Raw genomic sequence first — 134,327 nt, 5'->3', positions numbered from 1 at the left:
TTTATTGCTTTAATTTTAGATAATTGTACTTTCTAATAATCTGAGAACTGCTCTGTTGAATGAACTTGTAGTGCAGAAAAAGAAATCTTCTCAATTTTTCTATCACTCTTTAACTTTTTTAATAATTTTTTTGTCTTATCTTCGAATTTGGCATTGAAGTCTCTCTTTAGTCATTTCTATGGCTTTCCAGTTCTTATTTTTACTTAAATTAAAATAACCGCTCGAATTAATTTGAAAAAAAAGTTAAAAAAAACTGCAAACTTAAATTTTTTAAATTAAAATTTGAGTTTATGCAGGTGTCCCAGAAATCGGGCTCAGAGAAAAATGAGTTGAAGAAGGCAACAATTCTAAACTAAAATTTCGAAACAGAAATTTTTTAACTCAAAAAATAATCGAGTTAAGACAAAAAAAACGGTAGCCAATCCCGAAGCTTGACAAAATTTAAAAATTGGTAACTATGGATACATACTATCACCCATTGGTCAGATGAACATGGCCCTTTACTCCATAATTTTTCTTCTTTCCTCAAATATTACACTGTTTTTAAAAGTTATTTTCATCTAGTAGGTGACTTTTGGAATGTAATTCGTTTTGTGCCGCTCGTATTGTACTGTGTTTGAACTAGTTTTGTCAATATTGTCACTTGTCAAACGTCAAAATCGCCAATAAGGAAAGAATTTAAACAACAAGCAAAAAAAATCAAGCAGAAATTAAGTCTGTTTTGTCTCTTCAGCGATCCAGATGGCCTAGATCAGTGTCTACGTAATAATTTTTGAAAATTATGTGAGGTTATGTAACCAACGTTCCAATCATTATAACTGTAAAGCGGCTTTTTTTAATTTGTACGAAAAATCATAGGCGGCCGGAAAAAAATCTTTTTGAAACACGGTGTATTAAACTTAATCAATTTTTGTTTTAAAATTTACGCTCTCTGGGACGCGAGTTCTGGGACACCTGTATAACACCGCACTTTAAATAAAGTGGAAATAAATAAATTAAAAAATGCCTTAAACATTCGACTAAATTAATTTAAATTAAATTAAATACAACATTAAAGGTCGGTTTACATAAGGTCATTAAATATTTAATCAATAATTTAATTTCGATTTAATATTTAACGTCATGTTAAAGTGACATTTGATCGTTTTTCCGCCAATCAAATTAAATATTTTTTTTTCTTAAAATTTAATCAAATTAATTCAATTTGCATTAAAATTGGAAATAATTTAGATAAAATATTTTTGCTAAATAATTACCTATGCATGAGCCGGTTTACACAATAATTTAATTGAAATTAAGTTAATCTCGCATCTAATTTGACGTCTGGTGACCTTTGATTGGCGGAAAAACGATCACATGTCACTTTAACATAATGTTAAGTATTTAATTAAAATGAAAAATTAAAATTAAATAATTTTGGGTGACAGGATTTCGGGCCACTTGAAAGAAAATTGAAAATTAATTCGCCTGAATTAGAGCAAAAAGACGAATTTATGTTAGATCAAAATTACAATAATTGTATGAAATTATGCTAAACTGAGTCCACGTATCTCATTATAATTTCGCGAATTTTTCCTTCAATTTTGGAACTGCGTCACAAATATCTATTCTTCGTTTTACCAAGAACAAGATTTTCTTCTTTTGGAGCCCCCCGCCCCGAGTGTGTTTTTGTCTTCCCCATGACAATGCCACCCTTATTCGCGCCCCTATTGTCGCGAAGAAATTCCCATGCACCCTCCCCATCCTCTCCGAGCGCGTCCGTCAGCCCCCCACTTTCGGTACTTCAGAACGTCCTATAAAACTAATGTCGCCAGCACACGACTTCATTTCACCGCCACCAGTTCAGTAGTGCAGTTACGTCATGGCGCCAACCCCATACATGGTACCCAGCGAATACAGCGAAGAGCCCATTTCGCGTACTTACCAGTACCGCAAAGTGATGAAACCGATGTTAGAACGCAAACGAAGAGCTCGCATCAACCGTTGCCTCGACGAACTCAAAGAACTCATGGTGACAGCGCTCCAAAGCGAAGGGGAAAATGTGTCCAAGTTGGAAAAAGCCGACATCCTGGAGTTGACAGTGCGACATCTCCATGGGTTGAAAAGACAACACCAGTTGATTCTCCCGCAGGAACAAGGATACGCTGATCGATTCCGAGCTGGATTTACCCAGTGCGCGAAAGAAGTGTCGCAGTTTTTGACCACTCCGACGGAGACGGTGGATGCCGTCGCCGGAAGGAAGCTTCTTCAGCACTTGGGGGCGTGTGTGCGGCAAATGGAGTGTGCGCAGCAAAATTTGCATTATCAGAGTTTCACGCCGCCGACGTCGCCGGCGGGGGAGGCCAAAAAAGCGCCCATGTGGAGGCCGTGGTGATGAGTTCGTGGAGTTTGCAATGTCTTCCAGGTTGTTATGATTTTGTTGTTTAGTTCACAGTATATTTAATGTAATTGTAAATACGACTGTAGCTTTAATACTGTGATAATTTTGTTAGGGAATTTAGCGAATTTTGTCTAGAATGTTGTTGTACCTGACTGATATTATAATTTTGTATTTTGAATTCGAATATAGCTTTAAATAAACACATATCACAAAAATATTTTTTTTTATTTCACGCTGAATAAAAACCTTATAGGGTAGGAACCACTACACATTTTTTTTTAAACAGTGGACCTTCAATAACTTTAATTTTTAATACAAATTTCTATAAATCCCATTCTATTTTTTCGTTTACCTGAACTTTCCTTTTGGCGCCGCCACTGAAATAGTACCTGTTTTCGTTTCAATGCATAGCGCGCCATCTGTAGTCACTTCGCAAAATTTGAGTTCTAGCTACTGCCACCGAGATGGCGCCACTCTACAACTAGCAAACTTAATTAAAAAAATTACGTTATTTATATTTTTTTGCGAATTTCGTTGGTAGCTCTCAGGGCGTTTTGACAGATTACAGTGCTGCCAACTTGCGGAAAAAGCTCTTTTCACAAATGGTGGATGCGCCGGTGTAAGAAAACAAACCAAACATTATTTTATTATTGAATTTATTACAAATTTGTTTAATCCAAGCAATAAACAAATTATTTTTTTTTCATCTTTTAACAAGACTATTGGGGGTCGCAGAATTGCACTTCCACTCGAAATATTAAAACTATTTTAATTTTTTTTGATTATTTTGGTTGGTAAAACTGATCTTTCTGTTGACAAACGCAGTGGAGATGATACTGATGATGGTAAAAAAGATAAAAATAATACAATTTGTAAGAAAAAAAGAACGAAAAAAGTTATCAGAAGTTTTATCGATTTTTTTTACGCGACGAAATGTTACAGAATTTCTACTTCTGATTGTAGCGACAATTTTGTTTGTCAATGTGATATATTAAATTATTATTCACTTTATAGAGAATAGATATTCTAAAATATCTCGGATTTAAAATTTCAGTTTTTTTGAAAAAAATATTTGATTATGTAAATTTATTTCGGTCGATATCTTGCTTACTTGCAAAATGAATTTAAATTATTAGTGTTCATTTAACGCAGAATTTTACGCTGAATCCAAAACTGTGCGAGTTTTTCTCGTGCGTCAACAAATAACTGAATTTGAAGCGATTAAAGTTTCGGCATTGCTTTTCTCTTATCTTTATTTAATTTGTTTTTTTTTTACTGTAAGTCTGTTTCTGTAAACTAAAAACTAATCAAGGAAGCTAAACAATTTCAAGATCTGAAATTTATTTCGATATTTTTCGTTTATTAAAAACTTTAAAAACTGCTTTTAAATCATCCAATCAGATTCGTAAAATTGAATTTTGAGTTTAAGACAAATCCAAGGAGTTTTTCGACTAAATGAGTTAAATCACTGACGAAATTTAACAAAAGAAAGAGAAGATTTTGTTTGAAAATAGAAGAGTAAATAAATTTTTAGCAAATCTTCAAAATGGCCATAATTTTGATCAATATAAACATGTGAGCGCCGTTATAGTGATGGATTTAAGTGCGGTAAATGAGTTTATTTTTTCAACTACCAATCGACTACGCCACCAGGAGAAAATATTAACTGGCACTTTAACGTTAAACACAAAATTTTCTTGCCTAACCTTGGTTCAAAATTGGCTGTTTTTTTGTAAATTGTTCTCTGATTAGTTACAAATAAAGGCTTCCAGTTCTTAAATGGTTAAAGACAACTCAAAAAAATCTTCGAATTATTATTTTTACCGTTGCCCTTCATCGCTATGGTCGGAACGTTACCTAAAACATATCTTCAAAAATACGTCAAATATAAAAATGCGGTTTTCGCTAGAATTTGTAATAGAGAATTTCTACAATTTTTAAGTCTAACTAAACACGTGTTTAAATGCATTCAAAGCTTAAGCTGTTGTTCAAACTTTGACACATTTGTTTTTCTTTTTATCTTATGCCAACATTTATTTAATTTTTTTAACTTTTACGTGGCGGCGTCTAAAATTTTCAAAAAAAAATCTGTTTATCTTATCGTTTCCCAATATTGTATTAACTTGTGTCTATCATTGTCAGTTGAGTCTTTGCAACAATGCTAAAAATCGCTCTTCTTCTCTTCATTTTTAACTCTACTTTGGCGTTTCCTTTTGGTAACGACCCCAATTGTTTTTTCCAACCAAATCAGTGTTCTTGTATTCCTGACCGTGGTTGCAACTACGAACGCTACAATTTTTACAAAAGATGCAGAAGAACTCTGTGTTCATCTTATGATCTTATAGGTAAAATTAAGAGTGATAACGTTAGATTTTTACGATGTAGTTTCAGAATGTTGTCCTGTTGAAAAACTGAGATGTGCAAGACCATTTTATGGAAACGAATACGATTTGACTCCTTGTGAGGAAGATTCGTGTCCACGTGGTTACAAATGTTGTAGCGATAGCTGTTTTACTTTTAAGGTGTGCAAAGAAATTGCGCATTGTCGAAGATGTGTAACCGAAGATGTGCCAATTTGTTCGAGTACAACGGTAATAGACGTGACGACAACGAAAGTGGAAACGACTTCAACTCAGTCTAGTACTCTCACTGGATCTAGTTCTTCCACCTCTACTGCTTTTACTGTTTCAGGGACTGCAAATGCAACTAAATCTTCTGCTACAGATGATGATATTAACACCAAGCCAACTGCTAACATAACTACTATTTTTACTCCACCTATAATATCGCAAGTTTCTAATAGATCTACCGTTTCTATTGTTGCTTCTAGTGATAATAACGTCACTGCTTCAACAATGGCAGAAATTTTTGGTCAATCGACTCGTAAAACTACTAGAACTTCTGACGAATCCACTACTTTTGTTACTGCAACAGAAACTCCACCTACCAATACAACGATCGCTTCTGCTCCTGTAACTGCCAACATTACTACTGTTACTGCTTCACCTACAAATATAACGACTGCATCTTTTATTACAGAAATGTTTTCCGGATCTGGTAGTGGTAACACAGATGATAACGGCACTGGTGATGATGGCAACGCCATGCCGACTACTTTTACGATGGCAGAAATTTCTGGTCAATCGACTAGTTTGCGTACAACTACTACAACTTTTGACGAATCCACTACGTTTGTTACTCCAACTGAAACTCCACCTAATAATGCAACGATCACTTCTGCTCCTGTAACTGCCAGCATTACTACTGTTACTGCTTCACCTACAAATATAACGACTGCATCTTTTACTACAGAAATGTTTTCCGGATCTGGTAGTGGTAACACAGATGATAACGGCACTGGTGATGATGGCAACGCCATGCCGACTACTTTTACGATGGCAGAAATTTCTGGTCAACCGACTAGTGTGCGTACAACTATTACAACTTTTGACGAATCTACTACGTTTGTTACTGCAACTGAAACTCCACCTACTAATGCAACGATCACTTCTGCTCCTGTAACTGCCAGCATTACTACTGTTACTGCTTCACCTACAAATATAACGACTGCATCTTTTACTACAGAAATGTTTTCCGGATCTGGTAGTGGTGACACAGATGATGACGGCACTGGTGATGATGACGACGCCATGCCGACTACTTCTTCAATGGCAGAAATTTCTGGTCAATCGACTCCTTTGCGTAAAACTACTAGAACTTCTGACGAATCTACTACTTTTGTTCCTGCAACTGAAACTCCAACTACGAATACAACGATTACTTCTGCTCCTGTAACTGCTAGCATTACTAATGTTACTGCTTTACCTACAAATGTAACGACTGCATCTTTTACTACAGAAATGTTTTCCGGATCTGGTAGTGGTGACACAGGTGATGATGATGACACTGGTGATGATGACGACACCATGCCGACTACTTCTACGATGACAGAAATTTCTGGTCAAACGACCAGTTTGCGTACAACTACTACAACTTTTGACGAATCCACTACGTTTGTTACTGCAACTGAAACTCCACCTAATAATACAACGATCACTTCTGCTTCTGTAACTGCCAACATTACTACTATTACTGCTTCACCTACAAACACGACTTCTTCTGATTCCACCATTTCTACTGCTACAATTGAAACTTCTGCTGATGCTAGTACTTCTTTACCTACAAATGCGACAACTGCTGCTGCTACCACAGAATCTGCTGCTAACGCTACTAGTTCTCCTGCTCCACCTACAACATCGCCTTCCGGACCAAGTATCCCTGAAGATGATGAAGACGGTGATTACACCGAAACTTCTGGCTTTGAAGCACTGGCAGGATGACCTTCATAGTAGTTCTCAGAAATTTAGCTCTATGTAATTTAGAAAATGTGTCCTTTCTTTTTATCTTGTTTCAACATTTATTTTATTCATTTTTTTATAATTATATCGCGCTTAAAAAAGTTTGTTTTATCTTATCGTTTTTATTACCGTGTTACCTTTGTGCCCTTCAGTGTTAGTTTATAATCCGCACAATGCTAAAGATTGCACTTTTGGTTCTACTATTTTATAGCACTTGGTCTTTTCCTTGTCGTCATTTTCAATCGTACCAATGGCCATCTGCTGATCAAAGAATCAAAAAATATGAGTGCAATGGGTACTGTCCTTACGGCTACAAATGTTACTACAATCGTTACTATTTTTACAAGACGTGCAGAAGACCTCCGTGTTCACATTATGAATTGATAGGTAAAATTGAGAGTGGTACTGTTTGATATTGATGATGTAATTTGTAGAGAATTGTCCTGCTGAGGTACTAAGATGCAAAAGACCATTTTATTCAAAAGAGTACGATTCGCTTGCTTGTGAGGAAGATTCGTGTCCTCAAGGTTACAAATGTTGTAGCGACAGCTGTTTTACTTTCAAGGTGTGCAAGAAGGTTGCTTATTATAAAAGATGTGTAATGCAAGAGTCTTCGAGTACTTCGGCGATGAATTTGACGACACCATCTACTGGTACTACAATTGAAGTTTTTACTACAACCACGGAAGCTTCTACTACTACAACGGAGGCTTTTACTACTTCAATGGAAGCTTTTACTACGACAACGGAAGCTTCTAGTAATACAACTAAAGAAGTTTTTACCACTACAACCGAAGCTTCTACTACTACAACGGAAGCCTCTACTACTTCAACGGAGGCTTCGTCTACTACAATGGAAGCTTCTACTAGTACAACTGAAGAAGTTTTTACTACTACAACAGAGGCGTCGTCTATTACAATGGAAGCTTCTACTGCTACACCGCCTTCAGGATCCGGTGATGGTGATGACGAAGAAGATGAGAACGATGTTGAAATACCCGCAGAGCGGCTTCAAAACCCCAACAACATTTTTAACTTGTTTTCAGGGTAGTACCTTTAATGTTGTATCTTAAACAAATATAAGTTTTATCATCAAATTACTCCGTAATTAAATCATTGTATAAAAACGTGAAGTGATTCATACAATGCCACAGTAAAATTGTTTGAAATTTTGATAAACTCCTAGAGTGTTAAAGTACAACCGGAAGTACAAATAAAAACAAACACTGAGGTTTGGAAAGCTGCGAAAAATGTAAATAATAAACTTATCTTTGCAATTGTCATGTACAAACATCTAAACTGAATCACTTGAGAGTCTTATCTGTTTAACATTTACAGAAAAAAATCAAAACTTGTCTGGAACACCATCAGCGATGTTCCAAATTCTGTTAGTTGTGGTGTTAGCAACCACTCTGGTTGATTCTGCTTATATGCCTAGAAAGTACGTGGTACGACGCCCATACCCGTACCATGGTCATCTACCAGTGCAACACGGCGGGTACATTGTTATTAGATCTCCGCATCGGTACTACAACCCTATAGGATTTTTCCCAGGTAAAAAGAAAAATGAAATAATTTTGTGATAAAAGTTTTATTTTCAGAAAATGTGCACAGTTGTAGATACAGTTTTAACTGCCCTCCGTGCCATAGATGTTGTTACGACCCTTTGTACGGAGGAAGGATCTGCAAGAAGTGCTTTAGGTGGAGAGAGACTACGCATAGGTGGACCCCTCGTACTGAGTTTGTAACTAGACGTCCTATTGAAAGTTCAACGATTGAAAGTACGGAGGGGTGGATGCCTCGTACTGTAACCGTAACTGAAAGTGTTACTGAAAGTTCTACAGTTGAAAGTACGACTGAGAGTACTACTGAAACTACAACTGAAGCAACGTCAGAAAGTACTACTGAAGCAACGACTGAAAGTACTGTTGCAGCAACATCTGAAAGTACTACTGAAGCAACGTCTGAAAGTACTGTTGCAGCAACATCTGAAAGTACTACTGAAGCAACGTCTGATAGTACCACTGAAAGTATTACGGTTGTAAGTACTACTGAAAGTACCGTTGAAAGAAGTACTCAGATGCCGATCACTACCACGACCCTAATTGACATTGACATAGACGAAGGTGGCGACGATGGCGAAGATTACAGTGGTGACGATGATTATGATGAAACATTACCACCGGCGGAACTAAAAGAAGAAGAAGAAGAAGAAGAAGAAGAAAAACCGTTCAGCTTTTTCTAGGTTTTTTAAGTACATAAGTATTAAATGTTTAATTTTTCAGAATTTAATTATTTGCATTGATAAGATAAGACATTTTTAAACAAGCTGAGCAAATACCTTATAGATATTTGCTGACTGTCCAAACTATGAATAATAGATATAAATAGACGAAATATGAGTAATCCGTCTTTTATTACCAATTTTATGATGAAAACCCGAGTTGTTTTCCCTCTACAAATATTTGCATCAATGGAAATTCAAGTGGTGCAAATTCTTAGTACTGCTTATCAAGAAAAATGCAAGCGGTATCTGATAAAGCAGTAGTTACAAATATTTCATCAAAATGAGGGTGTTTTCGCTCTTCCTCGTTTTATTCGCTTTATTTGTGGCGGATAGTTGTGACAAAGTTGCTGAATATGTAAAAGACAGTACCACTTATCGAGGAAAAGCACACGAAGAAAATTTCAAAAACTTGAACGCGAAGAATTGCAATGACCCGCCTGTTTGCAACGAAGAAAAGAAGAATTTAGAGACTGAGAAGATTAAGAATAGAAAAGAACCCCACCAGATAAACCCCGTAGAAATCACTTTTAAAGATGACGAAGATTTTAGTGGTAGCGGATCTGGAGATGAAAGTGGCAGCGGTTTCAAGGCGACAATGGTTACTTTGCTTGACGACGACGGCAGCGGTTCCGGAAGTGGTAGCGGTTTTAAGACTACAATGCTCACTTTCATAGACGACGAAGACTTTATTATAGTACCAGATGGAGGCAGTGGTTCCGGAAGTGGAAGTGGTTTCAGGGCAACAATAGTTACTTCCATAAACGACGAAGACTTTATAACACCAGATGGTAGCAGTGGATCCGGAAGTGGTAGCGGATTCGATAAACCAGATAGTGGCAGTGGTAGTGGCGAAATGACATCAGATGATGAAGACATGTTTTTTGGCAGTGGTGACAAACAAATCGTTAATAAAAGCGTAATTTCAGTTGATCACGAAGTTCCCGGCGACGATTTTACTTTCGTTAATATTGTTCCACGAGCAGTACCATAATATCTCTTGTATTATTTATTATCTAATCTCAAATTTTGCCGGAAACTCACGTAATAAATTGTAAACATTGATTTTTATTCATATTCGTCTGACATCTCTTTTAAGTATCTCATTATCAATAAAAATGATGAAAAGTCTGTTAGTTTTGTCTTTTTTATTTGTCTACTGCGAATGTAGGGTGATTCTGGTACCCAGAAACTTACCATCACGTTTCTTCTTTGTTCTTTCTGTTCCTGATCGAGACTTCAATCCGGTTGTCTTCTCTGGTAAGTGTTGAATGAGAGATATTATCTGGTGAAGAATTATTTTAGGTGCTACCAACTATCGAGTTGATGATATTGGTACTACTTTGTCGCATGCTGAAGAAGACTATGGAGGCGCTTTGACGGATGAGGAAACTGCTACGCTTCCTACTTCGTCAGATAACGATGAAAACTTTTCAGTTCTATCAAAAGAAACGCCACTTTTTAGTACCTCCAATGATGATAAACATGTTTTGGTACCACCGAAAGAAGAAGAGTCATTTCCTTATTTCTCAGACGACAAAGTTCTTTTAACACCACCAAAAGAAGAAAAGTCATTTCGTAATTCCTCTGATGACGACCATGGTATTTTAGTACCACTGAAAGAAACGCCAATTATTAGTTCTTCAAAGGACGATCAAGATTTTTTGCCACCACCGATAGAAAAAGAAGAAGAATCCTCAGAAGACGATCAAGATGTTTCGGCATCACCAACTACAGTTCTTCCTCTTTTTGATGGTTCCGGAAGTGGAGTCACGAAAAACGACGATGAAGACCACGGGAGTGGTACTATTACAACGGATTTTGAGGGTTCTGGAAGTGGTGATGATGACTCAAGACCGTCGTCTACCGATAGTTCTGATAGTTCCGGCAGTGGAGACGAAGAACCGGAAGAAGGTAGTACTACTGCTTTAGATGACGAGGAAAGTGAAAATAACATGTCTGAAGACTTTGTCTTCGATGAAGATCAAAACTTCGGAGAAGTTGAACTACTTCAAGGTGTCACTATGACCATCACCGAGAAAACCGAAGTCAAACGCGAGAAAGAATCCGTTGAAGTACCATACGAAGTGATTCCATCTCAAATTTTAGCTATAAAACGTGATAACCTTGATGAAGATTACTTTCTTATCATCGATGGGTACGCGAATCTTCCTCCGGATGTGGGTCACACCTCCGACAGTATCAAAAACAAGACAATATTTGAATAATGTGTTTATTTTTTAATAAATACTTCCATTTTCTTGTTTATCTAATCTCAATAGTGTAATAAGACACCCTTTACTTATTGTCAAAAATGCAAACAAAGTTATCTTTTTCGTGGTCCACATTTCATTTTTATTTGAGTGAAGAAAGTGGTCAAGTTTTTACGAGATGCTGAAGTTTGTTTGGTTGGCGTTTCTAGTTGTTGGTGGTACTGGTCAATTTATATATGCTCCATTGGGAAAAGTACGATTCTGGGTCAGAAACCCTCCTCAGCACTTCAATCCACTTTTGGACACAACTCGTGAAACTACCGAGGCCTCCATTCCAGCCACTAGTACTATAGGCGAAACGAAAACAATTACAGAAGCTCCGGAGAATTCAGTAACTGAAGGTAGTACTGGTATACTGTTTTTGGTACAAAAGTAAGTGCTGTTTTTTATCTTTTTAGTACCAGATAATCCGACAACTAACGCTAGCGGTACTAATATTGATGGCAACTCAAATGGTGGTGATGAGGACGGTAACCTAACTACTCCAGCAGGTTTAAATACTGAAGATAGAACTACAGATAATGTTGCTGTAACTCCAGATAACCGGATAACTGAAGGCAGCGGTACTAATATTGACGACAACGAAAACGGTGACGACGATGACGATGATTTTACTACTACAATTGGTCTAGATACTAAAAGAACTACAGATACTGTTCCAGCAGTTTCAGTTACTCCAGATAATCAAACAACTGGAGGCAGTGGTACTGATATTGATGACACTGAAAATGTTGACGATGATGGCGATGATTTCACTACTATAATCGCTCCAGATACTCAAACTAAAACTATAGATACTGTTCCAAAAACTCTAGATACCCAAACAACTGAAGGCAGTGATATAGATATTGATGACAACGACAATGACGATAAGTTCACTACTACAATTGGACTAAATACTAAAAATAGAACTATAGATACTGTTCCAGTAGTTCCAGTAACTCCAGATACTCGAACAAGTGAAGGCAGCGGTACAGATGTTGATGAGACCGAGACTGATGATGACGACAATGACAATTTTACTACTACAATTGGACTAGATTCACGAAATAGAACTATAGATACTGTTCCAGTAGTTCCAGTAACTCCAGATACTCAAACAAGTGAAGGCAGCGGTACTGATATTGATGACACCGTAACTGATAATGACGACGATGATAATTTTACTACTACAATTGGACTAGATACTAGAAATAGTACTATAGATACTGTTCCAGTAGATCCAGTAACTCCAGATAATCAAACAAGTGAAGGAAGCGGTACTGATATTGATGACACCGAAACTGATGATGACGACGATGACAATTTTACTACTACAATTGGACTAGATACTAGAAATAGTACTATAGATACTGTTCCAGTAGATCCAGTAACTCCAGATAATCAAACAAGTGAAGGAAGCGGTACTGATATTGATGACACCGAAACTGATGATGACGACGATGACAATTTTACTACTACAATTGGACTAGATACTAGAAATAGTACTATAGATACTGTTCCAGTAGATCCAGTAACTCCAGATAATCAAACAAGTGAAGGAAGCGGTACTGATATTGATGACACCGAAACTGATGATGACGACGATGACAATTTCACTACTACAATTGGACTAGATACTAGAAATAGTACTATAGATACTGTTCCAGTAGTTCCAGTAACTCCAGATAATCAAACAAGTGAAGGAAGCGGTACTGATATTGATGACACCGAAACTGATGATGATGACGATGACAATAATTTCACTACTACAATTGGACTAGATACTAGAAATAGTACTATAGATACTGTTCCTGTAGTTCCAGTAACTCCAGATAATCAAACAAGTGAAGGAAGCGGTACTGATATTGATGACACCGAAACTGATGATGATGACGATGACAATAATTTCACTACTACAATTGGTCTAGATACATTAAATAGAACTACAGACTCTATTCCAGAAACTCCAGATAACCAATCAATTAAAAGCAGCGATACTGAGGACAACAAAAATGCGGAAAATATTGAAGTAACTTCAGACAATAAACTAATTGAAGGCAGCAGTATTGATTCTGAAGATGATGATGAGAATGACAGTCCAAATGTTCAAAACAACAAAACCACAGTTGGTGTTCCTAGTAAATATATTTTTAAGGTTTAGTCATGTAAGCTTAAACTTTTAGCTTCAGATAGCCAGACAACAGGAAGCAATGGAGATATAGACCAGGGTGGTACTAGTGAAAATTTAACTATAGTAGATGTCAATGTCGAAACTACTCCAACCAGCGCAGATACGCAAAACGCAACTACAGAAACAGACAAGCAGATAACAAAAGACAGTGGTACTGTTTCTGAGAACAATAAAGGTGGTACCGGTAATACCAGTGATCGAATTCCGGCTCCAAAAAATCAGACAATTAAAAGTAACAGTACCGATATTGACAAAAAAGGTAGTGGTATTGACGACGATGAAACTGACAAGAATAATAGTGGCAATAATGGCGCTACTGGTACTGATAAGGACGGTAATGAACGTGCAAATTTTACAGTAGTACCAAATACAGAAATCACTCCAAACAACTCAATAACTCCAAATAAAGCGATAGAAACAGATAAGCAAATAGCTCAGGGCAGTACCGGTACTGACAAAGACGGCAGTGCAAGCTTATCTATAACTACTACCACAGGTACTACAATTTATCCAGATAATTAAGTGCAGCCATTTAATCATGAAATTTTAGCTTCAGATAATTTGACAATTGACAAGAAGGAAGATGATAGTACTAAAATTCCTCCAATCAGTCCAGATAGTCAAAATAGAACCATAGATACTAATCAGATAATTGAAAGCAGCGGTGACACTGACGACGAATATCCTGATATCAACGACTATGACGATAGTTTAACTAACACAGAAAATGGCAACAAAACTAGTAAACCTTTATTTCTAAGTTTTTTGTTTTTTTTTTTAAGTTTATGATTTCAGTACAAGAAGGCAGTGGTGATAGTGACTACAGAGAGGGAGATGACGAAGAAGAGGGTGAAGACTCAGCGGTGAAAGAACACAAGATCCATAATGACACCAACAGCAAAGATTTAGGTAAAATAATGTTTTAGTAGCTTTCCGATTAAATTAATCAATACATTTTGAACGAAATTTGTACTGAAGCAGACGAAAGCCATTTCTAAAGTAGAATTATCTCCTGATTCTAAATCCGAAACCCTTTTTGCTCTATCAGGTCAGGACTAGGAGATATTTGTAAAATAAGTTTTCTTTGAGTACAACCCGAAAAAATTATTTTTCAAGAATATTTCTGAATCCGGACCTGATAGAGCAAAACGCACTTCCGATTCGAAATCAAGAAGCAATTGTATTTTGTAAACAACTCTCCACTTCTTTAATACAAAATTTTTTCAAAATTTATTAACTAGTGTAGTCGTGACTTTGTTTCGTAAGATGGTAGCACTGAAAAAACAATTGAACAGCATGACATTGTGCAGAATTTGATTAAATGAGATTAAATAGAATCACCAAAACATGATTGAAAGTCATGGCCTGCTTATACAGAAAGTGATAGTTACGCAACGTCGCACATAGCAGTCCTACCAACCCTGAAAAAAGCAAGGCCTACTAGTCACCGATCATTTCTCTCTTCCAGTTTTGACCCCGAAAACCGCCAGACTACTCCTAGACCGAAATCTTCAAGAAATTCCACCGAAAAAACGAAAAAAGAGTTTCCAAACTCCCAAAAATCTCCTCTTGATGATAACACTGGTGATTTTTTCAATTTTTGTGTTCCTGCTAATTGGTGGTTTCTTCAAATGAGCTCCACAGTAGTTTACAAACACGGATTATCTTATCACCAGGCCTTGACATTATTTACTTTTTTTATCGGTATGAAAGGAAATTTGTAGTTCGTAGAATAGAAATAAATTTATTTGCGCTTCATACAGTGTTAATTTTTATTAATTCCTCCTTGGAGCGTGGGGGCGAAGACGCAACTGAGATTGAGCATCTCACAGCAGGAGGTCCAACCGTCGGGGTTACAAGTGCAAGTGTTACAACCGACTTTCCACGTGGTGTTCTTCTTACAACCTTCGAACAAAGAAGTCGGTTATTTCGACATTTCTTATCAATCTGAGGTGGTATCCGATTTATTTAGTGGGGAAAAACGAGATAATTATTACCTTCTTCCTCGAAGGCGAAGCTCAGCGTCAACACCACTAAAACGACAAAGAAAAGTGACACAATTCTCATGATTTTAGTTACACGACTATTTTTACAATGTCACCTTGTTACTACACCTTACTAGTTTTACCTTTCAAACTGAAGGCGTGGTATTACGAATGTGAATGTGAAGTCATGATAATAGCCAAAGATAATATTCGCGGTTTTTACTTTCTGCTATCGCGTTTAGGTTGTTTTCGCCGGTAATTGTCAGTTTTATTTGTCTACATTTAACATAAAATTCAGTTAGTTAATTGGGCATTACGTCAGGCACTTTATTCGAAATGTTTACCTACCAATTTTCTTGAGAAGGACAAATAATATCGAAAAGAAAACTGAGAACGATTATAAAAATAATAAATTCTGATACTGCTAATCTTTGTAGGATGTGGTTTCCAAATAGTTTTAGTGATTTCCGATTTAATTGCTCAAATTGAGGAAATGGTTTAGGCCTACTGTTGTCGGTAAAGCGAAAACTAAATATGTAGATAAATTACGTTTTTAAAATTGTTATAACATTAGTCAACAAATTTTGGAATCATGGAGAGTCATTTGTAAAGTAGAATGGTCTTTTGATTCCGAATTTGAGGACCGTTTTGCAATTAGATTGTGGAAATCTTTGAGAGAAAGTGTTCAGATTTTGTTGAAAAACACAATAAATTACTATTAAACACAATACTTGCCAATCTGTTCGAAAGCTTGCACAAAATGCGGAGGTGGATGTCATTGAATATTAATTTTTGTATCTGCATTTGAACTTTTTTCCGGACAACCTGGATAAAAATATTATCAATTTATAATTTATTATCAAAACGTCTTCAAATTAAGTTAAATTATAAAAAAAAACTTAAAAACAAGACATAACTTTTTTTTTCTAAAAATCACTCCATATTCTTCGTGATGTAACTTGCAAATGACAAAAGATAATAACTTGTTTAATATCGCGTTGGAAAGCAGAGATCTCAACCTTTACAATGACGTATTACAATAAAAAAAAACAATGTACCAATTTAGGAGTTCTATGCAAAAAAGTGTAAAAAAGTTTTTAAAAATGTTTGCTAATTTTTCTCAAATATCTGAAATAACAGTCCCGACCTTCTATACTTCGTTCTTTAATTACCTTTCCAATTATGTATTATAGAGTTTAATGACTTTACAAATTGTTAAGCGAAACTGAAAAAAACAAAAGTGAACGCGGGATAATCAAAAAACTTATTTTACAAATAGGAGTATTTTTTAATCCTGACCTATTGGATCAAAACGGGCTTTGGATTTAGAATAAGGAAGCAATTCTACTTTAGAAATAACTTTCTACTGCTCGAGTATAAATTTCGTTGACTAGTGATAAGCAGTGATAGTAAGCAATTATTAGGCGTGTCCAATTTGCATTTAAAGATCCACTCATTCAGCAAAATGGAGAATGTGATTGAAATCGGATTAAAACCTAAAAAAGAATTAATTCTATTGGCTGGTATTACTCTTATCAGAGCAGTTTTTATAACAAAAAACACTTTCAAACAACCAACACGATCGTAACTTTTCGTTCATTGGCTAGACGTCTAGCTAATTAAGTCATGCACAAAAAAGAATTGGACGCAAAATGAACGAATCTGAGATGTGGATAAGTTGCGTAACTTTTTCATTGGCCTTTGTTAATTAAAAGGAGAGGTTAAAAAATGCCAATCAATTAATTATAAAGCAAATTTATTAATTTGTAATAAAATTGTAATAATAATATTAATATTATTAATTAATAGAGAGACCACAAATTCTCTAGTTTCTATCTTAGTTTTAAATGATTACTTTAACAAATTTTTTCAAATATTTAGGCAATTTGTGACGTACCCTAATTAATTTCAACAGTTTTGAACAATTTCCTAACTTTGTCAGATTTCAGATTAAAATAGAATTAGAAAAATATAACTACAGGTAAAAAAAATTTGATAGCGTCTATTGTCTTTAGAATACAAAGATCTTACGCAAAATTTTATAAAAAATAATTTTGATTTATTGACATGAAGTTCAGAAGTAAAAGGCATAAACACTCAGCCTACCCCGTTGGATGTTTTTTATCTTAATGAGAATTTTTTTTAAATTTCTTTTCTCAATGAATGTTAATTTGACTCTTGAAATAAATTAGAATTGTATTAACATGTACTGTAATTCGTTAAATTTCTAAAATTTTAGATTTCTTAGAAAATAAGAGTGGGAAATGCAGAAAACCTTACAAAACCCTAGAGAAAATTAATTATGTAATTTTTTCTACACCCGGCGCATCCACCATTTGTGAACAGAATCTATTTTTTTTTAATTCCACTGCTGTATTTAAAATTCTTTGTTTTTAAGTTAATACATACATAATCCTGTCTTACTTTACGATGCAGAGGTTTCATTGACAAACCTTCACTATTTCTTCTTATCGTTTGTCATTTTCCCAGCTGCGTTCCATCTGCTTCCTCTTCCCTTTAAAATTGTTTCTATTTTATTGTTCCATGTTTTTTTTGATTGTTTTCTTTTGCTCTTTCCTATTAGTTTTGCTTCCCATACTTGTTTCTCTGGTTTGTTTTCTTGCATTCGTTCAAGATGACTAAATCACACCAACTTCTTACGTTTCACCATTTTCTTACGTTTCACCATTTTTCTAATTGGTTCCATTTGGACTTGTTTTCTTTGGTCTTACTTGTTATTTCTTTTTTGTTTAAAAATTTGTTGTTTTAAATTTCTCCCATAAGCTATTTCGTGTTTTTACTTGATATTTTTTGTATGACTTCAATGACCTGTTGTTCGACATCTTTTGTTTTTAAACCATCCCAAATCGTCTTTTTACTCACATGAACAAAAGCTTTCTTAACATACATAAAGCATAGGTAGATGATTTGGTTTTTAGTTAAAATAAATAAAAGCAAAAAGAAAATGATAACCACGCAATTATCACTAGAAAAAATCCTATAGAAAATTAAAGACATCTTTCTAGAGCATCCACTTTCACTAGATTTGTAAACAAAGCAAAAAAGTGCGCACGAGCTGGAGCAAAAAACCCGCTAGACGACCTTGGTTCCGGTTCTCATAGCTCATCGTGGAATTCCTGTCTCAATCCACTTTTACTTTCAACGAACCGGTGCGTTGGGGTGCATTCAAAGATCCTTGAGCTCGTAGTAAAACCGCTTTTACTATGACGTACTATTGTAAAAAATGGAAACAAGAAAAGTTTGCAGAATTTTAGCACGTTTTTATTGACCATTTATGATCTTTGATCTCTGCCACGTAAGATAATTTTAATCAACACACTGTTGCCGAGGACTTATAAACAGAATTGTTAAAATCCAGACTTTCTTGGTGCTGATTGGAAGAAACAACAATGAAGAATTTCGTGGTCTTTTCTTTTATCTTTAGCATAGTCGTTGCGACTGTGATCTGTGCTGGTAAGTCTAATATTCTTGTTTTTTACTTCTCTTCTATTTGGGTTGTAGGACCAGAATGCCATCAGGGTGAAACCAAGCAGATTGATTGCAACACTTGCAGTTGTAACAATGGAAAATGGACTTGTCCCAGAAAACTGTGCCATCATGTCGACAAGAGAGGTATTTTTGATTTTTTTAAATTATCTACTCTTCTATTTCAATTTTAGAAGCAGAATGCCGCACTGGTGAAACTAAGACGATAGATTGCAACAAATGCGATTGCGATGATGGAGAATGGCTTTGTACTAGAAGACTTTGTAGCAGCAACAAGATTCACAAGAGAGGTATTTCCTATTTTTTGTGATTATTATTAATCATTTTGTTTTGCTTAGAAACTGTTTGTGAGCCTGGATCAACTTTCAAAAAGGATTGCAACACATGTGTTTGTAATGCTCAGGGCACAAATGCAGCTTGCACTTTAAAAGGATGTTTGTAAAAGTTGAAATTGTTAGTAGTTGATAATGAAGTTTGATCAAACATTTCATTTTAATTTAGAGTTGTGGGTACAACGAAATACACAAATTTTGCAACAAAAATTGTTTGTTTTATTCAATCGCAATGTGATAACAGTATCGCTGTTATTGACATTTGATCCGATTATTTTGCTTCAGTGTGTCCTTTAGAGTATAAATACAAAACATCACAATTGTACAATGTATCAACCCAATTTTGGGAATTCTGGAAGTTTTATTTTTTACAGTTGATTTGCAAAAATTTCATTGGTGACAAGGCTACCAACCCGCTGCGAAGTGTTCATATTTTGATTTCGTCTTTTCAGTTAGAGTTACGATTGTTTTTTCTTAAATTTCTTCTAATAGAATTTAAAATAAAAAGATTCCCATTTTAGGAACAAAAGTAAGTACGTCAAATAAATCAGCTTATATGTAATTTTGTCTTCACAAATGGTGGATGCGTCAAAAGTTTTATTACTAGTAAAAATTCAAATTTAATTCAACTGACATTTTTATAACAAAAGTTGTCGTTTTTCACTATAGTTTAAGTCGACGTAAATTAAAATCACAGAAAAAAAAATGCTTCCAATGCAAGAAGAGCTCAAAATACATCGTATTTTGAGTTTTAAAAAAGATCCAACGGTTGCTTATAAAAAAGTCGACCAAAATGTGCATGAAATCCTCAAAACTCGTCAATAAATCATCTAAACACAATGCAAATTGACGATTTTTTCTACAGGTTTTTTTTTTTTAATGCATTTACAAAACAGTTTTGCGCTAAAGCAACAAGCAACAAGCAACTCGATTTATTGTTCACTTTTAAATCAGTGGCGCACAAGCAAATGCATTGAAATTTTTGTGCAATTTTATCTCAAAAACAAAAAGACTTGTACTAAAACTTTTTCTCTTAATAGGCTCAATTTGTGACAAGAAATTAGCACACTCTTTTTATAAACACATGGTTATGAAGCGTTTATTTAGATTTTACTTCTAAACTTCAGTTAATTCAACAAATGTCAATAGTTTTAAATCATTCTTCGTCAAATTCCGAGTAAAATGGTAGTGCATTGATCTTTGTAGACAATTTGCGCAATCAATTTTTTATCTACATACATGTATTTATATTTTTCTAATTCTACTCTAATTTAATTAAATAATATTTGTAAAATAAGATTTTTTTTTGGTACCCCGCGTTTATTTTTGATTTTTTCAGTTTTGCTTAACAACTTGCAAAATCATTAAACTCTATAATATGTACTCCTATGTCATTGGAAAAGTAATCACATTAGTTTAAAAAAAAATTGACATTTTTTTGCATAGAACTCCTAAATTGACATTTAACAAGTTGGTTTTCTACAGTAAGAAATTACAAAAAATAAACACAAAAAAAATAAAAAATGAAAATTTTTATTTGCAGAACGACCGAAAAACTGTATTAAATTTCGTAACACTGCCAGTTTTCATTCTAAAACAGTAGAGTTTGAAGGTTCTACTCCTTTTGACACGCTTATCAAGTGTGGCAAATAACAAAAAATTAGCAAAGAAAAAATTTTTTATTTTCTAAGCGCCTCAAAAACTTTCAGTGTTTTTCATTAAATTCCGTAACTTTGGCAGTTTTTATCCTAAAACTGTAAAATTTTGAAGTTTTACTCCAATCGACTTCTTTATCAACTGTAGTAAATTACAAAAAAATAGTACTAGACGGAAAATTTTTAGAATTTTTTTGAGGACTTTTTGTTTATTTTTAGTTTTACTTAACAACTTCCAAAATTATGAAATTTTATAATATACTAAAATTGGAATGGTAGTTAAACAAATTGCCCAACGAACTACGCAAGTGACCGGGAGAGTTTGTTTTTGCCAAGATATTTGAGAAAAACTGATAAAAATTTGGAAAAATAAACGGTTTTTAAAAACTTTTTGGGACTATTTTGCATAGAACTCGTAAATTGGTACTTTAATTTTTTATTGTTATACGTCATTATAAAGGTTGATATCTCTGCTGTCTAAAGGGGTAGTAAACAAATTAGTATCTCTTGCCATTTAGAAGTTACATGACAAAAACTGTAGTCATTAAAAAAAAACATTTTTTGTTAACTTTTAAAGATTTTGTAAAAATTTAAATTTAAACACCTACAAAATTCAAGTTTTTTGATAAATTTCCCGTTTCTAAATAATTTCATTGGTTAGAATCAAAGATCATAGTTAAAAGGATACAGCAACTGTTAAAAAGTTGTTGGCCGAATTTTTTTTATAATTGAAAGAAATTTGAAAACGTTTTCGTATCAATCTTGATAATAATTTTTTCGCTCTAAATAAAAATTTCGTAAAATCGATGATATCACAGCGCTGAATGCATTTAACACTTCTTGTCAATATTGACTTGCAATTAGCACAATCCAGCAATTAGAAATATCGTCATTGCAACCGCAACATGACATAAGTTAGTTTTTTTTAATTTTGCAGAGGACATAAAAAGACAAAAAATTGTTTTCCCATTGAAGCATACACATTTTTTCTACTTAGTAAAAAGTAAAAGACTTCTTTAGAATGTCACTCCGTTACCGCAAAATTTTGAATGAAAACAAATCGTTTCAAACCACGATATAGGCGAAGATTCAAAGTAAAAAACTTTCAATTTAAATCTCTATATTTAGCACCATTACACATTTATTTTATATCAATTAATTTAAAGACAAGCTTTGAGAGTACACGCAGAGGCTGTTCCCTGCGAATTACAGACGCACGTGTTACAATCCTTCTTGTAGCTACTTCCAGGCGTACAATTGGTGGCTAAAAAACTAAATTACTAATAACTCTAAAAAAATAAAGACTCACCTCTCTTTTCTCGCTTAATACAGAACTTCCTGGAACAACTCCAAACCCCATTCGTACATTTACATTTGTTGCAGTCTACCTGCTTCGTATCACCAGGAGAACATTCGTCTAAAAATGAAGATAGATTTGGAACTGACAAATTTTTGAAAACTTACCAGCTAAGATTGTGGCGACAATCACACTCAGAACCAAACAGATTAGCAGAGTCTTCATTTTGTTCTTGTTTCTTCAGCGAATAATCGACAACTGCTCCACGAATGAAATTGTCTTATTTATATCACAGCGTGATTAAAATTATCGTATTTAACATTTTATGTCAATATTGACTTACAATTAGTACGCAGCAATTAGAGATGTTTATCTTTCTTATTGGATGACGTCTGATTTTTAATGAATTCCACAGAATTTCATGAGATGGGAATACCCGTACAACTTTCATTTATTTTGTCCACGCCCTGTATATTCACACAATCTCTATTATCTTCTTATCAATAATAGTAGCATCTCATTGTGTAAATAACAGTAGTACCGGAAAGATGAGATTTTTGAGCTTCCTCCTTTTCCTTATTTTCTTCGCTTTTGTTGGAGCCCTTCCATCCCGAATGATCGGTGGTAAACCAGCGAAACCTGGTCAGTTTCCCTTCGTGGTGTCTTACCACAAAGACATACCGGGGTATAACCTTCAAATCTGCGTCGGTACCATCCTCAACAACCAATGGGTACTAACAGCCGCCCACTGCTTTTGGTACGTTTTCCCAGTATTAACTTCTTTTAACTATTGAGTTTAGGCCGTACACAACAGCAGAAGATATCTACGTCTCTAGTGGTACCAACAAGTATAATCTTACGAAAATAGTACCACACCCCAATTTTAATCCTGCTAAGAATATTTGGAATGATCTCGCGTTGACTAAAATTGACGGGTTCTTCGAGTTTACAGATCTTGTTCAGTCGATAGAAATTGGTGATGTTAGTACTAGTGGTACTTTCGTTGGTTGGGACTCGAGGGTTAATGATACCGTAGCAGGACTTCAATACGTCGATGTTTCCGTACTATCAGAACCTGAATGTTTAGTCATGGGGGCTGGATCTTCATTAGGGGGAATTCCTCGCAGTCCTGGACAAGTGTGCACTTTTTCTAAACATGGGGGACTCGGCGCTTGTTTTGGGGGCGCAGGAGGGCCTCTGATTGACAACAACACTCTTACAGGAGTGGTGTCCTACAGTTTGGATGACGAGTGCTCCGTGCATGAGTACCCAGATGTCTTCACACGCGTGCGGTACTACAAAGAGTGGATCAAAACGACTGTAGAATCAAAATTGCAATAAATATTTATTTCGTCTTCAAATTTCTTTAGTTTTTATTCTGACAGGTTGTTGTTCTAGCGGGTCTTATCAACGAGACGGAAGTAATATCTAAGAATCTTGGGCCAAAAACACAAGTGATAAGATAAGAGGCTAAAATTGTATACAAGAAGGCCACAAAAACGAGATTCTTGAGATTTTTTAGCGGTGATGAAAATAAAAACATGACATAAAAACCTTAATAACCATTGGCGTAGCATGAAAATTGGAATAAATGTTTTTTATTTTTTTCTTAAAACTGAAAGAGCAATTTAAAAAACGAAACCTGCCAACTTCCCTCATTTACAATAAGCTGTAATCTATTTTTTTCCGCCTCTATTTTAAAATCACCCTGTATAAAAATCCTTGCTTTTAAATTGAATCAATTAAATTATTATTTATAATTAGTGTAAAATGTATTCTGTACGATCTTTCGTTTAAATTACAAAAAAATACACGATTTTTATTTTATCAGCAAATATGTATTTTGTCATAAGTTTGATGCTCTAAAAAGGTTTCCCAATATTAGATATCAGTTTCAGTTACGGTTTTGTGTTCAAATTTTTGATTTTCAGGTTTCAAACCACAAATAGAACAGTTTTCTTCTCAAAACTAACTTTAATCTATGATTGAGGTTAACTACAAATGTCAGTTGAAAAATCTAAACCTACATTTATAATGTTCTTTGACTTTTCATAGCCACCCTTGAAGCTAGAAACATTTATAAACACCTTGTATAACATTCAATTACATGGTTACTTAATATTGGATATCGAATATTGAGGGCACCAAAGTATCCAATATTAGGAATTTAGCATACTTTGTTTCGGAGAGAAAAATTCGGTGTTTATTATACCAGATTATTAATTTTTATTGATTTTTACTATAAAACAAACATTAAAAATGATTTATTTACCCAATAACTCAAATTTTATAGTAATAAAACGTATTTAACCCGCGCAAACAAAAAATTCAAATTTGAACAAAAGACTTTCGTGTTGTTATTTTCGCCATATTGAAAAACTGACACGTGCGAGGAGTCTAAAACCTGAAATGTTGTCAAACCGCAGCCAATGACGTAGCGGTAACTAATAGCTCGCTTTTCCAAACTGAGTTAGAGTGGTATCCAATATTCGGTGCTCTTCCCCTAACTCATTCAAACTTAAACAGGGCTGCCAACTTGTTTTCCGTTTCGAGGCCGCCCCAAACTCCAGCGTCAAATAACAGAAACCGAATCCGAAGCACGTCTTTTCCTTCTGAAGGGTTATGACCTATACCCACAACGCCACAGATATAAAGGTCGCAGTTTTATAATATTATCAGTTTTCGAGAATCAGTCATTGAAGAAGCATCTCGTTATAAAAATGAAAGCAGCATTGCTCGCCGTAGTTTTGGTCTGTCTTCTTGTGATAAGCCATGGACTGTTATCCAAGAAAGGTAAATTCCCAATTTGTACCATTTTGCGCAGTTGTGACGTTAATCTGTTTACTGTTTCTTCGAATCTCGAGCGTGGACTCTTAAATACTGTTCCACTTTCGTGATAAAAGGTTATCAAAAGTCAACAAAGTCATTGCTTCTATATCCAGCGATGATGAGTTTTTCTGGTTTCAGCGGAGTGTCCTCTTGGAGCTCGCAAAACCGTGGACTGCAACACCTGCGTTTGTGTCTCCGGAGAATGGCGGTGTAGCCAGCGGGCGTGCGAGCCTCAACACCGCGCAAAAAGAGGTAATTCTTCTCTAACTTGGTGGTTTTACTAAGTATTTGTAACCCACACCTCTTGCTTCTAGCTAACTCCAAAACACTTGTAAGACTACAAATACTTGGTAAAGTATGAGATGTTTACAAGTGTTTTTTTGGCAGGTGTGCCTGTGGCTGCTGACTTAAAAAACACCCCTTGCGCCCCTAACGACTACTTCAAAATCGACTGCAACACTTGCTACTGTAACATTGATAAAACGGGCTATCTCTGCACGGAAAATCTGTGTTCTTTCACGGAGTTGGCACCTTCTAACAACACCGCGGCTAACCACACCACTACCTCTAACCCTGTGACTGTGACTAATAAGAATGATTCTGTGGCGGATGGGGGTGGAACGACGAATGAAACTCAACATTAAAATTAGTTTTTTTGGAACCGTTGTAGATCTTTTCGCTTGTACTCCTGGCCAAACCTTCAAGAAGGACTGCAATACGTGCACTTGCACTCCGGATGGAAAAAACGCTATATGTACCCTCATGAACTGCAGTCCTACCAATGTGACGCAATAGGATTCTTCAACCTCTATGTATTCTAATTTGTATTAAGAAATAAATAGTTTTCAAGAAAGTGAACTTTTATTAAACTGTTACAAACTTAGCGCGGTACAACTGCTTCATTCTCCCACTCACCATAACCGCTTCCATCATCTTCACTTCCAATGTCTTCACCATCTCCGCTTCCACTTCCGCTTCCACTTCGATTCTTGACGAAGTCTTCGTCATCTATTAGAGTCCCACTTTTGTGATGTTTGTCATTCTTGTGTTCTTCGTGATGTCCGACATTCTTGGGTTCCTCATGTTCTCCGTCATTCTTGTGCTCTTCATGATGTCCGCCATTCTTGTGTTCCTCATGATGTGCGACATTCTTGTATTCCTCATGATGTTCGACATTCTTGTCTTCTTCATGATGTTTGACATTTTTGACTTCTTCATGATGTCCGACATTCTTGTGTTCCTCGTGGTGTCCGACATTCTTGTGTTCTTCATGATCTCCGTCATTCTTGGGATCCTCATGATATCCGAAACTCTTGTCGTCCTTGAGATGTTCTACATTCTCATGATGAGGATGAACGCCATTTTTATCATCCACAAGAAAAGCAGGGAGCCCAATTTTCAGTCTCTCAGAGTGTCTTTGCAGCCACTGAGGATACCTCACTTTGTGGCGAAACAAAGAACAATCAATGGTAACCACAAGTACGAGCAAAAGAACGAACTTCATTTTGGTCTACAGACACTAACATTTCTGGAAGTTGGCGGCACCCTGCTCCTGGTTTATTACGGGACATGGGCGGCAACTACCGGTGTTGTGGTTGCGTAATCTCGCCACAAGAGGAAGCCTCTCTCGATTTAAAATTATTACATAATAAGTGATTAATAGTTATTTATTGTATAAGTGTGTTAGTAGATCTATAAAACACGAAAGAAAAAGGTGGACGCGAGAGCGTTAGCTCCAGTTGTTGGAGTATTTTCAGCCAATAAGACACGAATGCAATTCAAAATTTTATCTACAACCGCGGCAGCAAACTTAAAAAAACCCTTTTTTAGTATTTGTCAAATGTTATAAAACAATTAGCTTGGATTAATAGTAAATAAATACTCAATTAATAGATCATGCATCTCTTACTATTAGGGGTGCTCTATGGGTTGCAGTTAAGAAACTGAGAAACCAACTTTAAATACAGTGGCAGGCAAAATAAAGTTTCAAGCGAAAAATTTGAAATTTCACATTTTTGATTCAATTTTTTACTAAGGCTGTAATAAATAAATAAAAGTTTGCTCAAGCATAATACGCCATTAATTAAATGAATTTAAAGGTTTGGGAGAGCAAGAAAAAAATTAAATTCAAATTCTTATGTTATTTTCCTATGTACAGCAATCCAAGGAACACCCGATAGACTACTTATACAGTGGTTTGCTTATTTTACCGCTTGTAGGTTAATAATAATTAGCGTATCTATAATTGGTAGTTATAAAAACGTCTTATTGGTAGTTCAACAGTTCAATTTTCAGCATTTTTTTTCGTTCAATAGCTGTACCACTTTATTTTGAACGTCACTGTACGAATGAAAATGTTCTGCTGGCGTATTTCTTTGTTATTGTTAATATCTCTAATAGTAACTTAACTTTGAAAATTGGGAAAAATTACTGTAAAAAATAAGCGAGATATCGGTATGAGAAGTTTGACCGTAGTTTTAGTCATGAATTTTTGCGAAAATTTGCAACTTTCGACTATTGGAAAATCTAGAAACTATTTCTTATGTAAAAAATCGCGAGAAAAACGATGCCGCAAACCGCATTCCAATATCTTAAATAGTTTTCGAGATGTCGAGCATGAATTGTTTGGAACCTTCAAAAATTTGGCCATCTGGCGACAACCCAAAATTTCAAACGGCCATAACTCGGTTATTTAATGACAAATTTTAAAAAGTTATCATATTTTTGGATTCAGCATGAAATTCTGCGTAAAATGAGACCAAATTTGTTGAGTTTGCTTAATAAATAAACGAGGTATTGGCCAAAAACGGTTTTGAAAACATCATTTTAGGGTGATTTTCAATCAATGTTTTCAAAATGAAAATGACGTTTAATAGCATTGAATTATATATCAGTCGAAAGAGGAGCTTAAAATCTATCTACTGGCCAAATTTGAGATCTATAGGACAAATAGTTTGCGAGTTATGCCAAAAATTCAAAAAAATGAAAAATTTTCATCGTTTGAGTCGCAATTTTTTTTCGCGAAAAATCGACTATCGAATTTTGGGCTTTTAAGCACTTTTTCTAACGTAAAATGAGCCGAGAAAAACGATGGCGCAAACCGCATCTCAATATCTCTAATAGTCTCCGAGATATTTAACTTTTAATATTGGGAAAAATGAGAAAAAATGAAAATCAACTATACGAAACTTTGATCGGCCATAACTCGGTAATTTGCAGTCGTATCTGAATTTAAATCCTAGATTTGAAATCTGCGTAAAATTCTGCGTTCACTGATGTATAATAACTCCAGTTTACTCTAAAAAATAAGCGAGATATCGGTATGAGAAGTTTGACCGTAGTTTTAGTCATGAATTTTTGCGAAAATTTGCGACTTTCGACTATTGGAAAATCTAAAAACTATTTCTTATGTAAAAAATCGCGAGAAAAACGATGCCGCAAACCGCATTCCAATATCTCAAATAGTTTTCGAGATATCGAGCATGAATTGTTTGGAACCTTCAAAAATTTGGCCATCTGGCGACAACCCAAAATTTCAAACGGCCATAACTCGGTTATTTAATGACAAATTTTAAAAAATTATCATATTTTTGGATTCAGCGTGAAATTCTGCGTAAATTGAGACCAAATTTGTTGAGTTTGCTTAATAAATAAACGAGGTATTGGCCAAAAACGGTTTTGAAAACATCATTTTAGGGTGATTTTCAATCAATGTTTTCAAAATGAAAATGACGTTTAATAGCATTGAATTATATATCAGTCGAAAGAGGAGCTTAAAATCTATCTACTGGCCAAATTTGAGATCTATAGGACAAATAGTTTGCGAGTTATGCCAAAAATTCAAAAAAATGAAAAATTTTCATCGTTTGAGTCGCAATTTTTTTTCGCGAAAAATCGACTATCGAATTTTGGGCTTTTAAGCACTTTTTCTAACGTAAAATGAGCCGAGAAAAACGATGGCGCAAACCGCATCTCAATATCTCTAATAGTTTCCGAGATATTTAACTTTTAATATTGGGAAAAATGAGAAAAAATGAAAATCAACTATCTGAAACTTTGATCGGCCATAACTCGGTTACTTGCAGTCGTATCTGAATTTAAATCCCAGATTTGAAATCTGCGTAAAATTCTGCGTTCACTGATGTATAATAACTCGAGTTTACTGTAAAAAATAAGCGAGATATCGGTATGAGAAGTTTGACCGTAGTTTTAGTCATGAATTTTTGCGAAAATTTGCAACTTTCGACTATTGGAAAATCTAAAAACTATTTCTTATGTAAAAAATCGCGAGAAAAACGATGCCGCAAACCGCATTCCAATATCTCAAATAGTTTTCGAGATATCGAGCATGAATTGTTTGGAACCTTCAAAAATTTGGCCATCTGGCGACAACCCAAAATTTCAAACGGCCATAACTCGGTTATTTAATGACAAATTTTAAAAAGTTATCATATTTTTGGATTCAGCATGAAATTCTGCGTAAAATGAGACCAAATTTGTTGAGTTTGCTTAATAAATAAACGAGGTATTGGCCAAAAACGGTTTTGAAAACATCATTTTAGGGTGATTTTCAATCAATGTTTTCAAAATGAAAATGACGTTTAATAGCATTGAATTATATATCAGTCGAAAGAGGAGCTTAAAATCTATCTACTGGCCAAATTTGAGATCTATAGGACAAATAGTTTGCGAGTTATGCCAAAAATTCAAAAAAATGAAAAATTTTCATCGTTTGAGTCGCAATTTTTTTTCGCGAAAAATCGACTATCGAATTTTGGGCTTTTAAGCACTTTTTCTAACGTAAAATGAGCCGAGAAAAACGATGGCGCAAACCGCATCTCAATATCTCTAATAGTTTCCGAGATATTTAACTTTTAATATTGGGAAAAATGAGAAAAAATGAAAATCAACTATCCGAAACTTTGATCGGCCATAACTCGGTTACTTGCAGTCGTATCTGAATTTAAATCCCAGATTTGAAATCTGCGTCAAATTCTGCGTTCACTGATGTATAATAACTCGAGTTTACTGTAAAAAATAAGCGAGATATCGGTATGAGAAGTTTGACCGTAGTTTTAGTCATGAATTTTTGCGAAAATTTGCAACTTTCGACTATTGGAAAATCTAAAAACTATTTCTTATGTAAAAAATCGCGAGAAAAACGATGCCGCAAACCGCATTCCAATATCTCAAATAGTTTTCGAGATATCGAGCATGAATTGTTTGGAACCTTCAAAAATTTGGCCATCTGGCGACAACCCAAAATTTCAAACGGCCATAACTCGGTTATTTAATGACAAATTTTAAAAAGTTATCATATTTTTGGATTCAGCATGAAATTCTGCGTAAAATGAGACCAAATTTGTTGAGTTTGCTTAATAAATAAACGAGGTATTGGCCAAAAACGGTTTTGAAAACATCATTTTAGGGTGATTTTCAATCAATGTTTTCAAAATGAAAATGACGTTTAATAACATTGAATTATATATCAGTCGAAAGAGGAGCTTAAAATCTATCTACTGGCCAAATTTGAGATCTATAGGACAAATAGTTTGCGAGTTATGCCAAAAATTCAAAAAAATGAAAAATTTTCATCGTTTGAGTCGCAATTTTTTTTCGCGAAAAATCGACTATCGAATTTTGGGCTTTTAAGCACTTTTTCTAACGTAAAATGAGCCGAGAAAAACGATGGCGCAAACCGCATCTCAATATCTCTAATAGTTTCCGAGATATTTAACTTTTAATATTGGGAAAAATGAGAAAAAATGAAAATCAACTATCCGAAACTTTGATCGGCCATAACTCGGTTACTTGCAGTCGTATCTGAATTTAAATCCCAGATTTGAAATCTGCGTCAAATTCTGCGTTCACTGATGTATAATAACTCGAGTTTACTGTAAAAAATAAGCGAGATATCGGTATGAGAAGTTTGACCGTAGTTTTAGTCATGAATTTTTGCGAAAATTTGCAACTTTCGACTATTGGAAAATCTAAAAACTATTTCTTATGTAAAAAATCGCGAGAAAAACGATGCCGCAAACCGCATTCCAATATCTCAAATAGTTTTCGAGATATCGAGCATGAATTGTTTGGAACCTTCAAAAATTTGGCCATCTGGCGACAACCCAAAATTTCAAACGGCCATAACTCGGTTATTTAATGACAAATTTTAAAAAGTTATCATATTTTTGGATTCAGCATGAAATTCTGCGTAAAATGAGACCAAATTTGTTGAGTTTGCTTAATAAATAAACGAGGTATTGGCCAAAAACGGTTTTGAAAACATCATTTTAGGGTGATTTTCAATCAATGTTTTCAAAATGAAAATGACGTTTAATAACATTGAATTATATATCAGTCGAAAGAGGAGCTTAAAATCTATCTACTGGCCAAATTTGAGATCTATAGGACAAATAGTTTGCGAGTTATGCCAAAAATTCAAAAAAATGAAAAATTTTCATCGTTTGAGTCGCAATTTTTTTTCGCGAAAAATCGACTATCGAATTTTGGGCTTTTAAGCACTTTTTCTAACGTAAAATGAGCCGAGAAAAACGATGGCGCAAACCGCATCTCAATATCTCTAATAGTTTCCGAGATATTTAACTTTTAATATTGGGAAAAATGAGAAAAAATGAAAATCAACTATCCGAAACTTTGATCGGCCATAACTCGGTTACTTGCAGTCGTATCTGAATTTAAATCCCAGATTTGAAATCTGCGTAAAATTCTGCGTTCACTGATGTAAATAACTCGAGTTTACTCTAAAAAATAAGCGAGATATCGGTATGAGAAGTTTGACCGTAGTTTTAGTCATGAATTTTTGCGAAAATTTGCAACTTTCGACTATTGGAAAATCTAAAAACTATTTCTTATGTAAAAAATCGCGAGAAAAACGATGCCGCAAACCGCATTCCAATATCTCAAATAGTTTTCGAGATATCGAGCATGAATTGTTTGGAACCTTCAAAAATTTGGCCATCTGGCGACAACCCAAAATTTCAAACGGCCATAACTCGGTTATTTAATGACAAATTTTAAAAAATTATTATATTTTTGGATTCAGCGTGAAATTCTGCGTAAAATGAGACCAAATTTGTTGAGTTTGCTTAATACATAAACGAGGTATTGGCCAAAAACGGTTTTAAAAACATCATTTTAGGGTGATTTTCAATCAATGTTTTCAAAATGAAAATGACGTTTAATAGCATTGAATTATATATCAGTCGAAAGAGGAGCTTAAAATCTATCTACTGGCCAAATTTGAGATCTATAGGACAAATAGTTTGCAAGTTATGCCAAAAATTCAAAAAAATGAAAAATTTTCATCGTTTGAGTCGCAATTTTTTTTCGCGAAAAATCGACTATCGAATTTTGGGCTTTAAAGCACTTTTTTTAACGTAAAATGAGCCGAGAAAAACGATGGCGCAAACCGCATCTCAAGATCTCTAATAGTTTCCGAGATATTTAACTTTTAATATTGGGAAAAATGAGAAAAAATGAAAATCAACTATCCGAAACTTTGATCGGCCATAACTCGGTGATTTGCAGTCGTATCTGAATTTAAATCCCAGATTTGAAATCTGCGTAAAATTCTGCGTACACTGGTGTATAATAACTCAAGTTTACTCTAAAAAATAAGTGAGATATCGGTATGAGAAGTTTGGCCATAGTTTTAGTCATAAATTTTTGCGAAAATTTGCAACTTTCGACTATTGGAAAATCTAAAAACTATTTCTTATGTAAAAAATCGCGAGAAAAACAATGGCGCAAACCGCATCTCAATATCTGAAATAGTTTCCGAGATATCGAGCATGAATTGTTTCGAACCTTTGAAAATTTGACCCTCTGGCGGCAACCCAAAATTTTAAACGGCCATAACTCGGTTATTTATTGACAAATATTAAAAAATTATCATGTTTTTGGATTCAGCGTGAAATTATCGAGAGTCTACTGTAGCTATTTCTGACACTGCAGAACTACCAACATGTAGAAACTCCAATAAATAAAAAGTAAATAAAAAATCGAAATTCGTTAAAAATTTATTCAAATCGTACATTTATTTCTTAAACAACATATCAATGAAAATCTTCCCGGATCTAATCAACACGTCTTCCCCCACATCTTCGTTGCAGTTCTCCGCAGGCTCGCAACGGTACCCCACCGAATTCTCGTTGCAACGACAGATCGAACACTCCAAAGCCAACACATCTCGAGGGGCGCAGGGCACATCTTTCAGATCATCTTCAAAGAACGATATATCTACAAACAAATCACTTTTAATTCGAGGAACCAAATCGTACCACTGGTACTTACAGCGCACTTGTCTGCTGTGAGCCTCGCACGCGTTTTCCGAGCACTCCCACTCGTTGTCTCTGCAAATGCAGTTGCCGCAATCCACACGTTTTTTCATGCCGTTGAAGATGCAGAAAGTCTCTAAAAAAGAAGGACGTGATAATGAATAAGAGTGTTAATTAATATCTTCGGATTTACCTGGAATGGAGCGCTTCTTAAGCTGAGGCTGCGTGGTGTTGCAGCGAGGCTTCGTGCAGACCCACGTGTCGTTGCGGCATCGGCAAAAGACGCAGTTATCGTATTTGATTTCGTTTTCGACGCAGGTTTTCTCGTCGCCTGTCGCTATGAGGGCGTCGGGGGTGCAAATGTAATGAGTGCAGTTGACGAGGTAGCCCCTGTCGCACTTACAGAAGTTGCAATCGATGAGGTGGTGCTTGGGGGAACCAGGGGGGCAGTCGTAACCGTCGTACGTCCGGTGGACGCTTAGAACTAAAACAGGAACGCTGAGGAGAATTAAAATCGTGTTCACGCTTACAGACATGTTAAAAGACACTGATACTGATAGTTCTTTTCTATTTTTATTGGATACAAAAAGTGGAGATAAGTTTTTAGTTGAATTGGACAGCGCTGGGGTCAAACGGACCGCTGAAAGGTGACCCTTCGGCGTTCCAAGACTCTTCTAAGATCTTCTGGAGAGCTAACTCATCTGATGTGGGCAGACCCAATTTTTTCCTCTCTTGATTCCACTGGAGTTCTTCAATTTTTGATTGTGCTTCCTCAGGGAGCTCCTCATAAGGTCGAGAACAGTCCAAAGTCGTCACGTCTAACTTAGGTTCAGTCTTCACGAAGCAGTTCCACCAAAGCTCTTTACATTTATCCAGATGCAGTTCTAATTTATTTTTTTGAACTGACCAAATCACGTCGTGTTTACACCTCTCACAAAGCTCACCCTCGACCAACACAGTCCCGTCTTTTAACCTCACTGATATCCTCTCAGGGGCTGTTTCCACAGACAAATCTTTTTTAGTGGCCCCATCAGGGAGCTTCACAGCAACATCCACTTCAAGTAATGACTGAGACCAACTATAAGTATCAAAAACAGCACCGTTATAAGAGTCCGAGGGAGTAAATTTATCACTGCGGGGCTTCACAGGAGGTTTGGGCGCAATGGGGGCTGCCGGCACCAGTGTCTTTTCTCCGGGTTTCCACTTGTAAAAAATTTGTTTGACTGTTTGCTCAGCTACACCTGGAAGGAGGCCTACTGGGGATCTCGGTTCAGTCGCGACATGATAAAAGTCTGTCCTAGAAATAAAATTTAGTGTGGTTTAAGGTTATGTTAACTAACCTTCGATTTAAGAAGCCGAAAACGTGGTCGAGGAAAATTGGTAGTGTTTTGCATTCTTTTAGCATTGAGAAGAGGAGGTCGTCGTGGGGGCCTGAGTCCGTCATTGTAAGATAAAAAGGTTTAAAAAGTTTGTTTATTTCTGCTTCGATTGACAGTGACAGTTCACTGTAGAACTACCGTATTTTAGAACTACCGCTTGTAGTTTGTCGCATATATCGATTCTTTAAATTTAGAATCTTCACATTTCAAGACTCTCTTATTTTACCTACTTCTTTTATTTAATAAAACACGTAATAAACTTTAGAATTTATTGAGATCTAAAAATGTATTTCAAAGTACTTGGAAAAGTGAGCCAGCAGCAGCAAACCGAACTTCCTAAGAAACACTAACAAAGTCCTACATATTAACGTAAAAACTTACAATATTGCTTCAGTTCTTAAGTACTATTATAAAAAATAGTAGCACTGTAATCACAGAAAAATCACAAACAGGTAGCTTGAAACACTTAGATCTAATACCAGACGATTTGTGCTTTTTTTTCGATAACAACTAAACATTAACAAAATCCAATTTAACAAAAAACAAATCTGATTTTTATTAATCAACAATGGAAACTTCAACAAGAAAATTTAACAACTTTACAAAACCTTTTCCTTCGCCGCTAGCGCCTTTTTCAGCGCTTGTCTAAACCCGCCCAGCGCCGACTTCAGCGACAATTTCAACCCTTTACTCACTGGTAACAACGGGAACTCCGGTTTCAACGGCTCCTCTTCGCAGAACTTCATCAGCCTTTCGCACATTCTCTCTCCGTTCGCTTCAAAGTGCGCGAGAACTTCCTTTTGGAATACTTTCGGTGCCGCGTTCAGCAACTCCGTCATCGATTGTACAAGTTTCAACAATACATACTCGTTGTAAGTACGCGAGTTTTCGTATCCTTGTTGGGTGTGAGTCTGTCTCTCGTAACCAGCCTCGTTATAATAGGGCTCCGCTACTAAAATCAACCCTTGGATTGACACAATGAGCTGAAGAAGCGTGCTGTTGGGGCCCCACACCTCGCTGCCGCGTCCCATCCAAGTTCCTAACAAAGACACGCAGACTTTCCCCTCTACGTACAAATTGGGGTTGAGAGCCTCGCTGATGTAGCTAATGAAGTGCACCGAAGGCGGGTTCCGCGGGTAGTCCACACTCAGCTGGATATCAAAGAGGAACAAACCGTCTTCGTAGGGAGTATTGGCCGGCCCTCGGATCATCACTGAGAGGAGATCCGATCGGTTCTCGTACGTTCGCACCCACACACCTGGAGGCAGCGACTCTGTCATCAACTTGTACTCTTTCTGAAGCGCACTTAGAAACCGCTGAAGCTCCTTAGGCTCAAATTTACTAGAGTAGTACCGGTGAGTGTCGGGCGCTTCCTCCAACACTACGAACGCCTCCTTGGTGGAAATATCGATCGGCGGCGATATTTTCAACACAGGAGGTGTTAACATTTCTTCAGGGGTTAAAAGAGAGTTTTGTAAGGCGGCGTTGCTCGGTGACGGCTTCATGGGGTTTTCAGAGGCGTTGGTGAGGACGGTTAAAGCTTGGCGACCGCCGATGCGACTGATGATTTCGGCGTAAGCGAGGTCTAGGCGCATTTTGAGCATGACGAGGAGCTCCACGCAGAGGTTCTCCTGGGATTTTTCGGGGGGCTCCGCGCTCTCCGGGGTCGGGGGGCCTATTACCAAAACATTAACATTGCACGAAATTTCGAATTTCTTCACTCACAGGACTCGCCGCTTTCCCTATTGCTTTCGATTTGAGCGTTGACTTTGTTCTCCAGTTTGATCATCTTCTGGATGTTCTCCTTCTCGGCGTTCTTCGTCTTCGGTGGACACGAGAGGTTCTCCTTGGAGAACAAGCGCCCCCTCAACTCAATCCCCATGCCCTTGGCTTTTTTCTTCGTCTCGAGCAACAAAGCTTGAAAATGCTTGCTCTCTAAGCTAAAGAACGAGGTGCCCAAATACTTATCTAAATAACTGGAATTGTCGTAAACGCAGAAGAGATCCCTAAGAAACTAAAATGCGAAATAAATTCGTTTGCTGGTTCTCCGTGGTTTTACTCACGTGGAAATTCTTGCTGATGTTGTGCTGCTTGAACACTTCCCTAAGATAACTAATTCTATTTCTAATAAAATCGACTTTGGCCGCCATGTTCTGCAAATTAATCTCATCGGTGACGTCGCCTTCAAACGACTCAATGCTTTCGGTCTCCCACGAGTACGCATCGTCGCTTAAATCGTCATCGCTTTCGAAGCCATCGGGAAATTCAAAGTCTTCGCTTTCGGGGATGAGTTCGATGTTGTGAGGCCAACAGTTTTCTTTAGGGCCGCTTAACCACTGGACGATGACGTACCCCTAAAAACACCCCTAAAACTCTCGCTCCATGTGAGGTGGATGACTCACCTCGGGACAACTATCAATAACTCTCCCCATTTTGTACTCTTGCGTGGGTTTGGCTTTGACCACACTCCCTGGACGGAATACATACTTGACGTGTTTCTTAAGATCGTACACGCTGAGTTCGGTGGTCGAGAGCTCCTGGGGCTGCTGGTCGTTGTCGGAATGAGTAAACCACTTGATCTGAAGAGAAATAGTTAATTTGTTTTGAGGGGGTTGGGGTGGTACCTCAGCTGTCCTCTCCTGGAAATTGACTCTTTGGACGACACCGTATTTGTCGGAGTTGTCGTTAGCGTTAGGCACGACCCACTCCCCCGGGAAAAACTCGTGATCATCTAAAGAAACAGAGTAGTAGAGTTCGGTGGTGGGAACGTCTTGTTCTTCACTGCCGTCTTGCCACACCACCGTCGCTTTCGAGTCGGTGCAAAGAACCTACAGAAAAGTGAGAATAAGGGGGTTTTTCAACGGTACAACTCACCTCCACGGCCACGATGGCCCCAGTGGAAAACTTGTTCATTTTCGGCGGACAGTGCTTCTTCTTCTGCTTGATCTTCGCCACTCTGTACGACGTAATCTCCCCGTTTTCTTCCTTCTCTTCCTCTTCATCCGTGCACCAGTCATTCTCCGCATCGATCGGTTCCGCACACATGTTCTTCTCGTTTCTAGGCACTTTGTTGGGCAAATGTTGCAGCGACTTTTTCTTTATCCATTCGCGTTTCTTTAGCAAAATGTCGGTGGGTTTTAGTTTTAACAAGTGGCGATCGCTTATAAGTAAATGATCCGAATAAGGCAGGACTTTTAATCTTAAAATTTTCATCATTTTTTTTTCGGTTGGTTAAAAGACAAGTTACCTTTTGATTTCGTCTTCTTTCAGCTCGGCGTATTCCGTGTGGCCGTTAGGGCTGCACCACCAGACTTCGATCAGGCAGATTTCGATGCTCTGGATCGTGAAAGTCTGGCCGATTTCCATGTGGCGCTTCATGGCTTTCGATTTTTTCAGCCATTTCGCGTCTTTGAGGTGCATGGGCGTGCAAATCTTAAAAACGTTTAGAGAATTTAAAGAAAAAAACACGCATAAAAAGGAGGAAAAAAGTCGGCAAAAACCGCACACGATTGTGGTGTTAACCGTACAAAATTCCCGTTAAATTCGGGATACTTACCACAGTCTGTCCAGGATATCCAGGCCCCAAATACACCCCATTTATGGAAAGATTCCAATAGTCCCTAATCCCGTAATTTATGCTGCTCCTGACTTCCACGACTGATCCACATTTGGCCTGCATGCGTATCATCTGATCGATGCTCTGCAACCCCCGAAATAAGTCACCCCCTTTAAATCACCCCTTCTCACCTGTATCCTTCCAAACTTCTCCCCTAAAGCCACAGCATCCCCTACATCAAAAGGCTTCACGAAACACAGCCGACTCTCCGCAACATGTTCGATAACTTTATCGCTCTCCACAATCTGCACAGTGGCGAACTGTTTGGTTTTTTTACAATACCCTCGCTGGGTTTCCTTCCCTTCTTCTAACCTTCTTACGATATCCCCCGGCATAATGTTGCGACTCATCAAATGCACTTTGCTCTGTCTGCATATCTGTTTCCTGCTGGAATTCGCCCATGACACGAGGATTTGGCCCTTTTGAAGGGCTGAATATTCGTCGCTGTCGGAGCCCTCGTAACTCTCACTTACTACCCCAAAGGTGATTCGTTTGCGATCATCGAATTTGTAGACGAGATCGTGGGCATAAAATTCTTTGACGGTTTCGGCGTTGACGGACATTGAAGTTGGAGTTGAAAACTACACTACGATTTTGAAAGTGGATAGAAAAATCTTTTAAAATGGCCAATGCGATCAGGTTTTTTGACGTTTCGACGTGCGCATGACAGCGGAGGAATTAAGAGGGGAGAGTAGTGCAGCCAACTTTGCAGAACTGTATAAAAAGTTGCCTATATGTTTATCTCAACGCGCTAAAAATTAATACAGTCGACTCCACTTAATAAGGACACATCCGGAAAATGTATTTTGTCCCAATTATCCGGAGATTCCTATAAATTAATAAAATTTTGAAGAAAAAAATTGTTTTTTTTTTATTTACACTTAATTATAAAAAAACAATAATTTGTACAAAAAAACCAAGTGCCAATGTTTTTAAGAGTTAAAATGCTTAAATTCTTCCGAGACATTAAAAATTTGAAACCGACACGTGTAGTGCGGACTAATAAGTCCAATTCTTAGTGGGGAGTCGTAAATTGTCTAGTTGATTATATTTTGCTTTTGGAAAAATGCGATTTATATTTTGTTTCTCGGAAAATGTGGAATTCAGAACATTTTATGCCGATTATTTGATGTTTTGTCCCAATAATAAAGAGAAACTTTACCTACAGTATGTCCCCGGATTGAGTTCACAAGAGGGAAAAAAAGTTTATTTTCCATTTTACAAAAAAAATGACAAAGAAATAACACTTTTTGCTTATTTCAAAACAGATAAATCTGCAATTAAAATTTCAAAATTATTAGTTTCTACTCTTAAAATTAATTTTTTCATTATTTTTATTTATTAAATTTTGTAATCGTATTTAAATAATAGCAGGCTGTGGATTCACAATATCAAGTAATGCGTTAAAGATCAAAGAAAAATTTACCCAATAATGTGTAAGCCTTAAAAAATTCGAAAAAAAATGCAATTGCATCCATAACAATAATTGAGAAAATTCGAAACAGTCTTAAAGAATTACGAGTTAGAATTGAACTATGGGCTAAAACAGGTAATGGGTCAATCAAATAGTGGAAATTGGTTGAGTTAAGGAACAAATTTCATTCCTTTGACATTTTTTGCAAAATTAAAAATAAAAAAGTTCTTCGTTGTTTTTTGTTTTTTCCGATTTTAAGAACACAGCTTGTTAATATTAAAGTGTTAATTAAAGATTTATTTATTTTAAATTAAGCAAAAAATATTATTCCTTTGTAATTTTTTTAATGTGAACTCAATCCGGGAACATACTGTATATTTGATTCCGTCATTTATAAAATGTCTCAATTATCCGGAGGCCCAATTAAGCGGAGTCGACTGTAATTATAAAATCAAACCAAACATATTTTTTTAAATTAACATAACGTTAGACAGAAAATCTTCAGAGTCGTGATCCTGATAAAAAAAGTTTGTTTTCAAAAAATTGCTTTTTTGGCGTTTTTTGAGCGAAAACGATTCATTTTTACGAATCTTAAAATTGCTTTTTCATGCAGTTATCATCCACAAATACTAAAAATAGTATATTATGTCATTAAGAGAAAAAATTAAGCTTTGTGTACTGAGCCATTATAGGCGAAGCACACAAAGCTTTATTTTTGCTTTGAATGACATATACGATTTTTTTTGCAAACAATAGAAAATTGCTCTATTTTACTTTAAAAAAAATTAAATTAATGCAGAATCATAGTGAAGTTATTTTGTATTTTACCCCAAAAAAATGTTAACTCCTGTGTTGAAAATATCACAGCGTATCGACATATTTGTTCAATTTTAAATGTGTTGCATATATTTTGACGCTTTTTAATTTTACTTTTTCGTAAATTTTACTTTATTGATTAGTTCAGATTCTTTCTCTGAAGATTTATATTAACAAAACAAGTTAAGTTTGCTTTTTATTTTAACTAAAACATTAAAGTTCTTTCATCATACTTCAAAATTCGATTAAAAAATCAAAAAATCGAAAAAAAAATTCTCAAAGAACCAAAAAAGACAAAGGAAATTGAGAGAGAAAAAGCAGAAAGCAAATGTGCTATTTTAAGTCAAGAAAAAACTAAGAAAAAAGACTTTTACAATAAATAATTTTTGTTAGAATTATAACTATTATTATACCAATTTACAATTTTGCAATTTTTGGTGTTTTAAAATGGTGCCTACTATTAGTCGAGAGTGGTATTATCTGAACATTTACAACTATTTTTACAACTAATTAAAGTTTTTCTGAGAAAAATGACAATGATCATACAGACGTAGAACAAAAATTATTGAAATTATTAAAATTGAAGTTGAAAAATCTGCTAATGGTACTGATTATTAGTAGTTTTACCCTAATCTAAATGTTTAAAAAACGATTAATTGAATGGTGTTACACAACAAGGATCCAGCCAGTGTCGTCTAAAAACGGAGATTATGGCTATTCAAGTCTTAATTTTACCGATTCTGTAGTGCAAAAGTGCAGTAAAACTGATGTAGGACCTCAGTTGGACTATTAGCTTTAAGAATTTTAGATCCATATAAAGCTTAACAGATTTAATAAAGCGATGAAGTTCATTAAAAATTTTTGTGAGTTGGATCTTTGTTACATAACACCATTCAATGACGCCGAAATTGCAAGTCAGAATTTAAATTCTCTCTCTTGAGGTCCAATTGATAAACAGAGTATTTTTTTATTTTTATTTTCGCCGAATAAATCAAGTAAAAGTAACAAAAAAAAAATTAAAATTAACAGAGCTTCGACTCGAAGAATGTTTAACAGATGCCTGTTTTTCAGGTTTAAATTAATGTTTTAAAAATGTTTTAAGTTTTGATCAGATTTCAAAATCTATGAGCTGCTTTTTAGGCGTAGAAGAATTATTTTTACGAAAAAATCACTTGCCGGGACAAAATGGGCTTGAAATTCAAACTCGCGCGTCAATTTAGAAACAACAGCCGTCACAAAGTGTTTTTTCGTGCAAAAATGAACCGTTTTACAGAAAACTTCCCATAAATTTAGTTCGTAATCCGGTTTAATGTGGCTATTGACATCGTAGCAAAGCAAATTCTTGCGCACTTTTCGTCATTGACCCACCGGAGCCCACACCATCTCAAAATTCCTCCACAACCCAAATAACGGATAATTTCATGGCACTCCACCATTATTACGCCAAATTGCATTAAGATTCTTTCAACAGGTACTCTTGTTCTTTTTAGGACCCTCCAAGCGCTGGAACAAGTTCTGGAGAAAGAAGAAAGAATAATACGAGTCTGTACAGTTACCATCATTGTTAACTAAAGAATTTTGCGTTGCAATGATTGACATAGCGGCGAAACAAACATGACGTCATGGATGCACCCATGATGAGATAAGCCCATAACGGGAACGTGCTACATATTTCGCGTATGAGCCCATGTACGCACGTGATGGTTGAATAACCGGAGTATTGCCATCTAGTGAGCCATGACCCGAACTTGGCCGACCTTGCAGCAGGATAACGATGCAAGGTGGCAGGATTTATTCCTGCAACGATACTACTTATTATTTATAGTGGAATAAAAGCATTTAAGGGGCGATTTGTAAAGGTCATGGTGGGAATGCGAAAGTACCTGATTTAATTAAGTATTCTAATCTTTTTCCTGCTGGACGTGGATTTTTCGAATGGTTGTAGAGTTCAAACTTGAGGTGCTGCTTTCGGGGGAAAACCGCAGATTTTGGGGAATTAATGGTACTACAGTAACAAAAAAATGAATACATTTATGCGCAAATATGCGGGCGTGTTGATTTAACCGTAAACGAAACGTCAACAACAGTGTATTCATTTTACAACAAATATTTAAATTCGCTTGAGCTAATTCTGCTTATACAATTAAAGAAGTTGAAGAGTTTTTTTTGCGACCACCAAATTTATCTTTCCGTCCCAAACTGTTTTTTGGCAATAAAACAAATTTAACACGACAACTTTTTCTACATAAAAATGCAAATTTAACTTGCACATCTCAAATTTGTCACTTTGGTATTTCCGATTATCTCAACGTGGGAACATGGTGAGTACCCCATAAGACAATTTTCTTCGTAGGTAGTACGAGATCACCTGCTCCCAATGGGTTAATAATTGAATTCAGAGACCATCATCTCTGATTTATTGGCAAAACTTGAAGTACAAGTAGAATTTTAATGTTGGAAATTCTTGTAGGTCGTACCGCCTCATTTGCAAATCTGAAGACATACCATAAAGGGTACTACGTGTCTAATGATGCGTCATTACACGATGTATTATGGTAGTTAATTAGGTGGTAATACATGAGCTCCAAATGTTGGACTTAGAGGAGGAAAAAACGGTAGAATGTAGTCAATTGAGTGTAGAAAGGAAATGTAAATTTCGTAATTTACAACACGTTTTTGTAAAGCTGTAACTCGCCTGTTTTTATGACCATAAAGTTGAGATTTCCGGGGCTTTTTACATCGAGTGTCTTTAACAACTTTGCCAAATTTCAACGTTATTTTTTGCTTCAGATTTCCGGAGCTTGTTGGTTTAAACCTTTTTAGTCATTGTTTAAAATTACAAAATGCTTTATGGATGTAGTCAAAATTTAGAAATTTTTGAAGTTTGAAAACGAATTTTTTCGCATCTATTTACGATTTTATAATTCAGCATAAATGTCAGTGTTTAAATTTTTTGCATTTAAATAGGTAAACTTATAGAATTTAATAGCAATGCGTGCTTTTTCAAGTAGTTCTAAAAATGAAAATTTCTATAATTTTTATTTCTGGTTCTAAAATCATGTAATTTGGGGTTGTTAATAAGCGAATAAATTATAATAACACCCCGAAATTTCATTCTTCTAGTATTAAAATCGAAAGTGTTAGAGAATTTAATAAAAATTTTGGAAAATTCGACTTGCTTCAAAAATAAAATTTTCTAAAATTTGTACTATTTGTTTTCAAATGCTCTAATTTAGCACAGTTAATTAAAGTCTCTAAAGTAGTAAAACCTCTAAATTTTATACTTTTTGCGTTCATATTAGTAAAGGTATGAAAAATTTAATAGTATTGTGTGCATTTTGAAGTCGTTTTAAAAATAAAATTTTCTAAAATTGTTATTTTTTGTTCTAAAATTATGTAATTTGACAGCATTAATAAGCATATCGTTTTTAATAACTCCCTGAAATTTTATTCTTCTAGCGTTAAAATAGTCATAGTTACAAAATTTAATAAAACTTTAGAAAATACGGTTCGATTATAAAGTAAAATTTTCCAAAAATTTTATCATTTGTTCTAAAATTTTTTAATTTAGCACAATTGATTAGAGACTCTAAGGTAGTAAATTCTTCAAATTTCATTTTTTTAGCATTAAAATTGGTAAAGATATGTAATTTGATAAAAATGTATGCATTAATATAACATTATTAAGTCGATCTAAAAATAAAAATTTCTATATTTTTTATTTCTTGTTTTAAAGTTAGGTAATTTGGCATCATTAATAAGCATGTTGTTTTTTTTTAATTTTCATCTTCTAGCATGAAAATCGGCTAAGTTATAAAATTTAATAAAAATTTTGGAAACTATAGTTCGTTTCTAAAGTAAGATTTTCCAAAATTTTTGTCATTTGTTTTAAATTTACCTAATTAAGCACAGTTGATTACAGGCTTTATAGAAGTAAATCCTTCAAATTTCATACTTTTAAAAATTGATAAAGTTATGGAATTTACTAGAAATGTGGGCATTTTGAAGTCGTTCTAAAAAAAAAAATTTCAAAAATTCTTATTTCTTATTCTAAAATTATGTAATTTGACGTCGTTAATAAACGAATAGATTTTAAAAACTCTCTGAAATTTTATTCAGAGTTTAATAAAAATTTTGGAAAAAACGGTTTGCCCTTAAAGTACAACTTTCCAAAATTTATGTCATTAGTTCTATTAGCTTAGTTGATTAGAGACTCTAAAGTATTAAAGCTTCCAAATTTCATATTATTTGCAATAAAATTAATAATGTTATGGAATTTAATAGCAATGTGTTCATATTTTGTCGATCTAAAAATAAAAATTTTTTAAATTCCTATTTTCTGTTTTAAACTTTTATAATTTGGTATAATTAATAAGCATATTGCTTTTAATAATTCCCTGAAATTTCATTCTTGTAGTATTAAAATTACGGATTTTAATAAAAATTTTGGGAAATACGATTTGCTCCTAAAATAAAATTTTCCTAAATTTGTGCCATTTGTTCGAAAATTTTGTAATGTGGTATAGTTAATTAGAGCCTCTAAAGTCTTACTAAAACTCCTGAATTTCAATCTTTTTGCATTAAAATTGATAAAGTTATGGAGTTTAATAGCAATGTATGCAATTTGAAGACGTTCCAAGAATAAAAGTTTCTGAAATTTTCATTTTTAGTTTTAAAATTATATAATTTGACATCAATAACAAACATATAATTCTTAATAACTTCCTGAAATTTTATTCTTCTAGCATTAATATCGGCAAAAATACAGACTTTGTAACAAAAATTTTGAAAAATACGGTTTGCTTCTAAAGTAAAATTTTCCAAAATTTCTGTTATTTGCTTTAAATGTTTCTAATTTAGCACAGTTGTTTAGAGACTCTAAAGTGGTAAATCCTTTAAATTTCATAATTTTTGCATTTAAATTGGTAAAGTTATGGAATTTAATAGCAACGTGTGCATTTTAAAGTGTTTTAGAAATAAAAAATTGTACAATTTCTAAAATTTGCTTTGTTTAATTTTTTTTTAATTTAGCACAGTTAATTACAGCCTGTAAAGTAGTAAAACCTCTGAATTTAATTTATATATTTTTTGTTGGTTAGGTTGGTTTTGATAATTTGGCTATTTAAACCATAAGAAATATAATATTTATAAAGCTTGTTATTTTAGTCTTCATTAATAAGTGTCTAGAATTACAAAATTAATTACTAAATGACTGAAAAATAAGAAAATTTGGCTTAACTTCGGAAACTGAACAGAATGCAGTAAATCGATCATGTTGCATGCTTCTTAATTCCAAGGTGATGCATCTCGGACATTAATTTTACTCGAATTTCTTCGCCGCCTTGTAAACATGCTATTTACTCGATGGTATGTACGAGTCCTCGACATCTCCATGGATTTTATGAATTTTCAAAGCGTGTTTGTTTCCACGTTGTAAATTTAGACGCGGTTTTTAATCCGGTTTCAGCGGCTATTGACATCTTTAAGACAGGATGTTTTTATTTTATTATCGGTTTGTGATATTGATAAATATCGGAGAATATGTAGGAATGTAACCACGTCACATCTTTTAATTTAATTTCCACAATTTCAGCGCGAACACGAAAGAATCTTCTTTTAACATCCAGTGGGTTGAATTAAGAAAAATGAAATGACGTGCGTAACCCGGAAAATCCGGGAAGTGGCCAGAAAGTTGCTAACTGCCCCATAAAACCATCTCATAACCCATTGTAACTGTACTTTGTTTTTAACACGAATCCTTCGTCCAAGACGCCCACTGAATCCAATAAACACACCCGAACAATCTCATTGCTGAATTAAGGCTGCATGGGTCAAACACCTGTTACAATAACCCACAAAAGTTGCATAAAATATCGGCCGACTTTTTGAAAATCCGTGGGTGCGAAATCCTAGGATTTTTCAATTGAAACATGTTTGGCCCAACGGTACCGGGAATAAATTCAAATTTGCTGAACTTGCTGAACTTTTGCGGGTATTGTGACACTGAACATGTACTTGGCGATTTTTTTAATGGAGATGGCACACGAGATTACGTTGTAGAAAAAAATATTTATTATGTAATTCCGTCGTAAATTTTCAACCGGTTCAAGGAATTTATATCCTAGTTAGTTTGCAAAATTTCTCCACATTTTCCTCCCTTATCTCCAATCGTTCCTGCAATGATATTAATATTAATAATCCCATTTTATTCGCAGTTAGACTTATACAATCGTGACTGCGATCTGCTTCACGTGCAAACTCCGAAATGTCATAAATCTCAGCGTGATTTACATGAATACTTGCAGGATTTGCAGGAGCTTCCACCTGGAACTGTAAAAACTCTAACGGTTTTTGCGGATTTTTCCATGTCTAAATTAATTTAAATATCGTGTATTTTAAAACTGACCATTAGCATTATTTATGACTTTTTCAAGATAAAAATTCTGTTTTGGAAATTGTCTTTAATTTCGCTTATCGAATTGCGGCGAATTGCATTTAATTAGTTGAATTTGGAGATAATTTCGGGTCTCATTTTCTGAGAAATTCTAAGCTGGTTTAGATGAAATGTGGTTTCTATTACTAATGGGCTATTAGTTGCGTGTTTCAGATAAGAGGATTCGATTCGGCGGATCACCTGGAATGATCTATTGTTTAGAGTTCGTGCGTGAAAAATATCTGAAGCCGAATTTTTTAAATATTTGTTTTTGGGAGAATAAAGTTGAGATTTTTGAAGATTATTGTTACAAACTTTCTTAGCTACTTTAAAAAGTTACAAAGTTGTACCTTAAATTAGTCAAACAATAGAATTGTTCATTTCGTTTAAGAAAAAAATTGCAATATTTGTCGATAATTTTTCATAAATTTGTAAATTGACAATTTTTGGGTTTATAAGTTTGAATTTTTGGGAGTTTGTTATTTTGGCCTTCTTCAATTAATGTGTGAAATTACATAATTATACAAGTATGGAGTCAAAAAAAAATGTTTGGACTTTGAAAACAAACGTGAATCATGCAATTTGCTAACACGTTCTAATAAAATTTGTAACTCGGCTATTTTCAGAAAAATAAAGTTGAGATTTCCGGAAATTATTGTCTTAGATCTCCTCAGCAAAACTGCAAAACTACAAAGTTGTACGTCAAATGAGTCAATTTTTTTTATTTTGTTTAAAAAAAAGTTTGCGATATTTGTCGGTGGTTTTCCATAAATTTGTAAATCAACTTTAGATCTATAAATTTAAGACTTTTGAAGTTTGTTATTTTAAAATATTTTTAAATTACAATTTAAAATTACAAAATTGTTCATAAATAATATCAAAATTTAGAACATTTTGAATAATGAAAACGTAAGTAAATTTTGAATTTGTTAACACGTTATAATGAAATTTGTAACTTGACTATTTTTGAGACAATAAAGTTGAGATTTCTGGGGCTTATTGTTTTAGACTTTTGTAGCAACCAAATAAAATTAAAATGTTGTACGTCAAATAATTTAAAAATTAAATTTTTTTTAAATTTTATTGCAAAAGAAAAACTTTGCAATCAGTCATCTATTTTTTAAAATTCGTACATGAATGGAGTCAACATTTAAAACATTTTCAACATTAAAACAATCGCAAATTCTAAATTTGCCAACACGTTTTAATAAAATTTGTAACTAGGTTATTTTTAGCAAAATAAAGTTGAGATTTCTGAATCATAATGTCTTTAATATTGTAGTAACTTTACAAAATTACAGTGTTATACGTGAAATGATTTAAAAAATAATTTTTTTTTGAGTTTTATGCATTCAAAATTTTGAAATTTGTAAATCGACTATTTGTTGTATCTTTTTTAATTAGCGTGTGAAATTACGAAATTATACATAAATGGAGTAAAAAGTTAGAAATTTTTAAACTTTGAAAACAAAAGTAAATTTTGTAATTTGTTAGTACGTTCCAAAAAAATTCGTAAATCAGCTATTTTCAGATCTATAAATTTGAAATTGCTAGAAATTGTTACTTTGACCTTTTTTTAATAACTGTGTAAAATTACAAAATTTTACATAAATGGAATCAAAATTTAGAACATTTTAAACATTGGAAAAAAACGTACATTTTGAATTTTCCAACACGTTTTAATAAAATTTGTAACTCGGCTATTTTTGAGAGCATAAAGTTCAGATTTTTGGAACCTATTGTCTTAAACTTTCTTACCAATTTTGCAAAATTACAATGTTGTACGTCAAATGACTCGAAAATTTAAAATTTTTGAGTTTTGTTTTACAATAAAATTTAGCAATTCGTAACAAAGTTTTTAAAATTTGTAAATCGACTATTTTTGCATCTACAAATTTAAGATTTTTGGAGCTTTTTACTTTGTCTTTTTTTAATGGCTTGGTGAAATTACAAATATGTTCATTGATGAAGTCAAAATTTAGAACATTTTAAACATTGAAAACAATAGTAAATTTTGAATTTCCTAATATGTTATAAATAATAAAATTTGTAACTCGGTTATTTTTGGGACAATAAAGTTGAGGTTTTTGAAGCTTATTGTCTTCAGTTTTTTAAGCAACTTTACAAAATTACAATGTTGTACGTAAAATGATTCCAAAATTTGAATTTTTTTGAGATTAGGTGCATAAAAAATTAAAAATCTATCACTAATTTTAAAAAAATTGTAAATCGGCTATTTTTAAGTCTCTAAATTTGGAATTTCTAGAGTTTGTTTCTTTAGGTTTTATCAATTACTGTGTGAAGTTACAAGAGTATACATAGATAGAGTCAAAATTTAAAATTTTTTAAAGATAGACGTAAATTTTGCAATTTGATAACACGTTCTAATAAAATTTGTAACTCATCTATTTTTAGAAGAATAAAGTTGAGATTTTCGAAAAAAAATTGTCACAGACCTTCTCAGCAAACTTACAACATTACAATGTTGTAGTCGAAAGCCAACTAATTCAATTACCCACACAAAGCTCCAACGGATTATCGAATCTATGACTTAATTTCCGCCAACACTACTTAAAAACTTCTCAAGTATTTTTTGCCATCCATTATACGCAAATCATTGATTTTGATCATCTATCTGCTTTTTTAGACAATAACAAATCACTGACATTTATCACATTACAAATTTACATTTAGCCGGAAGTGTTTTGGAATAATTTTCATTTCGGCTCGCTTATTACAACCATACGTTACCAAAACCTGTACTTAACAAGTTTTTTTCCCACTTCTTCTAGAACTTATTTATGATTATTAGATGAAACCAAATTAATATCAAATTATTGATGTCCACCTTGTGAGAGGCAAATTTTTCAGAATTTCGTTTATACCATGTGAAGCTGAATCTAGATCTGAAATCACCGCCTCCAGCTGTACGGATGAATAAACGTCCTTGATATCGTACTATAATAGCATAACTGTGGGAAATCTTCGTTAATTGGCTGTTAAACTATTAAATAAGTGGAGGTTTACACCATCGGCCTTGCCACTGATGAGTTCAACGTTTGTTGAGTCATCGGTAGCTCTTCTGCGAATTTTCTTATCGTAATACAAATAAATTTGACATCCTTTTTTTAAAATTCTAAAGATTTATCTTTTTCTTAGACGAGTGGGCTAAAGTAACACGATTCGCCAATTTGAGGTGCCATGTTGACTTATAGCGTTTATTCCGGTCAGTACGCAAGAAAAAGCGAACTGACCCCAACAATTTGTCCACTTTTAATCAAGATAATCCTCCAGTTTGTTTCGCCAATTATTTTCCAATCTCCCGGCCGTTTTTTACACTAATCCCCGTCCGAAAAACGTCATCTAAACGTTACAAATCTGCATAATTGATCGGAGATTTATTACGACCTGTCAAAACACCGAAAACTGTACACAAAATATGAATTAAAGAGCGGATTAATCGGTAATCCGTTTTGTTTTTCTAATAAAGGAATGTTGTTTTGATTTGATGCACTGACACTTAATTATTATAATTACAAGAAAATCGTAACAGGTTTGGAATAAAAAAGTTTGTATAATTAAAATTTTCCGGTCGAAATTGAAGATTTTTTCCTGCATAAACAACGCTCAAATAGCAATGACCTTTCGTTGAAAGAACGAGATGAGATAATTAATCATTTTGGATTCGGATTAGACGAAGTTTGTGGTTGGGAAAAAAAGTGCACTCTTGCTGGGTAATAATTTTAGTTTTGGAGCCGCAGATTTCGATCTCGGCAAACAAGCGTCTCATTTACATTTTTCTGTTTTGGCACCTTCTAACAGCTTTTGGTAGTAATAATTAGTCCGAAAAAATGGGATAAGTCGTTTATTTATCTCGCCCATTTGGATAATATTAATGGGACTTTAAATGAGATTTTTCCAGTCGTCATTTTTCTGAAAGAGAACAAGACACAACACAATCCATTTATTAAATTATTTGAAATATACACGCGAATGTGACCATGACGTGGGCGTGAACAAAACCCAGACTCATTAATTATACAGATCGAAGATAAAAAAGGACAATAGTAAACAGGATAATAACCTACTTATTCACTCCAGGACATGCAATTAATTTCTTGATTTTTTTCGAGTGTAATCTAATTGTTTCTAGCATCACGAACCTGAGAAAATCGATTCTTCATTCCTCGACTAAGAAAAATGATTTCGCTGGAAGCATGAAGATAAAAAATTATCGAGTGGAAAACAATGTTTCACCACATAATAACAATACCATAAAATCTAACGATGATGGTGGTACAACGTTAATTGCTCTAAAGAATCAGATTGGCATATCAAAATTTATGAGGGTGTTGGCCCACAGTGAAAAACAAATTTATAAGAAAAATTGTCCGCAAATACCAAAATTTTTCTATCACATAACTCTCAGTTTTACGACCCATAAAAGTCACCTTAATATCAATCAGAAGCGAAGCGCTGATTAACAAATCCAAACGGGAAATCAACAATCCTGCCAACTTAGCAAGCTTGAACGTCTCCAAACAACACAAAGTGCGATAAAGTAACGTTAAACGCCATTAAATTCCCTATTTACCGAAGCCGCTCATGTTTACCAACAGAAATCCTCCGACATAAAACGAGCCAAACCTGTCCCTGCTACATTAGATACAAGAAAATCAAACAAAAATCGAAGAACAAAAGTCCATTGCCCCACGAAAAAATTGTGCAACGAACGCAAAAGAAAAAATTGAAGTCACTTCGGCGCCACAGATGGAATTAATTCGTGATGAACGCAGTTGTTCTTTCATTTATCAAAAATCAGCTCTTTGATGGCGCAAGTTGCGCTCCAACGGTTAATTGAACTGTTAAGAGTTACGCCATCGCAAAGTTTCGATGATAGCTTTCACTGCCAAGTTCATTACTGATGAGTGCATGCACGATGTCGACAGGACGATTAAGAAATTATAAAAATTTAAATAAATAATGGGCGGGGATGATGGTGTGATGGACGAGATGGAGGAGTCTATTCTTCAGGCAGCTTTACAATGTTATGAGCTTTTCTAGGTTTAAATGCTCGACAACAACTTGTTTATTTTTTAACTTTTGTTGCACATTTTATACAAAATTGATCAACACTATGAAACTAATTTTGAAAATTTTTATTTTTGAGTCGATAAAAAAAAATTGAAAAATTTAATTGTAAACTCTGTTATTTTTGTAAATTTAATGCTATGGACTTGAAATTTGTACAGATTGTTCTTCTCTATCTGTTTTTTAACTTTGCCAAAGAACACAAATGTAACACAAAAAACACAAATTTTGGAAATTTTTGTTGAATGACGAGCCAAAATTTTAGCACATTTTTTGTTAGAACGTGTAATTTTGGTACTTTATATGCTAGAACAATCGAATTTAGCAGAGATTTCTTTCGTAACTTGTTTTTTAACTATGCCAAAGTACTAAATTGTAGAACATTAAAGGCAAGTTTTGAAATTTTTTTATTTTAAAAGGGTGCTAAAATTTTCTAAATTTTAATTGTAAGACCTGTCAGTTTTGTTAATTTTAATTTTATTGACTTGATTTTTTGGGAAGTTGTTCTCTTTTATCTATTTTTCAACTGTGCCAAAGTACACAACTGTAACTCATAAAACACAAATTTCAGAAATTTTGAAGACAAGTCAAAATTTTGGCATATTTTTTGTTAGAACTTGTAATTTTTGTACTTTTGTACTAAATTTGGTAGAATTTGCATACTTAACCTGTTTTTCAATTGTGCCAAAGAACAAAATTATAGAACAAAAAAAACAAGATTTGGAAATTTTTATACTTGGAATGAAGCAAGTTTTAATTGTAAGATTTGTCAGTTTTGTAATTTTAATTCTCCAGACTTGAAATTTAGAGAAGTTATTTTTCTCCAACTATTTTTTAATGGTGCCAAATTACACAATTGTAAATTTGTACAGATTGTTCTTCTCTACCTCTTTGCCAAAGAACACAAATGTAACACAAAAAAGACAAATTTTGGAAATTTTTGTTTTAAAAACGAGCCAAAAGTTTGCCATTTTTGAATTTTAATGCTACAGACTTAAAATTTGGGCAGGTTGTTCTTCCCTACCAATTTTTTATTTGTGACAATGTAAACATTTTTAAGCTTTTGTTGTAACATGTATGCAAAATTTATTAATACTAATAAACCAATTTGCAAAAAATGTGATTTATTCTCTAAAATTTGTCATGTCATCACCTCCCAATGTTTACATTAAACCAGTTGCAATTTTCCGACACTGACAAATGTAATTTTTTTAATCTCATCATTTTTTACAAATATCATCATTAATCACTTGTGTAAAGTTCAATTAGCGAATTTAAACATCTCAACAACTCGCCATCCCACTCCACGTTTCCTAAACAATTTTTTCTGTCAACAACAGCAACCTGATGCTTTTACTCAGAGTATAATTAAATGCTCTTGTAATCTGTAAAAGCCTCTAGCTCAATTGAGAACTAGTTCAACGCCTCTGTATCTGTCAATTCATTAACATTTTAATCCATCAACGATATAATCCGCATTTGCTATTCATTTCATTAAAAAGTTAGAAAAATGAGTCCTGGGAAACACCCAAACTGCACCACAAAGGTCATTGCAACCGAATTTTATCCATTTAGAGTCTCAATGTTAATTGTTTAAGAACACTTTGCACATGGTCGTTAACCACTGGGATTTTTAAGTTTCGGCTCCGAAAATGGAGAGGCGATGTGGTATTCTAACCCAGATTTTTGCGAATTTAAATTAATGAGGTACTAATGGATGATTTATGGATTAGATTTTTACTATCGGACTTGATTTAATGACGGCTATAAATTTCGGCCGAAAATTCGTCCTTAAATTACCACAACTGCTTAATGTCGTGAAACGTTTCTTGTTCATTTTGGAGATACCGATCGCATTTCCGCTCTTGCAAATTCCCAGCTCTAAGAAATTAACAATTGCAGGGTTCTAGCTCGTTGCCTTCGAAGGTCTCGTGGAATTTGGAAGTCCATAAGTCCTTCCAGAACATAAATCACCGTTGATGAGATAGCCATCTGACCTGTTGCTTGCAAACTTGAGAAGACTTAATCCAGGTTTGACGTTGGTTTTTCCTGTCGCAAAATACAGTTACTTTGTCACATAAGTTGAGGATTTTTTTTGTTACGTACCTCTGGTGGGTGCATAACACTTTCGGAATTTATTGTTCTGCTATACAGTTATTGTTATTTACTAATAATCGATGGTATCTGTCCTACTTGAACGTTTTATGCTAATTCGATGACATTCTTTGCAGGTTTTATGGTGATAACAATGTCGCGGTGCAAGGATTCAAAGGAGGGAAATGTTTGATTTATTGGCGCATTAAACTTTTTTGTGGGCTTAGGAAAAAGAGGGAGAAATGTGGAAAATTTAAGATAACAGTTTTTTGTCTGCATTTAATTCTTTATTTTTATCTATTATCCTTCTGTATTGAAACTAGTACTTGTTGAGAATTCCTCTTCATTAGAGAGCTTTTAACTTTTAAAGTGATAAAATTGGTATTATTTTGTCAATTAAAAAAATACAATTTACAAAAATAACTAACTAAGAAAACGAATTACAAATGAAAACGTACATTTTTGCAAATTAGTACAGTAATTCAAACAGTCCAAGATATCAAAACCCTAAAATTTTAAATTTTTAATTCTAAAAATAGTTGAGATAGAAATGCCCTCAAATTTCAGGTTTTCTTTGGTGCTTCACAAATAAAAAAATCTCTAAACTTTATAATGTTTTATAGAAAGTTTTGCAATTTTGTAAAGAAACTAAAAAGACCTAAACTTACAATAACTAAAAATTTAAATTTATTGTTCTAAAAATAAACGAGTTAAGAACAATTTTTATTAAGACAATTAATTATGTTTAATTTTAAGTTAAAAATATCTAAAGTTCACACACAGTAACTGAAAAAGGTAAAAATTGCAAACTCTTGGAAACCCAAATTTATAGACTCAAAAATAATAATTTACAAATTTTTAAAAATTGATTACAAATTACAAAATTTTTTGTTTGTACCAAAACTCAAAAAAAAAATTTAATTTTTGAATCATTGTACTTACAACATTCTAATTTTGTAAAGTTACTTAAAAAATCAAAGACAATAAGCTATAAAAATTTCAACATTTTTTTCTTAAAAATAGCCGAGTTACAAATTTTATTATAACGTGTTGGCAAAATCAAAATTTACGATTGTTTCCAATGTTCAAAAATTTTTAAAATTTGACTCCATTAATGTACCATTTTGTAACTTTACACAGTAATTAAAAATGGTCAAAACTACAAACTCCTGATATCCCAAATTTATAAAATCAAAAATAAATAATTTACAAATTTTTGATAAATTGATGATTAATTGCAAAATTTTTCTTATGTATTAAAAATCAAAAAAAATTAATTTTTGGATTATTTTACGTACAACATTGTAATTTTCTAACATTACTTAGAAATTCAAAGACAATAAGCTCTAAAAATTTCAACATTATTGTCTGAAAAATGGTCGAGTTACAAATTTTATTTATTATAACTAGACTACATGGCTAAATTAAAACTTACGTTTGTTGCCAGTGTTCATAATTTTCTAAATTTTGACACCATTTATGTACAATTTTGTATTTTCATACAGTAATTGAAAAAGGTCAAAACTATAAACTCCTGATATCCCAAATTTATTGACTCAAAAATAACCGATTTACAAATTTTTTAAAAATTGATGACTAATTGCAAAATTTTTTGTTTATACCAAAACTCAAAAAATAAATCTAATTTTTGGATCATTTTACGTACAACATTGTAATTTTGTAAAATTACGTAGAAATTCAAAGACAATAAGCTCCAGAAATCTCTTAAAAATGACCGATTTACAAATTTTATGATATCGTGTTGGCAAAATCAAAATTTACGTTTGTTTTCTATGTTTAAAAATTTCTAAATTTTGGCTCCATTTATGTACAATTTTGTAACTTCACACAGAAATTGAAAAAAATCAAAATTACAAATTCCTAAAATCCCAAATTTATAGACTCAAAAATTGCCGATTTACAATTTTTTAAAAATTGATTACAAATTCTTAAAAATTTTGTATCTACCAAAACTGAAAAAAAAATTAATTTTTGTATTATTTCACGTACAATATTGTAATTTTGTAAAGTTGCTAAAAAGATCAAAGACAATAAGCTTCAAAAATCTCAACAATATTCGTTTAAAAATAGCCGAGTTACAAATTTTACGTTTTGGCAAAATTCAAACTTTACGTTTGTTTCCAATATTAAAAAAATTCTGAATTTTGACTCCATTTGTACAGGTACAATTTTGTAGCATCACATAGTACATAATTAAAAAAGGTCAAAATTACTGAAATCTCAAATTTATAGACTCAAAAATAGATGACGATTTACAAATTTTTAAAAATTGATTACAAATTGCTAATTTTTTATGTACTAGAACTTAAAATAAATCATTTTACGTACAACATTGTAATTTTGTAAAGTTGCTAAAAAATCAAAGACAATAAGTTCCAGTAATCTTTATTTTATTTCTACAAAAATAGCCGAGTTACAAATTTTATTAGAACGTGTTGACATTGCAAAATTTAAATTCTTTAATTAAAAAAAAATTCTCAAATTTCGAGCTTCTAGAGCACCGTTTTCCATTTTAAATAGAATTCCAGCGGCGACTTCAATGATGGATTAGCACACGAACTGTTTTTCAGGGCCGGCCTTGCACCAAGTCAAGTTTACGGTTTATGCAACGCAAGAGATAAAAGTGAAATTGATCACGCAACTGCACTTGAACTTGAGCTTTCTCTGAGCCCAAAAGCGACAATTTTCAGCAAAATTCGTCACTTTTATAATTACCAGAGTCGACGTAACCCCAAAACCCACGCTCGAAGATAAATCAACGAACACGTTTCCGAAAATAATTAAATCAAGTAAAAACATGAATAATTAATACACAGCCGTGAGATAACAAAGCGCGATAAGAAATTCTCCATACAATACCAAGGCTTCCGAAGAACTGGGAAGAAAAAATCAGCCTCCACCGCTAGACAAAAAGAAGCAAAATTCTGTTTCAAATTCAACGCAGGAATGTAAAAATGGAAGTGCGAATTCCTGGAGGACAATAAAGTATCCCCAGGGGAGAGCATCGTTTATCGTAAACGTTTATCGCTTGAGAGATTCTGCATGGAAATGAAGAAGAAAAAAATAAATCCGCCGTCATTTCCCCGAAACAACGCATTGCGTAGTTTATTAATGATAATGAATTCCTGCCACATACAATCATCAAATTCGTTACATCACGCTGGAGCAAAAATCCTCGATCGTTATTCATTTTTCTTTTGAGAGACGTTTCGAAGAACCCCCTTGGTGTCTGAAGATGTTGCAACGACTTATTGCACCAATATACATGTATTACATCGCAGGAACGCTTTTATAATGAGGAGCAAATAAGAAAACGAAGTTATAGTGAATTTAGAAAAAATCAGTTGGCAACAGATGGCCGAAAATACGATTTAAATGTAAATTGGTAAAGTTGTAACTGTTCAGTTATTTTAGCCGAGTCGTAGCCTCCAGCAGGAATTTGCATAGTCACCGGGAAAAGGAAGATTTTCTTAAAGGATGAAACATCTTACAATTCGCCCGGAGAAACAGTCCTTGATTGTTTAATACCAGTAATTATAATCCTGCGGATTAGCGTGTCATGTCAGCAGGAATTTTTCTTCCTTCTTTTCACGACCCGAAACTCCCGCAGATTAACATGTCATGGAGTCAACAGGAATTTTCTCCGTTCGATCCATCATGAGCTGCACTCATTACACCCACTTGTTACAATTTAGTCGAATTCCTGCAGTGTAAGCTCACATCCTCGCTTGTCGCAGGAAGTCGTTATGTCAAAGTTGTAATCGATTGCGTTTTCATGCGATCAATAATCTGGATTTATTACCGGATCGATGTAATAGAATTAAGCCCTTCGCGACGATAAATCCGGCTTTGTGTTCTTTTTCTTCTTCGATGATCATCTTCAGAAATGCGAATACTGACACGGGCAATCTGGAGGGGGCTCCTATAAGTATTGCGACCACCTCAAATAAGCGAGTACTAAACGTGCTGTGACATCTTAAAACTCGCGGAATCTGGAGCACGTGTGATAGGTACTAGTCCTATTTGAGGATAATTCAGTGCTTGCTGGAGATTTCGACGAGTGCAAAGGAGTGCGGCTGCAGACGGCGGGAAACGGGAGGTAAGCGATAGAATTTTTTTTTTTAATTTTAAATTTGAGATATTTTTTATTTCGTTTTTTATTTGTTATTGCATTAAAAAAATTAAAAGTAAATTTTGATAACTTGGCTTTTCAAACAATTATTTTATATGCAGTTATTACATCAAAATTTCCAAAACATATTTTTTCGGTCATTTGAAATTTAGAAAATAAAACAATTAAAAAAAAATATATGTTGTAAATAAAATAAGTAAAATTATCACATCAAAATTAAACGATTAAAATTCAGATTTAATTTTTTCTAGTAGAAAATAGTCTTATTAAGTTAAACTCTTACTACATCAATATTATTCAAAAAAATCAAACTATTCGAAATATTTTTTCTGTGTTAGATAAAGATTTAATTTTAAGGATTTTAGTTTCTTGAATTTCAACTATCTGGTTTTACTGCATTAAAATTGCAACCAGTAGAGCAAACTCGTATTCTCTCATTACATCAAAATCCCCAAAAATATTTAGGTAGCTTAGTTAAAATTTTATTAAATTATTCATTGCATTAAAATCTTGATTTTTTATACTATTAATTATTATTTTATAAGCATTTTATCATATAAAAATAAAAAAAATATATTTTTTTGGTCATTTGAGATTTAGGAAAAAACTTTACGAAGTAAAATTATTATGACATTAAAGTCAAACGACTAAAATTCCGATTTAATTTTTTTTAATAAAAATAGTTTTATTAAGTGAAACTCTCATTACGTCAAAAATTATTTCACAGGATAAAATTTTTATTAAAAAAATCAAATTACTCAAAAATTTTGTTTGTGTTAAAAAAATATTTAATTTTAACAATTTTAGTTTCCTAAATTCAAACTAACTGTCCCTTTACTGCATAGCAATCAGTATAGCAAAATCGCATTAGTTTAAACTCTCATTAGTTCAAAACCCCAAAAAATATTGTAGAGTGCACTGGAATGTAAGGAGAATTTTACTCCATGGTTTGCTTAAAACTTCATTTGGTTAAAGTATCATTACTGCGAATTTACATCAGCAAAAAAAAATATGCTAAAAATTTCGTTGTATTAACACGTCAAAACATTTTTTTTATTCTACGACTGCGAGTGTTATTTGGTGAAAAAATTATTATAAAGATGTTGTCAATAGAACAAAAATTTACCAATTCAAAGTTTCAAAACATCGAAAACTATGATTATGACATCAAAGTTGAAGTACAGCAATGTCAAAAGTTCAATTATTTAATGTTTAAAATGTCTCTATAATTCTAATCTTAAAACTCTCATTATATCAAATTTTATTGAAAAATTTAAATTGCTCAAAAATATTTTTCGAGTTAGTTACATATTTAAGTTTGGGGATTTTAGTTTTTAATTTACACAAAATGGTGTTTCACTGCATTAAAATTGCAACTAGTAGAGCAAAGTAGTTTTAGTTAAAACTCTCATTAGTTCAAAACTCCAAAAAGTATTGTAGAGTGCGTTGAAATTTAAGAAGAATTTTACTCCATGGTTTGCTTAAAACTTCATTTGATTAAAGTTTTATTACTTCGAATTTACATCAGCAAAAACGATTTGTTTTTTTTCTGTTCTACGATTGGACGGTAGAAAATGTATTATAAATAATGATATCAATGAAACAAAGTCTCAAAACATTAAATATTATAATTATGACATCAAAGTTTTAGTACAGTAATTTCAGAAGTTCAATTATTTACTGGTTAAAATGGTTGACTCCATAATTCTAATATTGAAAACTCTCATTACATCAAATTTTATTTCACAAAATTAAAATTTTATTTAAAAAAAATCATTTTTTGTTTTAGTTACATTTATTTAAGTTTAGCGATTTTAATTTTTGTAGATTTAAACCAACTGTCTAGTTTTATTGCATTAAAATTGCTACCAGTAGAGCAAAGTCGTATTAATTCAAACTCTTATTACTTCAAAACCCCAAAAAATATTGTTTTATTCCATGGTTTGCATAAAACTTTTTTTGGTTAAAGTGTAATTTTTGCGAATTTATATCAGCAAAAAGAATCGTTTTAATTCTCTCAGAACATCGAACACCTTCTATATTATAATGACAAGTTGTACTACAGCAATGTCAGAAGTTTAATTATTATTTACTGGTTAAAACGACAAGATATATAATTTTCATTGTATCAAAACCTGCGAATAAACTACTCGGCAATTTTAATCTGCATTCAAGCTCAAGATAATCCAATTTTTAAAACTACAAAGTCACCGAACTCCTCTTCGTTTCTAATCCCGCAACCTTGTCATTTCTTTTTAACATAATTTGCTAGATCGTTCTCTTAATTACGAAATCTCCTCAAGATTGGTTTATCTTGTTATTAAAAGCCGGCATTAAACCCTTAATGGCCCGTCATCTCGTTGCTTTTATTCGCGGAAAACAAGTTTGGCGTGATTAATTCTCAACCCATGATGGTACACAAAGTGTGGTTTTTAGTCAACGGTCAGCAATAATTTTTCGCTTAACCCAAAATACGACGAGTGAATTTTAAATCGAGATAAAGATCGACATTGGCGACCGCTATTTTGCAGACCTGACTTTAAATATTCAGCGAATCTTTTTTATGGGAAATTAGATGGCACACCCCAACTAACTGTCCAGATGGATTTACGTCACACGAGATTTCGTGAAAATCGTTTAAGTTGGTTCATTATAAAACGGAGTATCAAAAACAATTAAGCGGCTTCCGATGATTTATAAGAAGATTAAGAAAACTTGATCTTCCCAAGATCGCTTTTTACTCTGCGGACATTTTTCTCGAGTACTGGTATAACCGCTCTGGGTAAAAACTTGCTCGCAAATCTCCTGGTATTGTTTGGAGCTCGCCAATTAGCGAAAAATCGACCCAACGCAAGCTATAAATAAAATCTCTTTGTTTGCAGATGACCTGGAGGACTTCCTCGTGAAGAAGAACGAAAATGAACTTGTGGACGTTGGCCGTGTTGTTGACGTCGGCGTCGCAGCTCTCAGGTAATAAATTTTTTCCGCATTAATGAGACGAGTGATGAATGAGCAACTCCAATAGATCCGTTAATAATTGTCATAAAATTTGTTTTTTTTAATTAATGGTCCGATAACAGTTAGATTTTATGAAGAAACTGGAATTTTTGGGTTAAGGTAACCATGAGTAAGGTCCCAATTTCAGTGATTAATGTTAACAATAACGGAATGGGTGACGAAATGGGCGATGTGGTTAACCTGAGCGGCGATCGGACCCATGGTCAAGGTTCCACGAAAATGGCTGTTGGTTTTAGAGGGAAATTTCACCAAAACTCTAAAAGAAGTGTCTTTGGAGGACGATTTTAATTCGTTCTGCCAGTTTTGACTAAAATTTAAAAATGTTTTGACAAATATAATTCGATTTAGCGATGGTATCAATCCCTCGAATTTCTAATTAAATTATCTAACAACGGTACCTGCCTTAGTTTCGAACTGAAAATTTATTATCCAAAATTTTAATTGGTTCTAATTCTGTTATTTATTGACGTACGCACAGTTTTGGAATCTACGTGAAATTTTGCGTTAAATGAGTAGAAATAATTTATGTTTGCTTCACAAATAAACGAGGTATTGGCCGAATTATGTTTTTAGAGGATCTTTTTTGAGTCATTTTTAACAAACTGTTTCGGTCCGAAAATGACGTTTAATACTTTTGAGTTATACATCAATCAAAAAACAGCTCGTGATTTATCAACTAGCCAAACTTCAGGTTGGTAGGTCAAATAATTTACGAGTGGCGGGCAAAATACCAAAAACTAAAAAATGTTTATCGTTTGACGAGTCGAATTTTTTTCCCCAAAAAAATTGACCATTAAATTTTTTGATATATGCGAGCGGATTATAAGCAACAAAAGCACGAGAAAAATGATTGCAAAAACTGCATGTTTCCATCTGTCCGAGTTTTAGAGATATGAAGCATTAAACATTTCGGATCTAAAATTTTTTTATTTAATTTTTTATTTACTTTTAATTTAGTTATTTTTCGACGCACGTGAAAAACTCTCGCAGTTTTAGATTTTGCGTGAAATTCTGCGTTAATTAAGCACCAATATCTTAAGTTTGCTTTACAAATAAATAAGATTTTGATCGAATTTGGTTTTTAGAGAGTCTTTTTGTAGTCGTTTTTAACGAACTGTTTTGACACGAAAATGACGTTGAATCATTTTGAGTTAAACATTAGTCGAAAGAGCAGCTTAAGATCTATCTACTGGGTAAATCTCAAATCGGTAGGTCAAATACTGTACGAGTGGTGGTCAAAAAACGAAAAACTCAAAATTTATTTTTTGTTTCAGTGGAATTTTTTTCCTCAAAAAATCGATTATCGAATTTTTTTAATATAAGATTGGATCCTAAGCAACAAAAGCACGAGAAAAATGATTGCGAAAACTGCATCTTTCTATCTGTCCGAGTGTCGGAAATATGGAGCATTAAACATTTCGGATCTAAAATTTTAATTGCTTTTAATTTAGTTATTTTTTGACGCACGTGAAAAACTCTTGCAGTTTTAGATTTTGCGTCAAATTCTGCGTTAAATGAGCACCAATATATTACGTTTGCTTTACAAATAAATGAGATTTTGATCGAATTAGGTTTTTGGAGAGTCTTTTTGTAGTCGTTTTCAACGAACTGTTTTGACACGAAAATGACGTTTAATCATTTTGAGTTAAACATTAGTCGAAAGAGCAGCTTAAGATCTATCTACTGGGTAAATCTCAAATCGGTAGGTCAAATACTGTACGAGTGGTGGTCAAAAAACTAAAAACTCAAAATTTATTTTTTGTTTCAAAGGAATTTTTTCCCTAAAAAATCGATTATCGAATATTTTAATATATGAGATTGGATTCTAAGTAACAAAAGTGCGAGAAAACTGATGGCAAAAACTGCATCTTTCCATCTTTCTGAGTTTTAGAGATATTGAGCATTAAACATTTCAGATCTAAAATTTTTTTATTTAAAATTTTAATTTCTTGTAATGTAGTTATTTCTTGACGTACGTAAAAAATCGCGCAGTTTTGAACTCTGCGTTAAATGAGTACTAATATCTTTAATTTGTTTTACAAATAAATAAGATATTGATCGAAGTAGGTTGTTATAGAGTCTCTTTTGGGGTCATATTTAACAATTTTGTTTGGCCAGAAAATAACGATTAGTACTTCAAAGTTATACATCAATCTAAAGAACAGATCAAGACCTAATGACTAGCCAAATTTCAGATTGGTAGGTTAAATAGTTTACGAGTGGTAGTCAAAAAACTAAAAATTCAAAAATTTTTAAATCAAATTTTTTTTTAAGAATTAACCTTTAATTTTGAGAACGAATTTTAAGCGACAAAAGCGCAAGAAAAATAATGACAAAACCACATCTTTTTATCTGTCTTAGTTTCATAGATACGGAGCATGAAATATTTCGGATCTGAAAATTTACTATCTAAAATTTTAATCGCTTCTAATTTAGTTATTTGGTAGCACTTTAGTGTTCTGCTTGATATTCTGCATAAAATAAGCTCTTATAACATAAATTTACTCTAAAAAATAAGCGAGAAATTGATCCAAGTATTGTTACATTGGTCATAATGTTTTTTTTCAAAAACATCGAATTTTCTGAGTTATTTCTTGACGCACAGAAAAAATTAGTTCAGTTTTGGATTCTGCGTAAAATGAGATTTAACAACATAAATTGACTCCAAAAATAAGCGAGAAATCGACCAAAGTATGTTCACATTTGTCAAATTTTCTCAGTTATTTGTTGACGTAGGGAAAAAATTAGGACAGTTTATAAAGATTCCACGTGAAATTCTGCGTTCAATAAGCGCCAACATTTTGAGTTTGTGTCACAAATAAATGAGATATTTTGATCGAAGCAGATTTTTTTTTTCGAGATGATATTTAACTTTTTTAATGCAAAAATGACGTTTAATACTTTTGAGTTATACATCAATCGAATAAGCAGCTCGAGATCTATAAACTGGCCAAATTTAAAACCGGTAGGTCAAATAGTTTAAGAGGGGTGTCAAAAAAACAAAAATTAATTTTTTTTATTGTTATTTGAGAACAAATTTTTAATAATAAATTAATGTTAATAATAACGGAATAGGTGACGAAATAGACGATGTGGTTAACCTGACCGGCGATCATGGTCAAGGTTCCACGAAAATGGGTGTCGATTTCAAAAGAAATTTCACCAAAACTCTTAAAGAAAACTAAATAGTCTTTGGAGGCCGAAGTTGATTCGCACCTGCCTCAACCAGTTTTGACAGAAATTTAAAAATGTTTTGACAAGCATAATCCGATTTACCGATGGTATCAATACCTCGAGTTTCTCCAGCAGTGTCTTCACATTTCTTGTAAAGTTATCGTTGAACCGGGAGCTTTTGATAAGAGTTAAAATTAATTAACGACGGTACGAGGGTTCTTCTTTTTGTGCTTGCATACATATAAATAGAAACCATTATCCTTGATACTGGAATCCTTAATGCCGTCTCGAGTCGTCGGGAAACCCATATAAGACCCACCATAACTCGCGGCCACTATATGAACAAGTCTGGGCACAAATGTAGAAATTATTCCGCAAATCCAAACTGACAAATCAACGAGATATATGTAATTAGTTAAAGTGATTTAAACCCATCTTATTAGTTTTATCCTTATCTATAATTGAATAAAGGAGGCGATTTACACGAGATGTCTATTTTACATATTCATGCTTTCGTGCAAAGTTCCATCATAAATACGCCGGAGATTTTCCATAATTCATACTCTCCACCACAATGGGTTATCATAGTCTTCGATTTCTTGTACGCGCTGCAATTTATAGACAATTGTGACAAACCGACATGGAACGCTCCAACTGTACTTTATCGTGATAGAAAAACGCTTCAAGGTCTTGCTAAAATATTTAGAAAGAACGTGATAATGGACGAAGATCACCGAGGTTAAAAACCTCTTAATTAGATGCATCTCATGAGGTTCCGGGGAATTTATGGCTAAAAATTAGCATTTAAAAATTATGCAACCAGACTAAAAAATTTTCACATGTTGTACCGCTTCTGATGAAAAAACAAGCGACCACATCGTCCGTCTGTCAAACATGACAAGCTTATTTCTTGTAGTGAAGAAACATGATCTTCAAGTTTTCATCTTTTGTGTCTTTGACGTCGAACTAGTCGGTATCAAGTTTTAATAGATTGAAACACAGTGTTAGGTGGTTATAGTCTGTTATTAACACTCGTCGCGTTCCTTTATTTGTTGAATTTATTACGAGAGATTAGGTTGGAGCGTTCGACAAGGCCTCAAAAAGATTCATTGGAAAAATATGCAAATTTGGACGAGAAAAAAACGGGGTGGTTTAAAAAAGGTACAAAAAAGCGAGTCGATAAATGAGTTGATGCAAAAAGGCGATTTTTACTTGTTGGGAGAGCAATTTTGGATGTTGAAGGTCACATTTTTGTTCCCACGAACACTGACTTTGATAAATTCGGTTTTATTTTGGTCCCCCAAGAATCCATTGGCCTTAAAACTAAAAATTTTTTTTTTTAATATTTTAATGTCAGTAAAACGCGACAAAACGCATCTTTCCGTCTGTTTAATATCATAGTTTCGGAGATAAGAAACTTTGACTCTATATGAAACTTTAACTGCTTCTAATTCTGCGTTAAATGAGCACCAATAACTTAAGATTCCTTCGCCAAAAAACAAGATATTGACCGAAATCTGTTTTGAAGAAGTTATTTTGAGGTGATTTGTAAAAAACTTTTTTAGGGCGAAAACCACATTTAATACTTTTGAGTTATACATCAATCTAAAAACCAGATTAAGATCAATCATCTGGTCAAATCTCAGATTGATAGATTAAATAGTTTACGAGTGGCAGTCAAAAAACAAAAAACTCAAAATTTTTTACCGTGAGTCAAAAATTTTAATTATTTCTAATTCAGTTATTTCTTGACGTACGTAAAAAACTTGTGCAGTTTTGGATTTTGCGTAAAATTCTGCGTTAAATGAGCACAATGACAAACGAGATAGTGACCGAATTAGGTTCTTTTTAGCGTCATTTTTTAAAAAACATTTTTGCCACGACAGTAACGCTTAATTCTTTTGAGTTACATATCAATCAAAAGAGCAGCTCAAGATGTATTGACTGGCCAAATTTCAGATCTGCAGACCAATTAGTTTACGAGTGGCGGTCAAAAAAGCAAAGACTCAAAAATTTTTATCGTTTGAGTTTTTCCCCAAAAGATTGATTTTTAAACATTTGAGAACAAATTTTAAACAAAAAAAACGCAAGAAAAGCTACGGCGTGGACCGTATCTTTATATCAGTCGTAGTTTCTAAGATATTGGGCATTAAACATTTTAGAAATTAAAATTCACTTTCCAAAACTTTAATCGATCATAATTTAATTATTTGCTATGGTATATAAATTTCAATCCAAATTTAAAATTTGCGTTAAATTCTGCGTAAAATAAGACCTAACGTCTTAAATTTGGTTCAAAATTAAGCGAGAAATCAACCGAAGTGTCAATTTTTTTTTCAAAAAATCAAATTTTTTATTTTTGGAAAATTTAACAACGAATTCTTGACAAACAAAAATGCGAGAAAAATTATGGCGAAAACCACAAAATTTATGCCCAGTGTAGCGTTGTAATTTTCGAGATTTAGAGCGCCGATATTAATTCTGAACCTTCAAAAATTTCGTCCTCTGACGAATAGCTAAAACTTGAATTTTTGCCATAATTTCTTTAAAAAAAATTTTTTTTTTAGTTATTTGTTGACGTACGGGAATATGAACAGTTTTAGATTCTGTGTGAAATTCTGCGTAAAATGAGCTTTAATATCATAAATTTACTCCAAAAATAATCGAGAAATTGACTGAAGTATGTTTACATAGTTTTGGTCATAATGTTTTTGAAAAAAATCAAATTTTCTCAGTTATCTGAAAAAATTGAAACCGTTTTGGATTCTGCGTGAAATTCTGTGTCAAATGAAGCACCAATAACTTCAGTTTGCTTCACGAATAAACGAGATATTTTCAAGAAACTTTTTCGGGGCGAAAACGACATTTAAAATCTCTTCAATCGAGCAGCTGGAGCTCAATCGTCTGGCTAAATTTTAAATCGGTAGAACCGCATAAAAATTTTTTCCCCGCCCAATTTCGCCAGTTCCTCCTCACATTTCTCATTGCAAATTCGTGACCAAAAAACCCGACATTCGCACCAACTTCCACTTTCAATGAATGGCGCACCTGACCTTAGCAAGGTTACAACGGTTTATTATGATAGTGTCTAAATTAATAACGAGTGGTTTAGCCAGATCTATTTATAGATTTGGTTGTCATTTCGCATTGTTTTGGTTCGGTGAACGCATTCAAACCTCACTGAGCCGTCAGATCTCCTGTATTGATAATTTTGATACGGGATATGAAAAATTATCAATTTGATAACTCGTTTCGGTTTCGTGGAACTCGTTGCTGCATTAAAAGATATGCAAAAACGTATAATTTATTATTGTCGTAAAGAAGAATTTTGATAGGACCGCCTCCAGGGAGATTATTAAACTGCTAAAAATACCGTGAAAATTGACAATGAGTTTTTAAGATGATTCCGCTAATTTTAATGTTTGTCTTCAGGTTATACTGTTGAGAGGTCTTCGCCTCCATTCCGATGCCCCAGCGAAGGTTTCCACGCCGACCCTAAAAACTGTCAAAGTTTCTATCGCTGCGTTGGTACCGCCCCTAATTTAACCCCCATTCAGTTCGAATGTGGGAAAGGAACAGTTTTCGATCCAGCTATCAACAACTGTAACTACCCTTACGCCAGCAACCGCGAAGAATGTGGAGGAAATGGTATCGATGGTGATTTTGGAAGCGTTCAATCGACTTCTGCGTCGCAGACTTGGACGACTCAAGCTTCTTTCACTACCTCTCAGTCCTCTACTTACCCTCCATGGACCACTCAGTCCTCCACTTTACCACCATGGACCACCCAGTCCTCAGCCACTACCATTTCGAGTCAAGTCGGTGATAAATGTGCCCAAGAAGGTTTCTTGGGTGATAGCAAAAACTGTCGAAAATTCTACCGTTGTGTGAATAATGGTCAAAATGGTTTCACCCAGTACGAATTTACTTGTGGTTCTGGTACCGTTTGGGACCCAGCGACTGTTTCTTGTAACTACGAATGGGCGGCAAAAAGAAGTGGTTGTACCGTAGAAGAAGAAAGTAAGGATGCTAGTCAAGGTTCCGCATTACCTCCTCAGAATGATTATATTACCCACAATGTTAACGAATCCAGTAGTAATCAGAATTCTTCGTCGTCTTCTATGAGTAGTAATAGTAGTAGCAGTAGCAGTAGCAGTAGTAGTTGGAATGAATCTAGTTCTTCTTCGTCGTCTTCTTCCTCTACTTCGTCGTCTTCCAATTCTTGGCAAAATCAACAAAATGCTGCTTCCTCAGGTCAGCAGAGCGGATCAAGCAACAACTGGAATCAACAAAGCGGCTCAGGCAGCAGTAGCTCAAACCAACAAAACCAACAGAGCGGATCTTCGAGTAGTTCGTCTAACCAAAGTGGTAGTAGCTCAAATAACCAACAAGGAAGTAGTTCTTCCAATCAACAAAACCAAGGTTCTTCCAGTAGTTCGAATCAACAAGGAGGTAGCTCGTCTAATCAACAAGGAAGCAGCTCATCAAACCAACAAAGTGGTTCGTCAAATCAACAAAGTGGTTCTTCATCTAATCAGCAAAACCAACAAGGCTCTTCAAACCAGCAAGGTTCCTCAAGTAGTTCTTCGAATCAACAGAACCAACAAGGTTCTTCAAGCAGTTCTAATCAACAAGGAAGCAGTTCTTCGAATCAACAAAATCAACAAGGAAGTAGCTCGTCTAACCAACAAGGTGGTTCTTCAAGTAGTTCTAATCAACAAGGAAGCAGTTCTTCAAATCAACAAAACCAACAAGGAAGTAGCTCGTCGAACCAACAAAGCGGTTCTTCAAACCAACAAGGTTCTTCAAGTGGTTCTAATCAACAAGGAAGCAGTTCTTCGAACCAACAAAACCATCAAGGAAGTGGTTCTTCAAACCAACAGAATCAACAAGGTTCTTCAAGCAGTTCGAATCAACAAGGAAGCAGTTCGTCGAATCAACAAAATCAACAAGGAAGTAGCTCGTCTAATCAACAAAGCGGTTCTTCAAACCAACAAGGAAGCAGCTCATCAAATCAACAAAGTGGTTCTTCATCTAATCAGCAAAACCAACAAGGCTCTTCAAACCAGCAAGGTTCCTCAAGTAGTTCTTCGAATCAACAGAACCAACAAGGTTCTTCAAGTGGTTCTAATCAACAAGGAAGCAGTTCATCAAACCAACAAAACCAACAAGGAAGTGGCTCATCAAATCAACAAAGTGGTTCTTCAAACCAACAGAATCAACAAGGTTCTTCAAGCAGTTCTAATCAACATGGGAGCGGTTCATCGAATCAACAAAATCAACAAGGAAGCAGCTCTTCCAATCAACAAAGTGGTTCGTCAAGTGGATCTTCTAATCAAAGTGGTTCTTCTAATCAACAAAATCAACAAAGCGGTAGTTCTTCGAGTGGTTCTAACCAACAAGGAAGCAGCTCGTCTAATCAACAAAGTGGTGGTTCTAATCAGAGCGGAAGTAGTTCATCGAATCAACAAAGTGGTAGCAGTTCCAATCAGCAGGGATCAAATCAACAAAGTTCCAGTCAACACGGCTCTAACCAGCAGGGATCAAATCAACAAGGCTCCAATCAACAAGGATCAAATCAACAAGGTTCTAATCAACAAGGATCAAATCAACAAGGCTCCAATCAGCAAGGATCAAATCAACAAGGCTCTAATCAACAGGGATCGAACCAACAAGGCTCTAACCAGCAGGGATCAAATCAACAAGGCTCCAATCAACAAGGATCAAATCAACAAGGTTCTAATCAACAAGGATCAAATCAACAAGGCTCCAATCAGCAAGGATCAAATCAACAAAGCTCTAATCAACAGGGATCGAACCAACAAGGCTCTAACCAGCAGGGATCAAATCAACAAGGCTCCAATCAGCAAGGATCAAATCAACAAGGCTCTAACCAGCAGGGATCAAATCAACAAGGCTCCAATCAACAAGGGTCAAATCAACAAGGCTCTAACCAACAGGGATCGAACCAACAAGGCTCTAACCAGCAAGGATCAAATCAACAAGGTTCTAATCAACAAGGCTCTAACCAGCAGGGATCAAATCAACAAGGCTCCAATCAGCAAGGTTCAAATCAACAAGGCTCTAATCAACAGGGATCGAACCAACAAGGCTCTAACCAGCAGGGATCAAATCAACAAGGTTCGAATCAACAAGGCTCAAATCAAGGAAGTGGAAATCAACCATCTGGTTCTTCTTGCAACACTGAAGGTTTTATTCCTGATGACAACAATTGCAATAAGTTCCACAGATGTGTAAATAATGGTCAAAACGGGTACACAAAATACGAGTTTACTTGTGGTACAGGATTAGTTTGGGATCAAAATGCAATCACTTGTAATTATCCATGGGCTGTCAGTGGAAAATGTTATTCTGCTAATCAACAATCTACACCATCAGGAGAAAATAATCAACAAGGAAGTAATAATCAAGAAGGTTCCAATCAATCAGGAAATAATAACCAACAAAATCAACATGGAAATAACAACCAGCAAAATCAACAAGGCAGCAACAATCAACAAGGAAGCAACAACAATCAACAAAATCAACAAGGAAACAATAATCAACAGAATCAACAAGAAAACAATAATCAACAGAATCAACAAGGAAACAATAACCAACAGAATCAACAAGGAAGCAACAATAACAACCAACAAAATCAACAACAAGGAAATAATAATAATCAGCAAAGCCAACAAGGCCAAATTGTCAACAATAAATGTACAGCTGAAGGATTTGTGAAAGACGAAAACGACTGTAAGAAATTCTACAGATGTGTAAGTGATGGAAAGAATGGTCACACTAAATATGAATTTAGCTGCGCACAAGGAACAGTTTGGGATGAAGAAGTTTTGGCTTGTAATTATCCTTGGGCTGTTAAAGGAAAATGTGCAACTGCTGGTCCTGAACAAGGATCAAATCAGAACAATAATCAACAAGGTTCCGGCAATCAAAATAATAATCAACAAGGATCTGGTAACCAGAATAACAATCAGCAAGGATCTGGAAATCAGAACAATAATCAACAAGGTTCTGGCAATCAAAATAATAATCAACAAGGATCTGGTAATCATAACAGTCCACAAGGCTCTAATCAAAACAATAATCATCAAGGGAATAACCAGAACAATAATCAGCAAGGACCTGGAAATCAGAACAATCAACCAGGCTCTAATCAAAACAATAATCAGCAAGGAAATAATCAAAATAATAATCAGCAGGGTTCAAATCAAAACAATAACCAGCAAGGTTCCGGAAACCAAAATAATAATCAACCGGGCAATAATCAAGAACAAGGTCAACTGAGTGGATCGTCTTGCTCTCGAGAAGGTTTTGTTGGTGATGACAATGACTGCTCGAAATTCTATCGATGTGTAAATAATGGCCAAGGAGGTCTGCAAAAGTATGAATACAGTTGTGGTCCTGGAACTGTTTGGGATCAGACGAATCTGGCTTGCAATCACGCATGGGCAGTTACTGGTAAATGTCAACAATCTGGTGGAAGCGGAGGTCCAAACCAACCTGGAAATAATCAACAAGGGCCTCACCAACCTGGTAATAATCAACAAGGGCCTCAACAACCTGGAAATAATCAACAAGGCCCTCAACAACCTGGCAACAACCAACAAGGTCCTCAACAACCTGGTAATAATCAACAAGGTCCTCAACAACCGGGAAATAATCAACAAGGCCCTCAACAACCTGGCAACCACCAACAAGGTCCTCAACAGCCCGGAAATAACCAACAAGGTCCTCAACAGTCCGGAAATAATCAACAAGGCCCATACCAGCCTGGAAATAATCAACAAGGCCCTCAACAACCTGGCAACAACCAACAAAGTCCTCAACAACCAGGAAATAATCAACAACCTGGAAATAACCAACAAGGACCTCAACAGTCCGGAAGTAATCAACAAGGTCCTCAGCAACCTGGAAATAACCAACAAGGTCCTAACCAACCTGGAAATAATCAACAAGGACCACAGCAGCCAGGAAATAATCAACAGGGTTCTAATCAGGGTGAACAAGGACAACTTAATGGACAAAACTGCGCTTCAGCAGGTTTTGTTGGAGATGAAAATGATTGTTCTAAATTTTACAGATGTGTCAATAACGGTCAAGGCAATTTACAAAAATATGAATACAGTTGCGGACCAGGAACAGTTTGGGATCAATCAACATTATCTTGCAACCATCCTTGGGCTGTTAGTGGAAAATGTGCTAATCAAAATCCCAGTCAACCAGGTTCTAGTCAACCTGGAAATAATCAACAAGGACCGCAGCAACCAGGAAATAATCAACAAGGTCCCAACCAGCCTGGAAATAATCAACAAGGCCCTCAACAACCTGGCAACAACCAGCAAAGTCCTCAACAACCTGGAAATAACCAACAAGGGCCCTACCAGCCGGGAAATAATCAGCAAGGTCCTCAACAGCCCGGAAATAATCAACAAGGTCCCTACCAACCTGGAAATAATCAACAAGGACCTCAACAACCTGGAAACAACCAGCAAGGTCCTCAACAACCTGGAAATAACCAACAAGGGCCCTACCAGCCGGGAAATAATCAACAAGGTTCCTACCAGCCTGGAAATAATCAACAAGGACCTCAACAACCTGTAAACAACCAGCAAAGTCCTCAACAACCTGGAAATAACCAACAAGGGCCCTACCAGCCGGGAAATAATCAACAAGGTTCCTACCAGCCCGGAAATAATCAACAAAGTCCTCAACAGCCCGGAAATAATCAACAAGGCCCTCAACAACCTGGCAATAATCAACAAGGCCCTCAACAACCTGGCAACAACCAACAAGGTCCTCAACAACCCGGAAATAATCAACAAGGACCGCAGCAACCAGGAAATAATCAACAAGGGCCCTACCAGCCTGGAAATAATCAACAAAGTCCTAATCAACCTGGAAACAATCAACAAGGTCCTCAACAACCTGGCAATAATCAACAAGGCCCTCAACAACCTGGCAACAACCAACAAGGTCCTCAACAACCCGGAAATAATCAACAAGGACCGCAGCAACCAGGAAATAATCAACAAGGGCCCTACCAGCCTGGAAATAATCAACAAGGTCCTAATCAACCTGGAAACAATCAACAAGGTCCTCAACAACCTGGCAATAATCAACAAGGCCCTAACCAACCAGGTCAAACCGGACAACTTAATGGACAAAACTGCGCATCTGAAGGATTTGTTGGAGATGAAAGTGATTGTTCCAAGTTCTACAGATGTGTTAATAGTGGACAAGGAAATTTGCAAAAATATGAGTACAGTTGTGGACCAGGTACCGTATGGGATCAAACGACTTTATCTTGTAATCATCCTTGGGCAGTGAGCGGTAAATGTGCAAATCATTCGCCCTCTCAGCAAAATCCAAGTCAGCCTGGAAACAATCAACTAGGTCCCCAACAGCCTGGAAGCAACCAGCAAGGACCTCAGCAGCCCGAAAATAATCAACAAGGTCCTAGTCAACCTGGAAATAATCAACAAGGGCCTCAACAACCAGGAAATAGCCAACAAGGTCCTCAACAGCCTGGAAATAATCAACAAGGCCCTTACCAGCCTGGAAACAACCAACAAGGTCCTCAACAACCAGGAAATAATCAACAAGGGCCTCAACAACCAGGAAATAGCCAACAAGGTCCTCAACAGCCTGGAAATAATCAACAAGGACCTCAACAGCCTGGTAACAATCAACAGGGTCCTCAACAACCAGGAAATAATCAACAAGGGCCTCAACAGCCAGGAAATAATCAACAAGGACCTCAACAGCCTGGAAATAATCAACAAGGTTCAGGTCAACCTGGAAACAATCAACAGGGACCAAATCAACCAGGAGGCAGTCAACAAGGTCCGAGTCAACAAGGACAATTAAGTGGAAAAAATTGTGCATCTGAAGGATTTGTTGGAGATGAAAATGATTGTTCCAAATTTTATAGATGTGTTAATACTGGACAAGGCGGATTACAAAAGTATGAATATTCATGCGGTCCTGGAACAGTATGGGATCAGTCTATACTGTCTTGTAATCATGCATGGGCGGTTAGTGGAAAATGTGCAAATCAAAGTCCTACACAAGGACAGTCTCCACAAGGTCCTAATCAACCCGGAAATAACCAACAAGGTCCTCAACAACCAGGAAATAATCAACAAGGGTCTCAACATCCAGGAAACAACCAACAAGGTCCTCAACAACCAGGAAATAATCAACAAGGGCCTCAACAGCCCGGAAATAATCAACAAGGCCCCTACCAGCCTGGAAATAATCAACAAGGTCCTCAACAGCCCGTAAATAATCAACAAGGACCTCAACAGCCAGGAAATAATCAGCAAGGACCTCAACAACCTGGCAATAACCAACAAGGACCTCAGCAACCTGGAAATAATCAACAAGGACCTCTACAGCCTGGTAACAATCAACAGGGTCCTCAACAACCAGGAAACAACCAACAAGGTCCTCAACAGCCTGGAAATCATCAACAAGGACCCTACCAGCCAGGAAATAACCAGCAAGGTCCCCAACAACCTGGCAACAACCAACAAGGTCCTCAACAGCCTGGAAATCATCAACAAGGACCCTACCAGCCAGGAAATAACCAGCAAGGTCCCCAACAACCTGGCAACAACCAACAAGGTCCTCAACAACCTGGAAATAATCAACAAAGTCCTCAACAGCCTGGAAACAATCAACAAGGTCCTTACCAGCCAGGAAATAACCAGCAAGGTCCTCAACAACCTGGCAACAACCAACAAGGCCCTCAACAACCTGGCAACAATCAACAAGGGCCACAACAGCCCGGTAACAATCAACAAGGTCCTCAACATCCCGGAAATAATCAACAAGGTCCTTACCAGCCAGGAAATAACCAGCAAGGTCCTCAACAACCTGGCAACAACCAACAAGGCCCTCAGCAACCTGGCAACAATCAACAAGGGCCACAACAGCCCGGTAACAATCAACAAGGTCCTCAACATCCCGGAAATAATCAACAAGGCCCTTACCAGCCAGGAAATAACCAGCAAGGTCCCCAACAACCTGGCAACAACCAACAAGGTCCTCAACAACCTGGAAATAATCAACAAGGTCCTCAACAACCTGGAAATAATCAACAAGGGCCTCAACAGCCTGGAAATAATCAACAAGGGCCTCAACAACCTGGAAATAATCAACAAGGGCCTCAACAACCTGGAAATAATCAACAAAGTCCTCAACAGCCTGGAAACAATCAACAAGGTCCTTACCAGCCAGGAAATAACCAGCAAGGTCCTCAACAACCTGGCAACAACCAACAAGGCCCTCAACAACCTGGCAACAATCAACAAGGGCCACAACAGCCCGGTAACAATCAACAAGGTCCTCAACATCCCGGAAATAATCAACAAGGCCCTTACCAGCCAGGAAATAACCAGCAAGGTTCTCAACAACCTGGCAACAACCAACAAGGTCCTCAACAACCTGGTAATAATCAACAAAGTCCTCAACATCCCGGAAATAATCAACAGGGTACTCAACAACCAGGAAATAACCAACAAGGACCTCAACAGCCTGGAAACAACCAACAAGGTCCAAGCCAACCAGGAAATAATCAGCAAGGATCCTACCAGCCAGGAAATAACCAGCAAGGTCCCCAACAACCTGGCAACAACCAACAAGGTCCTCAACAACCTGGTAATAATCAACAAGGGCCTCAACATCCTGGCAACAACCAACAAGGTTCTCAACAACCCGGAAATAACCAACAAGGCCCTTACCAGCCTGGAAATAATCAACAAGGCGCTCAACAACCTGGCAACAATCAACAAGGTCCTCATCAACCTGGTCAACCTGGTGGCAATCAGCCAGGACAACAGCAACCTCAGGTACCTACATACAATTTTTATAAAAAAAATTAGTTAAATTTAAACCTAAACAATTATAGGGTCCAAACTCGCCTGCACAGCCTCCAGGGTCAGGAAGCACAGTATCTAGCACAATCGGTGAAACTTGTTCTCAAGAAGGTTTCCTCGGTGACAGAAAAGACTGCAAAAAATTCTATAGATGTGTAAATAATGGCAATGGAGGATTCACACGATACGAATTCGTTTGTGGACCCGGCACAGTTTGGGATTCAGATGCCATTACGTGCAACTATCCACACGCGACAAAAAGAGAAGAATGCAAAAACCATGTTGATCAACCAGGTTCTTTAAACAGTCCTGACAGTTCTTCTGGAACTACCTCTCCCGGTGGTACAGAAAGTACGACTCCAGGAACCGATAATCCTACCACTGAAAGCGGAGGTACAGAACAATCAACTCCTGGAAACACCTTCACTGATAACACCACTCCTGGTAGTACCCTAACTGAAAGCACAACATATGGATCAGGTACAGGAACTGAGAGTACCACAAGTCATGGAGATAGTACAACTAGTCAAAGTACAGTACCAGCGGAAGGTACCACGTCTGGAGAAAGCAATACTGGAGGTTCCGAGGGTACAACTTCAGGTGGTTCCGACGGTACAACTCCTGGAGGATCAGAAGGTACAACCCCGGGAGGATCCGACAGTACAAGTTCTGGAGGAACGGATGGTTCAACTCCAGGGTCAACAGAAATATCGACTATTCAAAGTACCACCACTGAACTAACCACGACGGATTCGTCTGGATCTGGAACCGCTCCTTGTCCCATCGGACAATTGGAAGGAGACCAAATCGCTTTAGTGTGTCCCACTGGGTTCAGACGCCACCCCAAATACTGTAACTTATTCTACCAATGTACCAAGAACGCGGGTAACCACGACTTCAAAATATTAGTCCTCAGTTGTCCCGATGGTACTATCTATGACGACGAAAGAGTACAATGTTTGCCTCAAAACGAAACTTCGACTTGCAATGGTCAAATCGCCCAGAGCTCATTCTACAAGACTCTAAACGACAATTCTTTACCTCCGGTAAGTCGTCCCATAAAATTTCAATCATGATGGTACTAAACCACTTAACTTTTTTGCAGATCCCAATAAACAGCCGACGAACTCTCTGTCCAAACGTGGGCTTCCACGAAACCGATGACGCAGTTTGCTCTACAACCTTCGTAAAATGCCAACGCAACTACGGATTTACTGGCCGTATGGAAGGGTACATGTACCAGTGCCCACAAGGGTTCGTTTATTGGCAGATAAGCAAACAGTGTGAACGCCCGTCGCGTCTGCAACACTGTAGCGGATACGACATCCGCAATACGAGATGGGAGATACCAGTGGAGACCATAAACGTCTCATTAAGACGAAGAAAAAGTGCCAGTTTATTCGATACGAGCCTTTAAGTAAATCTTGCTGCCACGTAGTTTGTAAGTAGGTAGTACTATCAAGTACCGGATCGCTTCGGTACGTGTTTATTTATTATGTGACTGAAACAAACTAATTCGATTTTCTTTGAACTAGCACTTAGTTCAGAGTAAAATTTATTTGGATGTAGTACCACGTCTTTGAAATTTTTATTAACTTCCAAGAGGTGGTCCCATCGGGATGGTTCTGGGTATTTATTTCTATTTATTTTCTAACTGTCTCGAAATTTTACTGACGAATTTTGTATTACGCACGACCGCATTGCCACTGTATGTTACGCAATAAAACTTTACCATGATGAATGTGTTTTTTATTCAGAGCTACCAACAGAATTCTAACTTTATAGCCTCCTTAAACATTTGAAATTCATCAATAAAAACTTGTCTGCACACGAAGCGGCGAAGAATGTAGTCGGAAATTTGATAAATAAATAAGTGATGGAAAAGTTAGTAGTTAAATTCTTCTTGAATTCTTTCCAAGTGGAATTTTAATAAGACTCGTTAAAATTTGACGCAAACAGAAAAAAAGTTTGCCGGCAACATTTATTTACGGTGCGACATCACGATCGTTTTATTGCAAAACGCAATATGTGTCAATTTTGTAAACAAACTCTGTTTATAAACAAATCTTCAATTAGGTAACTAGAAATTAGTCCCAACTTAAAGTAGGTGACAACGGAGTTATTAGTCAGTCGCATAGTTTCCAACAATTGAATGTTGTTAAATAAATTCGATGACACAACGTCATTAATTTAATCGTCATATGAATTTACACGTTTTATTGTAACTGGGTGTTGGTGAAGGCCGCTTCTAACACCACAATTATTGACCATTATTGCAGAATGAATAGTTTATAATGCCGAAACAAGGCGCCGACGAGCAATTTCCATTGCTTTTAGTTTTGGTGGGCGACGAAGAAATCTCCCAGAACAACAAACGACTTTTTGGGAAAGGAAGATTCAACGGAATTACGTCAGGAGCGACCGCTATCATCACAGAATGGCCAAGTAAGTAAACGAAAATCGATAGTAAATTATGCAAACATGCCAAGGGTGCGGAAAATCAATGAAAATTCGCTAGTTCTGCTTTATTCAACTAATTAATATAATGTACAGTCTTCCTGCTATCGTCTAGGAAATCCAGAGCTCGCTCATCGACGCGTCGATCTTTCACTAAACTAATTACTAATCTCGTTAGATTCCTCATTGCTCTAAAAGCGTTGGGGTGGATGTACTCGATGGGGTTGTCATCCAAATTCAACACAAGCAGTTTTTCCAATCCGCGGAAAGTCCTCTCGTCGATTCTCCTCAACTTATTCTCATTCAACAACAACTGTTGTAAATTATACAGACCTTCAAAAGCACCCTCTTCGATTCTCTCAATCTTGTTCCTGATCAAACTCAAAATCTTCAAGTTTGGCACGCCTCGGAAACTCCCGGCTGATATATTCGAAATCAGAGTGTTGGTGATGGCGAGATTATCCAAATCCGGGAGATTTTCAAACGCCCCAGGTTGAATATAAGTGATGTTTTCGCCCAGGAACCATAATTCTTTCTTCGATTTCAATTTCGCGAAGGCGTCCCTCGGGATCTCTCCATAAGACACATCGAGGTATAAATAGTCGGGGGTTTTCTGTCTGGTTTTGAGGGGTTGGTCTTCGTCGAGGGTGTCCACGGTGCAAAGGGTACGGTTGGGCATCCCGGGTTCCACCTTCACGCTACATTTTGAGTGCGCGGTGTCGAAGACGAGGAAAAGGGCGATAAAAGCGAAAGGGCGCATTTAAAATTGGAGACAACTCGACTTATTCTGGCCCGAAAAAAATATTTCTTGTGGTTATCAGTGAGATAACGCGATCTTGACCTCTTCACGTGCCTTGATTATGTTATTTGTTGCAGATTATTTGAGTGTGTGCTGGATGACGGCCCTCATCTGCGGCGTTGCTCTCTTCACAATATCCGTTTTGTTGAATTCGCTTATAGCGATTGAACAGCACCCTCGACTACCACGCTGCTCCTCTACCCCTGTTATCACAGCCAACAAGACCATCCACTTGGTGCACACCCATAAATGGTACCCTTTGCAGCTGCAACTCCTCCACAACATCAGTGCTGCTTTTCCCAACTACACAATTAATCTCATCCTCGTGAACAAAGCGCGAAAAAACTCCAATGAGACGCGCTTTAACGAAACTAAAAACCTTCCAAATGTTAAAATCGAGCAAAAGACCTTCAGAGAGGTGTTTAAAAACAGCCCTTTGTTCTTGAAATGGTCGTCTTTAAACCACCACATGAGACTATTTGCTGTTAGGGTGCTACAAGTATGGCAGTGGGGAGGGTTGAGTTTTGAGCTTCCTGAAGTAAAGACTCTGAGGAAGGTGAAGAATGTTACTAACTACATCGAGCTTAAGATTCAAAGTCTTGTAAAGACTGGTCGAGACAGATACGAGAAGCTAGAGGACGATATTGTCTCTGTAGATGCCAATGGGCTTCATATGGAGACCAAAACACCATGTCATGCCTTCTTCGGAAAGGTGTTGACGAAGTTGAAGCAATGTGTTGCAAAAACAACACCGAGAGATGTGTTAAGTGGACCGATATGGACTTTTTGTAAAGCTGGAGCGATCGATAAGGAGTTCTGCCACTTTAAGAGCGTGGCGTTGTGATTGGGGATGTTTTTTTAAGTTGAAGGTGGTATTATTGTTGACGAAACATCAGCAATAAAAAAAAATATGCATGTATTATTGGTTGCATACACATTTACAAAAAAAATTGTATTATTTCAAATGTGCAATTAGGATTATTACTTCTTAAAATTGTAAAAATTATGTCATATTGCAACTTATAAATTAGTATTTTATTAATTTTGTGATAGGATGGTGACAAAAAGGTAGGTTGGTGGCCTTGTATCTAGTGATTTTTATGTCAGCTGTCACCTGCGATAAAAATTGAATAGTTAGGCGCGTTTTTGCGGTCGTTACGCGTTAAATTATTTCGCATAATTAAAATATCTCTTGTTTATTGTGGTGTTTTGCCGTACTTAAGGCCCTAAGGTAAGACCGCCCTTTTTTAAAATCAAAAAGTGAGGTTATGTAACATTGAAAATATTTATTTGCAAAATATATACAACGAGGCTTAATTATTAAAAGCGAGCAAAGGCAAGCAGGTCTAACAGTAAAAAATATAGAATATAAACTTTAAATATATGCAGGCATTTCTGAAGGCAAATATTGCACGTTCGGTTAGAGTCCTAACCTCAAATTTTGAAATTTATTGCTCCCAATGTGTACAAAAGTTTCGTCCACGATTGAGCTGGACGGCTCCTCAGCGTTGCTTACTACGCGTAAATCAGCTGGACATTGAATACAAAACATTGCAAGCCGTTTTTTTGTACACTTCAGTTGATCATGCTTGAAATGGGGTTGAATCTCATGATTTTAGACAAGAGAATCCACAGAACGGACGTCATTACACAAAGCATGACACCCCCCCAGCCGAGATCTAATGACCATGACGTTGTGAAGACACGTGCGGGGAGAAGTTCGTTAACGCCGCGCCCCCCAAAGGGGCTCACCACCCCGTCCGCAGTCCCGTCAGCATCTATACCGTCAGGTTTACTATGAAAACGTTTGAAGTGAATTATGGAAAGAGTGAAGAGGGCGAAGGAGGCAGCTAATAAATACATGACTCCGGTGACGAGGACGGCGCTGATTTGGTGCTGGAACACGCCGAAAGCCCCCACGAGGGCAGCGCTGCCGAGGATGATAAGACAGACCAGCGCGCAGGAGATTGACAGGTTCTGCATCCCTGAAAATGACGGGGGATTGTCTGGAATGGCGTCGGTTTGTACTCACGATGTTGCCAGTCGCCTCTGGGCTCGTAGCCCTTGACGCCATCAATGCCCCCCGAGAGATAGTTGACGCAGGGTTGGACCGATGGAAAGCCCACTCTCCCCAACAAGACGATTTCTTCTTCTGTAACAAACGATTTCTGCAATCTCCGCCTAAGCAAATAAAATTGTCTTATTTGCATTCATAATCCCGGTTTCACGCCGACGAACTTCCCCGGGGATCAAAGAAAATATTTTCGCTCCTGTCTAAACAGTTTTAACTCAAAATAACAACCCTCAGTGAAGGGTAAAACGGGTATGATTACTTAATACCAGCTCGTAAAACTCAAGGCCGCTTACACAACGTTTTAATCCAGTTCTTGTGAATTATTCCGTTGGTAGTTCCAAAACTGGGATTTACGATAAGTCGAGGGAGTGTATTAAATAATAAATTCCGCGGTTGACCTAGCAAACTTGGCGGAGAAGATCCGATTAACGCGTCTGGTGGTGTAAATCCGGCGAAGTTTGTAATTACTGTCGGCTGGGTTTAATCTCCGCTTAATCGCGATATTGATCTTACCAGTAAGGCTCACACATAGCGTCCATATACCCCCATGCATGGGGACCAAGAACGCGATGACTTTGTCCTTATCGTCGTTGGTGGAGACCCTTGCAGCCACCCCATCCAGTAGCCAACGAAGTCGGACCGAACTGTTGGCTAATTGTTCTAAAGATGTCCGGTCCCACGTCACTTCCTCCCAATGGTCTGTCATGATGGCCGCACATAACATCCCAGTGGCGCACGTTGTGAGAATTAGAGTGCCGAGGAGGAAGAAGACGCTCGGGTGGACGCTGCAATTCCATCCCGGCTCGTCCTCCGGGGGGCTCGGCATCTGTGGGGGGGAAAAACACGCGATTTCGGGGTATCCGGCTCCAAGGACCAAATCGCTTACCCAACCCTGTTCGTCGGCTTCTGTATTCTCCATCAAAGTGTCGCAATCGACTATGAGGAGATCGTACTCTTGTTGGTGCTTCAGCTTGATGGCGTTCTTGACGAACTGGAAGAAGTATCTTAAAGATTGAATGGTGGCTGTTTGTCGCGAAATGTTGCGAAAATCTCCAATTGTGTCGATGCGATGTTTGTATTTATTTTTTTCTACATTATTGACAAAGTTTTGTTTGTGGGCGAAATCGATCGTGTTGGTCTTGGTTCGGAGGCATGTCAAGGTCTACACAACCATGGCGAATGAAATAAGGGTAACACGCTCTCGGTTGGCGGTATCGTGTTTATTGTAATTCCATTTGTGTGACGTCACCTCGTGTATCACCTGGAAATGGGGGTCGGAGTCAAGGTATTAATACGCATGTGGAAAGGGGATGTTAATTAAGGGTGAAAGTGGTTTTGGGGATGTTTTACATATGCGTTGCGGGAATTCAACGGATGAATTAGTGCTTTTGGGACTGTAAATGTTTAGACAGTTAGTTATGGTGCAAGTGTGTGAATTATTACCCTCCGTCCGTTCATTCGTATTGGAGCAAAGAGAGCGACGAATGAACGAACGCACTTTTTTCAAAAAAGCTCGAAAAGCTCACAGACAAGAAAGCTCGCAAACTTCCAACTCCACTTAACGCCAAATGGCGCGTCCTCTTCAACCCTTTGATTGAAATTTATGATCTTCCCCCTATAAATGTTCAACGAGCTTCACCCCAACTATGAACTTCGAAGCACTTTGAACTTCACTGATTTAATATTCGTAACAATTCGTGACAGTCACATTCTAATTTTAATGTGCTCCGAGAAACAACTCTTTTCTAAGAAAATAAAAATATGAATGTGATCAGAGAACACGTCAGCAAGCATCGACCTGATGACGAATTCTTATGATAATGAGGTGTCCGTCTGGAAATGTTCCCGGAGGCGAGACAGTTCTTCCCGGAAATTGAATCTTACCTCAGGACGTGTCCTTTTCAATAACGTGCCTGGACTTGAAACTGTTTTTTTACCAATGCAAGAATTAATCTTAATAATTGACTTTACGATTTGAGCGTCATTGTAAAAAGTGTAAAATTGTGCGTCGGACGCGTCACGGAATTTTCACATTTCTTCGTAGTCTTCCCAGGCAAAGGCCAAAGCACTACTGCTTTGTCGCGTTGCGTCTCTATTCTGTTTTCGACGTCGATACGCCGACGCCGGGCGTCGCGGATCCGACGTCATTTCAATAATTCGCTGAGTCGTCGAACCTCGAAATGAACGCGATTTCTTGTTGTGTTTCTTATCGGTTTTTTTGTTAGTTTGGTTTAAGATGGCGGACGTGACTTTGGATCTCCACAATTCTAACCCCAAGGAACTGTACGGGAAAGGAGTTCGGGCGTATGTCCTCCAGGACTACGACACTGCAGTGAAAGCCTTCAGCAGGACGAGTGAGTTGTTGGTGGAGCAACATGGGGGCGAAACACACGACTCTCTTGGGGATGTCTATCTGTACTATGGTAAGAGCTTGTTGGAGTTGTCGAGAAGGGACGGGGGGGCTTTGGGGGAGGGACTCCCGAAGAACGTAGAAGAGGAGTCAGAGGAAGAGGTTGAAGCAGAAGCGGACGAAAAGGAGGCACCCGAGACAAACGGTGAAGAAGCCGCAGAACAGAAAGAAGGTGAAGAAGCCGCTGAACAGAAAGAAGATGAAGCCGCGGAACAGAAAAGCGACGACGAAGCCACGGAACAGAAAGAAGGTACTAATATTTCGCATGTCTTCCGCATTTAACTCTCTTGTAGGTGAGGAAGAGGAGCTGACGGACCTCCAAGTCGCCTGGGAAGTCTTAGAACTGGCGAAGAGCATCTTCACAGCTCGTGGCGCTGACGGGAAGAAGAATCTTGCTGAGACCCTTATCATCCTCGGGGAAATCTCTTTAGAAAATGGAAACTCTCCTGCCGCTGTGGAAGACATGTCCGAAGGCTTAAAGATCCAGAAAACTCTCTTTGGAGATGACAGTCGTACTATTGCGGAAACGTTCTATAAACTAGGAGGTGCATTCTCCACCAATGGTCAAATTGACGAAGCTATTGAAAGTTATACTTCTTCGTTTGAGTACTTGAAGAACAAAGTGAATCGTTTGGAGAAAGAGCATAAAGACGACAACGCTGAAGAAATAGAGGAGTTGAAAGGGCTAATTCCGGAGATTGAGGAGAAGATTGCTGATATGAAGAGTCTAAAGACTGAGGTGAGGATTGGAAAGATTGTTCTTTGTGGTGATTTGTAGTTTTAGATTGCGAAGAAGATGACCACGACTGCTGAAGAAGCTGCGAAGAGTAATGGAGCGTCTGAAGGGGCGTCCTCTTCGTCGTCGAAACAAGTCAACAATATTTCCCATCTGGTGAAACGAAAAAGAAAAGAAGAGGATGCAGCGCCTGAAGAAACCCCAGCTAAGAAACCATCTCCGTAGTTACATTTAGATTAAATTTTTTTTGTTACACTCTTACACATCATTGTATGTCTTTTTGTATTAGAATAAATTATTTTTTCCAATATTTCAAGGGTTTGAAGAAGGGAGAGACACGTTGGCACGAATTCCTTTATTTAAAACTCCTTTTCTTTTAGTTCTTTGAGGATCTTCTTGAACCACATGTGGACGCAGACTTGGAAGACTCGGACGGTGAGTGTGCCCCTGATAACTAAAACTTAGTTAGAGGAAAGGCGCAGTTACCAACTAACTCAAGAGGAAGATGTTGATGCTGAGAGTAGCCCACGGTAGCCAGGGGACTTTCTTCACCTTCCGCAGCCCCTCCAAAGTCGTCATCACTCCCTGGTAGTGATTGTAATAAAGATTGTAACAGTTGACTGCAATCCACGGAAGAATAAATCCGATCTGCTCCTAGAAAACCCCAAAAGTGCTGGAATACCATCACTAGAACTCACATTCTTGAGGCCTCTACACAACAACACGGAGACAAAGAACATGATGAGGAGTTGAGCCACTGAAAACGACAATGTTGTGCCTGTCAGGTTGGAGTTGAGGGTGCTTTCAGAGGCGGCGTACAACCCCGTGGTGGTCCACATGATCACCGACAAAATCGGAGTCAGCTCTCGGTACTTCTCTTTGAGCAGAGCCAAGCTCCTTCGGTAGTTCACCGGGCGCTTGATAAAAATCGTGCTCGTGCTCATGTTCACATCTTGAATTTTCACGCAATGTCAAATCCACCAGCCAACTGTCGGAGTTTCGGGAAAATGACGTTCAAAAATTTCAGTTCGAAATGAAAATACCATTCCACACAGTGCTGGGTCCCCATCTGAAGCGCAATTACTACTTTCTTCGTCACTTCTGTAGCCACCCATTCCTCTGCATTTCGGACATCTACACTTTGATCCTCGGACTTCTCGGAGTGGTGTGGGTTTCGCCTGTAGTCAAAACAGTTCACATTTCGTATTGCAGGTTTTCAGTGTTTTTGACATCGCCATGATACTCAAGTGCGGACCGACCTTACCCGGCTACTTGGTGAGAACCAGAGGAGACTTCGGGAAAGTTCTTCGCCCAACGAGACAAAGAGACCTCAAGTTGATCGCGCTGCTCATTTCCTTCGAGTACTACTTTTTCTTGCTGGCGGGAGTTGTTTCGGTAAGTTCGCAACACGAGGAATTGACGTGATTTGATGTTGCAGAGAAACGCGGTGTTCTTTTTACCATTTCTGATGCTGTACGCTTTTATCATTCTGATGGAGATCACGACGCTGTTCTTGAGGCTCTTCACCGAAGGGTTCAACTTTAATAAAAGCAGCCTGTTTACGAGCATGTTCGTGGTGTACAACTGGCTGTGCGTCTTTTGCTGTTTCTGGCACAAGCTGGAGTACTGTGATTATTGATAAGCAATAAAAGCATTGTGGAGAGTTTGACTTTGAATTTCCCGCCTTTGAGTTCTCGATGCTGGGCTGCGTTCATAAAAATCACTCTGTGTAAAATGGGACACAAAAACGCTCATAAAGATGCGCAATGCTTTCTGTCACTCGACTTTGAGCGTTCATAAATACCACGCCACGTGCTCGAAAATCGCCACGTCAAATGTTTGTTGCCATAAATCATTATTTCTTAACCTTTCACCCCTTTGAACCTGAAAATAAGTCTCCGCACCCCGATGAAAATTGTGCTTCAATTTTTTAGTTTAGAAAAATACATTTTTAAAAAAATTTTTGTTTATTAAAAAATGTACATTTTATAATATCAATTAGCTTCTCCCGCCCAATGATTTTGGTCAAATTCCTAAATCGAAAAAGAAGCTCGAGATCTACCTACTGGCCAAATTTGAGATCGATCGAACAAATTAGGAAAAATGAAAATCAACTTTCCGAAACTTTGGTCGACAGTTATTTGTTGTCAGATCTGAATTTAAGTCTCAGATTTAGAATCTGCGGAAAATTCTGCGTACACTGATGTATAATAACTCAAGTTCTCTTGAAAAAATAAGCGAGATATCAATATCAGAAATTTGGCATTGTTTTAGTCATAAATTTTTGCGAAAATTTGCAAATTTCGACTGTAGAAAATTCAAACAATTGTTTCTTATGTAAAAAATTGCGAGAAAAACGATGGCGTAAACCGCATCTCATTATCTAAAATAGTTTCCGAGATATCGAGCGCGAGTTGTTTTGAACCTTCAAAAATTTGGCCCTCTGGCGACAACCCAAAAATTCAAACGACCATAACTCAGTTATTTGTTGACGAAAATTGAAAATTCTCATGTTTTTGGATTTAGCGTGACATTCTGCGTAAAATGAGCCCAGATTTGTTGAGTTTGCTTAATAAATAAACGAGGCATTGGCCAAAAACTGTTTGGAAGACGTCATTTTAGGGTGATTTTCAATCAATGTTCTTAAAATGAAAACGACGTTTAATAGCTTTGAATTATGCATCAGTCGAGAGAGGAGCTCGAAGTCTATCTACTGGCTAAATTTGAGATCGATCGGACAAATAGTTTAAAAGCTATGGCCAAAAGTAAAAAAATTGAAAAATTTTTATCGTTTGAGTGGGAATTTTTTTTCGCGAAAAATTGACTATCGAATTTTGGGCTTTTGAGAATATTTTCTAACGTAAAATGAGCCGAGAAAAAGAATGGCGCAAACCGCATCTCAATATCTCAAATAGTTTTCGAGATATTTAACTTTAAAAATTTCAAAAAATGAGAAAAATTGAAAATCAACTTTCCGAAACTTTGATCGACCATAACTCAGTTATTTGTTGTCGGATTTGAATTTAAATCTCAGATCTGGAATCTACGGAAAATTCTGCGTTCACTGATGTATAATAACTTTAGTTTACTCTAAAAAATAAGCGAGATATCGATATCAAAAATTTTGCCAAAGTTTTAGTCATGAATTTTTGCGAAAATTTGCAAATTTCGACTGTAGAAAATTTAAACAATTGTTTCTTATGTAAAAAATTGCGAGAAAAACGATGGCGCAAACCGCATCTCAATATCTGATATAGTTTCCGAGATATCGAGCGCGAGTTGTTTTGAACCTTCAAAAATTTGGCCCTCTGGCGACCACCCAAAAATTCAAACGATCATAACTTAGTTATTTGTTGGCGAAAATTGAAAATTCTCATGTTTTTGGATTTAGCGTGACATTCTGCGTAAAATGAGCCCAGACTTGTTGAGTTTGCTTAATAAATAAACGAGGCATTGGCCAAAAACTGTTTGGAAGACGTCATTTTAGGGTAATTTTCAATCAATGTTTTTAAAATGAAAACGACGTTTAATAGCTTTGAATTATGCATCAGTCGAGAGAGGAGCTCGAAATCTCTCTACTGGCTAAATTTGAGATCGATCGGACAAATAGTTTACAAGCTATGGCCAAAAATAAAAAAATTGAAAAATTTTCATCGTTTGAGTCGGAATTTTTTTTCGCGAAAAATTGACTATCGAATTTTGGGCTTTTGAAAACATTTTCTAACGTAAAATGAGCCGAGAAAAAGAATGGCGTAAACCGCATCTCAATATCTCAAATAGTTTCCGAGATATTTAACTTTAAAAATTACAAAAAATGAGAAAAAATGAAAATCAACTTTCCGAAACTTTGATCGGCCATAACTCAGTTATTTGTTGTCGGATCTGAATTTAAATCTCAGATCTGGAATCTACGGAAAATTCTGCGTTCACTGATGTATAATAACTTTAGTTTACTCTAAAAAATAAGCGAGATATCGATATCAAAAGTTTGCCAAAGTTTTAGTCATGAATTTTTGCGAAAATTTGCAAATTTCGACTGTAGAAAATTCAAACAATTGTTTCTTATGTAAAAAATTGCGAGGAAAACGATGGCGCAAACCGCATCTCAATATCTGATATAGTTTCCGAGATATCGAGCGCGAGTTGTTTTGAACCTTCAAAAATTTGGCCCTCTGGCGACAACCCAAAAATTCAAACGATCATAACTCAGTTATTTGTTGACGAAAATTGAAAATTGTCATGTTTTTGGATTCAGCGTGACATTTTGCGTAAAATGAGCCCAGATTTGTTGAGTTTGCTTAATAAATAAACGAGGCATTGGCCAAAAACTGTTTGGAAGACGTCATTTTAGGGTGATTTTCAATCAATGTTTTTAAAATGAAAACGACGTTTAATAGCTTTGAATTATGCATCAGTCGAGAGAGGAGCTCGAAATCCCTCTACTGGCTAAATTTGAGATCGATCGGACAAATAGTTTACAAGCTATGGCCAAAAATAAAAAAATTGAAAAATTTTCATCGTTTGAGTCGGAATTTTTTTTCGCGAAAAATCGACTATCGAATTTTGGGCTTTTGAAAACATTTTCTAACGTAAAATGAGCCGAGAAAAAGAATGGCGCAAACCGCATCTCAATATCTCAAATAGTTTCTGAGATATTTAACTTTAAAAATTACGAAAAATGAGAAAAAATGAAAGTCAACTTTCCGAAACTTTGATCGGCCATAACTCAGTTATTTGTTGTCGGATTTGAATTTAAATCTCAGATCTGGAATCTACGGAAAATTCTGCGTTACACTAATGTATAATAACTTAAGTTTACTCGAAAAAATAAGTGAGATGTTGATATCAGAAATTTAGGATAGTTTTATTTGTCGTGAATTTTTGCGAAAATTTTACCGAACATTTAAATAACCACGGAAACCGTTCATAAACGCAACAACACTCTGGCGAATCTCAGAGTGTTAATCACATCACTCTGACGTCACACGCTCGAACAGACGTCTCACTTTATGAACACACCCCTGCCGTGTGATTGGCTTAGATTCATACAGATCTCTAACTTATCTTCCAAGCCTTCAATTTTTAAATGTTTAAAATTTATCTTGGGATTCGTTTGAAATTTTACCCATTTTTGCAGATTTATAGAAAATGGAGTTTTCATTAATAATATCTTCGGAATCTGTCAGGTATTTCTGTATTTTCTAGACTTGAAAAGGCCGAAATCAGTTTTGAAACTGGAATTTAAGAATACCTGAGAGAATCTCATAATTTGGAAGCGGAAATTGGAGCCTTTTCCTCCTCGAGGTGCTGTTTTGGTCTAAGGGTGGCTTTCCCGCCGCGATTCAAATCGCAACCCTCACTCCCAACCCTTGAACGCCGATCCACAATGGCGAACACCCAACACTTTGTAAATGTTTGATCGCGTTACCAATCACCCTCAATTACTCTCACTTTCTGACTGGAATAATGGTAAGAACCCTTGGAACTCGAAATTTCGTTGTGAAAATCTCTTCGCTTTGCACCCTCTCATAAACCCCATGGCGGGTACTGATTCTTCCTGTTTAAAGATTAACATAACATTAGCATGTTCTTGATCGATTTTCCAGACAATATAAAGCCACGAATCATGAATTTCACACCGTTTGGAGGTCATTTCCCAACAGCCATTCCAACAATTCATCAGTTCGCTGCAAAGTTTTCTCAGGAAAACAATACTTTGTGTCCAACTCAGGAGAACAACAGCAATAGGTATACAGCCAATGGTGTACCTTCGTTTACTCAACATCATCCACCGCAACAACAAATGGTCAACAGCACCAAATATCAGACGAATTACATGAATCAGTCAATTTACCAACAGAACAATGTCCGGCAGGAAAAACGACAGGGTTACGAGCAGCAGGAGCTAGCGCAGGAATTATGTACGGCGATGCTCCAAGAAAAAAACGACAAAGTCTGTATTGCCCCCTCTCATCCTCCGTCTTAAGACTTTGTTTCAGAAGGAACAGGAAAGCGAGCGCAGGAATCAGCTGCAGCAGCAACAGAATCCCGGGATGCCGTCGTCGTGGCAGTCGTTAGCGACTCCTGGATCCACCGTCGCTGATTACCTGTCTCACTTACCAGCGTCGACGCTTCCACTGAGCCTCCACCACTTCCTGAAGTACTCAGCTGAGACTATCAAAAAAGAGAGTCAGACTAACCAGCAGTTGCCCCCAAACGAGCCGAACATCCTCAACAACGGCTTGAACGGGATGAGTAATACGATGGGCGCGACTCCCGCTCCGGTCAACCCCGTCCAGGCGCCTCCACCGAAGAAAAAGAAGAAGAAAAAGCCCGAGAAAGAGAAAAAGCCGCGACCGAAACCGGGCGAAATCCGGTTAACTACAGCTCTGGACGGTTCAACTCTTTATTGTTGTCCCGAGTGCCACATGGCGTATCCGGAGAAAGAACTCCTCGAGCAACACTTAGTGGGGCACACCTTAGAGCGCAGATTTGTCTGTGATATTTGCGGCGCTGGGTTGAAGAGGAAAGACCACTTGACGAGACATAAACAATCGCACAATCCTGAACGACCGTACGTTTGCACGGTCTGTCTCAAAGCCTTCAAACGCAAAGAGCAGTTAACACTGCACTTTGTGATCCACTCCGGGGAGAAGAGACACATCTGCACCGAATGCGGAAAGGGGTTCTATCGGAAGGATCACTTGCGAAAGCACACCCGCTCCCACATCGCCAGGAGAGTGAAAGCTGAGCTTTCGCAACACGGAAACTCTCAGAATATTCAGATACAAGGGCCGACGCCCTCCACAGTGAGTCAAGGTATACTCTCGTAATTCTTCAGTTGTTTTTAAGAGGTTTGGTGCTGCCAACGGTTGTTTGTATCTTGGCTGTGAAAATTTACAATAAGGTCTCCGTCGTTTGGTCGAAATTGTTGGTGTCGTTGGACGCACCAAACCTCATATACAGAGTGATTTGTTTTACTAGTCATGGTATCGATTTTCGTCGCGACTACCTCAACCTTTTTTGTGATAAAATTCGCGCGCTCTGTATATATTTTGGTACAAAATTTGCTTTAAAAAATAGTACAAAACTATCGTTGTTTGTTATGTTTCTTTAGTTTAGATTTTAGACGACAAAACGAGTATTATTTGCCAATGTAATGATAAGCAATTGAAAGTCTGCCATTTGTAAATTTAGATTTTCAGACGAGGCTTTCCAAATTTGCACTTTTTAGGCGTAGAATTTATTGTGATTTGCGAACATATTGACATTATGTTTGATATTTGGGTACTATTACGTAAGGAACGAGTATAAAAATATTTTGTAAGGCAGAAAATTTATGAAGAGTGTTTATAATAAGCATGTATGTATATCGAGATATTTGTATGGATTTAATATCTATTTTTAAAATGATAATTATAACGACACTCCAAACTTTCGTTCGTCAATTTGTGCTTTCAAAAAGCAATAATTCAACAGTATTGCCGCTGAAACCTGCAACGTTTCGGTTCTTAGTCTACAGTGTTTTGTGTATTGTAATAGAATAGTCCACACTTTCGTTCCGAGTAAAAGAATATTTTAGTATACAACACTACAATAAAAAATAGTACAAACATGTATGCCATATAACCTTAAGATAAGTCAAAATACATGTCTATACCAAATGAAATAATTTTTAGTCATTAGTTACAGAAAGAATTTACACTTCGGGGCTTTTTTCCCACTTTTTACATCATCAAGTGTAAATACTTTTTTGTACCGCTTGTAGCCCAGAGCTTCCCATGTATTTGCTTTATTATGTACGACAAATAAACAATTAAACTGATTTTATACGCTTTTTCTTTATTTAGGGACTCATTACAATTAACTTTGTTTTATTTACATACAGGGTGTACACACCCGAATAAAGGCAAAGATTTTAACCCAAATATCAAACTCCGCTGAACATGATTCTGCAAAAAAAACGAAATTCGAATGAAACAAAATGTCCTCGGATTACCAGTTATTTATCAACCCAAAGACTGCAAAAACCGTTTTGAACAAAAAACGTTTACGCTCTTATTATACTTGTTTAACTTTCACTTAATTACTGGTTTTAAAAACATCATTTTCAAATGTGCCTATTGAGAAAAATTATTTGTTTTAAATAAATTGTGCCATCAAAAGGGTCAGTCTCTATTTTGATTGGTTTAAAAAGCGATTTCTCCCCATTTGCGACCAGTTTGCAAAAAACAATTTAATTGAAAAAAATGGTACAAGAAAAAACTTTCAATTTCCCGTTTTTAAAACTCAAAAACTTGGACACTTGCATAACACAGCTTATCTTTGACGAAAATTGCACCTTTTTATACCTGTATTGGTAATGGGTCTCATCTCGTCTTTGCCACCTTTAATTGACTTGTTTTGACACCTTTTTCTAATTGTATCGATCAAAAAGCAATTAGGAAAGGATTCCCAAATAAAAAAGTTCAGTAAACAGGCGATCCACAATTTTTGAAAAAATTGTTAGTGGCTTCATTGTGATCATCATGTTATAGAGCGCCGATATTTGAATATTACTGAAACCTGAAGTAATAACGAATTTCGGATTCCGAATTGGAAGGCAATTTTGTTTAATCTTGTTTAAGAATCTGGTGGAATAATTTAAGGTCTGTCTATAATTCGTAGATCGGTTTTGCTGGCTACAATGTGATCATCTCAAGCAAGTGCTAAATGGTTTTGATGGACCAACTTAAGAAAGAAATCTTTGCATGTGCGCTTAAGAAGTGTGAAAACCTTTTTGCACCACTTGAGGCCCAGAGCTTCGCATGAATGTGCTTTATTATGTACGACAAATGAAACCTAATTTCCAGCTATTTTCTTTTTAATTAGAGCGCCACGAAAAAACGTATTGCAATGAATATAGATTTATTTACATATTTACAAAGATGCAAAGTCTAAACAGTCAATTTTAACTGGCACATATCACAAAAAATTCTGCGGATTCACCACAATTTGAACATTCTTCGCCCATTTATTGGCATGCGTTCTCTCGTGCTTCCTCATATGATCCTTCCTCTTGAACCTCTTCCCACAAATTGTACAAGGAAATGCCCTCTCGGACGAGTGAATAACAGAATGACTGGCAACGTGTTCTTTCCTCTTGAAGGATTTCCCACAAATCGTACAAGCGAACGGTCTTTCGCTTCCATGGGCTGTCTTCTTGTGCCGGTACAAATGCTCCGGACGCTTCAAAACTTGTCCACAGAAACCACAGACGTGGAAATCCAATCCCAGTTCCTGCAAATACGTCCGAAGGAGTTCCACATTTGGAAAAGTCAACTGGTCGTAGTGGTATTGAGGAGAACCATCGCTCCCCGTGGTCATGGGAATTTTCGACACAGAACGACGTTGTGGTTTTTCATTCCTCAACGACTGGTACGCCATAATCTGGGCTTCGATGATGGCGTCGATTTCCGAAGACAGTGATGAAAACTCACTGGAGTTTGAGAGTTCGTCATCGGGAGCAGGGAGCTGCGGAACAACCTGATGAGGACTTTCACTCTGGTAGAAGAACTGGAGGATTTCGTCAAATTCTGCAGTTTGTGAGGGTGACAGACTTGATGTTGAGCACGGAGAAAGTGGAGTTGATGGTTCGAATTGTTGAAGGGGGTAAAACGAGTACGAGCCCTGGCCGGTTTTCAAATTCACTGGGTCTGTAGGTTGGCACCCACAGTCTTGAAAACCGCTGCTGTGGTCCAATGGGCAAAAGTTCGTGAAGTAGTTCAAAAGACTGGAGTCCATTTTGGTTCTGGAAGAAAATCGAGAAAATTAGGATTGTTTCAAATAGCAAAGAAAAAAATACTTACAATTTCAGTTTCAAAAACTGTCAAAACTTGGACACAGTTTATCTTCGTTGCAAAGTTAAACCAATAATGGGAGTTTTTCGAAAATTGCACCTATTTATACCTGAATTAATAAAGGGTCCCTTCCCCATTTTGCCACCCTTAATTGACTTGTTTTGACACCTTTTTCTAACTGTATCCATTAGAAAGCAATTAAGAAAGGATTCGCAAAGATGAGAAGTTTATGTAAACCCAAGTAATCCACAATTTTGGAAAAAAGTTTTAGTGGCTTTAATGTGATCATCATGTTTTGACAAGCGCCGATATTTCTTAATCCGGACCTGATGACACCTCAAGCAGGTGCTAATTGGTTTTGTCGGATCAACTGAAGTTGTTTTGACCTTTCAGGTAAACTCTGCGAATAATTGCGTAAATAAAACGCAAATTAAAAAAGAAACAGTTTTTATTTCCGTGTAATGTAATGCAATGTCAGTAGTATAAAAAAATAGGTACAGCAGAATTTCGACATTCGCCCGTTTTAACATCCTTTTTCCGTTATGCTAAGTTACGTATGTCCTAGAATGGATCACAATTAGAGCCCAATATTCAGAATTTTAACCATAGTCTTGGCTGGCTTGCCAGTAGTAAACTCTCGACATAAAACCACGAAAAATTGAAGTCACAATGATATAAAAGTCGCATCTACAGAGAGTTCATTACTTAAATAAATATAAATGTAAAAATATAACCAACTTTCCCAAAAAATCATAAATATGTAAATTAAAGCGACTATAGATACAATGCTCTTTACAAATAAACCCAAAACCGACTAAACTAATCACTAATTATTCGTTTGTACAAAATCTGCCCAATCAGAGAGTCATCGAGTCTTTTTTTAACTGTAATATTGCAACTATGGAAAATCGGAACATTAGTCTGACAATAATACTGCGGTGATGAAAACGTATTACCAGACCAACTGAAAATTAACAATACTACCCTGCGGATTCGCAGATCGGCTCAGGGTTGATAAACTACACAATTAAATATTATATAGAGAATAAATATGAATATATGTCCATATAATATATACATAGTTATAAAAATGTCAACAATGTTCTTTAAGATCACTTAATAGTACCTAGTTAGTTTATTTTCAATTTTGGGGCATTATAATTCCTTCGGATGCTGTTGGCAAGACCACCGTGCTCACTTGGTTGCCGTCTTCTTCGGTATTCGCGGTTACTTGGATGTGGTGTTGAGGCACCTGGATTTGGACAGGGATTTGCATTTGGGACGTGGGGACCTAAAACAAGGAAACTCGTTCAAAACGCCGTCTAGTAGGCACGATTTTAGTTTAATTTGTTGGTAGCACTGTTACCAACGCAACTGCCTACTTCGACACCGTCGAACTTGATAATTTTAGTACTGAACTGTTCTTCTTTACCTGTATTGTGACTTGTGTCGTCGTGGGCTCCTTTATGATGATGTTTTGATTCCGCTCCGCTTGTTCTTTCGCTCTTCTCGTAATATGCGACCTCGCATGTTTCCTCAGATGATCCTTCCTGTAAAACCCTTTCCCGCACTCTGCACAAATCTCCGTCTTCTCCCCTGAATGTATAACAAAATGAAGATTCAAATGTTCCTTTCGTTTAAATCCCTTCATGCACACCGAACACACGAAAGGCCTCTCCGGATTGTGCCCAAGTTTGTGTCTTTCTAAATGCTCTTTCCTCTTCAAACCCGCTCCACAAATATCGCAAATAAACCGCCTTTCGATTTTATGTCCCACGAGATGCTGCTCCAATAATTCCTTCTCAGGATACGCCATGTGACATTCCGGACAACAAAACAGCGTCGTCCCGTCTAAAGCAGTGGCGATGTGAACTTGTCCAGGCTTGGGTTTCTTCGGTTTCGGAGGTTTTTTCTTGTATTTCTTCTTTTTCTTCCCTTTGTCGGGATCGTCCACGTTCTCTTCGGTTTCCATCTCGCCTTCTACTTCGTTCAAGATGAGTTGTTCTTGGTCATCGGTGGTAATGCTGATGGCTTCAATCACACCTTCTTCGGTGATTTGCTCGCGCTTGATTTCGGGATTGTTGAACTTCAAGAACTGTTGGAGACTTAGAGGGAGAGTACTGTGCTGTTGCATCTTTTGGAGATATTCTTGGACGCTGGCGTTCTGGAGGTACTGGGCGGGAATCGCCGTTATCGACGTCCCCGCTTCGTTGCCATCCTCGTCTTTCCCTTGAGTGATCTCGTTCTTGATGAGAGCCACCGGAGTCACATCTTTCCCGCTCTTCTCCGGTTCCGCTTGGATCAACTGGATGTCTTGAGGCTGCAGCGCCGCCACCACCGTCATGCCTTCCGCGATACCATTTTGTCCATCAACCTAAACACAACCAATCTACCTCCGTTCCATCATCTTCGCATCTACTTACAATTTGTATTCCCTCCTGATTCGGATTATACGCCACTGTCAACACCGTCGCCCCCTGCCCGAACGTTTGGAGCGGCAACTGCGAAATGTGGTACTTTGGGGACTCCCCGGAGCTCGCCTGCGATACTTGAGTCTGCACGGGATTCACAACCTGGATTTGGACGTGTTGCTGGGGGTCGCCGGGCTTCGCCCCCGGCATGGTTATAGGCAAAGTGATGAGGGTTTGACCGGTATTTTGGCCTTGGGACGTAGCCGTGGCGAAGGTGTTGGCGTCCAATGGTCGGATGTAATGGACGCCATTTTCGCCCCCTTGCAAAACACCGACCACTTGGCCGTTGGGCGTCGTGACGCTCTGAGTCAGCTTCCCGGCAGAAAACTGGGTGGCCACGGGCAGCGCCGCCGAGATGGGAACGCCCACGCCAAACGTCGAGAAGTTCATCTCGGGAGGATTCTGAAAAATTATAAATAAATATCATGGAAAATGTATTTTGGGTTGCATTTTTACAATAATTTAAAAAAACTAGGTAATAACAATTTTTTAGGCTATTTAAACTGAAAATGAAATTTTTAGGTCTCAAAAGCGGCCTAAAAGTCAGTCTTTTCTGGCCGCAAAATATTTTTGGCCGATCTATGGTGGCGCCATCTATCCATAGTTTTGCATATTACATCAAGATATCGATGTTACCCCCAATTTTATCATTATTTGGGTAAAATCAAATCGACACACTGCTGTTTTTTGAAGGATTCATAAATATTTACAATTATTCAGTTGTTATAAATGATTAAATCAAAAAATCATAAATAAAAATTAATTAACTTGTAAATTTAATGATGTCGCCTAACAAGACTTGTGTGTATCACGGCCAAAAAAGAAACACTTTTTGGCCTTGGTACACAAAAAACTATTGTTCAATTGAGGAATTATTGTTCAAAACTCAATAAATCCATTTCATAAATTTTTACAATTGTTTAGAAAAAACGATAATTTGTTCAATTTTCTTCAATTATTTTGCCATAAGAGAGTAATACAATGTTTTAGCAAAAGGTTTATTACTGAATAAAAAATACACATTGTTAGATTTACCCAAAAAAATCTCAAATTCACATCAAACCCATTGTCAGTCAAAATTGGATTAATTGAGTTTTGAAAAACAACTGCTCAATTATAAAGTTTTATTGGAAATTTGAAAAGCTGAAAGTTAGCAATATCAAATAATAACAATTTAAAGAAACGGAAATCCATAAAAAGTTACTCGAAGTCGGGGAAATCTATAATTTATAAATTTGTGGTTTCTCATTCATTGCACATTTTTCCCACCCGAAAATTGCATTGTTTTCGACCGAGCAGCATAAAAAAGTGAAAATTATCGAACAAATAGCGTAAAAACCCAACCGCGCCATAAAATTTCCAAAAAGTCGTCTCCACTTTTCGCGAATTTCCGGTCGATCTGCTTCGAATTTTAACCTTTCCGGTTCTTCTCCTTGGTTTTTAGACCTCGAAAAAATCCCATTTTCAACAAGGTGTTTGACCTTTGCGATGCTCACTAGACCATTATAAAATATCAGTAAAGTAGTACCTACACCTACAATTAGTTTTAATTACCCCCGGAAAAGTACTGGAAGGGGTACCAACGGAATAACTAAAGCCCACGAAAAAAAAATCTTACCTAATCACAAAATCGTGTCACTCAAACCTTGGAACTTTCCCGCTCCTCCGTGAAAAAAAAACTCAAAACAAAACGCAGAATTTGACAACAGTGTCCTTGGGAGTGCCACCACGGCCCAAGAGGGGATGAAATGCCGGGGTAGAGCGGATCAAAACCTCGCACATAAGTTCAGAGTGGTACACACGAAGAGTGGCAGAAGAACGGTTTGGAAAGTGGGGTACTCGTAGAAAACGCGTCACGTGACAAGGTTCCGTTCTCTTCCAGTACACTTGTTGGTACCACGCTCAACTGCGATGGTGATAGAGAAATCTATCGTGGGGATGGCAACCCATTTACCTACTTTACCATACTTTCACCTACGACCAGTATACAGGTTGTCTTTATCTGACGCGTTAAGACCCAAGAGAAATGATCTCGGAACACTTTTACTTCTGGAGCTGTCATCCGGGATTGAAGATGACGCAAAGTCGCACGAAACGTCATTGTAACGGAGGAAATAGGACGCAACGATGAAGAGTACAGTAAGCGGAAATAAAACAAAACCCGTGACAGATGGTAGCTGCGTTTGTACGATCGTTCGGAGTCGACGCGGTCAAAAACGTCCATGTAAACGTTCCAAACAAAGACCAGGGAAAATCCCAATAATCGTCTTTAAATATTTATTTTTCAGAGCGGAACGATGTCACAACAGTGATATTTGCATGTCTTCACCTTAGACTTTCACTACTTCGAGGTCGCAGCTCTATACAATTTGCAACCCCCGTAATAGTCGTGAGATTATGACTCAACAAGGTTAAAAACGGATTGTCGCTTTTTTCCTACTTTGTTTTTAGTCAAGAGTGCGTGGCTCGGAACGACCGTCATTTTTTCGACCTTCAAGGTTCGATTTTTTTGTTTTTGGCTGACGTTTCCGTACGTTATGAATGGGGTACTCCCGTAGTACTCGGGAAGGTGGAGCGAATCTTTAAAGGAAGTGGGAGAAAAAATGAGGGGGTGGGAGGTACTATTGAAAGGAGGAGATAAGTGGGAAAAATTGCGGCGATTTGGAGGTGGATTTCGAGAAAAAACGGTACTAGATGAGGCTTTTCACGGAATTTTACGTTGGTAGTCCTGAAGAATGTAGACTGACATTTGCAAATGTCACTGTGGCAGAAATGGGGTCACGTTTTTATGATGGAGGCTAGAAAAAGTTGTCAAATGGCAAACTGCTTATTCGCACGGAATAAGATGATTATTGTCGCGTTTTTTATTTGTTCCATTAATGTGGGAATAATTGTAAAATTGACAGTTGTCGACTTTGACATTACATTTTCTGTGTTTGCAATTGAAAATGGTGCCAACCTTGACATAAGAAAATGCCAAAGTTGGCATAACAAGGTCCCAACTTGAAGTCATTAAATAAACAAGCGGATGGAATGACGTTTAGATGACAAGTCTCTGAAGGTGGCCGAAACGCGTTCGAAATCTGGTCCTGTTATAGAGCGAACCAGTTTTCCATTTTCTAAATTTACGCATGAACCTTGAAAAGCAATCAACGTTCAGAATTACGTAACGACATAACGCATTATTTCCTAAACTAATCGCATTACTGAACAAAAAAGCGCTGCACATGACGTAAAAACAACAATAAACGCAGTAATTAATGATTGGCTAATGGGTGTGTCAAAGACAAAGCAAAAATGGTAATAAGAGGCTTATGTAGGGAGCTCCGCCAGTCGTTTGAGCAGATGTTTGGGGCTCTACCCCATTCTAACCCCAAAAAGAACGACTTTATAATGCACAAAAACGCAGATGGTGATTTCCACGTCCCGTTAGGTTATCGACCTTGTCGAACGAAGTCGTGGAAGTAAGGCGTATCTATGACGATGACGTCGTTCTAACGTGGTGGAGGGAAGTGGTGGTGGTTTAGGAAGAATGTGGGGATGAATATATCCTACCAGAATACACTATGAGCACCCCTTCCACAAATTCTACATCACAGCGACGAAGCTCCCTACCCTAAAATGCCCGCGACCCGCGAAAAGACACGAGAAATGCTCTGGGGCGGACGTGGCGGCCCTTCAATCGATTATTTCCTACACATACCTCTTAAGAACAACCACGAAGACCTAGAGGACCTCTTCGCACCTTTAACACCACTTCGTCATCAAACGCTTGCTGTAATGTCCGGATCTGAACGGTTGCCAAGGTCTTGCGTTAACGGATTCATAGATGGCACGTGACGCGTTTTCGGTTTAAATTTGCGCGCCAAAATCGCAGTTTTTGGGGGAAAGACCACACCTACGCCCAGCAAGGCTGGGGATGCATTTTTAAAAATGACGAGACGACTTCAAACCAATTAATACATGATAATGCGACTTTTTTATTACTAATTTCGTAAACAAAGTTAAGAATTATCCGACTGGATTAAGAAATGTTTGTTTTGGATACTTAGCAAAAACAACGCGTGATCTCCAAGAAAGTATTGCATCAGCGGAATTCACAGCAAAATTGCACAAAAATGGCCAAATCGCAAGAGTTTTTATTCAGCTGACATTTCGCTAAAGACCAACAAAACTGTCCTAAAACAGAAGACATTACCATTCAGGTTCAGTTCACCTAGATAACGACTATTATTATTATTGTTACTAAACAAGAAGATGCCAAGTTGCGTCAGTCGAGGAAGATTTCGATACTTTATTTGCAACTTACTCAATATTGATAACACGTGCGTCTGTAATTAAAAATCGAACACAAGCAGCCCTGTGTTTTTGTAACATGTTGGTAGCCCTTAATTTCGACACTTCATTACCAAAGCGTCTAAAGCAGAGCTGCCAACATCTAGATAATTCCATTCTTTGGGACTATCAATACCTCCATTTGCTTTACTTATTTATTTAAGACGTCACTTCCATGACTAAACAAACGCCTAAAAATAATTTAAAGAACACATCTTAATAGGCACATAAATGCATAATAAAACCTAAAATTATAACAATACTGAACTCCGACACGCCCTAAAAACTGTGCCAGTAAAATCTACAAAAAGACGTTCCCAAAATGAAGCTCATATTGTACACAATAAGTGGTCCATACAATACATTAATAAAAATAAAAAATGTATAAACAGTCTTGTTAGGGCTGAGCCCCCTACCATTGTCACACCTGCTGACAACCCCTCTGCAGTCTTTCCACATACATCTCAAATAGCAACTTATTTATATTAAAATAATGCGGATTCTGATTCTCGCTAAGATCTGGCGTGTATTGGGGTACATTCCAATCGAGGCTCTGCACCGAACTGGGAGGCGACTCCGGTAAATGGTTGTGGAAATTCGGGGGACCTGGGCCCCATTCCGCGGCTCCCACAGGATTCGAACTTAACAAGCCGTTATTAATATGAAGATTGTTGATCCGTTTTGAAAGAGGCATGAACTCCACCTCGTCCTCCTGGAGACTGCGCCCCCGTTTCCTGAAATTTAAAGGGACCAGCTGAGATTTTCGATTTTCGACCTTATTGCTACAAGGGGGCACATGCACGGAAATCATTGAAATCTTATACTAAGAAGAGAACTCACCTGTTTTGAGTCATGTTAACCTAGTTTGAGACAGATAATGGCAGATTTGGCTCGGGGACGACGTTTTTTTTTTTGACAAAAAGGAGTTCGGTTACAATCGCAGGGAATTTGAGCTGGAATGTTGGTACGACGCGCGCGAAGTTCGAATTTTGACACCTGTCACCGAGGGGGCAATCATTCAAAATTGGACGAATTGAAAGTGAAGGGAAGAGCTGAAGTGAATGTTTATTGCCGGAAAAAGTCGAGGTGACGCAAGGAAAGGTTACATAACAGATTTTTAGGTTATTGAAATTCCGCGCAATTCGAGGACGAAGGGCTTTTAAAGGCACGCATGCGTCAGGTTTTAAGCCCCTGTTATTGTAACACTATTATCTATTAACTCCAATTGCGTGCCATAAGTATTAACTAGTAGTTTCCGTGTGTTTATTAGAAGGTAAGTGCAGTTTTTAACCCCGCATGCGATTTACCCAAAGTCAGGAATTAAGTACAACCGCAAACTCCCAAGTTTCTCACTCAAAACACCTCTTTTGGCGATTTTATTGCGTCGACCTTGAACTCAAGCGCGCGAAAATTCAAATTTCGCACGTTATCAGTATCACCTAAAGTGGAGGTAGGTCTCTTGTAACTAGGGAATTGTTATCACTATCGCTAACTCGCGTTTTATTGACCTTCACGTATTGAGCAAACTTTGTGGTGGGACTTCGTTTTATATAAACGCAAAGCGCGGACTGGTTACATTTCCATTCCATTTAAGATGTATGAGAAAATTAACGGCGAGATCAACTCTTCGGCGGTTCAAGTGGTGGACCTGAGGACCGACACTATTAGTAAACCCACTCCGGAGATGAGGGAAGCGATGGTCACTGCTGTTGTTGGTGACGACGTCTACGGGGAGGACCCCACTGTGGCCGAGTTGGAAAGACGCTCCGCTGAGCTTTTGGGGAAGGAAGACGCGCTTTTTGTGTGCAGCGGGACGATGGCTAATTTGATTGCGAGTAAGTTTTTTGATTATTTAACAACATACAAAAAGTCCGATAGTGGTATCAAAATTGCAGAAGAAAAAAACGCAAGAAACGCGTGCCTTTACGCAAGACTTATCAGTTCTTTTGCAACACTTACAGTTATGAATGATATGTTGATAATTAACTTTTTTTTTCTAGTCATGGTTCATTGCAATCATCGAGGGAGCGAAATTATCTCAGGCGATAACGGGCATACTTTCAGGTTTGAGCAAGGTGGGTACTTTCCGCATTCCTGTAGTTCTTGTAATTAACTACATTACCCGCCGATAATTACACCACACCCATGGCAGTTGAAGGTTTTACACAATTTAACATTTTTTCTTTCTCCCCCAGGTGGCCCGGCCCAAATCGCCGGCGTCCAAACCTCCCTCATCCGCAACAACGAAGACGGCACCTTCAGCTTGGACGAACTCCGCGACAGAATCCGCAAGAATCCCGACGTCCACGAGCCCTACACCACTCTAGTCATTGTAGAGAACACCCACAACATGTGTGGTGGCAAAGTAAGCCCTCCACTTGTCCCAATCTTTTTCCACCCTCTTCTTCAAGGTATTACCGTTGGACTGGCTCGAGAAAGTCCGCAACATCTCCAATGAGTACAACATCCCGGTCCACATGGATGGAGCTCGTATGATGAACGCGGCGGTGTACCTCAAAGTCCCCGTCGAAAGAATCGTCAGAGATGTCGACACGGCGTGTTTCTGTCTTAGCAAGGGGTTGGGCGCCCCCGTGGGGTCTGTTCTTGTGGGTAGCAAGACTTTTATCGATAAGTAAGTTGTTGGCATCTCGTTTTACCAAAATGAGATTGGGGTTGTAGGGCTAAGAGAATGAGGAAGGTTCTTGGAGGCGGTTGGAGACAAGCTGGGATTCTCGCCGCCGCCGGATTGGTGGCTCTGGATAAGATGATCGATCGGTTGCAAGTGGATCACGACCACATCTTGCAAATTGCTAAAGGTAATAATCGTAAATTTTATGATAGGTAACCAGGAAAAGAGTTCTTCTAGCGATCCATGACTTGAAATCCGACATCTTTAAAGTCGATTTATCCGCCGTTCATACAAATATCTTAATGATGTACATTGATAGGAGTAAAGTATCCGTTAAAGAAATCATCTATCGGTTAGCCAAAGTGTTTAAGACAGATATAGTGAAAGTTAGTGTGAGGGCGTCTTCGCTGCGACCGGATTGTATCCGATTCGTGACATATTGGCAGATAACAGACGAAGACGTGCGAGAGACTATTGACAGAGTTACTTTCGTTCTTAAAGAGTTTGAGGAGCAGCTCACAAAATCCAACAGTTTAGTTTAGTTAGATGTAGATTTTTTATTTATGGAGGTCAATATTTCTCAATAGATTTAGGAGGTTTGAATAATATTTTGTTACGAAATAAATAATATTGTTATGTTGATGTTTTGCTTACGATAAAAAGTTTAGAAAGAGTTAAATCGATTTTTACGCAAAATCGTTACAACACGACATGAGGTCAATTTCTTTTCTACACAAATATAAAACTTTCCGTGCTGATTACACAAAGAAACATCTCACTGTTTTTTTGCCTTCAGGTATTAGCGCCATGAAGTCTAAAACGTTCCGCGTCGATTTGTCGACAGTTCAAACGAACATCCTCATGATGTACTTGGACGTCTCTAGAACCACCGCTAAAGAAGTCCAGCAGAGATTAGCCTCAGTATTAGAGACAGATGAAGTGAAAGTGAGCGTCAGATCGAGCTCTCGCAATCAAGAAATGGTTCGTTTTGTAACATACTGGGAGATAACGGACGAAGATGTGCAAGCCGCCATCAAGAAGATACAGTTTGTTATCAAAGAGTTTGATACTAAAAATTAAGTTGTTATGAGTATTACCTTGTTAAAAGTATTATTGTAATAAATCCCAACACGCGCCAATCGGTTTGATTTGAATCCTGCGCGCACACCCTAGGGATTTTATCTGTCACTTTTATAAAAACATTGTGTCAAGTTTGCGGTGTTGAAGTTTGTAAACTCTTTAAATCTGTTATTTCGAGTTCTTTCTTTGTGTGTTTTGTTAGGAAATGCGTGAAAATACAACGAAAGATTCGTAGATTTTCTGGTACGTTGTTAGATTGTGAAAATAAGTATATAACCTAACTCTTCCAGGATACGAACCAAGCATGGATTGCAAGGACTTTGATTATAAAATTATAGACGAGGTGTTCCACGAGATTGACTTAACTCTTGATGAGGATTACCCACATGACGCGATTTACTTGAAACAAGAAAAAGACAATCAGAACTCTGAAGCAGGCGAAGCTGGAAGTGCTAAAGGTGAACAAGAGGAAGAATGCAACAGAGACAGCTTAAGACAGCCCCCTAGTGAAGATGGGACTGAAGTCTCCACCACTGGAGCGCCCCAAGAATCTCAGGAAAGAGTGGAAGGTGAAGATGTTGTGTATGATACTTCAGATGATTTTAAGGAATCAAAAGATGAGAGTGAAAATGTCACGGCTAATTCACACCCATATCAATACATAATCGACACTTTTGAATTCCAAAAGGACCAACTCAGTGTGACCAGTACTGAGCACTTGAAAAGTCACGAGGAGGTAATTTGTCAAGTAATAAAAAATGTGGGTGGAATAGTGAAGATGTTGAACTTGTTAAGAAAAGTCAAGGCAATTGGTGTGGATGTCAAATTATGTCAGTTGGATAACTACACCGAGATTATCTCTACCATGCAGATTTCCACTGTTGACGTGAATTTCATTTTGGACGCTGAAAAATTTAAAAACGAGCTGTTGATGCTCACTGAAATTTTTATAAATCCAAAAATAGTGAAAATCCTGTGGCGCCCCGCAGCTGTACTTGCGCCTCTCCAGAATAAGTTACACTTGTACATGGTGAACATTTTTGATATCCAAGAAGCCAAGATACTAGCAAATGAAACTACCCGCTCATGGTTTGCGATACTCAGAGAAGATTTTAACGTGAGAGTCAATGGAAATCCCGACGTTGATTACCGAGAACGTCCGATCCCGGAAAACCTTAAAGACTTTCTTAAAACAGGTGTTCATTACCTCCACCATCTCTACCACATGTATAAAAACAAGCTTATAAACCAAAATTTCAATCAATACAAACAGTTTCTTGAGAAATGCAGAGACTTGTCTAAACAAACGTTTCAAGCTTCCGACACTCTCCAGACACTTGAACAAGAGGTCCAAAAGAGACAAAAAGCCGAACTGGAGGTGCTCAAGAAACTCTATCTTTGGCGCCAAGAAACGAGTGCCAGGGTAAATTTATCCGCAAATACCGTTTTGCCCAAACCAGCTCTCATGAGGTTGGTCCACGATCTACCAATTTCAGACAAAGATATTCTGAGTCGAGCCAAGTCTTCTTGTGTTAAGAGAGATGTGGCGACAATAAAAAAAATCATCATGGAGGTGTCAACCGGGTTGTTTCTCATTTCCAAACGGATACAACCCGTGCAGATACCGGTGCAAAGGGTGAAACGCCCCGCGCCGCAGCAAAAGGCTAAACGCCCCCCGCCGCAGCAAAAGGCTAAACGCCCTACGCCCCAACAAAAGGCTAAGCGCCCTGCGTCTCAACAGTCCAAAGATCCCAAAGCTTACTATCAATTCGTGAACAAACTGGTTAAGAGTAATGGGCCCCCGGAGAAGAGACCCCGCGAGAGTGGAGCTCAAAAAAGGAAACGATTCCGGGATTCACACATTGATATCGACGAGCGTCAGAGTAGTCCGAAGAAACAGAATGTTTCCCCGTGGGCGAAAAAGACTTACTTTCCGGAGAATTTTGAAGGGCATAGTTCAAGGGATGATTGGAACGATGGTAGGAATAGTTCTTGGGACGAAGACTTGAATAGTAGGCAAAGTGATGGGTTTAGAAGACCCAATGCCCCTGATTATGACACTAAGAGACATAGGTTCAATCAAGACAATTCGGACAACTTTCAGCAACATCAGTACCAAAATCGCAATTACGATGATTCGTCATATAGACGAAGGTTTAACTAAAACATACAGCTCGTAATTCTTAAGATCGTTGTTTTGTGAATTAAAAAACTGTAAAATTAAAGACGTGAGTTATCAGGATTGAGAAAAAGTGGGGCTTGGTAGGCCTTGCATTTTTTCACATGTTGGTAGCACGCATCTCAGATTCTAAACCTGTCTCAATTAAGAGTAGAATATGTTCATCGTGGCCCCCATAAAAGGACAAAAAAGCGGCAAATCTTAAACAATACAGTTTATTTCCTCTCGGTACATAGAAAATTACAAAACCTAACGCTTCGAACTACTAGAGTACGGATACAGAGTCTGGAACGTGACCGCATCTGGGGGCACGTCATCTTCAGATTCCGACTCTCCATCCGATTCGAACGTGTTATCCGGAATATCGTACAACCGAATCATCGGCTTGTTCGGATCCTTCATAATCAAATATTTTCCGTCCTTTTGCTTCATCACGATGTCTACAATACACCGAAGAATTCCCCAAGCGTTGTCCATGTTGAGATTAATCTGAGTGGCAAACTCATGAGGCTTGTACTGTTGAGTCCCCAAAATCACGTGCTTGCTGTTGTCTCTGACGTGAGCTCGTGAGACGTAGCCAAATTTAATGTGGTCGCTGCCGGCTAAAAGAGCTTGCACGGTCCACTTGGCTAATTTGCAGGCGTTGTTGCGAAGTTCGTTGGCCAAGACAGCTCCACGTTGGGTGTCGAGCTTCTGGCGCCATTCCACGCCGTTGGCTAACTTGGAGTCCCACTCGTTGAGCGCTTTGATGGTGAGGAATTGCAGCTCACCGCTGGGGGATTGGACCACTGCGTCGTGCTCGCAGCGCACCACCAGAACCTGAATTCAAAGTGTCGATACAAAGTTATGTAGAGGGGAATACTAACAATGCCGCCTCCGAGGTCCCACTTCCGGTATCGATACGCCACGCTGGCGACCTCGCCCTCTTCCTCCTCGGAAATGAACGGATTCGGATTGTCGAACTTGTAACGCGGCTCTCCAGTCCCAGTTCTCAACACTTGTTGGCTGAAATTGTGATTGATGAATGTCGCTTCTAGAGCGAGGTTCCTGGGGGAGTTCAGGGAGTTTCCGTCGTCCTGCGGGGGCTCCACTGAAGTCTCGTTCACAGTCAGGAGGTCGAATTCCGTATTGTCGCGCTTGTCAAAGAACAACTTGTCCCCTGAAACCAAAATTAGCAACGTTCCTATTATCTGGTGGTAATTATACCGATCTTCTCGATGACGATGTCCCAGGAGTAGTTCGAGCGAGTACAACACATGATGGTAGCCAAAATAGCGTCAGTGGTGTAAACATTTCCTTCAGTTTTCGTCAGTTTTCGGATGATGGGGTCATCAGTAGTGGTCACCGTATGGAAAATGCGATTCACGCTTTGGAGCGGTTTCTCGTTCTTCACGTTGACTCTGTCGTACGACTTGTCGTAATACTCTAGTTCACCACAGCACATTATGTCGTCGCCGTCTTTCACGTTGGGCAGTGAAAGTTTCCCTAGACGTGGGAAATCCATCTCTTCGATGGTGACCCAATCGGGGCGCACAGTGACGGAGGCATCTCTTATCTTGATTTGAGGCTACAACTAAAATTGAAGAAATTGTCTACATGGGGGTTGGTCCTTACCCTTCCTTGTCCCCACTTTTTAACTTGGCTCCTCTTGTACGTATCCCGCGCTTTAACACCTTTCCCAAGCGACTGCATACCACCCCCTTGCCCTCCAGAGCGTCCACCGCGTCCCCGCATATTCCTCTGGTTCGCACGAAACCGCCCTCGTTGGTACGGCGGCTTCTGCACCCTCGTCGTATCCACCAAATGGAAAGTACTCTCATCCTCATCGTGATAATACGCGTACTGGCTCCCGGAACCGAACTGGGACGCATACTTGTCTAGAAAACATAACCTTAACGTTTGACAGGTGTCACGCTGCGGTACTCACTTGCGTATTTCTTATCCTGGAAGGCAGCCCCCGTCCAGTCGCTGATTTTACCAAGACGATCGCCTTTACTAAAGGGCTGGTAGGGCATATCCCGGAACTGATCTGGGAGATCGCACGGGCCCCAACTTGTGGGGTTATGTTGGATGATTGGGGGCACGAACTTCGGTTTCGGGGAGTCGGTGGCCACCGGGGGTGACTGGGTCGTTTGGATTGCCTGACCGTCAGACATGTTCATAACACTACGGCTAAAAACGGTGCAAACAGATGGAGAAAATTCTCACACGACACGGCAACAAGAAGGGTTAGCGTGCAGAGGGCGCTGCAGCGCTGTCAAATTTAAGGTCACTAGATCAAAGTTTCTGTTTTATAAGGTACCGCTTTTAGTTTTCAGTGCGCAATTCAAGAGAGACAGACATAGTCCATAAAGCAATGGGTTAGAACGAGACGCAAGATTCTAGGGAATTGTCATAAAATTGTTGACGTAAAATTTGTCATTGACAAAATTTAACGTTATCTTAAATTTATTTGTTTAAAATACACTTAAATAAACCGTGGGTACAAAAAGAAAATTGGTTCCAACATTATAACAGACAACACAAAATTTCCATGTCATTTAGTGCGCATGTAGAGATAGACAGAAGATATCGTTGTCTTTCTTTTTGTTACTAATAGCGGGACCTTATAAAACAGAAACTTTGATCTAGTGACCTTATTTTGATCGTTCCAGGTCGGTGTGTCCCGGGCCATGTCCACGCTGGGCCCGGTCCTGGATTCTAATAACGTCCTGAATTTGGATAACGTGGGGATGAATCCCATGCACGAGAAGAACTTGAACGTGGTGAAGAACTTGTCGAGACGCAAGAGGTACAAGTTCTCCAAGATCCTGAGGGATATTACTAAGAATCGGAACTTGGGGATCAACGTGGCGCGGAATCTGTTTCCGAGGAAAGTGAGGAAGAAGTCGGGGGAGGCGCCAAAAACAAAGGAAGAACGCGCGAGTACGCCCAAGTTGGCGTGGTTGGAGTAAAATGATTTGTTGTAAAAATTTGCACGTAGAATATTAAATTATTACACTGATTATCGTTTGAATTCTCGCATTTTTTGCTGTATTTAGGGAATTTAGAATGTATTCATTTTGACACAAAATTGTTGACGTTTTAAAGTCAAGTTCAGACACACGTTTGCAAGGCGACTAGATAAATAATAAGTGAAGTTGACGAGTTAAAAATGGTGGATGCGCTGGGATAAAAGTGTCAAACATCAATAGCTGTCAGTTCTGTCAATAAAAGAGCAAAATTTGTGTGTTTACCAAATTCTAACGTTTTTACACAATGACACACTTCGCTTTTTTTTGTTTCAACGAGATTTTAATTAAAATACTCAATTTAGAGCAAATCTATGGCAATCAAGAAACAACATACGTTTTACTGTCAAAATACTCCCATGGCCTGCTGCTCTACGTGATTTTAAAATGATCGTTCTGTACCAAACCGTAAGGGAAATAAATCAAAATATGTAAATTTGTGTTCACATTTTATTAGCTCGAACAGAATACATTCATAGTATAATTCAAAAATTACTTAATTAAGATACTCCTAATACATTTTACAATCTTTAGTTTAAATGTTAAACACTGTCGCCCTTGAACGAAATTTCGAATCCAAGAGTCTAATGCTCCTGACTGGGCCTTCCAGAATTGGATCCACAATGATTGACTCGAAACAAAAGAGAGCAACACGTGTTTTATCTGATAGTGATGGAAACAAATGTACACTCACCAGGGGTCTCCACCCCCTAGCTGTAGACGATGAGGGGCTCGAACTGTTGTCATCTGTTAACCTTTTGGAGATGTCTTTCAATTTACATCTCCTGGCCTAGTAGCCACGGGAACCCTAGATATCTGGAAAATGAGACACAAACACGAACAAAAGCAAATGCGAAAGAACAAAATAAACAAAAGTTACCCAGTGGATGCTAGCACTCAACATTTTCAAACCTGAAAGAGAAAAGGATTAGAAACTTATCGCTTTTGTGGAACATCTCCGGGAATTTTGGAATCCAGGAACCGCCTGAGAGATCCTCGGACTCCTGCAGTTTTTGCTCTGGAAACAATTTCTTTTGGTGAGACCGGCCGGCCCGAAGGCCGGCCGACCCTGGTGTAGTGGGCGCAAGCGCTCCACAAGTGACCAAGGGAACCCTGCAGAACTCTGCTATCTGAAACAAAGAACACAACATAAAACAAATCAACAAAAATTAAAAAAGGATACAAGTGGGTGCTAGCACTTAACATTTTCAAACCTAAAAGAGAAACGGTTAGAAACTTATCGCTTTATTTGTAGGCACATCTCCGGAAACTTCGGAATCCACGAACCGCTTGAGAGATCCTCGAACTCTTGCAGTTTCTGCTCTGGAAACAATTTTTTTTGGTGAGACCGGCCGGCCCGAAGGCCGGCCGACCCTGGTGTAGTGGGCGCAAGCGCTCCACAAGTGACCAAGGGAACTCTGCAGAACTCTGCTATCTGAAACAAAGAACACAACACAAAACAAAACAACAAAAATTAAAAAAGATACAAACCGGTGCTAGCACTCAACATTTTCAAACCTGAAAGAGAAAAGGATTAGAAACTCAAACCTGTCGTCGACATCTTCTACGCTGACAGCCCGACCTGGTGGATTGTTAAATCTGAAACATATTACATCACATAATGGCGTTAGTACCATTAGTTTCCCAGTTAGATCTTGTTAAAAACTTAATGTTATTTATATTTACTTATTATCCCCTTTTGTGACATGCATGCACTTATATTATAACTTATTCTAAAACTTTTTTGCATAATTTACATTCTAAACTTATTTGCTAACTTAATTGCTAACTTAACTAACTATACTAGGTACAGGTGAGCTCTGAAATGAAGAACAAAATACATTAATGACAAGAAATCTCATGAAGACGGTCCTGAAAGTCCACCTCGATGTCGGCTACTTTCTGTAATATTCAATACATTAAAAACTTCTAGCCTTGAAAAAGAATATAGTATAAATAAAATGACACTTGCTTGCTGGCCGGGGCGTTGAATCCTCGCACTCTTGAAGACGGTCCTGGAACTCAAAGTCGTGTCCTCCACCTCGATGACGGCTGCTCTCTGTAACATTCCGAACATTAAAAACTCCTAGACGAGCCCTGAAAAGGAATCTAGTATAAATAAAATGACACTTGCTTGCTGGCCGGGGCGTTGAATCCTCTCACTCTTGAAGACGGTCCTGGAAGTCGACGTCGTGTCCTCCACCTCGATGACGGCTGCTCTCTGTAACATTCAGAACATTAAAAACTCCTAGACGAGCCCTGAAAAGGAATCTAGTATAAATAAAATGACACTTGCTTGCTGGCCGGGGCGTTGAATCCTCTCACTCTTGAAGACGGTCCTGGAAGTCGACGTCGTGTCCTCCACCTCGATGACGGCTGCTCTCTGTAACATTCAGAACATTAAAAACTCCTAGACGAGCCCTGAAAAGGAATCTAGTATAAATAAAATGACACTTGCTTGCTGGCCGGGGCGTTGAATCCTCGCACTCTTGAAGACGGTCCTGGAAGTCGACGTCGTGTCCTCCACCTCGATGACGGCTGCTCTCTGTAACATTCAGAACATTAAAAACTCCTAGACGAGCCCTGAAAAGGAATCTAGTATAAATAAAATGACACTTGCTTGCTGGCCGGGGCGTTGAATCCTCGCACTCTTGAAGACGGTCCTGGAAGTCGACGTCGTGTCCTCCACCTCGATGACGGCTGCTCTCTGTAACATTCAGAACATTAAAAACTCCTAGACGAGCCCTGAAAAGGAATCTAGTATAAATAAAATGACACTTGCTTGCTGGCCGGGGCGTTGAATCCTCGCACTCTTGAAGACGGTCCTGGAACTCAAAGTCGTGTCCTCCACCTCGATGACGGCTGCTCTCTGTAACATTCAGAACATTAAAAACTCCTAGACGAGCCCTGAAAAGGAATCTAGTATAAATAAAATGACACTTGCTTGCTGGCCGGGGCGTTGAATCCTCTCACTCTTGAAGACGGTCTTGGAAGTCGACGTCGTGTCCTCCACCTCGATGACGGCTGCTCTCTGTAACATTCAGAACATTAAAAACTCCTAGACGAGCCCTGAAAAGGAATCTAGTATAAATAAAATGACACTTGCTTGCTGGCCGGGGCGTTGAATCCTCTCACTCTTGAAGACGGTCCTGGAAGTCGACGTCGTGTCCTCCACCTTGATGACGGCTGCTCTCTGTAACATTCAGAACATTAAAAACTCCTAGACGAGCCCTGAAAAGGAATCTAGTATAAATAAAATGACACTTGCTTGCTGGCCGGGGCGTTGAATCCTCGCACTCTTGAAGACGGTCCTGGAAGTCGACGTCGTGTCCTCCACCTCGATGACGGCTGCTCTCTGTAACATTCAGAACATTAAAAACTCCTAGACGAGCCCTGAAAAGGAATCTAGTATAAATAAAATGACACTTGCTTGCTGGCCGGGGCGTTGAATCCTCGCACTCTTGAAGACGGTCCTGGAAGTCGACGTCGTGTCCTCCACCTCGATGACGGCTGCTCTCTGTAACATTCAGAACATTAAAAACTCCTAGACGAGCCCTGAAAAGGAATCTAGTATAAATAAAATGACACTTGCTTGCTGGCCGGGGCGTTGAATCCTCGCACTCTTGAAGACGGTCCTGGAAGTCGACGTCGTGTCCTCCACCTCGATGACGGCTGCTCTCTGTAACATTCAGAACATTAAAAACTCCTAGACGAGCCCTGAAAAGGAATCTAGTATAAATAAAATGACACTTGCTTGCTGGCCGGGGCGTTGAATCCTCGCACTCTTGAAGACGGTCCTGGAACTCAAAGTCGTGTCCTCCACCTCGATGACGGCTGCTCTCTGTAACATTCAGAACATTAAAAACTCCTAGACGAGCCCTGAAAAGGAATCTAGTATAAATAAAATGACACTTGCTTGCTGGCCGGGGCGTTGAATCCTCGCACTCTTGAAGACGGTCCTGGAAGTCGACGTCGTGTCCTCCACCTTGATGACGGCTGCTCTCTGTAACATTCAGAACATTAAAAACTCCTAGACGAGCCCTGAAAAGGAATCTAGTATAAATAAAATGACACTTGCTTGCTGGCCGGGGCGTTGAATCCTCTCACTCTTGAAGACGGTCCTGGAAGTCGACGTCGTGTCCTCCACCTTGATGACGGCTGCTCTCTGTAACATTCAGAACATTAAAAACTCCTAGACGAGCCCTGAAAAGGAATCTAGTATAAATAAAATGACACTTGCTTGCTGGCCGGGGCGTTGAATCCTCGCACTCTTGAAGACGGTCCTGGAAGTCGACGTCGTGTCCTCCACCTCGATGACGGCTGCTCTCTGTAACATTCAGAACATTAAAAACTCCTAGACGAGCCCTGAAAAGGAATCTAGTATAAATAAAATGACACTTGCTTGCTGGCCGGGGCGTTGAATCCTCGCACTCTTGAAGACGGTCCTGGAAGTCGACGTCGTGTCCTCCACCTCGATGACGGCTGCTCTCTGTAACATTCAGAACATTAAAAACTCCTAGACGAGCCCTGAAAAGGAATCTAGTATAAATAAAATGACACTTGCTTGCTGGCCGGGGCGTTGAATCCTCGCACTCTTGAAGACGGTCCTGGAAGTCGACGTCGTGTCCTCCACCTCGATGACGGCTGCTCTCTGTAACATTCAGAACATTAAAAACTCCTAGACGAGCCCTGAAAAGGAATCTAGTATAAATAAAATGACACTTGCTTGCTGGCCGGGGCGTTGAATCCTCGCACTCTTGAAGACGGTCCTGGAACTCAAAGTCGTGTCCTCCACCTCGATGACGGCTGCTCTCTGTAACATTCAGAACATTAAAAACTCCTAGACGAGCCCTGAAAAGGAATCTAGTATAAATAAAATGACACTTGCTTGCTGGCCGGGGCGTTGAATCCTCTCACTCTTGAAGACGGTCTTGGAAGTCGACGTCGTGTCCTCCACCTCGATGACGGCTGCTCTCTGTAACATTCAGAACATTAAAAACTCCTAGACGAGCCCTGAAAAGGAATCTAGTATAAATAAAATGACACTTGCTTGCTGGCCGGGGCGTTGAATCCTCGCACTCTTGAAGACGGTCCTGGAAGTCGACGTCGTGTCCTCCACCTCGATGACGGCTGCTCTCTGTAACATTCAGAACATTAAAAACTCCTAGACGAGCCCTGAAAAGGAATCTAGTATAAATAAAATGACACTTGCTTGCTGGCCGGGGCGTTGAATCCTCGCACTCTTGAAGACGGTCCTGGAACTCAAAGTCGTGTCCTCCACCTCGATGACGGCTGCTCTCTGTAACATTCAGAACATTAAAAACTCCTAGACGAGCCCTGAAAAGGAATCTAGTATAAATAAAATGACACTTGCTTGCTGGCCGGGGCGTTGAATCCTCTCACTCTTGAAGACGGTCTTGGAAGTCGACGTCGTGTCCTCCACCTCGATGACGGCTGCTCTCTGTAACATTCAGAACATTAAAAACTCCTAGACGAGCCCTGAAAAGGAATCTAGTATAAATAAAATGACACTTGCTTGCTGGCCGGGGCGTTGAATCCTCGCACTCTTGAAGACGGTCCTGGAACTCAAAGTCGTGTCCTCCACCTCGATGACGGCTGCTCTCTGTAACATTCAGAACATTAAAAACTCCTAGACGAGCCCTGAAAAGGAATCTAGTATAAATAAAATGACACTTGCTTGCTGGCCGGGGCGTTGAATCCTCGCACTCTTGAAGACGGTCCTGGAAGTCGACGTCGTGTCCTCCACCTTGATGACGGCTGCTCTCTGTAACATTCAGAACATTAAAAACTCCTAGACGAGCCCTGAAAAGGAATCTAGTATAAATAAAATGACACTTGCTTGCTGGCCGGGGCGTTGAATCCTCTCACTCTTGAAGACGGTCCTGGAAGTCGACGTCGTGTCCTCCACCTTGATGACGGCTGCTCTCTGTAACATTCAGAACATTAAAAACTCCTAGACGAGCCCTGAAAAGGAATCTAGTATAAATAAAATGACACTTGCTTGCTGGCCGGGGCGTTGAATCCTCGCACTCTTGAAGACGGTCCTGGAAGTCGACGTCGTGTCCTCCACCTCGATGACGGCTGCTCTCTGTAACATTCAGAACATTAAAAACTCCTAGACGAGCCCTGAAAAGGAATCTAGTATAAATAAAATGACACTTGCTTGCTGGCCGGGGCGTTGAATCCTCGCACTCTTGAAGACGGTCCTGGAAGTCGACGTCGTGTCCTCCACCTCGATGACGGCTGCTCTCTGTAACATTCAGAACATTAAAAACTCCTAGACGAGCCCTGAAAAGGAATCTAGTATAAATAAAATGACACTTGCTTGCTGGCCGGGGCGTTGAATCCTCGCACTCTTGAAGACGGTCCTGGAAGTCGACGTCGTGTCCTCCACCTCGATGACGGCTGCTCTCTGTAACATTCAGAACATTAAAAACTCCTAGACGAGCCCTGAAAAGGAATCTAGTATAAATAAAATGACACTTGCTTGCTGGCCGGGGCGTTGAATCCTCGCACTCTTGAAGACGGTCCTGGAACTCAAAGTCGTGTCCTCCACCTCGATGACGGCTGCTCTCTGTAACATTCAGAACATTAAAAACTCCTAGACGAGCCCTGAAAAGGAATCTAGTATAAATAAAATGACACTTGCTTGCTGGCCGGGGCGTTGAATCCTCTCACTCTTGAAGACGGTCTTGGAAGTCGACGTCGTGTCCTCCACCTCGATGACGGCTGCTCTCTGTAACATTCAGAACATTAAAAACTCCTAGACGAGCCCTGAAAAGGAATCTAGTATAAATAAAATGACACTTGCTTGCTGGCCGGGGCGTTGAATCCTCGCACTCTTGAAGACGGTCCTGGAAGTCGACGTCGTGTCCTCCACCTTGATGACGGCTGCTCTCTGTAACATTCAGAACATTAAAAACTCCTAGACGAGCCCTGAAAAGGAATCTAGTATAAATAAAATGACACTTGCTTGCTGGCCGGGGCGTTGAATCCTCTCACTCTTGAAGACGGTCCTGGAAGTCGACGTCGTGTCCTCCACCTTGATGACGGCTGCTCTCTGTAACATTCAGAACATTAAAAACTCCTAGACGAGCCCTGAAAAGGAATCTAGTATAAATAAAATGACACTTGCTTGCTGGCCGGGGCGTTGAATCCTCGCACTCTTGAAGACGGTCCTGGAAGTCGACGTCGTGTCCTCCACCTCGATGACGGCTGCTCTCTGTAACATTCAGAACATTAAAAACTCCTAGACGAGCCCTGAAAAGGAATCTAGTATAAATAAAATGACACTTGCTTGCTGGCCGGGGCGTTGAATCCTCGCACTCTTGAAGACGGTCCTGGAAGTCGACGTCGTGTCCTCCACCTCGATGACGGCTGCTCTCTGTAACATTCAGAACATTAAAAACTCCTAGACGAGCCCTGAAAAGGAATCTAGTATAAATAAAATGACACTTGCTTGCTGGCCGGGGCGTTGAATCCTCGCACTCTTGAAGACGGTCCTGGAAGTCGACGTCGTGTCCTCCACCTTGATGACGGCTGCTCTCTGTAACATTCAGAACATTAAAAACTCCTAGACGAGCCCTGAAAAGGAATCTAGTATAAATAAAATGACACTTGCTTGCTGGCCGGGGCGTTGAATCCTCTCACTCTTGAAGACGGTCCTGGAAGTCGACGTCGTGTCCTCCACCTTGATGACGGCTGCTCTCTGTAACATTCAGAACATTAAAAACTCCTAGACGAGCCCTGAAAAGGAATCTAGTATAAATAAAATGACACTTGCTTGCTGGCCGGGGCGTTGAATCCTCGCACTCTTGAAGACGGTCCTGGAACTCAAAGTCGTGTCCTCCACCTCGATGACGGCTGCTCTCTGTAACATTCAGAACATTAAAAACTCCTAGACGAGCCCTGAAAAGGAATCTAGTATAAATAAAATGACACTTGCTTGCTGGCCGGGGCGTTGAATCCTCTCACTCTTGAAGACGGTCCTGGAAGTCGACGTCGTGTCCTCCACCTCGATGACGGCTGCTCTCTGTAACATTCAGAACATTAAAAACTCCTAGACGAGCCCTGAAAAGGAATCTAGTATAAATAAAATGACACTTGCTTGCTGGCCGGGGCGTTGAATCCTCGCACTCTTGAAGACGGTCCTGGAACTCAAAGTCGTGTCCTCCACCTCGATGACGGCTGCTCTCTGTAACATTCAGAACATTAAAAACTCCTAGACGAGCCCTGAAAAGGAATCTAGTATAAATAAAATGACACTTGCTTGCTGGCCGGGGCGTTGAATCCTCGCACTCTTGAAGACGGTCCTGGAAGTCGACGTCGTGTCCTCCACCTCGATGACGGCTGCTCTCTGTAACATTCCGAACATTAAAAACTCCTAGACGAGCCCTGAAATGGAATCTAGTGTAAATAAAATGACACTTGCTTGCTGGCCGGGGCGTTGAATTCTCGCACTCTTAAAGATGTCCTGAAAGTCGACATCCTGTTGAATTCTAAAATCTGAAACATATTACGTTATACATATTCGTGTTAGTCGTTAACAATTGTCCAGAATGTTAGTTCCCAACAGTTAGATCTGGTTAAAAGATTCCAATTACAAAACATTATTTGCGCACCTATTACATTTTGATTGTCTAAACTTATTTTATAACTTATTCTAAATCTTATTTTATAACTTACTTGCTAAACTTACGTGCTAAACTACTTGCTAACTTAACTAACTATACTAGGTACAGGCGAGCTCTGAAATCAAGAAATTAATGAAAACTAGGAAAAAACACGGATGAAAGGGGAACTGAAATTTCCTTGAAGTTGTTGTCATCCTCACCAGAACACATCTAAAACAAACAGAAATTAATCAAATGAGTCAAAAAGTGAGTTCATCCAGTTCTAAATGAAGTTGAACGCTAGCACCCACGTCGTTCCTTGAAATCCTGTCATCCTCATCGAACTCTGCTACAATCTAAAACATTCAAAACATTAAAAACCTCTTTGCAAGTCCCTGAAACAAAAAGAAATTAGTTAAAATAAACAAGAAGTTTGTTGAGGACGATGGAGTTGAGTGCTAGCACCCACGAAGATGTTCCTTGAAGTCCTCCACTTTGAAGTCTGCTACAATCTAAAACATAAAAAACATTAAAAACTTCCTAACAATTCCTGAAAGAAAGAGAAATGAATTAGAGCGTTGCGACGTTGAGTGCTAGCACCACTAAAGAAATCCAGGCCTGTTCCATCATCCATCCATTGTTGCATTTTCGCTCCATCCATCCAGTTCCCGAAAGTAATCTGAAATAAACAAATTGAAATCAAACTTCTCAAATAAGCCGCGCACTGAATAATATTTAAACACAGTTAACTTTAAACAAAAGCGAAATTGTTACAACTAATAAACTAACGCGAAATGTGTCTAAACCGCAACGTCCCTAAATAAACCATTACTAATACTCACCCTGCAACAATTCAATTCCAAAGTCGCTTTATTCCTCACAAACACGTCTGTCTTCGACAAGAACCACTGCACAACTGCCCTTCCAACTAATTAAATAGGTGCGATTACGTGATTAACAAAAACTCTTTTACGTCATTACCAAAAAATTAATTGATGCAGACAAAGGCCTGGACACTTGATCAAGTAATTAAATGGGATTACATGATTACCTAACCGTTTTTCTTATTGTGCAAAAAATTGTTCGCTAACAAAGGCCCGACTGCACTCCCAAAATCATGAAATTTAAAAGGGAATAAACCGAATGTTTTGTAGAAATTACTGTAGCTATCCACTTTTAAACAAAAGCAATATTGTTTAAACTATTAAACGAAAAGTTCGGAGAAACTAATACGAAATGAAAATGTCTAAATTGAAACGGTTCTAAGTAAACTATCTGTTAGCAATACCCTGCAACTATTCAATTTCAAAAGCGCGAAATTAAAAAGAAATAAACCCGACATTTCCCGTATATTACTGTATCTATCCACTAGAGAAGTTAAGTTAAAGCTATATCAACTAAGCTGCGCATCGAATTACGCTTAAGCACGTCTTATTTTAAACAAGAAGTAGAATTTTAAAACTTATGAATGAAAAGTTTCGCGAAATATTTCTGCCCTGCGTGGTTCTCAAATAAACTCATTTAGCACCTACCTTTCAATTCAAATCCTAAAACGGCACAATTTTACTTCACATGCACAAACACATCCGACTCCTCCAAGTCGCACCGCTCAACTAAATAAACAAAGCGATAAAGTCATTACGAAACCTCGGAAAAAACTGCCCTTCGCGTTTATTCGTCGGTGAATTAAGACCGCCCCATTGTTGTCATTATTTTTGCGCGAAAATTCAAATAAATGTGCGAAATCCTAGTTCTCGAAGAAATTTCGACTAATGTGAGACGACGACTCGAAATTGGACTGTAACTTGCATAATAGCCAACTGTATTGTTGGTTGCCTGCTTTACGTGCAATTTTTGTGAAGATAAATATTTGGCCGACTTTAAAACTAAAAGATTTTTATTATTCTGCATAATATCTTATTCTATTTATACTATACATCATTTAGCAAACTCAATATTTTAGAAGTTTTTTTTTGTCGTGACAAATTTTTCATATGCAGCCAGTAATACAATACTGTACAGTGAATTATCCAAAATCTTATCTGGCAAGTTTTCCGACTATTTTCAGTGGTTTATTTCAACTTAGAGTAAAACATTACACTTGAGAATTGAATCCACGATGTCCAATATGGCTGGTGAGCAGGAACATCATAACCATCTCGGTTATTTAGACTACCAACGTAAAAAAATGTCAAGATTAATAATAATATTAGTTTCAACTCTCTGGTCCACATAAACAACACAAAATTTCCATGTCATTTAGTGCGCATGTAGAGATAGACAGAAGATATCGTTGTCTTTCTTTTTGTTACTAATAGCGGTACCTTATAAAACAGAAACTTTGATCTAGTGACCTTAGTCAAATTTCAATTTCAGCGGGAAGTTCGAAATTTGAAGTGTAGCAGAGACTTTTTATAGTATATTTAAATATAAATTCATAAATACAAGGTACTTTTCTTTCTGGTTCGCCTAAATACTGGCACAAACAATATAATACAAAGTGCCGCCGGTTTAGGCCTTAATACTATTTACAGCATGCTGTCTGTGACTTCCCCCGGGTTTTCCAACGCGGCTTTTCTTTCGTTGACCGCAATGACCAGCTTCCGGTGTGGTCCTAGTGGCAACCCCAAAGTCTTGAGATCGTTCTCGGTCAGCATCATCAACGTGTCTAAATCAATCTTTTGTTCTTCAAATTTGGAGAGGTACTCTCCCAAACCCCACGCTGTTAGGAACCTTTCAAGAGGACCGTTGGGATTCTCTTCGTCGCTGGATTCCGGATCTAAACAAAAAAATCAGTGCTATTGTTATTATCCTGCGGTACTAGCGGTACTCACCAGAGAGCTCGTCCTCGATGGACAGCGTGTTGGTTCTAGGCCCATAGCTTTCCCCCGATCCGATGGAACTTTCTTCGTTTGTGTACTCTCCGTGGAAGCCTTGGAAGGTGTTGGTTATACTTTTTCTGAACGCTATACTGCCAATTCCCGGTCTGACGAAAATACTCGCTGGTTCCTGATGGATCTTCTCTCCAGAGGAGTTCTCCAACTCGTGTAAAAAGTCAGGTTGGGAGATGGAGCGGGTTAGACCATTAGGTGGTGGAGGCGGCGAAGACTCGATGTACTCCGCCTCGTTGAAGACTGATTCCAAGCGCCGACTCGCTTTGTTTTCGATGGTTCCAGTGTAGAGAACCTCGGAGTCTCTTCGGTAGCCTTTTAGGGAGCGCACGGAGCGTTGGCCATCCTCAATTTCGCTCACCTAAAGTTATCTTTTTTAGTAAAAATTAACAGAAGAGGCGGTGGTTACTTTGAAGTCGTCGTTTAAGGCCACGCGACTCGTCCTCCCCGCTAGAATTTTTCTTTGCACCGACCCTATATTCCTCCCCCCGGTGAGAGTCCCACTCCCCACAATCGCACTGAAGGAGTTCCTCGGTGGCTGCGGCAAACTCGACAAATTCGACAACGACGGACTCTTCAACCTCGTCTTCAAAGTCTCGATGACCGATGATCGCGGACCTTTGACCTTCTTCTTTTCCAACTTTTCCTGAAATTGTTCGGTCTTCGCTTGTCGCTTGTTAAACTCCTAAAAAACGACAATATTATGCTAATATAACAACAGTGACACCGTTTTACTTTGATGCATTTCTCCGAGTCCTTCTTCGCTTTATCCTTTAAGGCTTTGGCTTTCTTTTTGTCGGCCTCGATTTTGGCGTGAGTACTGTCCAAGAACCGGAGAATATCATCCCGGTTGTTCATCCCGGCGAGTTCTTGAGCCGTGCGCCCATCGATGTCGGTGGAGTAGATATTGGCGCCGAAATTGACTAGGAATGTGACGATATGTTTGTGGCCTTGGGCGGCAGCGAGGTGCAGCGCCGTGTTGCCGAAGAGGTCAGCTTTGTCCGGGTCGCCCCTGAGGGAAAAATGGCTCATTTCCGGTTTCAAGGACAGCGAATTGTTATCACCACATATTTATCTCTGAGTAGCAAGATCGAGCGAACTTTTTTGTTATTACTCAGAGATAAAAACGAAGTGATTTGGATTGTTTAAATTAGTCATTCGACGCTTTTAATTTCTTTTTTTATTAGTATAACGAACCGTACCGAATTGTGTTGATTTGCACCTATTATTTGTTGTTTTTTTACGGTTGGGGGAGCACTTTTGTCGTTCCGCTGCGTGAAAAAAGCAGCGACATCCACGAATTTTTGTTACAAAGGATGGAATTCGTTTTTATCTCGATTTATAGATTATTGGAAATCTTGGATTAACTGAACAATTGGAGTAAAAATAGTAAACTTAAACTTGCGTCAGTTTTGAGTTATGTTGGAAAGTGGGTTTGACATTTAAATCCGAAATTTTCTCTACTCGACCGGAATTGCAAATATGGAAATTTACAATTTCACTTATGAATTGGCAAATTTCAACTGTAGAAAAATCAAAGAACTATTTCTTATGTAAAAAAACGCGAGAAAAACGATGGCGCAAGCCGCATCTCAATATCTGAAATAGTTTCCGAGATATCGAGCACGAATTGTTTTGAACCTTCAAAAATTTGGCCCTCTGGCGACAATCCAAAAATTTAAACGATCATAACTCAGTTATTTGTTGACGAAAATTGAAAATTCTCATGTTTTTGAATGCAGCGTGACATTCTGCGTAAAATGAGACCCAAATGTGTTAAGTTTGCTCAATAAATAAACGAGGTATTGGCCAAAAACGGTTTTGAAGACGTCATTTTCGGGTGATTTTCAATCAATGTTTTCAAATTGAAAACGACGTTTAATAGCTTTGAATTATACATTAGTCGAAAAAGGAGCTCGAAATCTATCTACTGGCCAAATTTGAGATCGATCGGACAAATAATTTACAAGCTATGGCCAAAAATAAAAAAAATGAAAAATTTTCATCGTTTGAGTCGGATTTTTTTTTCGCGAAAAATCGACTATCCAATTTTGGGCTTTCGAGAACATTTTCTAACGTAAAATGAGCCGAGAAAACGAATGGCACAAACCGCATCTCAATATCTCGAACAGTTTCCGAGATATTTAACTTTAAAAATTACGAAAAATGAGGAAAAATGAAAATCAACTTTCGGAAACTTTGATCGGCCATACCTCAGTTATTTGTTGTCGGATCTGAATTTAAATCCCAGATTTGTAATCTGCGGAAAATTCTGCGTACACTGATGTATAATAACTCAAGTTTACTTGAAAAAATAAGCGAGATATCGATATCAGAAATTTGGCATAGTTTTAGTCGTGAATTTTTGCGAAAATTTGCAAATTTCGACTGTAGAAAAATCAAAGAACTTTTTCTTATGTAAAAAATCGCGAGAAAAACGATGACGCAAACCGCATCTCAATATCTCAAATAGTTTCCGAGATATCGAGCACGAATTGTTTTGAACCTTCAAAAATTTGGCCTTCTGCCGACAACCCAAAAATTCAAACAACCATAACTCAGTTATTTGTTGACGAAAATTAAAAATTCTCATGTTTTTGAATTCAGCGTGACATTCTGCGTAAAACGAGACCCAAATTTGTTGAGTTTGCTTAATAAATAATCGAGGTATTGGCCAAAAACGGTTTTGAAAACGTCATTTTCGGGTGATTTTCAATCAATGTTTTCAAAATGAAAACGACGTTTAATAGCTTTGAATTATACATCAGTCGAAAAAGGAGCTCAAAATCTATCTACTGGCCAAATTTGAGATCGATCGGACAAATAATTTACAAGCTATGGCCAAAAATAAAAAAAATGAAAAATTTTCATCGTTTGAGTCGGATTTTTTTTTCGCGAAAAATCGACTATCCAATTTTGGGCTTTCGAGAACATTTTCTAACGTAAAATGAGCCGAGAAAACGAATGGCACAAACCGCATCTCAATATCTCAAACAGTTTCCGAGATATTTAACTTTAAAAATTACGAAAAATGAGGAAAAATGAAAATCAACTTTCGGAAACTTTGATCGGCCATACCTCAGTTATTTGTTGTCGCATCTGAATTTAAATCCCAGATTTGGAATCTACGGAAAATTCTGCGTACACTGATGTATAATAACTCAAGTTTACTTGAAAAAATAAGCGAGATATCGATATCAGAAATTTGGTATAGTTTTAGTCGTGAATTTTTGCGAAAATTTGCAAATTTCGACTGTAGAAAAATCAAAGAACTTTTTCTTATGTAAAAAATCGCGAGAAAAACGATGGCGCAAACCGCATCTTAATATCTCGAACAGTTTCCGAGATATCGAGCACGAATTGTTTTGAACCTTCAAAAATTTGGCCCTCTGGCACAACCCAAAAATTCAAACAACCATAACTATAAAAAAAATCGTAAAAACCAGAGATATTAGCTGGTATGTTAGAAGACCTTGAACTTTTTAGATATTGGTAGTACTGTTTACCCCCATTCAACGTGACGTATGTACAGATGATATGTCAACAGAGCTACCAACACCCAAAACAAAAACAAAGCCTTCTTTCTACACATTCTGCTTCGTTTTTATCAAAATCTGGCGGTAAAACATAAAAAAAGTCGTAAAAGCCCACATACTCTCGAGAGATTAGCTGGGATACTTGGAGACCTTCGATTTATCTCTACAGATTGATTGATAGCCTCAAACTTAAAGTAAAGGCAATTTTTTGTAAATTTCGAGCGACTTTCCAAAATTATTCGTGTCTATCGAATTCGCATGTCTCGTTTTCTCCATTCATCGTAAAATTTCCTTAATTAATGATCGGCGCCGTTAGAGCAATTACCCGAATTGCTCTTTAATTATGCCATTGAAAAATCATTACCTTCACCATCCGCCAATCGATCAGATTCCGATAAGACAATAAAATCGCTCGACGATAAGCAGTGACGTAAGCCCCCAAGAACGCCCCAATCGATTACCACTCACCCCCTTCCGCATAACAGTCTGAGTGCCTCTAAATTTCCGTAAAAAGCTGCATAAAGAGTTGGGGTCATCCCTTGTTCGTCACGACCATTGCAATCTCTTTTGGTCGCTTCCTTTAGCACTTCGATCATGCCATCTTTGGCGGCTCTGAAAAAGAGTTTCACTACTTTTCCGAGAAAGCAAAGAGAAATTCGAACGGAAATTCAAATTCCGCTTTTCGCGAATTCGAAAACTTACTTGTGGTATCTGTCCGTTGACATTGTACATGGGAATCACACGAAACGCGGTCCTTTTTGCAATTTTTTCGCGTTTGTTTGTCACAAAAAATTCAAACTAAACATCGAAAACGAGATAACTGAACTGTGATATTGTTCCAGGTGGTTCAGCCACCTGGCAGAACATAATTAAGTGTGTCGGGTATTCTCGCCGTCGCGAAAAAACCCGAAACTTTGACTCAACGTAGTTTCGGTTGGTAACTGAGGTGACAGTGCGGCTAGTGACACATAGATGTCGCGACGTGTCGGAATTTTAAAAAAGCGCGCGTAATGAGTATTTTATCTCCAGTTCTTCATTATTGTGGGTGGAAACTGAAAGAGCTGGTTGGGCGGAGCGGAAAGCAATATTTCAAAGTTCAATTATGCCGCGAAACACGTTAGCTCAGAGAATAAAGTGATTCCGGTGTTCTTTTAAACTACCTATTATCTTTTTTTTCGTGCTTAAGCAACGACTTATATGGAATTAAATGTTCGGGGCGTGATGTGAAATCGAAGCGCAGATGGTGTAAGCGTAAATTATAATTATTTTTATTACTAAATCATTGTGTGTTTAATTCGTTTCGGACGAGTTTTTCGATTTATTGAAGTCGAGATGAAAAAGAACGACGACGAAATTAATTACCGGCATAATAAGGTACGAATTCTTGCAGAAATTCGTTGTTTTGGCTCTCGAATAAATCTTGGAGAGGTGCTAGCGTGTAATTACTTATTAAAAATTATTAATTATTGAGAATCTATTTTCGTGATAAGACGTTGTTGATCCCACATTAAAGTCATGGGTTTGTCCGATTCACACCATCGTAGTCGGTAAATATAGGTTTGTAAAAGAGGCGAGATGGGCCTTTAGAAGAGTCGTGCTGGTGATACCATCTTGCGGTGCAAAGTCAAAGGTGTTGCTTCATCGTTTCCAACTTTATCCGATTCGAATCTCTGGGACCACTTTCTTATTTTCCGTACAAAGTCCTGAGCGAGTTTTCAACAGGTCGATTACCAATTTTGCTTTATAATTAAATTTTACACCGCTCAGCATTGGGAGGTGGAGAAGAAAAGACATGAAAACTGTTGGATTTTTTTCGGAAATTTAATATTCGGACGTAAAATAATCGCCCTTGAGCAATAATCAAATCGGAGTTTTACGACTGAATTTTATAATTCCAGAGAACTTGTGCCATAACACAAATTTTATGATCGGCTAGTAATAAGTAATAAAATTTATATCTATTAGAAAATAAATTGAAAGATCATCGAATGGTGTTTTTCTCGTCTCGGATCCAAACAGTCATTTGTGCTCATTATCTCGACGATAAATGTTTCCAGCAGGAATTGCGTTCCAACATCTAATTTATTATGTTTATAACTATAGGAAGTGTTTACTAATTAATTTAAACTTTTTCTCTTATTAATTATCTCAGTGGGATTAAAAATGATGCAATTCGAACACATAAATTACAACTAAAAGTCTAACACCTTTCGAAAATGGAATTCGATTATAGTTTAGTAATTTACAGTCGGGGGCGTGCAAGAACTGTTAATATCGTCCAATCGAACAATTCATTCGTGAAAGGACTCCGGTCCTTAACAAGGATAACGTGGAATTGGGCAACCGGAGCCTTAGGAGAGATGCACAAGTGTGATAACCCGGAGGTGACCGTAGCAGGAATTTTTTCCTGCTTTGTTTTGACGAATTGATTCCGAGGACGATGCCTTGTTTAATATCGTAGCATATAATCTGTAATAATAGAATAAGAGTGATGTATAGACAACGATAAGACACGAAAGATCTGATAACGGATGATAATTATGGTGCCTTAAGGTTTTGTAATTAATTCGAGACTAAGGTGGAGATAATAACGTGTATGAAGAAATTTTCGAGAGCTGAGTTGGGCGGGGTTATTAGTGAGGGAGCTCGACGGACCTTCAGAAGGAAACAGATTTTCTCAAGTGTTAGACACCAAAGGATCTGAGTGACTTTTGTATCTGAATTCAGAAATATTTGTGAAAAATTATTTTTTTGGGTTCTACAGTACAAACATTTATTTTCTTTACTTTTGACGCGCTGATGACCAATCCATTGCGGTTGGACATTTTTAAATTAGCGAGTCAAAATTTTCAGAATTTATTAGTTTATACCTCTGATTTAGATAGAGCAAACTGTAGAAGTCCATTTGCCACAGGGGAAAAATTAAGAAAAATAAATCTAGGGTATTAGGAAATCTGCATTTTTTTTATAAATATGAATATTGATTGTTATAAATTATACAGTTTTAGGATTAGACAGTATACATTTTTAGTATTTTCTAATTTTGATCTGTGTATGAAACACACTAAATTGTAAAATTCCAATTCTACAGAGTGAACATTTAAAAATTCCAGAATCAGAAATTTGGAATTTTTCATTAAAGTTTATAAGTATCTAGTTCTGTAAATTAGACATTTTTTGAGTTAGCTTGTCAAAATTTTCATAATTAATTAATTTAGATCTCTGATTTAGACACCAAATTGTGAAATTCCAACTGTACAGGAAGAAAATTTAAAAACCATAATTCCAAGGTAAGGAAAAATTTGCAATTTTTTTAAAAACAGTTTTATTTATTTCTATAAATTGGACAGTTTTTGGATTAGACTGTATACATTTTTAGTATTTACTAGTTTTGATCTTTGTATAAAACACAATAAATTGTAAAATTCCAATTCTACAGAGCAAAAATTAACAAATTCCAGAATCAGGGAGAAATTTGCAATTTTTCATTAAACTTTCTAAGTATCTAATTCTGTAAATTAGACATTTTTTGAGTTACCGAGTCAAAATATTCATAATTTACTAATTTAGATCTTTGATTTAAATACACCAAATTGTGAAATTCCAACTGTACAGGAAGAAAATTTAAAAACCATAATTCCAAGGTATGGAAAAAATTGCAATTTTTCAAAAACAGTTTTATTTATTTTTATAAATCGGACAGTTTTCGGATTAGAGAGCCGAAATCCTTAGAATTGACTAGTTTCGACCTCTGTATTAAAGACACTAAATTACAAAATTTTAAGTGGATAGGGCGAAAATTTAAAATTCAATTCGGAATTAGATATTTACATAACAAGTGCGGAAAGTGACCAATTTCGCACGAGTGTAAATGTCGATGCACGAGGCGCCAGCCGAGTGCAGATGTTACACGAGTGCAAGAAAGACACTTTCCGACGAGTTGTGTACACTATTTTTCCTACGACCTTCCATCATCAGGAAGAAACCATAAGCCTTGACAATAGTTCATTTCTTATCTATTCTTAAATATCGTTTTTTACGACCATGAGGTTTTATATGAATAAAAGTGACGTATTCCACATAGTTGGATGGTTGATGTTTTCGTACATCAATTTACGAAAGTAAAAGTCACTATAGTGTGATAGGTCAAAAACGACCTAACCAATTCATTTTTACCATTATGCATGTTGTTTTACAGTGAATCGTCTAGATATTTAAGACAAAAATTCAAGAATTACATTTGTTTTTCAAAATAACTGTCAAATTTGACAGGTCTGTGCGGATATATTCATATCAACTAGTGACTTTTACTTTCGAAAATGGATGTACGAAATCATCAACTTTCTGAGTCATTTAACCGTGTGGAAAATGCCACTTTCATATGGGGTCGTAGGAAAAGAAATTTACAATGTTTTCATAAACTTTCTGTTTGGTTCTGCAAATTGGACATTTTTTGAATTAAAGAGTAAAAATTTTTAGATTTTAAGACCTCTGATTTCGACAGACCAAATTGTGGTATTCTAACTGCACAAGGGAAAAATCAAAAAAATTTTAACCCCGGCTAATGGAAAATTTGCTTTTTTAAAAAATATATATAATTTCTTAAAATTGTACAATTTTCGGATTAGAGAATTCACATTTTCAGAATTTACTAGTTGAGGAGACATCTGTATTAGACACACCAATTTGTAAAATTCCAACTCTACAGGGCAAAAATTTAAAAATATTAATTTTACGATTAGGAAAAAATTGGCAATTTTTTCCTTAAACTTTCTATCTAGTTCTGTAAATTGGATATTTTTTAAATTAAAGAACTGTACAGTGCTGTACAAGAATTTTTTTTTAAATTTTAATTCCCAGATAAGGAAAAATTTGCAATTTATTTCTAGAAATTGGACAGTTTTTGGATTAGAGAGCCGAAATCCTTAGAATTGACTAGTTTCAACCTCTGTATTAAAGACACTAAATTACAAAATTATAACTGGATAGGGCGACTCATCAAATATGGTTATTCCAGGATTAGAGAGAAATTCGATGGTTTTTGACTAAGAGCGTCTAAATTTTCAGAATTTATTATTACTAACTAACTAAAAGTTGCATTGTTGATGAATTTTTTTTGAATTTATTCCTATAAATTGCACAGTTTTCGGATTAGAAATTTTTCATTACTTGTTTGATCGTCGGCTTAAGTTGCTAAGTCCATTTTTGAACAAAATGCGTTTTCAATTTTATAAAAAGGATAACAGAAAGGTACAGAGTTGGATACATTTATGTGTTATTATTTCAGAAGTAAGAAACATTCTACCTTAATTCCCCAAATTTTTAAATCTCTGATTTGACGACAAATATGTAAAAATCAAGAATTTTTGACGTCGCTTCAAAATAATCTATAAACTTTGATAACACGAAAACTAAAACAGAAAAAAAATCGTTTTTTATTATCGTTTCGGACAAAAAATATAATGATGTATTACAATAAAAAAATCAAAGTAAGTTTAGGAGTACTACGCAAAAATGTATCAAAAAGTTTTCAAAAAATTATCATGGCTAAATCCAATTCCCCCGGCGACTTCTATAGTTCGTTGGAAAGCCTATTTAATTACTTTTCTTTTAAAGTTTCAAAATTTTGCAAGTTAAGCAAAACGAAAAAAAGGAAAGTAGTTGCAGGGTACTTGAAAAAAACTTATTTTACAAATATCTTAGAGTCCTGATCTGATGGAGCAAAACGGGCTTCGGATTTAGAATGAGGAGACAATTCCACTTTAGAAATGACTTTCCACAGTTCCAGTACAAATTTCGTTCAAAATTTGTTGACTGGTATAATAAGAAACGTCTCCTATAAGCTGTGGAATTGAAGCATCTCCAGTTGAATGGTTTATTTATAAATATTTATTATAATCCATAAAAATATGTATAAATAAGCGATGAATAAGCACGTCTTGCGCCGTAGGTCTTCTAAAGCGGTTTCACAATTAAAGAAGATCCTATACAAAAGACCTCTCATATTTCTTCGAACTGAAGACGTGAGAAATACTATAATGAAGATAAAATCGCTTCCTCATTTAATTAATTGCAGTATACATGTTAAAACACACAATATCATGTTTAAAAAGTCAGCTGTCTTAATTATTATCATGCATTGTTCAAACCCTAATAAAAATGGAAATAACAGAATTAATTACAACAATAGCAAAGTCCGATCGTAGACGAAAATTTCCTTATATTAAATAAAATATTCATAATTACATTATTATGATAATGTTCGGAGCGTATTAATCTAATTACGCTTTTGATGGATAATTCTGAAACAAAGCGCAGGTGTTTGAAAGCTATAAATTAAAAACTAATTAATTTCAAGCTTTTTTTTTTGAAAACCTGTACCTGCATCACTGTGGGAGATTCCGACGTTCAAAAAAAGAGTCTGACCCGATTACCACAACTTGTTTCAATTTGTTATTCTGAAACTTACAAATGATCTGTAAAAGCGAAGAAAAATCGTGTCACTCTTAATTATGATCGACAAATTAAAACTGGAACGAATTAGTCTCGTAATTTATGGATAGTTGTTCGTTTTATGGATGTTATTATTTAAAAATCCATTATTTTAAGTGGTGATTTGCGTAAATGAACATGTTAATCTTGTCCAGGTGGTTGGACTGAAAATCCATAAAATAATACGAGGGATCGAGATGGTTCAATAATGGTTGGGACGAGCTGCCCCAGGCTAAACGCTATTATTAGCTATAATATAGTGATTGATGTCCCACTGTGACCTCTGACATGTGAGAATTTCACGTGTTTAACACCTAGCCCTTAGCAGTGAGGCGCTCAGAAAATGGGATGAAGAAGTTTTTCGACAAAGAATCCTCAAACTTTCTATTCATTGCCAATTATCGTTCCAACACATTTCAGATTTATTAAAATTGACTGTGACTATTAGTTGGGCAGCAAAAAGTGACAACTCTATACATTATTATACATCACAAATAACATCTTAAATTGCCTTCACCTCAGTCCCATTATGAACATTAGGTGCAGCTTTCAAACTAATTAAATATATTACAACCACAATCCATTACACCATGCGCTCTGCAGGAGATCTGAAGAAGGTGTGGGTGTACATGAATATATTAATAACATAATCAACACAGAGAAGAAGCGTGAACAAAAACTGAGACAAGAAATAAATGTCTCTATTGAGTTGAGGTTCCATCCATCAATTCAAGACGATGTAAGCTGCAAGCTGGTTTTGTGGTCGGCTTTGCTTTGCTTTGTAATTTGGTACTTTACTAAGAGGGTTGGTAGCACTTTATACAAATTTTATTGTTTTATTGGTGAAATTATGGAAGTTATGGAGTTTAATAGAAAATGTTAAAGATTTTTGGTTCGTTGACAAAATGAAAATTTTAAAAATCTGTGTTTCTTTACCTAAAATTTTGTAATTTATTACAGTTATCAAACAGAATAATTGTAGTACCTTCTCTAAATTTCAAAGCTTTACCGGCGAAATTATGGTAGTTATTTAATTTTATATCAAAGTTAGAAGATTTTTAGGCGTTCTCAAAATGAACATTTCTAAAATTTTTATTTTTAGACAAACATTTTTGTAATTTACCACAGTCAATTAACAGGCCAGTAGTAGTACCTCCTTTAAATTACAAAGTTTTACCATTAAAATTTCGGAAGATATAGAATTTAATAAAAATGTTTGAAGATTTTTGGTTCGTCTTCAAAATGAAAAGTTTTCAAATCTGTGTTTCTTTCAAAACAAAAATTTTTAACATCGGTGTTTCTTCACCTAAAATTTTGTAATTTAGCACAGATAATAAGCGAAACAGTAAGAGTACCTCTTCAAAATTTCAATATTTTGCCGGTAAAACTGCGGAAGTTATGAAATTTAATATAAAATATTGAAAATTTTTAACTCGTTCTTAAAATAAAAATTTGTAAAAATTCTTTCTTTATATTCACAATTTTCCAATTTGGTACAGTGACTAACTAAGATAACGGTAGTACCTCCTCAAAATGTTATGGTTTTACCGCTGAAATTACGGGAATTATAGAATTTGACAGAAAATGTTTAAAGTTTTTGGTTTTTTCCAAAAATGAAAATTTCTAGAAGTTTTATTTCTGTATCTACAATTTTATAATTTGCTACAGAGGCTAAATAATAGAAAAGTAGTACTTTATCCAAATTTTATTGTTTTTCAAGTGAAATTAGAAGAGTTTTGAAATTTAATAGAAAATATTGAAAAATTTTGCTTTGTTTTCAAAATAAAAATTTCTAAAAACTCAGTCTCTGTATTCACAATTTTCTAATTTGGTACACGGACTAAGTAAGATAGAAGTAGTACTTCCTCCAAATTTCATTGTTTTATCAGTGAAATTATGGGAGTTATGGAATTTAATAGAAATTGTTGAAAATTTTTGGCTCGTTTTCAAAATAAAAATTTCTAAAAATTTGGTCTCTGGATTCACAATTTTCTAATTTGGTACACGGACTAAGTAAGGTAGAAGTAGTACCTCCTCTAAATTTCATTGTTTTATCAGTGAAATTATGGGAGTTATGGGATTTAATAGAAAATGTTGAAAATTTTTGGCTCGTTTTCAAAATAAAAATTTCTAAAAATTTGGTCTCTGGATTCACAATTTTCTAATTTGGTACACAGACTAAGTAAGGTAGAAGTAGTTCCTCCTCTAAATTTCATTGTCTTATCAGTGAAATTATGGGAGTTATGGGATTTAATAGAAAATGTTGAAAATTTTTGGCTCGTTTTTAAAATAAAAAT

General features: G+C 37.2%; 25 protein-coding genes, 1 long non-coding RNA gene and 1 pseudogene across 31 annotated transcripts; 15 read left to right on the top strand and 12 right to left on the bottom strand.

The window, feature by feature from the left end:
- The first annotated feature begins 1,815 nt into the window (after positions 1-1,815).
- LOC148172004 (enhancer of split mbeta protein pseudogene) lies at positions 1,816-2,587 on the top strand (annotated as a pseudogene).
- Positions 2,588-4,515: 1,928 nt separating this feature from the next.
- On the top strand, positions 4,516-9,125 carry LOC148172002 (uncharacterized). The gene is made up of 7 exons (XM_088042391.1): positions 4,516-4,725; positions 4,772-5,020; positions 5,072-6,711; positions 6,763-6,891; positions 7,925-7,990; positions 8,046-8,292; positions 8,340-9,125. The coding sequence occupies exons 1-7, from the start codon at positions 4,539-4,541 to the stop codon at positions 8,981-8,983; spliced, it is 3,162 nt and encodes a 1,053-aa protein (XP_087898517.1). The 5' UTR covers positions 4,516-4,538; the 3' UTR covers positions 8,984-9,125.
- LOC148172003 (uncharacterized) lies at positions 6,881-7,835 on the top strand. The gene is made up of 2 exons (XM_088040677.1): positions 6,881-7,125; positions 7,173-7,835. The coding sequence occupies exons 1-2, from the start codon at positions 6,912-6,914 to the stop codon at positions 7,787-7,789; spliced, it is 831 nt and encodes a 276-aa protein (XP_087896803.1). The 5' UTR covers positions 6,881-6,911; the 3' UTR covers positions 7,790-7,835.
- A 919-nt stretch (positions 9,126-10,044) lies between the features above and the next one.
- LOC148172001 (uncharacterized) lies at positions 10,045-11,250 on the top strand. The gene is made up of 2 exons (XM_088042390.1): positions 10,045-10,282; positions 10,328-11,250. Exons 1-2 carry the CDS (start codon positions 10,141-10,143, stop codon positions 11,248-11,250), a joined length of 1,065 nt encoding a protein of 354 aa, XP_087898516.1. The 5' UTR covers positions 10,045-10,140.
- A 116-nt stretch (positions 11,251-11,366) lies between these two features.
- On the top strand, positions 11,367-15,167 carry LOC148172000 (uncharacterized). The gene is made up of 6 exons (XM_088042389.1): positions 11,367-11,636; positions 11,694-13,415; positions 13,461-13,964; positions 14,019-14,210; positions 14,264-14,377; positions 14,937-15,167. The coding sequence occupies exons 1-6, from the start codon at positions 11,414-11,416 to the stop codon at positions 15,101-15,103; spliced, it is 2,922 nt and encodes a 973-aa protein (XP_087898515.1). The 5' UTR covers positions 11,367-11,413; the 3' UTR covers positions 15,104-15,167.
- Positions 15,168-15,196: 29 nt separating this feature from the next.
- LOC148171999 (uncharacterized) lies at positions 15,197-15,633 on the bottom strand. Its single transcript, XR_015770339.1, has 2 exons — positions 15,466-15,633; positions 15,197-15,373 (listed from the first exon to the last, which is right to left on the bottom strand). It is a non-coding gene; the product is annotated as an uncharacterized LOC148171999 (long non-coding RNA).
- Positions 15,634-18,687: 3,054 nt separating this feature from the next.
- On the top strand, positions 18,688-19,502 carry LOC148171998 (uncharacterized). The gene is made up of 4 exons (XM_088040680.1): positions 18,688-18,927; positions 18,976-19,086; positions 19,134-19,250; positions 19,299-19,502. Exons 1-4 carry the CDS (start codon positions 18,864-18,866, stop codon positions 19,400-19,402), a joined length of 396 nt encoding a protein of 131 aa, XP_087896806.1. The 5' UTR covers positions 18,688-18,863; the 3' UTR covers positions 19,403-19,502.
- Positions 19,503-22,050: 2,548 nt separating this feature from the next.
- On the bottom strand, positions 22,051-22,523 carry LOC148171997 (serine protease inhibitor I/II-like). Its single transcript, XM_088040681.1, has 3 exons — positions 22,412-22,523; positions 22,257-22,364; positions 22,051-22,211 (listed from the first exon to the last, which is right to left on the bottom strand). The coding sequence occupies exons 1-3, from the start codon at positions 22,467-22,469 to the stop codon at positions 22,108-22,110; spliced, it is 270 nt and encodes an 89-aa protein (XP_087896807.1). The 5' UTR covers positions 22,470-22,523; the 3' UTR covers positions 22,051-22,107.
- LOC148171996 (chymotrypsin-2-like) lies at positions 22,514-23,794 on the top strand. The gene is made up of 5 exons (XM_088042388.1): positions 22,514-22,571; positions 22,671-23,001; positions 23,045-23,564; positions 23,630-23,665; positions 23,732-23,794. Exons 1-5 carry the CDS (start codon positions 22,514-22,516, stop codon positions 23,792-23,794), a joined length of 1,008 nt encoding a protein of 335 aa, XP_087898514.1.
- A 286-nt stretch (positions 23,795-24,080) lies between these two features.
- Positions 24,081-25,800, top strand: LOC148171995 (uncharacterized). Its single transcript, XM_088042387.1, has 9 exons — positions 24,081-24,096; positions 24,143-24,147; positions 24,385-24,443; positions 24,538-24,546; positions 24,590-24,630; positions 24,671-24,736; positions 24,771-25,037; positions 25,212-25,325; positions 25,461-25,800. Exons 1-9 carry the CDS (start codon positions 24,081-24,083, stop codon positions 25,715-25,717), a joined length of 834 nt encoding a protein of 277 aa, XP_087898513.1. The 3' UTR covers positions 25,718-25,800.
- Positions 25,801-33,099: 7,299 nt separating this feature from the next.
- LOC148171994 (uncharacterized) lies at positions 33,100-33,906 on the bottom strand. The gene is made up of 3 exons (XM_088040679.1): positions 33,564-33,906; positions 33,387-33,506; positions 33,100-33,332 (listed from the first exon to the last, which is right to left on the bottom strand). The coding sequence occupies exons 1-3, from the start codon at positions 33,904-33,906 to the stop codon at positions 33,130-33,132; spliced, it is 666 nt and encodes a 221-aa protein (XP_087896805.1). The 3' UTR covers positions 33,100-33,129.
- Positions 33,907-33,973: 67 nt separating this feature from the next.
- LOC148171993 (nuclear movement protein nudC) lies at positions 33,974-34,883 on the bottom strand. The gene is made up of 2 exons (XM_088040678.1): positions 34,711-34,883; positions 33,974-34,667 (listed from the first exon to the last, which is right to left on the bottom strand). The coding sequence occupies exons 1-2, from the start codon at positions 34,812-34,814 to the stop codon at positions 33,974-33,976; spliced, it is 798 nt and encodes a 265-aa protein (XP_087896804.1). The 5' UTR covers positions 34,815-34,883.
- A 121-nt stretch (positions 34,884-35,004) lies between these two features.
- On the bottom strand, positions 35,005-39,027 carry LOC148171992 ((E3-independent) E2 ubiquitin-conjugating enzyme UBE2O). The gene is made up of 9 exons (XM_088040676.1): positions 38,497-39,027; positions 38,306-38,449; positions 37,997-38,181; positions 37,624-37,948; positions 37,374-37,577; positions 37,152-37,328; positions 36,813-37,103; positions 36,475-36,763; positions 35,005-36,424 (listed from the first exon to the last, which is right to left on the bottom strand). Exons 1-9 carry the CDS (start codon positions 38,926-38,928, stop codon positions 35,349-35,351), a joined length of 3,123 nt encoding a protein of 1,040 aa, XP_087896802.1. The 5' UTR covers positions 38,929-39,027; the 3' UTR covers positions 35,005-35,348.
- Positions 39,028-58,141: 19,114 nt separating this feature from the next.
- On the top strand, positions 58,142-78,193 carry Mur89F (Mucin related 89F). 4 transcript variants are annotated; one of them, XM_088040673.1, is made up of 6 exons: positions 58,142-58,333; positions 61,249-61,336; positions 67,991-69,250; positions 69,557-76,431; positions 76,491-77,504; positions 77,564-78,193. In XM_088040673.1, exons 2-6 carry the CDS (start codon positions 61,285-61,287, stop codon positions 77,873-77,875), a joined length of 9,513 nt encoding a protein of 3,170 aa, XP_087896799.1. In that variant the 5' UTR covers positions 58,142-58,333; positions 61,249-61,284; the 3' UTR covers positions 77,876-78,193. The 4 variants fall into 4 exon arrangements, with proteins under 4 accessions (XP_087896799.1, XP_087896798.1, XP_087896800.1 ...); XM_088040672.1 differs by having other exon boundaries at positions 58,145-58,333; positions 67,991-68,578; positions 68,813-76,431; XM_088040674.1 differs by having other exon boundaries at positions 58,145-58,333; positions 67,991-70,069; positions 70,535-76,431.
- Positions 78,194-78,606: 413 nt separating this feature from the next.
- Positions 78,607-80,714, top strand: LOC148171989 (uncharacterized). Its single transcript, XM_088041221.1, has 2 exons — positions 78,607-78,903; positions 79,792-80,714. Exons 1-2 carry the CDS (start codon positions 78,753-78,755, stop codon positions 80,556-80,558), a joined length of 918 nt encoding a protein of 305 aa, XP_087897347.1. The 5' UTR covers positions 78,607-78,752; the 3' UTR covers positions 80,559-80,714.
- LOC148171990 (uncharacterized) lies at positions 78,969-79,771 on the bottom strand. Its single transcript, XM_088041222.1, has one exon. The coding sequence runs from the start codon at positions 79,673-79,675 to the stop codon at positions 78,992-78,994; it is 684 nt and encodes a 227-aa protein (XP_087897348.1). The 5' UTR covers positions 79,676-79,771; the 3' UTR covers positions 78,969-78,991.
- A 95-nt stretch (positions 80,715-80,809) lies between the features above and the next one.
- Nasp (Nuclear autoantigenic sperm protein) lies at positions 80,810-85,244 on the top strand. Its single transcript, XM_088040941.1, has 4 exons — positions 80,810-80,945; positions 84,014-84,448; positions 84,492-84,937; positions 84,983-85,244. The coding sequence occupies exons 2-4, from the start codon at positions 84,025-84,027 to the stop codon at positions 85,157-85,159; spliced, it is 1,047 nt and encodes a 348-aa protein (XP_087897067.1). The 5' UTR covers positions 80,810-80,945; positions 84,014-84,024; the 3' UTR covers positions 85,160-85,244.
- Positions 80,981-82,761, bottom strand: LOC148171988 (uncharacterized). The gene is made up of 4 exons (XM_088040942.1): positions 82,675-82,761; positions 82,302-82,614; positions 81,747-81,866; positions 80,981-81,699 (listed from the first exon to the last, which is right to left on the bottom strand). Exons 1-4 carry the CDS (start codon positions 82,705-82,707, stop codon positions 81,290-81,292), a joined length of 876 nt encoding a protein of 291 aa, XP_087897068.1. The 5' UTR covers positions 82,708-82,761; the 3' UTR covers positions 80,981-81,289.
- Positions 85,245-85,293: 49 nt separating the features above from the next.
- LOC148171986 (uncharacterized) lies at positions 85,294-85,880 on the bottom strand. The gene is made up of 3 exons (XM_088040944.1): positions 85,633-85,880; positions 85,429-85,588; positions 85,294-85,388 (listed from the first exon to the last, which is right to left on the bottom strand). Exons 1-3 carry the CDS (start codon positions 85,876-85,878, stop codon positions 85,294-85,296), a joined length of 501 nt encoding a protein of 166 aa, XP_087897070.1. The 5' UTR covers positions 85,879-85,880.
- Positions 85,881-85,897: 17 nt separating this feature from the next.
- Positions 85,898-86,573, top strand: LOC148171985 (uncharacterized). Its single transcript, XM_088040943.1, has 3 exons — positions 85,898-86,099; positions 86,147-86,329; positions 86,373-86,573. The coding sequence occupies exons 1-3, from the start codon at positions 85,968-85,970 to the stop codon at positions 86,571-86,573; spliced, it is 516 nt and encodes a 171-aa protein (XP_087897069.1). The 5' UTR covers positions 85,898-85,967.
- Positions 86,574-90,291: 3,718 nt separating this feature from the next.
- On the top strand, positions 90,292-91,862 carry LOC148171984 (uncharacterized). Its single transcript, XM_088040851.1, has 3 exons — positions 90,292-90,403; positions 90,541-90,887; positions 90,934-91,862. The coding sequence occupies exons 1-3, from the start codon at positions 90,346-90,348 to the stop codon at positions 91,765-91,767; spliced, it is 1,239 nt and encodes a 412-aa protein (XP_087896977.1). The 5' UTR covers positions 90,292-90,345; the 3' UTR covers positions 91,768-91,862.
- Positions 91,863-95,203: 3,341 nt separating this feature from the next.
- On the bottom strand, positions 95,204-101,040 carry LOC148171983 (uncharacterized). 2 transcript variants are annotated; one of them, XM_088042369.1, is made up of 4 exons: positions 100,948-101,040; positions 97,197-97,646; positions 96,206-97,147; positions 95,204-96,064 (listed from the first exon to the last, which is right to left on the bottom strand). In XM_088042369.1, exons 2-4 carry the CDS (start codon positions 97,632-97,634, stop codon positions 95,915-95,917), a joined length of 1,530 nt encoding a protein of 509 aa, XP_087898495.1. In that variant the 5' UTR covers positions 97,635-97,646; positions 100,948-101,040; the 3' UTR covers positions 95,204-95,914. The 2 variants fall into 2 exon arrangements, with proteins under 2 accessions (XP_087898495.1, XP_087898496.1); XM_088042370.1 differs by lacking the exon at positions 100,948-101,040 and adding an exon at positions 98,863-98,954.
- A 680-nt stretch (positions 101,041-101,720) lies between these two features.
- On the bottom strand, positions 101,721-102,533 carry LOC148171982 (uncharacterized). Its single transcript, XM_088042373.1, has 2 exons — positions 102,420-102,533; positions 101,721-102,313 (listed from the first exon to the last, which is right to left on the bottom strand). The coding sequence occupies exons 1-2, from the start codon at positions 102,431-102,433 to the stop codon at positions 102,001-102,003; spliced, it is 327 nt and encodes a 108-aa protein (XP_087898499.1). The 5' UTR covers positions 102,434-102,533; the 3' UTR covers positions 101,721-102,000.
- Positions 102,534-102,702: 169 nt separating this feature from the next.
- Positions 102,703-105,347, top strand: LOC148171981 (uncharacterized). 2 transcript variants are annotated; one of them, XM_088042372.1, is made up of 7 exons: positions 102,703-102,852; positions 103,174-103,414; positions 103,580-103,654; positions 103,775-103,944; positions 103,991-104,211; positions 104,259-104,395; positions 105,005-105,347. In XM_088042372.1, exons 2-7 carry the CDS (start codon positions 103,174-103,176, stop codon positions 105,286-105,288), a joined length of 1,128 nt encoding a protein of 375 aa, XP_087898498.1. In that variant the 5' UTR covers positions 102,703-102,852; the 3' UTR covers positions 105,289-105,347. The 2 variants fall into 2 exon arrangements, with proteins under 2 accessions (XP_087898498.1, XP_087898497.1); XM_088042371.1 differs by lacking the exon at positions 105,005-105,347 and adding an exon at positions 104,446-104,848 and having other exon boundaries at positions 102,713-102,852.
- A 28-nt stretch (positions 105,348-105,375) lies between these two features.
- Positions 105,376-107,601, top strand: LOC148171980 (exosome complex component 10-like). The gene is made up of 2 exons (XM_088042366.1): positions 105,376-105,531; positions 105,579-107,601. Exon 2 carries the CDS (start codon positions 105,593-105,595, stop codon positions 107,450-107,452), a length of 1,860 nt encoding a protein of 619 aa, XP_087898492.1. The 5' UTR covers positions 105,376-105,531; positions 105,579-105,592; the 3' UTR covers positions 107,453-107,601.
- A 65-nt stretch (positions 107,602-107,666) lies between these two features.
- eIF3d1 (eukaryotic translation initiation factor 3 subunit d1) lies at positions 107,667-109,717 on the bottom strand. Its single transcript, XM_088042368.1, has 5 exons — positions 109,395-109,717; positions 109,082-109,344; positions 108,674-109,034; positions 108,334-108,626; positions 107,667-108,286 (listed from the first exon to the last, which is right to left on the bottom strand). Exons 1-5 carry the CDS (start codon positions 109,627-109,629, stop codon positions 107,717-107,719), a joined length of 1,722 nt encoding a protein of 573 aa, XP_087898494.1. The 5' UTR covers positions 109,630-109,717; the 3' UTR covers positions 107,667-107,716.
- An 11,800-nt stretch (positions 109,718-121,517) lies between these two features.
- Positions 121,518-126,412, bottom strand: Sans (SAM_USH1G_HARP domain-containing protein Sans). The gene is made up of 6 exons (XM_088041871.1): positions 126,241-126,412; positions 126,007-126,150; positions 122,738-123,014; positions 122,412-122,687; positions 121,946-122,363; positions 121,518-121,890 (listed from the first exon to the last, which is right to left on the bottom strand). The coding sequence occupies exons 1-6, from the start codon at positions 126,261-126,263 to the stop codon at positions 121,640-121,642; spliced, it is 1,389 nt and encodes a 462-aa protein (XP_087897997.1). The 5' UTR covers positions 126,264-126,412; the 3' UTR covers positions 121,518-121,639.
- Between the last annotated feature and the right edge of the window lie 7,915 nt (positions 126,413-134,327).

This window comes from Gnatocerus cornutus, chromosome 7 (genome assembly GCF_029298725.1).
Source record: "Gnatocerus cornutus isolate USDA-ARS CGAHR chromosome 7, icGnaCorn1.1, whole genome shotgun sequence".
In the NCBI taxonomy this organism is placed as follows: Eukaryota; Metazoa; Arthropoda; class Insecta; order Coleoptera; family Tenebrionidae; genus Gnatocerus; species Gnatocerus cornutus.
Note: the sequence above shows the minus strand (reverse complement) of the source record. Positions and strands in the feature narration are given on the sequence as shown.

What these genes read in the sequence shown, in the direction of transcription:
- LOC148172002 (XM_088042391.1), top strand. Translation starts at nt 4,539, where the DNA reads ATGCTAAAAATCGCTCTTCTTCTCTTCATTTTTAACTCTACTTTGGCG. An exon ending in TTCATCTTATGATCTTATAG is followed by an intron (nt 4,726 to 4,771) that starts GTAAAATTAAGA and finishes ATGTAGTTTCAG; the next exon opens with AATGTTGTCCTGTTGAAAAA. An exon ending in TTACCTTTGTGCCCTTCAGT is followed by an intron (nt 6,892 to 7,924) that starts GTTAGTTTATAA and finishes ATAAACTCCTAG; the next exon opens with AGTGTTAAAGTACAACCGGA.
- LOC148172003 (XM_088040677.1), top strand. Translation starts at nt 6,912, where the DNA reads ATGCTAAAGATTGCACTTTTGGTTCTACTATTTTATAGCACTTGGTCT. An exon ending in TTCACATTATGAATTGATAG is followed by an intron (nt 7,126 to 7,172) that starts GTAAAATTGAGA and finishes TGTAATTTGTAG; the next exon opens with AGAATTGTCCTGCTGAGGTA.
- LOC148172001 (XM_088042390.1), top strand. Translation starts at nt 10,141, where the DNA reads ATGATGAAAAGTCTGTTAGTTTTGTCTTTTTTATTTGTCTACTGCGAA. An exon ending in CAATCCGGTTGTCTTCTCTG is followed by an intron (nt 10,283 to 10,327) that starts GTAAGTGTTGAA and finishes GAATTATTTTAG; the next exon opens with GTGCTACCAACTATCGAGTT.
- LOC148172000 (XM_088042389.1), top strand. Translation starts at nt 11,414, where the DNA reads ATGCTGAAGTTTGTTTGGTTGGCGTTTCTAGTTGTTGGTGGTACTGGT. An exon ending in AGAAAATGGCAACAAAACTA is followed by an intron (nt 14,211 to 14,263) that starts GTAAACCTTTAT and finishes TTATGATTTCAG; the next exon opens with TACAAGAAGGCAGTGGTGAT. An exon ending in CACCAACAGCAAAGATTTAG is followed by an intron (nt 14,378 to 14,936) that starts GTAAAATAATGT and finishes TCTCTCTTCCAG; the next exon opens with TTTTGACCCCGAAAACCGCC.
- LOC148171998 (XM_088040680.1), top strand. Translation starts at nt 18,864, where the DNA reads ATGAAGAATTTCGTGGTCTTTTCTTTTATCTTTAGCATAGTCGTTGCG. An exon ending in TGCGACTGTGATCTGTGCTG is followed by an intron (nt 18,928 to 18,975) that starts GTAAGTCTAATA and finishes TTTGGGTTGTAG; the next exon opens with GACCAGAATGCCATCAGGGT. An exon ending in CCATCATGTCGACAAGAGAG is followed by an intron (nt 19,087 to 19,133) that starts GTATTTTTGATT and finishes TTTCAATTTTAG; the next exon opens with AAGCAGAATGCCGCACTGGT.
- LOC148171997 (XM_088040681.1), bottom strand. Translation starts at nt 22,469, where the DNA reads ATGAAGACTCTGCTAATCTGTTTGGTTCTGAGTGTGATTGTCGCCACA. An exon ending in TGTCGCCACAATCTTAGCTG is followed by an intron (nt 22,365 to 22,411) that starts GTAAGTTTTCAA and finishes CTTCATTTTTAG; the next exon opens with ACGAATGTTCTCCTGGTGAT. An exon ending in TATTAAGCGAGAAAAGAGAG is followed by an intron (nt 22,212 to 22,256) that starts GTGAGTCTTTAT and finishes TTAGTTTTTTAG; the next exon opens with CCACCAATTGTACGCCTGGA.
- LOC148171996 (XM_088042388.1), top strand. Translation starts at nt 22,514, where the DNA reads ATGAAATTGTCTTATTTATATCACAGCGTGATTAAAATTATCGTATTT. An exon ending in AAGAGTGGATCAAAACGACT is followed by an intron (nt 23,565 to 23,629) that starts GTAGAATCAAAA and finishes TTATTCTGACAG; the next exon opens with GTTGTTGTTCTAGCGGGTCT. An exon ending in GTCTTATCAACGAGACGGAA is followed by an intron (nt 23,666 to 23,731) that starts GTAATATCTAAG and finishes ATTGTATACAAG; the next exon opens with AAGGCCACAAAAACGAGATT.
- LOC148171995 (XM_088042387.1), top strand. An exon ending in CCATATTGAAAAACTGACAC is followed by an intron (nt 24,631 to 24,670) that starts GTGCGAGGAGTC and finishes GTCAAACCGCAG; the next exon opens with CCAATGACGTAGCGGTAACT. An exon ending in AGAGTGGTATCCAATATTCG is followed by an intron (nt 24,737 to 24,770) that starts GTGCTCTTCCCC and finishes AAACTTAAACAG; the next exon opens with GGCTGCCAACTTGTTTTCCG.
- LOC148171994 (XM_088040679.1), bottom strand. Translation starts at nt 33,906, where the DNA reads ATGTCTGTAAGCGTGAACACGATTTTAATTCTCCTCAGCGTTCCTGTT. An exon ending in TAAGAAGCGCTCCATTCCAG is followed by an intron (nt 33,507 to 33,563) that starts GTAAATCCGAAG and finishes CTTCTTTTTTAG; the next exon opens with AGACTTTCTGCATCTTCAAC. An exon ending in TCACAGCAGACAAGTGCGCT is followed by an intron (nt 33,333 to 33,386) that starts GTAAGTACCAGT and finishes ATTTGTTTGTAG; the next exon opens with ATATATCGTTCTTTGAAGAT.
- LOC148171993 (XM_088040678.1), bottom strand. Translation starts at nt 34,814, where the DNA reads ATGACGGACTCAGGCCCCCACGACGACCTCCTCTTCTCAATGCTAAAA. An exon ending in TTCGGCTTCTTAAATCGAAG is followed by an intron (nt 34,668 to 34,710) that starts GTTAGTTAACAT and finishes TTTTATTTCTAG; the next exon opens with GACAGACTTTTATCATGTCG.
- LOC148171992 (XM_088040676.1), bottom strand. Translation starts at nt 38,928, where the DNA reads ATGTCCGTCAACGCCGAAACCGTCAAAGAATTTTATGCCCACGATCTC. An exon ending in TCCAGGAGAGGACAGCTGAG is followed by an intron (nt 37,329 to 37,373) that starts GTACCACCCCAA and finishes ATTTCTCTTCAG; the next exon opens with ATCAAGTGGTTTACTCATTC. An exon ending in TTATTGATAGTTGTCCCGAG is followed by an intron (nt 37,104 to 37,151) that starts GTGAGTCATCCA and finishes GGGTGTTTTTAG; the next exon opens with GGGTACGTCATCGTCCAGTG.
- Mur89F (XM_088040671.1), top strand. Translation starts at nt 61,285, where the DNA reads ATGAACTTGTGGACGTTGGCCGTGTTGTTGACGTCGGCGTCGCAGCTC. An exon ending in CAGGACAACAGCAACCTCAG is followed by an intron (nt 76,432 to 76,490) that starts GTACCTACATAC and finishes AAACAATTATAG; the next exon opens with GGTCCAAACTCGCCTGCACA. An exon ending in ACGACAATTCTTTACCTCCG is followed by an intron (nt 77,505 to 77,563) that starts GTAAGTCGTCCC and finishes ACTTTTTTGCAG; the next exon opens with ATCCCAATAAACAGCCGACG.
- LOC148171989 (XM_088041221.1), top strand. Translation starts at nt 78,753, where the DNA reads ATGCCGAAACAAGGCGCCGACGAGCAATTTCCATTGCTTTTAGTTTTG. An exon ending in TATCATCACAGAATGGCCAA is followed by an intron (nt 78,904 to 79,791) that starts GTAAGTAAACGA and finishes TATTTGTTGCAG; the next exon opens with ATTATTTGAGTGTGTGCTGG.
- LOC148171990 (XM_088041222.1), bottom strand. Translation starts at nt 79,675, where the DNA reads ATGCGCCCTTTCGCTTTTATCGCCCTTTTCCTCGTCTTCGACACCGCG.
- LOC148171988 (XM_088040942.1), bottom strand. Translation starts at nt 82,707, where the DNA reads ATGGAGAATACAGAAGCCGACGAACAGGGTTGG. An exon ending in AAGCCGACGAACAGGGTTGG is followed by an intron (nt 82,615 to 82,674) that starts GTAAGCGATTTG and finishes TCCCCCCCACAG; the next exon opens with ATGCCGAGCCCCCCGGAGGA. An exon ending in GCTATGTGTGAGCCTTACTG is followed by an intron (nt 81,867 to 82,301) that starts GTAAGATCAATA and finishes CGTTTGTTACAG; the next exon opens with AAGAAGAAATCGTCTTGTTG.
- Nasp (XM_088040941.1), top strand. Translation starts at nt 84,025, where the DNA reads ATGGCGGACGTGACTTTGGATCTCCACAATTCTAACCCCAAGGAACTG. An exon ending in AGCCACGGAACAGAAAGAAG is followed by an intron (nt 84,449 to 84,491) that starts GTACTAATATTT and finishes ACTCTCTTGTAG; the next exon opens with GTGAGGAAGAGGAGCTGACG. An exon ending in TGAAGAGTCTAAAGACTGAG is followed by an intron (nt 84,938 to 84,982) that starts GTGAGGATTGGA and finishes TTGTAGTTTTAG; the next exon opens with ATTGCGAAGAAGATGACCAC.
- LOC148171986 (XM_088040944.1), bottom strand. Translation starts at nt 85,878, where the DNA reads ATGAGCACGAGCACGATTTTTATCAAGCGCCCGGTGAACTACCGAAGG. An exon ending in TGTGTAGAGGCCTCAAGAAT is followed by an intron (nt 85,589 to 85,632) that starts GTGAGTTCTAGT and finishes GGGGTTTTCTAG; the next exon opens with GAGCAGATCGGATTTATTCT. An exon ending in CATCAACATCTTCCTCTTGA is followed by an intron (nt 85,389 to 85,428) that starts GTTAGTTGGTAA and finishes ACTAAGTTTTAG; the next exon opens with TTATCAGGGGCACACTCACC.
- LOC148171985 (XM_088040943.1), top strand. Translation starts at nt 85,968, where the DNA reads ATGAAAATACCATTCCACACAGTGCTGGGTCCCCATCTGAAGCGCAAT. An exon ending in TCCTCGGACTTCTCGGAGTG is followed by an intron (nt 86,100 to 86,146) that starts GTGTGGGTTTCG and finishes TTCGTATTGCAG; the next exon opens with GTTTTCAGTGTTTTTGACAT. An exon ending in TGCTGGCGGGAGTTGTTTCG is followed by an intron (nt 86,330 to 86,372) that starts GTAAGTTCGCAA and finishes TTGATGTTGCAG; the next exon opens with AGAAACGCGGTGTTCTTTTT.
- LOC148171984 (XM_088040851.1), top strand. Translation starts at nt 90,346, where the DNA reads ATGTTTGATCGCGTTACCAATCACCCTCAATTACTCTCACTTTCTGAC. An exon ending in ACTTTCTGACTGGAATAATG is followed by an intron (nt 90,404 to 90,540) that starts GTAAGAACCCTT and finishes TCGATTTTCCAG; the next exon opens with ACAATATAAAGCCACGAATC. An exon ending in TCCAAGAAAAAAACGACAAA is followed by an intron (nt 90,888 to 90,933) that starts GTCTGTATTGCC and finishes ACTTTGTTTCAG; the next exon opens with AAGGAACAGGAAAGCGAGCG.
- LOC148171983 (XM_088042369.1), bottom strand. Translation starts at nt 97,634, where the DNA reads ATGAACTTCTCGACGTTTGGCGTGGGCGTTCCCATCTCGGCGGCGCTG. An exon ending in ATCAGGAGGGAATACAAATT is followed by an intron (nt 97,148 to 97,196) that starts GTAAGTAGATGC and finishes GGTTGTGTTTAG; the next exon opens with GTTGATGGACAAAATGGTAT. An exon ending in CGACACAAGTCACAATACAG is followed by an intron (nt 96,065 to 96,205) that starts GTAAAGAAGAAC and finishes TCCTTGTTTTAG; the next exon opens with GTCCCCACGTCCCAAATGCA.
- LOC148171981 (XM_088042371.1), top strand. Translation starts at nt 103,174, where the DNA reads ATGTATGAGAAAATTAACGGCGAGATCAACTCTTCGGCGGTTCAAGTG. An exon ending in ACAACATGTGTGGTGGCAAA is followed by an intron (nt 103,945 to 103,990) that starts GTAAGCCCTCCA and finishes CTCTTCTTCAAG; the next exon opens with GTATTACCGTTGGACTGGCT. An exon ending in CATCTTGCAAATTGCTAAAG is followed by an intron (nt 104,396 to 104,445) that starts GTAATAATCGTA and finishes GAGTTCTTCTAG; the next exon opens with CGATCCATGACTTGAAATCC.
- LOC148171980 (XM_088042366.1), top strand. Translation starts at nt 105,593, where the DNA reads ATGGATTGCAAGGACTTTGATTATAAAATTATAGACGAGGTGTTCCAC.
- eIF3d1 (XM_088042368.1), bottom strand. Translation starts at nt 109,629, where the DNA reads ATGAACATGTCTGACGGTCAGGCAATCCAAACGACCCAGTCACCCCCG. An exon ending in CATCGTCATCGAGAAGATCG is followed by an intron (nt 108,627 to 108,673) that starts GTATAATTACCA and finishes TTTTGGTTTCAG; the next exon opens with GGGACAAGTTGTTCTTTGAC. An exon ending in GGGACCTCGGAGGCGGCATT is followed by an intron (nt 108,287 to 108,333) that starts GTTAGTATTCCC and finishes CTTTGAATTCAG; the next exon opens with GTTCTGGTGGTGCGCTGCGA.
- Sans (XM_088041871.1), bottom strand. Translation starts at nt 126,263, where the DNA reads ATGTCAACGGACAGATACCACAA. An exon ending in AGACTGTTATGCGGAAGGGG is followed by an intron (nt 123,015 to 126,006) that starts GTGAGTGGTAAT and finishes TTTTTCCCTCAG; the next exon opens with GGGCGACCCGGACAAAGCTG. An exon ending in CCTTAAACGACGACTTCAAA is followed by an intron (nt 122,364 to 122,411) that starts GTAACCACCGCC and finishes AGATAACTTTAG; the next exon opens with GTGAGCGAAATTGAGGATGG.